This window comes from Carassius auratus, chromosome 2 (genome assembly GCF_003368295.1).
Source record: "Carassius auratus strain Wakin chromosome 2, ASM336829v1, whole genome shotgun sequence".
Classification (NCBI taxonomy): domain Eukaryota; kingdom Metazoa; phylum Chordata; class Actinopteri; order Cypriniformes; family Cyprinidae; genus Carassius; species Carassius auratus.
Window position 1 is genome coordinate 5,339,646 of NC_039244.1, and position 101,766 is coordinate 5,441,411.

The 101,766-nt window shown below is 36.5% G+C and overlaps 4 protein-coding genes and 1 pseudogene across 39 annotated transcripts; 4 read left to right on the forward strand and 1 right to left on the reverse strand.

Moving 5' to 3' along the window:
- LOC113113801 (tripartite motif-containing protein 16-like) overlaps positions 1–1,704 on the forward strand; it is a 4,820-nt pseudogene extending 3,116 nt beyond the window's left edge.
- Positions 1,705–8,338: 6,634 nt separating this feature from the next.
- Positions 8,339–20,904, forward strand: LOC113113786 (tripartite motif-containing protein 16-like protein). Of its 2 annotated transcripts, none has more exons than XM_026280272.1 (6): positions 8,339–8,970; positions 9,132–9,227; positions 9,334–9,567; positions 9,926–10,085; positions 10,907–10,966; positions 20,204–20,904. In XM_026280272.1, the coding sequence occupies exons 1-6, from the start codon at positions 8,386–8,388 to the stop codon at positions 20,728–20,730; spliced, it is 1,662 nt and encodes a 553-aa protein (XP_026136057.1). In that variant the 5' UTR covers positions 8,339–8,385; the 3' UTR covers positions 20,731–20,904. The 2 variants fall into 2 exon arrangements, with proteins under 2 accessions (XP_026136057.1, XP_026136064.1); XM_026280279.1 differs by having other exon boundaries at positions 9,138–9,227.
- Positions 20,905–22,843: 1,939 nt separating this feature from the next.
- Positions 22,844–25,688, forward strand: LOC113114016 (delta-like protein C). Its single transcript, XM_026280702.1, has 5 exons — positions 22,844–22,997; positions 23,104–23,346; positions 24,756–24,816; positions 24,896–25,153; positions 25,350–25,688. Exons 1-5 carry the CDS (start codon positions 22,947–22,949, stop codon positions 25,553–25,555), a joined length of 819 nt encoding a protein of 272 aa, XP_026136487.1. The 5' UTR covers positions 22,844–22,946; the 3' UTR covers positions 25,556–25,688.
- A 1,002-nt stretch (positions 25,689–26,690) lies between these two features.
- mbnl1 (muscleblind-like splicing regulator 1) lies at positions 26,691–76,720 on the reverse strand. 35 transcript variants are annotated; one of them, XM_026280375.1, is made up of 13 exons: positions 76,565–76,720; positions 58,906–59,499; positions 40,268–40,438; positions 40,003–40,038; positions 39,026–39,277; positions 38,081–38,320; positions 36,455–36,508; positions 35,438–35,594; positions 34,010–34,045; positions 32,532–32,623; positions 31,949–31,999; positions 31,281–31,352; positions 26,691–30,006 (listed from the first exon to the last, which is right to left on the reverse strand). In XM_026280375.1, exons 2-12 carry the CDS (start codon positions 59,077–59,079, stop codon positions 31,296–31,298), a joined length of 1,320 nt encoding a protein of 439 aa, XP_026136160.1. In that variant the 5' UTR covers positions 59,080–59,499; positions 76,565–76,720; the 3' UTR covers positions 26,691–30,006; positions 31,281–31,295. The 35 variants fall into 35 exon arrangements, with proteins under 35 accessions (XP_026136160.1, XP_026136134.1, XP_026136168.1 ...); XM_026280349.1 differs by lacking the exon at positions 76,565–76,720 and adding an exon at positions 73,857–74,012; XM_026280383.1 differs by lacking the exon at positions 76,565–76,720 and adding an exon at positions 65,495–65,740 and having other exon boundaries at positions 35,438–35,591.
- Positions 76,721–85,780: 9,060 nt separating this feature from the next.
- Positions 85,781–98,797, forward strand: LOC113113751 (cullin-3-B-like). Its single transcript, XM_026280217.1, has 16 exons — positions 85,781–86,010; positions 90,289–90,486; positions 90,947–91,060; positions 91,973–92,133; positions 92,274–92,388; positions 92,528–92,756; positions 92,866–93,011; positions 93,111–93,287; positions 94,178–94,348; positions 94,425–94,532; positions 94,700–94,824; positions 95,039–95,135; positions 95,669–95,803; positions 95,898–96,084; positions 97,374–97,519; positions 97,624–98,797. Exons 1-16 carry the CDS (start codon positions 85,927–85,929, stop codon positions 97,753–97,755), a joined length of 2,325 nt encoding a protein of 774 aa, XP_026136002.1. The 5' UTR covers positions 85,781–85,926; the 3' UTR covers positions 97,756–98,797.
- The last annotated feature ends 2,969 nt before the right edge of the window (positions 98,798–101,766 follow it).

The following is a 101,766-nucleotide window of genomic DNA, read 5'->3' on the forward strand; positions in this document are numbered from 1 at the left end:
TTGGTCTTATGAAGTATTCTAATTTGTTGAGATTGTGATTTGGTGGGTTTTTATTAAATGTGAGCCAAAATCATCACAATTAAAAGAACCAAAGACTTAAACTACTTCAGTCTGTGAGCACTGAATTTATTTAATTTTTAAGTTTCACAATTTGAGTTGAATGACTGAAATAAATGAACTTTTTCATGACATTCTAATTCATTGAGAAGCACCTGTAAATTGCAGATTGATTACTGCAGAATTAATTTGGAAAAAATAAGCATGATAAAAATCTTCGGGAGGATGCTGGTAAAAGTTTTTGTGTCTCTTTGTATCTTTAATATATATTTTTTTCTATCTAGAAATTTCTGTCTCTCTCTGAATCTTTGGAATCTCCTGGTGCTCCCAGAATTACTTTCAGTTCTGTCCTCCCTTATGATGATGTGAGAAAATCTGTCACTCATCTGAAAGAAAGACTGCATAAGTTCTGTAAAGAGGAGATGGAAAAAATATATGATCAAGGTAAAACAACTTTTAGAACTTAGTTATGTTATGAAACTTGATCATATTAAAAATAAATCCCTTTTTTAAGTAATTATTAGAATTGTTCTAATTAATTGTGTTCATTTTCTTAGTAACATACATCAACAATATTCCCAGAAATGAACCCAAGACTAGGGAGGAGTTCCTACAATGTAAGTCACTAACACAATATGATAAAAGTTTCATAACACTAATTAACGATTTTTCAGAATTAGATTATAAAAACCAAGATATGTATTTTAGTATAGGTTCTATATGTTTTTTTTAGTACAGTTAAACATAATGACTGAGTTTTAGAAGACTTTGCTTAAGAAGTCACCATTGTTTTTAGCACAGCCAAAGCAAAATTTGATAGAGCAGACATGCTATTGAAAGTTGGTAACAATATTCAGTTATAGCAAACCACATGTTTTGAATAAGTAGACAACATTTATGAAAAGGTTATATGAGATGGTTGTAATGTTGCATTTTTAGCAACAAATAATGAAAGAGTAAATAAGTATAGATTTTATATACTTTTCATATACCATATGCTGAACTGAATTTATGTTTAAGTTTATGGAGCTTTAGCTCCACCTCCACTGAAAATAAATTCAAACTCATTAAATGCATGAACAAACTAAGAAACAGATGAACTGTGTTGTATCTCCACCAGATTCCTGTCAGCTTACTCTGGATCCAAATACTGCACATAAGTGCATTCATCTGTCTGAAGACAACAAAGTGGCTACTTACTCTCAAATAGTCCAGTCATATCCTGATCACCCAGACAGATTTGATGTTTGGCCTCAGGTGTTGTGTAGAGAGAGTGTGTGTGGACGCTGTTACTGGGAGGTCGAGTGGAATGTTGAGGTGGCTATATCAGTGTCATATAAGACCATTAAAAGAAAGGGAAAGGGTAGAGATTTTTCCTTTGGATATAATGAACAGTCCTGGAGATTGTATTGCTCTAAACCCTGTTTCTCATTTTGTCATAATAAGGTAAAGACTGAACTCCCTGTATTCCCCAGCTCCTGTAGAGTAGGAGTGTATGTGGATCATAGAGCAGGAATTCTGTCCTTCTACAGCGTCTCTGACACAATGACCCTCATCCACAGAGTCCAGACCACATTCACTCAACCACTCTATCCGGGGTTTTGGGCTGGTCAGAATACAAAAGTGAAACTGTCTCATGTAAGGTAATGGGGATTTTACAGATAATGTTGCATGTCTATAAAAAGTGATGGATTTATTCATTTGGTAATTAATTGTGCAATTATTACAGTCTTCTTAATTAATTTTTTAGCAAAGTAATATATAATGTATATAATTTAGCAACAATGGCTGGCAGACAGTTATTATTAGATGCAAAAGCAAATAATATCAGCGTGATATAATAAAATGTTTTAATGTCAATCATTCTCTTTAATATTAAATGTCTACTGCTGAAAATATAACAAACTCCTATATATATATATATATATATATATATATCAAAAGGTTTCTCTTTTTTGTTTGTTTTACTATTGCCAGCACTGTGAAATATTAATAAGTTAACTGTGGGTTTTAAATAAAGCTTTTTAAATAAAAGCTTCTTTGCAGCAACCTAGCAATAAGGTTTATGTAATTTTTAAAAAAATTCAAAGTCAAAGAAAACTTTAATATATTGGAAAGTGATAAGCAAGTTACAAAAACTTGTAGCAAATATATGCTTTTGCCATGTGTGACAATATATCACCATGAATTGTTTTTGTCTGTATTCAACACACATTTATGTTTTCACCTCAGTTTTTCCCCAGTAACATTCATTCAATCACTACATCTTTTACATTTGCATATTTTTCCCCATCAAATAAATCTCAACAATATCAATATTTAACAGCTATGTAGTGAGGAACATGGCTATTGTGAGGCCCCCGGTCAGACCAAGTGCTTCCTTGGGTTGCAGGGCCTCTGCTGTGATGAGTGCATACTTTACCCAGGGTGTCTACACGGAACCTGCAAACAGCCCTGGCAGTGCATTTGTAAGGAGGGATGGGGTGGCCTGTTTTGCAACACATATCTTAGGCCATGTCCACACGTACATGGGTATTTTTTAAAACAGGGTTTACCTTCTTCCATTTTTAAATAAATCACCGTCCTCATGAAAACGCAAACGCATGCTGTGAAGCACTGTCAAGAACATGCCAAGCCAACATGGCAATATAATCTCAACTGTAAAGCCATGTTGGCCAATCAGAAGCCTGAAAAAGTTTCCAGTTGGCAGAGATAACAGTACATGCTCCGACGTCAAAAGCCCAAAACTCTGGTTTCGCTGTCTACACAATAACACTGCAACCGGAGTTTTTGAAAATCTTCACCCTGGGAAGAGTTTTAAAAAATGTTCAGTTTCAGTAAACTGGCCCTGCATTTGCGTGTGGACGAATGGCCAAACTGTGTAGAAAAAGCAGCCTTTTCTTAAAAAAATTACCAAAAAACGTTCTTGTGGCCAGGGCCTTAAAATGGTCATATGATGTTTCTAAAAATAATATTATCTTGTGTATTTGGTGTAATGCAATGTGTTTATGCGGTTTAAGGTTAAAAAAACACATTTTCCACATAATGTACATTATTGTTGCTCCTCAATGACCCGCCTTTCTGAAAAAAACATTGATTTGAAGATCATTGATTTGAAGATCATTGTTCTGAAACACAAGGTGTATGCTATCCATTGCGTTGTGTTTGGCTGAATGCCTCAAGCATGTGATGGAAATGTTACGCAATTTACCACATCGGTTTCCAATCCCAGTCCTCTTGCTCCCCCTGCTCTTCATATTTTGCATGTCTCTTTATATTCGATGAAGTTTACTTCACTTCCGAACATTCATTTATGGATTTGCACCTGCAGCGTCTTCAGACACAGATGAGTGTGACATCATATACATCTATAAATAAATACAATTAAAATTCACGTCTTGCACACTTTAATTGCCCTTTGAATGTAACATATACACTTTTTTCAAACTGGAATCATGGCGGAATATCCAGTGATGTCCACTTAGCAGTGCACTTATGGTTGAATAGATCAAAAGTCGTACGTGGAAAGAGGACTGGGATTAGGAAATGCTGCCTTACAATACTGTGATGCTGTGTCAGATTCTTTAAATATATAATCATACTTACAGACTGTGAGTCAGAAGAGCCAGACTGTCCTTGCAAAGTTGGAATTTTCATTTACATTTAATCATTTAGCAGGCGCTTTTATCCAAAGTGACTTACAAATAAGAACAATGGAAGCAATCAGACCAACAAGAAAACAATAACAGTATACAAGTGCCATGACAAATCTCAGTTAGTTTAGCACAGAAGACGTAGCCAGGTTTTTTTTTTCAAGAATATGATAGACAAGAAAAGGTAAGTGCTAGTATTAGTTGATTAGTTAGGTGCTGGTGAAAAAGATTTCATTTTAGATGTTTTTTGAAAATAAGTAAAGACTCAGCTGTTCAAATAGAGATCAGGAGGTCATTGCACCAACTGGGCACAGTCCAGGAAAAGGTCCGTAAAAGAGATGATTTTGAACCTATTTGGGATTGCACCACAAGGCGTCATTCATTTGCAGAGCGCAAACTTCTGGAGGGCGCATAAAATTCAACTACTAAGTTTAGGTGCCAGTGGTCGTCTTGTAGGCAAGCATCAGTACCCTGAATTTGATGCGAGTGGCTACTGGTAGCCAGTGTAACCTGATGAGGAGAGGAGTAACGTGAGCTTTTTTCATCTCATTGAAGACAACCCTCGCTACTGCATTCTAGTTCAGTTGCAGAGGCTTGGTAGTACATGCAGGAAGTCCCGTCAGGAGGGCATTACAATAGTCCAGTCTGTAGAGAACAAGAGCTTGGACAATGAGTTGGGTGGCTTGCTCTTACAGGAAGGGTCTAATCTTCCTAATGGTGTATAAAGCAAATCTGCAGGACCGGGTCGTTGTAGCAATATGATCTATGAAGCTTTACTGATGATCCATCACATCTCCTAGATTCTGGCTGTCCTGGAAGGAGTTATGGTTGATGAACCCAGCTGTATAGAGTAGTTGTAATGAAACGATGGGTTAGCTGGAACCACCAGCAGGTCTGTCTTAGTAAAGATGAGCTGAAGGTGATGGTCATTCATCCTGCTTGAAATGTCACTCAGACAGGTTGCAATGCGAGTAACTATTGTTGGGTCATCTGGTTGGAATGAGAAGTTGACGTTAACAGAGGAGTCATCACACCCGTCACAGCAACAAATGATGTTTTATTAAAAAAGTTCGGGAGAAGCACGGGCAGATAATTAACACAGGTGGAGAGCACTCAGCAATCAATGGTAAGAGGTGTATATACAGCAGTCTCACCTCAATTCATTTGACAGTCTCTCAGCATCCCCCCACCACCCCTTCTCCACACTTCTAGTCCTAAACCACTTACATAGGGTGTGTGTGTGGGGGGGGGGGGTACTCTGGGTTTGGGCCGAACTCCGAGCTCGGAGCCCTCCCTCCGGACAGCACGCCAAATATGCATTAAACTTTACCCTCCCAATTGTATGTAAGTGTGAACTCGTGAAAAGCATATTATGTTATCAAGATGTCTGCGGTAGATGTCCGAACTACATCATCTGACAACAAAGAGCATCCTCCATTGACAGTCATTTAAAAATATCTGTAGGCTTACTGTATTTTTGCAAGCAACATATGGATCATGAAGATAAAAGAGTATTGATAAAAGTGAATATTTCACTTTTAATATAGAAGATAATTTGCCAGTGACCTTTTTTTGAGGGATCCCATAAATGTGAAATAGCTTTAGATTGAATCTTTTCCTTCCTATGGAACCATCAGGAATGTTTAGGTAATAGAAAATTAATAGTTAAAACAATGCTTTCCTTATATGCAAGAATTTACTATTATCACAACATAGTTTGGTCATAGTCAGGCCAGAATCATGGTGAACACTAAGCCCCAACTCTACCATTTCCATGCACACTTACCATTGCATGTATTTTCAAATACTGTTCTAAGGAGGGGCTCTCGTGGCACTCGGAGCAGCTCATAGATGGAATAGTGCATCTCAAAACATTATGTTTGAGAGTCATTAACTCGATCTGTGGAAATAATGCTGGAGCGCTCTAGGAAAACACAGAAAACTCAGTCCGATATGAGAGGAGAACTCAGAATTCAGAGTAGCACGCTCATAAGCGACCCTTCTTGGAAAAGGGGAGCGCTGCTAAACTACCACGAGAATTGCCCAACTAGCCCCTCATGTTGAGGGAAGCGATGTTTGAAGTGTATATACAAATACACACTGGCTGAATGGCGCCCAAGGAACCAAGGTTTAATCGTCTCAAGAAAGGGAACTAGGTGGAGTGCATAACCCTTACCGTACAGGATTTCAGAAAGTACACAGAGCTTAGCGTGTGTAACTAAAGGTTCCTAAGCATCGCAGAGGTGCTGAACAGTACGGGAGAGGCAAGCTCAAATTTTACAAACCTCGGGGGAGAGGAGCATCACCTGAGGCAGCATATACAAGAAGACTTCTGTAACCACCACCTCCACTTCCCGCTGGATGCGACAGCACAACTAAGTGGGCAGGAGACCCCTCAGGGTGACCTGGTCGGACATCCATGAAATTCCCTTCAGTGCTGTGCCAGGCCTGATGATCAAGGAGGCTCCCACAGAAACATTTGATCTCTGCCGCCTAATACCGGAACATGAAGCCAGATGGCTGGCACTGACAAGTGTTTAGTAAACACTGTAACTGAGCACTGCAAAGGCTTAGATGGCAAGGAGGGACATTAAAGAGCCACACAGATGGGAAATCAAAAATTACCTGTATTACAGTGTATGATGTAGCTGTCCATCAGTGTAAACAATGTGCAAAGTAATTAAACCAAAAAGTACACGATTTATAAAGTTACTGGCTTCTAAAGTAAGGAGTCGATTCTGAATCGCTGAAACGAGTCGTTATAGATTACAAATCTTTTGCCCATCTCTATGTACGTCACTAGGAACACTTTGCATAATAATCTCCGCCTACCGTCTTGAGAGAAACAGAACTCTGACCTGCCCTACCCCCCCACACAGACGCTCTGGTTGGTGTGATAGCATCATGTCGAGGAGACGGTGTGTTTTTAATTGTAAAGGCAAGTTTGTTTTATTTTCACTGCCAAAGAATGAAAATCAGAAGAACCAATGGCTTGGCTAAAATTCAATTTTAACCACAATACCAGAGCAGTACAACAAATGTTTTTTGTTGTGTTCACAACATTTCACTGGCTTGAATACACCCACACAGAAGAAAAAGCAGCGAGACTGTTCAAGTTTTTTATTTTACTGTTTGCTTCGCGATGAGAGGAATAAGACATAATTCACCCCAAACAGATGCTAACGCATAGTTTACCGTGGAGGTGTGTGCGGAACAACCAATCAAACCTGACTATGTTAGTTGACCAATCAGAACACAGTATGCTACCGAAAGGTGGGGTTTAAGGAAACTGAATCTTTTGAACAGCTTCGCGCGAACCATTTGGGGATCTCTGGGAATTGAGGTGTCTGGGAATTTAAAATGTTTTTTAACCTTGGATGGATTTAAACCTAATGTACAGGACTTATAAACAGTGATAGGAAACTTAGAATGTTCATCTTACTGGCGGTTTAAGAGAGGATGTCTCCCCCTCAGAAAGAAAGCTCTTTCTACGGGGGACATCCCCTCATAGCCATTTTCATGCATCGCCTCGATGTCGGCACAACTCTTATGCTGAAATCGATGGATGCTAGAAGAAAACTGCCTATTTAATTTCTTTTCGATCTCTGTATGGAGATCAGGCAGAAATTGAAAGCTCATCTGAGCTGGAGGGCTATGGTCAGAAAGATAACTCGGCTTCAGGGCGTCACCTTGTTAGCGCACTTTCATGGCAAGTCCAACTTTGCCATGGCACAATCCATATCCTCCAACGGCTCTACATATGCAAGGCAGGAGAATTAAGAAGGCTCAGCCTCAGCTTATTCACCATTCTCAAATATCTCCTGTAGTGACGTCAGAGCCTGTCGCCAGGGAACTAATGCATCACTTTACTAGTTACTTGAAAAAGTAATCTGATTATGTAATTCACGTTAATTATAAAGCGTTACCCAAACACTGCTTACACATCTCATCACTTTAGTCATAAAACACATAGGCCTACACACATTTGATTTTACTTTTTTACCACACCAAACACAATAAAAGCAATTTTATCACACAAATTTGATTTGTCTGTTTTTCCATTCTGTTTGTACTTTTGATTTAATTCATGCCGAATGCCTGAAATGTCTCAGATCGAACAAATTAATATCTCCTACTATCCAGCCGCTATCTGACAAATCTGAAGCAGTTAAGAACTGGTGTTGTGCGAATACACTGGATAATTAATTACTAAACTTTTATATTTTCATAAGGTTATACACAAACTTCCAATATTATTTTTTTGGGCTGTTCAAATAAAATCTAAGACCATAATTTGTAACTGCTGATTTGATCCCAGGTTGATTATTATTATTTTTTTAGTATTGTTACTGCAAGAAAGTGTTCCTCTAGTTAATATAACTTGCATTATGTACACAAATTGTACATGAAATTATACAGTTGCTTTGGGTTAATATGTGTGTCTGATGAATACGAGTCTCTTCAGTTCATCGTCCTGCCTTGGTTTCAGCGTGAGTCTGACATCTACAGGATGTTCTTTATTATCTACAGTAAAATACAGGCAAACCACACCGGACGTCTTACCCACCTGTTTTGCACACGTCTCTTAAACAACAGGAAACAATTTTTTCTCTTCATATTAACGAAAAACGAAACCGATGTATAGATAGTTTCTGCTCTGTTTGAATGCAGTAAAATGGCAGAAGCTAAAATTTCAGTGGCTGAGGATCAGTTCAGCTGTTCAGTCTGTCTGGATCTACTGAAGGATCCAGTGACCATCCCCTGTGGACACAGTTACTGTATGAACTGCATTACAGACTGCTGGAATAAAGATCATCAGAGGAGAGGTTACAGCTGCCCTCAGTGCAGACAGACCTTCAGTCCAAGACCTGCTTTAAACAAGAATTTAGTGTTTGCTGAAATGGTGGAGAAACTGAAGAAGACCAAAGTCCAAACAGCTCATGCTCTCAGTTACGCTGGACCTGGAGATGTGAAGTGTGATGTTTGTACTGGAAGAAAACGCAAAGCTGTAAAGTCCTGTCTGGTGTGTCTTGACTCTTACTGTCAAACTCACTTTGAGTGTCATGAGGAAGCTCGTTCAAGTAAGCGACATAAACTAACTGATGCTGGACGATTCCAGAAGATGATCTGCCCTAAACATGACCGACTGCTGGAGGTTTTTTGTCGCACTGACAAGCGTTGTGTTTGTTTCATGTGTGTGATGGATGATCACAAAAATCACGATACTGTTTCTGCTGAAGCAGAGAGGACAGAAAAACAGGTATGCACAAAATAATTAAACGGTGTTGATTGCAGTTATTAAACCAGTTAACATATTAATATTAATATATTTGAAATATCCGACTGATGATAACTGATAATCTTTTCACAATAAAACATCTTGAGTCCATTGAGGATGACTGAAGATTTTCTATGCCTCAGAATCAGGTTGGAGAGATAAAAGGAAAATGTCAGCGGAGAATCCAAGAGAAACAGAAGCAGCTTCAAGAGCTCAAAGAGACTATTAAGACTCACAAGGTGAGATTCAGACTAATCTGGTTAGTGTTGGACCACATTTTCCAGTTCCACTGAAGCCCACTGTGGCTAACAGACTGATGATCTTATTGCCTGTGTGTCATTACAGAGCTCTGCAAAGACGGCATTGGAGCACAGTGAGAGGATCTTTACTGAACTGATCCGCTCCATTGAGAGAAGCCGCTCTGAGGTTACACAGATAATCAAAAATCAGGAAAAGGCTGAAGTGAGTCGAGCTGAAGGACTCTTGGAGCCACTGCAGCAGGAGATTGATGATCTGAAGAGGAGAGATGCTGAGCTGGAGCAGCTTTTACACACAGACAATCACATCCATTTCCTACAGGTAACTGAGACTGACAGGACTGTATTCATTTTAAGGTTTTAATAAAATGGGCAAGTGAAATAATTAGTAAAATATTATTTGATTTTATAAGAAAGACCGGGTTGTTATATAGAATTTAGAACTCTGTTCCACACTCCGGAGCAGAAGGTGGCGGTAATGCACCTATTTTACATTGGTGCCAGCCGCCGTTAAAAACCAAGAACAACAAGACGAAGAACTAATGTCATTGACAGGTGACCGCACTGCCCCATGAACTACTTGTAAATCATGAGAAAATTCCCATTCTAAACAGTGACACGTATGAAAAAAAAAATTGGTTTCTTCTTATCTTTGATGTTTCTGTATTTATTCTCTCTAGAGTTTCCAGTCTCTCTCTGAACCTCTGGAATCTACAGGTGTTCCCAGAGTTGCTGTCAGTCCTGTCCTCCCTTATGATGATGTGAGAAGATCTGTATCTCAATTGAAAGAAAAACTGGAGCTGTTTTGTAAAGAGAAAATAGAACGGTTATTTGGCCGAGGTACGTTGACAGAAACAGCTGCTTTCAGAAAAAAGAAAAAAAAGAAAATTAGATTAAAATTCATAATTATATAACTATATATATATATATATATATATATATATATATATATATATATATATATATATATATATAGTACAGACCAAAAGTTCAGACACACCTTCTGAAAATTGAAAATTCACACTGAAGGCATCAAAACTATGAATTAACACATGTGGAATTATATATGGAATTATATACATAACAAAAAAGTGTGAAACAACTGAAAATATGTCATATTCTGGGTTCTTCAAAGTAGCCATCTTTTGCTTTGATTACTGCTTTGCACACTCTTGGCATTCTCTTGATGAGCTTCAAGAGGTAGTCACCTGAAATGGTCTTCCAACAGTCTTGAAGGAGTTCCTCGAGAGATGCTTAGCACTTGTTGGCCCTTTTGCCTTCTGTCTGTGGTCCAGCTCACCCCTAAACCATCTGGATTGGGTTCAGGTCCGGTGACTGTGGAGGCCAGGTCATCTGGCGCAGCACCCCATCACTCTCCTTCTTGGTCAAATAGCCCTTGATGCTTTCAGTGTGACAATTTTCATAGTCAGGAAAATAAAGAAAACTCTTTGAATGAGTAGATGTGTCCAAACTTTTGGTCTGTACTGTGTGTGTGAGTGTGTGTGTGTGTGTGTATGTATATATATATATATATATATATATATATATATATATATATATATATTGTGACTATGTTGAAGGATCTGGAGAATAATAATTGTTTAATATAATTATTCAAATTAATTATTAGCTATTCTAATTACATGTGTTTATTTTCTCAGTTACATACATCAAAAATTTTTCCAATAATGAACCCAGGACGAGGGAGGAATTCCTGCAGTGTAAGTCACCAAGAAAACACATGCACACACACACACACACACACACAAACATGCACACACACACACACACACACACACAGATAAATGGAGAGTATGATAAAAGGCTAAAAAAAAGGGCCCATATACACAAAACATTTTAAGGCTAAAAGTAGCTCCTAACTTGCCAATTTAGGGAAAAATAGTGGGCATGCCAGTCCTAAATTTAGGACTCCTACAGTTTTGCTTTAAGAGTATTTCACAAAGCCTTTTAGCTCTAAAATTTGCTCCTAAATACATGTAGCATTAGGAGAAGTGAAGAGGACTCCTAAATCACTAGGACTGAAATATCCTAAAATGGCTGTTGCCAGCAATCTACCTCAGAATATAAACATTTTAGAAATATTGTTTCTAATTGGTTTGTTTTGGAGGTTATCCCAACTCCAAATGTTTGATTATATCCTTAATATATAGCTGTTATCGTGTCAAGTTTGGTTTTCTTTTATGTTTGCATGTATTATCAGCCATGATTATTCTGCCAATTAAAAGGCTGTTTATATGCATATTTCCAAAATAGTTTTAGTCGTTTAGTCGCAGAAAAAAAAAAAATTTACATGAAGGGGTTAAATCACTAAATCGTTAACGGCTGGTCTATGTGATAATTTAGTACATTGGGCAGGACATCCATATGCTCACCTAACATTCATCGACCTCAAATATGGCATATCATCTGAGATATGTATGTAGCAACTTTACATGGCAGCTCAATCTAATGTTAGCCTAGAAAAAAGTGTGCATGTTTGTGCAGAGTATGGAAGCCGAACAGTAGCGCGCTTGGGCTACTGCATGACAGATGGAGGCACTGTTGCGGCCATTTGCCCTTAAAAACTTCATAATTTTTGGTCATACAGATAAGAGTAATGTATCTTTTTTTATCTGTAAAGACTCTACGTTTATTCATGTGCACTACAAATAGCAACGAAGTGTTGGGCTTTTGTAAAATAATTAAAGCAAACATGATGCGCTTTCTGTCATCTTAGACTCTGTGAACTTGAGCACATCACTTCGAAACTCTGTGGATGTTTGCCTTATTACAGTCATGAAAAAATATATCTATAGAGGGTGAAACGTTTAAATGAACCAATTCAAACAGAAAACAAATATTCTCACATTATGTAATTCATATGAAACATGCAAACAGGTGCTCCGGAGATGAGTCACTGTCGCAGACTTCAACTCTTAAACCGACAACAGAAAGCACGATGTAACAGTAAATTACGACGTTACAATAAATTAAAACGTTAATTCAGTGTACTTGCTGTTTTTCCATAACAAATTCAGAATTAGTACTGCCAGTGCGCTGTTTCAAGCCTTTTCTGCGTGCGCTTGAGTGCTTATTAGGCTATGTTAAAGGCTCATTATTATGATTTAAATAGTTTATTGATAAAAGTGTGACTAATAGTCGACTAATGCTTAAAATGAATGACTTCTAATCGACCAGAAAATTTTTTAGTTCAGGATTGCCCTAATGCATATTCACGAGTTCACATCTACGTATATTAATACCGTAAGTTTATGCGTATTTGGCGTGCTGTCCGGGTGGAGGGCTCCGAGCTCGGGATGTGGCCCGAACCCAGAGTACTCCCCCCGGTTGTGGTAAGAGTAGATGGATCTATAAGTGAGGAGAAATGGGGTGGAGGAGGGATGCTGAAACTGTCAATGAACAGAGATAGGTTCTGCTGTTATTTATACCTTGTCATGAGTTGATTACTGATTGGTCTCCACTTGTGTTAATCAGGTTAATGAACTGCGACTGTTCCTCCCGAACTTTGTTATAAAACAGCATTTCACGAGTTCACATCTACGTATATTAATACCGTAAGTTTATGCGTATTTGGCGTGCTGTCCGGGTGGAGGGCTCCGAGCTCGGGATGTGGCCCGAACCCAGAGTACTCCCCCCAAAAACAAGAGAGCAAAAGGACAGCCGCCAGACTACGAACCCCCCAAAACGCAGAGATTTGGCGGGCTGACGTTTTTAGAAGTATGGTCGTTTGACCAGGAGATCTTGCATTGCCTCTGGCAGAAGTAGAGGAGCAGGCAGGTCCTGTTGGTTAATAGTTGAGGAAGAAGCAGTTACGGTGTCGGGAAGACGGGCTCCACCGTCTGCCTGCGAGGTGTAATGATATATTGACTAGATGCGTAATGTATCCGCTGGGAGGCTGAGGCTCGCTGGACAGATAGAGGAAACAAATTATATCCCTGCATCGGCTGGAAGACTGGCTCGCTGGATGAAGAACAGAAAGAGATGGATGCATACTGCGTCCACTGGGAGACTGAGGCTCGCTGGACGGGTAGAGGAATGAATAGGTATTTACCGCGTCCGCTGGGACACTAGTGCTCGTTGGACAGACAGAGGAAACCAATAGATATTACTGCGTCCGCTGGGAGACTGAGGCTCGCTGGACAGATATGGGAGACGAATTATGTCCCTGCGTCCGCTGGAAGACTGGGCTTGCTGGACGAAGAACAGGAAGAGATGGATGCATACTGCGTCCGCTGAGGGACTAGTGCTCGCTGGACAGGCAGAGGAAAAAATATGTATTTACGGTGTCCCCTTGGAGACTGAGGCCCAATGGACAGGTAGAAGGAATTAGATAATTACTGCATCCGCTGAGAGACTAGCGCTCGCTGGACGGACAGGGAAATCAATGGATATTTCTGCATCCACTGCGAGACTAGTGCTCGCTGGACAAACAGTGGAAAAATAGATGTTATTGAGTCCGCTGTGAGACTAGTGCTCGCGGACTGATAGAGAAGACAAATAGGTATTTTCTGTGTCCGCTGGGAGGCTGAGGCTCGCTGGACAGACAGAGGAAAGAAAAATAATAATGAAAAATAGATATTTACTGGGTCCGCTGGGAGACTGAGGCTCGCTGGACGGACAGTGGAATGAATAAATATTTACTGCGTCTGCTGAGAGACTGGTGCTCGCTGGACGGACAGTGGAAATGAATAAATATTTACTGCGTCCGCTGAGAGACTCGTGCTCACTGGACGGACAGTGGAAACGAATAAATATTTACTGCGTCCGCTGAGAGACTCATGCTCGCTGGATGGACAGTGGAAACGAATAAATATTTACTGCGTCCGCTGAGAGACTCATGCTCACTGGACGGAAAGTGGAAACGGATGAATATTTACTGCGTCCGCTGAGAGACTAGTGCTCGCTGGACGGACAGTGGAAACGGATAAATATACTAGTGCTCGCTGGACGGACAGTGGAACGGATAAATATTTACTGCGTCCGCTGAGAGACTAGTGCTCGCTGGATGGACTTACTGCGTCCGCTGAGAGACTGGTGCTCGCTGGACGGGCAGTGGAAACGGATAAATATTTACTGCGTCCGCTGAGAGACTGGTGCTCGCTGGACGGGCAGTGGAAACGGATAAATATTTACTGCGTCCGCTGAGAGACTGGTGCTCGCTGGACGGACAGTGGAAACAAATTATATTTACTGCGTCCGTTGAGAGACTCGTGCTCGCTGGACGGACGGTGGAAACGGATAAATATTTACTGCGTCCGCTGAGAGACTGGTGCTCACTGGACGGGCAGTGGAAACGAATAAATATTTACTGCGTCCGCTGAGAGACTCGTTCTCGCTGGACGGACGGTGGAAACGGATAAATATTTACTGCGTCCGCTGAGAGACTCATGCTCGCTGGACGGGCAGTGGAAACAAATAAATATTTACTGCGTCCGCTGAGAGACTGGTGCTCGCTGGACGGACAGTGGAAACGAATAAATATTTACTGCGTCCGTTGAGAGACTCGTGCTCGCTGGACGGGCAGTGGAAACGAATAAATATTTACTGCGTCCGCTGAGAGACTGGTGCTCGCTGGACGGACAGTGGAAACGAATAAATATTTACTGCGTCCGCTGAGAGACTGGTGCTCGCTGGACAGACAGTGGAAACGGATAAATATTTACTGCGTCCGTTGAGAGACTGGTGCTCGCTGGACGGACAGTGGAAACGAATAAATATTTACTGCGTCCGCTGAGAGACTGGTGCTCGCTGGACGGGCAGTGGAAACGAATAAATATTTACTGCGTCCGCTGAGAGACTGGTGCTCGATGGACGGACAGTGGAAACGAATAAATATTTACTGCGTCCGTTGAGAGACTGGTGCTCGCTGGACGGGCAGTGGAAACGAATAAATATTTACTGCGTCCGCTGAGAGACTGGTGCTCGCTGGACAGGCAGTGGAAACGAATAAATATTTACTGCGTCCGCTGAGAGACTCGTGCTCGCTGGACGGGCAGTGGAAACAAATTATATTTACTGCGTCCGCTGAGAGACTGGTGCTCGCTGGACGGACAGTGGAAACGGATAAATATTTACTGCGTCCGCTGAGAGACTGGTGCTCGCTGGACGGGCAGTGGAAACGAATAAATATTTACTGCGTCCGCTGAGAGACTGGTGCTCGCTGGACGGGCAGTGGAAACAAATAAATATTTACTGCGTCCGCTGAGAGACTCGTGCTCGCTGGACGGGCAGTGGAAACAAATTATATTTACTGCGTCCGCTGAGAGACTGGTGCTCGCTGGACGGACAGTGGAAACGGATAAATATTTACTGCGTCCGCTGAGAGACTGGTGCTCGCTGGACGGGCAGTGGAAACGGATAAATATTTACTGCGTCTGCTGAGAGACTTTTAAATTAAATTTTTTTTTTTTATTATGTTTGAAAACGGCGTATTGTGCAGAGGCTAATGCGACTGGGAATGTGGGGCATCAAAGCTGATCATAAACCCTTGTTGAAATTCACGTCGCTTATTGTGAAAACTGAACAGCTTATTTCAGTGAAATGGCTTAACATGATGACTTTTTTTTTTTTTTTTTTATTTATTTATTTTTTATTTATTTTTTGTGTATCTGGGGGAGGTACAGAAAAGGCTCCTGCGGGAGCAGACACTGCTGCGGCAGTGAGGAGATACGAAAGGGGCTCCTGCGGGAGCAGACACTGCTGCGGCAGTGAGGAGATACGAAAGGGGCTCCTGCGGGAGCAGACACTGCTGCGGCAGTGAGGAGATACGGAAAAGGCTCCTGCGGGAGCAGGCACTGCTGCGGCAATGGGGAGATATGGAAAAGGCTCCTGTGGAAGCAGCTCTGCATTTAACCCATCTAAGTGCACACACGGCAGTGAACGCGCACACACCGTGAACGCACACCCGGAGCAGTGGGCAACCATTTATGCTGCGGTGCCCAGGGTGCAGCTGGGGGTTCGGTGCCCTGCTCAAGGACGCCTCAGTCATGGCATGGCCGGGCCGTGACTCGAACCCACAACCCTAGGGTTAGGAGTCCACTCTCTAACCACTGGGCCCTGAGTTCCCCCTCCTTGACTGTGGGAAGAGTAGGCAGGTTAGTAACATTTTCAACCTTTGTTCATTTTCAACCAATGTGGAGGAAGTTTTTTTTTTTTTTTTTTTTTTTTTTTTCTTCTCAGGCGCGTCCGCTCCGCATAGAGTTGAAAACATCTCAACTTTTCAGAATGCCGCAGCGCAAGAATATCAGACCTGAACCAGGAAGTTGGTCACCAGATCACGGGGTAACCAGTTAAATTGCATGGAGACACCCGAGAGCGCCTAGATGTTCCTCTGAGGTGCTCGCTCATTGCAGTTGTGCTGCCGTGGTACACCATATCGGTTTTGCAAAGGGAACAAAGAGACGGTTTTATTTGTCCTCTGTTTAAAGTATTCTCATACTTTTAATAACAGTGGTCTCGGTTTGTGATAGAATGCAACTTCTTCATTCACTGTATGCCATTATGCGAGATGTAAACAGTGTGACGCGTCCACGCATTGCACGCGCGTCGACGTATTTTTTTATTTTTTTATTTATTTATTTTTTTTTTATCTCTCGACGTAAGCGATGATGTCGACGCGTCGTTGCAGCACTAATTAGTGGTGGAAATTATGATTCTTTCTAGAGATTCGTTCATTTTCGGTTCATTCAACAAAATGATTAGTTCGGAGATAATTTCTTCGTTTTACACAGAATATGCCAGCAGGTGGCAAAAGAATGTATTATGTGTTATGTCTTACGTCAACGAACGCATTCACTTGTTACAAAAACTGATCTGACTTTATTAAAATGTGTGTATAATCGCGTTCAATATATGAAGTCTAATTGAGTTGTTTAGATGAACAAAGCACAGGGTTTCTTGCCTATTTAGCATTTTAATTGTTTGGTCAGACAGTTTGTATATTATATACTCACATCCATAAATCGGGGATTAACCTTTCTTTTACGGTCTATGGATTAAACGTGGAGTTGCTAAATATCAAAACGAGCGTATGTGCACGGTACTGTACAACTGCGCTTTGCATTTTCGAGATTGACATGCTAAAATAGCAGATTAACCCAGTTTACTCTAATTCATTTTGTTCGCGAACAAGATAAGCTATGTGCCAGTTCATTTAATTCACAAACGACATGTATCCGTTCATTCAGTTCGTTCACGAATGACAAGTGTGCCAGTTCAGTCATTTCACTCACGAACAAGATCTCTAGATCTAGTTCAGACTCATATGAAACTCGTTCATTGAAGGGCGTATTCGTTACTACATTCAACAAATCACGTACTCTGTCACATCTCATACTCGAAGGCTATCGGCTCGATGTTGAGTAATTCTTTGACAGGATGAAACGGTTGTTACCCGGTTCACTGAGCTGCGCATGCGCTGCTTAAAGCGCCGCGCTGCTATGAAGGGAGGAACTTTACTGAACGAGAAATATGAGTCCGTGGATAACATGAACGATTTGTTCGCCTAAAAGATTCGTTCACCTAAAAGATTCGTTCAAAAAGAACGATTCGTTTACGAACAACACATCACTAGCACTAATGGATACATCTGGAACACTGGTTTCACGTTGTAGTATAGACTGTGGAAACAGAGGCTTCTGAAAACTATGGGAATCATTATGCAATGAAAATCATTATGTCTGTAAAACATACCATAGACATGATTATGGCAATAACGTTAATTGCAGTTATGTGCTATTCACTTACAAGCAGTTCTAACGATATTTACTTGCATGCTTTCATATTACGGTCCTAGAAAAACTCAGAATTTACTCACACTGCTGTCCTGCGGCAAAACGAGGGTATAATGATCACGCCAGTAGATGGTGAAATATGTCCCCAAGAAAATTGGTCCTGCCAGAATAATGGCATGAAACTTGTCTGTAAAACCTCAGTGAGGTTTAAACATGCACGGTAAGGCAGATGATATCTTTGGACATTTCAGTGTGGATGATGACTACCTCATGGCCTGATTTAACAAACTTTAAGCCTCCTTTCCACAGCACGCGACATTTGTACACGATTGTCGCATTTCTCCCTCTCGCGGCAGGCGTGCTTAACTTTCAAACTGGTCGTGCAGTAGCCCTAACTGTTACCTTGACATGTTCACCATGGTAAAGTTAATAATTTGAATGAATATAATGTATAATGTATGAATACATCGTCACAAATCAGATTACCCCCTAAATAAAAACAGCAGGTTTTATGGGGCTAATCACGTAAATAATGGTTTAATAATTATTTCTGCCATAATTATTATGAACCACCATTTTACATAAATGATGTTGAAGAATAATGTCAAGGTTAACAAAATATAGGTAATTCTGACCTCGCACCGAAAGATCACATCCGGTCGGGCGTTTGCACACGGCCTGGTCCAGAAGTTAATATTTGAACGCATCCGAGGCTCAATTTGGATCTGAATTTCCACATACATATGTGATCGGAACTCCACGCGGCTCTCGCACTACTTCTGGCCGCAAACCTGTATTTACCGTCTTCATCTGAAAATGTTTTGATATATGACGCAGGAGGCGGCCTCAAACTTCGCCTCGGCCGGAAAAAGCCGCGGTGAAAGGCTGAGCCGCTGCGGGAAGTGAAAGAGGCTTGCTGCAGTAAGAACTGAGGAGCGGGCTGGTTGAATGCCTGCTGGTGCTGCGATTCCAGCGCTCAAAGAGAGCCCGGTCTTGATCGGATCAATTGTGGTGTCAAGCGAGTCGAGCTTGAACTTTGCACGGTCTTTTGGCCACGACGTGTGGCTTGGCACGAAGAGCAGCTGTCGCGATGACGTTTGATGGTGCTCAACGGCCGTGTTTAATGATCATGGTCAGCAAAGTAGCATATCTGAAAAATCACCGGTATGGATCTCCTTGTTGGAAGGAAGATTTCGTCTGTGATAAGATGACAGACAGCGCGAACCGGGATGCTGAAACTGTCAATGAACAGAGATAGGTTCTGCTGTTATTTATACCTTGTCATGAGTTGATTACTGATTGGTCTCCACTTGTGTTAATCAGGTTAATGAACTGCGACTGTTCCTCCCGAACTTTGTTATAAAACAGCATTTAACTAATGGTTTATGAGAAGCTTAGGCTACATATAAGAGGCTGACAATTGAATATATAGCCTACTTATTAAATTAGTGACACTTAGACGGCATTTTAAAGAATGTGGCAATTAACATTTTAAAAACCTTTATTTGAATATGGCAATATAGTATTGCATTCTATAATATTTCTATGAATAAATCTCAGACAGAGACTATCAGCCCATCACTATGTGCATCACTAGTGAGCATGCTGACATCATCCATAGCAAAGAATTCAACCCCGCCCTTAAACTCTTAGCTTAAGACTTCTTTCTGTTCCTTAGTAAAAGTTTGTCTCAGCAGCTTTGTGATTAGGTTTTAAGAAAAAAACTCTTAGCTAAATTTTTTTACTGCCGTTTAGGAGAATTCTTAGTGATAAGATAAAATGTTTTGTGAATACAGGCCCAGAATCAGATATGTTATATATACTCATTTTAAATATAGGCTTTATATTTGGTTTCAGAAAATTTGTTTTAACATTAAACATTTCACGACTGTGTAAAATAACATATTAAATATCCTGTCTCCTTTTCTGTAGCTCTAGTGGACCACATAGTTTTATGAAAAGGTTATATGGCAAGGTAATAATGTTATAGAAACAAATGAAGTAAACGAAAGAGAAAGCAAGAGTATATACTATATATTTTTAGAGGTTAATTTTTATATTCTGTGCATATGCTGCATTTGTTTAATGATTTACTTCCCTTCAAAATCAACACACTCAGACTCATACAACATGCTTGTTTTATACAAACTGAAATAGAGATTTAAATAACAGTTAAAATTAAAATTAAATGTTCATTTTTATCAGATTCCCATCAGCTCACTCTGGATCCAAACACTTTGCATAAAAAGCTGTGTCTGTCTGAGGAAAAAAGAGTGGCTACATATACTCAAACGAAGCAGCCGTATCCAGATCATCCAGACAGATTTGACCACTGGCCTCAGGTGTTGTGCAGAGAAAGAGTGTATGGACGCTGTTACTGGGAGGTGGAGTGGAGTGGTGGAGTGGGAATATCAGTGTCATATAAGACCATCAGCAGGAAGGGAGAAACTAAAGATTGTTTATTTGGATATAATAATCAGTCCTGGAAATTGCAGTGCTCTCAATTATGCCACTTATTTCTGCACAATAACATAAAGACTAAACTCCCTGTATTCCCCAGCTCCTATAGAGTAGGAGTGTATGCGGATCACAGAGCAGGAAATCTGTCCTTCTACAGCGTCTCTGACACAATGACGCTCATCTACAGTGTCCAGACCACATTCACTCAACCGCTCTATCCTGGGTTTGGAGTTTATGGATCAACAGTGAAACTGTGTCATCTAAGAGAGTAGACAGATATTTTACAAATGTTTTTTTTTTTGTCCATGATCCAAAGTTTGAGCCACAGGACGAATCATACACAGACAGAGTCTCTCTTTTTTGTTGTTGTTTTTAAAAAAGTAATTTTAAGTAATTTTTTTGTTGTGTCAACTCTTTTTGTGTGTCCAATAAACATATACAACAGTTACGTCTGGTCCTTGAATCTGATTGGCTGAGAGTCTTTTCCAGCCGTGCGATGTGGTACCAGTATCACCACAGGAATCTTTTCACAGGTTGTATCACTCCGCTTACAGCATTTCTCACAGCGTGTGTCATGGCAAATGCCCAAATCCACTGTAAAAGCTTACTTATACTACTGTTGTTGTGTCAAGGAATGCAGTTTTAAGCAGGCAATAACAAATAAACTCACTTTGAGCTTTGAAAGGCTTTTTTGCACAGGTAAATGACACAAGATAACTGATGCCTCTGGACGAATCCAGGAGATCTGCCCTCTACATGATAAACTGCTGGAGGTTTACCGTCGTACTGAACAGAAGTGTATTTGTTTACTGTGCACGATGTATGAACATAAAAATCTCGACACTGTTCATTTACATCTGAGGACAGAGAAACAGGTAGGGAAGGAAAAGGTTATAGGAATAGGTAGGAAAGGAAAAAGTTATAGGAAATAAAAGTTGGAAATCATATGTATTAATGTACAGGACCACTAAGATTCCATAGCTTTGGATGTATTAATTAATAAAAAATCAAAGTGATTACATAAAACCTCAAGTATACAACAAATATTAATATTTAGGAGGAGAAATGTTGAGCTGAAGCAGTTTTCACACACATACCATTACATCCATTTTTTCAGGTAACTGAGATCTGACTAACAAGACAGTGCAGTTATGTGTCTTTTGATTAGAGAGTTTTTTCCTAATTTTACCATAATTATATGGGTGGGTTTATCAGTGTCCTATAAGAAGTTTAACAGGAAGGGATGGGGTGATGAGGATGGATTTGGATTCAATGATCAGTCCCGGAGACTGTACTGCAACTGTCCCTCCAAATATGCATTCAAGCACAACAACATAAAGACCTCCCTGTATTCCCCAGCTCCTGTAGAATAGGAGTGTATGTGGATCACAAAGCAGGAATTCTGTGCTTCTACAGCGTCTCTGACACAATGACCCTCATCCACAGAGTCCAGACCACATTCACTCAGCCGCTCTATCTTGGGTTTTGGTTAGATCAGGGATCATCAATTAAACTTTGCTGTCTAACAAAGTAGATTTTATCCTACAAATAATACTGTCATATCACAGCTCTGAGCTGCAAAACAGATAACAGTGAGTGCATTTTATTTGCTATTTTACATGAAAACTTAAAAGAATCTATGAGAACAACATTCACAATAACAACAAATAATTTCAGTTCCCTTTATGCAATTAAATATTTGCTTGCTCAAATATATACATTTTAAAGATATTACAGTATGTATATATATATATATCATTCTGTTCTTTTGATATACAGATCTAATTTTTATCAATACCTGGAGTCTGAAATATAAATATATGTTACAATCCAAACATTGTTTTTTTCCCCTCATCAAAGTAAACGACTTCAGCATGATTGAACGTGAAGAAAAAATACCCTTAATCTGAAAGATGATGGCAGGTGTACGTTTCCAGTTTAAACTGTATTCATTTGAACTGTCATAGCAATAGTTAGCAGTTGTTTTCAACATATATATTTTTAAAGCTTTTTAAAACAAATGTCATTCATTAAATAAAGCCACATCATAACCACCAGTTTAATTTGAAGAGTTTGCTCAAAAAAAAAAAAAAATTACTGATACATTTAGGCTGTGATTAGTGTTCCCACAACTTCTCAGAAAAATCTAACATTTCTAAAAGGCAATGTTATACACCTAATGCTATGTATATGCACATGCATAAATTATGTGTAATGTTCAAAGTGCAATATTAATTTGCATAGCACACTACTCCCACTCTGAGGTCCCTATTTAAACAAGTGCTCTACATTCTGGAGCTAGACATGTGTTCTTTACTTTGTGAGCTCCAGCCAAGCCAATATTAATACATTTAATATTCCACTAAGTTTGCATTTTAACTTCTATATTTTTGAAGTTTTTTTTTTTTTTTTTTTTTTGTAATCTAAAAAGTTTCATATTAGAATCACAGTCTGCTTATAATCAACAGCGGACAATAAGATTAAAAAAATGGCTCAGCTTTTATCAACATGCTTCATAGTTTTGATATCAGTGCAACTGGTGAGTATTTGATTTCATATTAATTTGAACGTGTAATCTCTTATTAAATAAGTGCTGTATCCGCTACATGTGTAATATGCTGATACACATCTTATAATTTCTGTAGGTCAAATCCTCTGGTGTGTTTGAGTTGAAAGTGCACTCTTTCACAACCACCAGCAGCAGTGTGTGTAAACAGTCCAGAGACTGTCAGGTTTTTTTCCGTGTTTGCCTGAACTACACACAGGACGTCATATCATATAGACTGGCATGTTCTGATGGCACTGGACTGACAGGAACATTGAGCACAGGCCAGAGCTTCATCAACACTAGTGCACCAATAACTGTGCCTTTCAACTTAAAGTGGCTGGTGAGTAGCTCAAGAGTGAACATTAAAGGAGTGCTTGATTATGATTTTACATTTTAAACTTTAGTTAGTGTGTAATGTTGCTGTTAGAGCATAAACAACATCTGCAAAGGTACGATGCTCAAAGTTCAATGCAAAGGGAAAGGGTATGGACAACAACAAGCTTGTGACATCACAAACCCCGATGTGTACATACACCTTGCCCCAGGGAACATGCAAATATCCTTAATGGTAAGGGGGTGTGACTTTTCTGGATAACATGCGCTTGGCAGTTAGTGAATCACAACACACTAGGCCAGGTAAACAATCAGAGGCCATATTGCTGAGGGAGGGGCTTCACAAAACTAGGAACTTAACAGACTGTTTTAGGAGAATGGAAACAGCGAAGTGTAGAACAAAGATAAAATATGTGAAAAAAAACGAAGCATAAACACATTACACTGCACTCCATAAACACAATCAAATGTCACAGATGCTCTAAGACAACATGGAAGATCCAAGTGCAGTTTTAATGTGAGATCCAGAACAGGGATCAAAAACCAGGGCAAAAGGCAGAAGTACAAGCACAAGGTAATCCAGAATAAAACACCAGAAAAAAACAATCAGTAAACGAAGACAAATACAGTGCAATGCTTCAGCAACCAATAGCTCAGGGGACATGGTATATACAGGGTGAGCTAACTAGGTAAATTAAAAACAGCAACAACAACAACAACAAACAAACAAACAGCTGAAAGCAATGAAACATGATATTCCGTGCAAAGGGTGATGGGAATTGAAGTCCACCACAGACAATAATCAGGGAAGAGTGCCCTCTGGTGGCTGTCATAGGCACACCAGGTGATGGACGCGACATTCGAAAAAAGCTGATCAACCATCCTTTAAAAAACATTGTCAGATTGTCATGTGAGGATATTATGTTGCAACTGCTGCTTTTGGCAACTAACATCTAAATACCTATACAGGATTAGTGTACAGTAATAATAGTGAAAAGACTCTTTTATAAACTTTTAGGCTTTCCCTCAATTCTGCCAGGAAAAGCTTCAAAGCCTTGGTCAACAGTGTCACCTGCTGATTTATAACATTTACTTTACTGGACAGAAAGCCAAGATTCGTTTGTCACTGATCACGTGATTGTCTGTTTTGATATGGAATTTTATTTTATTAAAATTGCGCTGTGTATTTGACACAACATGCATTGGAGATACGTAACACTACTAAAGTTCAGTTGCTTGCTCTTACCTGTGACACTAAAATGAGGTGCTTATGCTCCCATTCTTCACCTCAGAATACGATGGTCAATCAAGCGTTTGTGTGCGTCTTTGGAGGGCGTGGTTTTGGAAAGTGGGGGCGTGTCTATTTCAACTGATAATGGAGGTTCGACAACATCTTACAAATTACTGTCATTACAGGGAACAGTCTCAGTGATAATAGAAGCATGGAGTGCAGAGTCCTCCAATGATCAGCCAACAGGTACCTACGCCTCATCTTTTTGTAATTTATTTAAAAAACAATTTTTAAAATGTATTTATACATTATGATTTATTTTCAGAGAATCTAAACAATATGATCGGCCACTTCGTCACCAAAAAAAATCTTACCATTGGTCAGAAATGGTCCCTAGGAGAGCATCTAGCAGAGCAAAGTGAGCTACTTTTTTCCTACCGTGTAGTCTGTGATGAATTCTACTATGGCGATGACTGCACTGATTTCTGCCGTTCACGAGATGACCCCTTTGGTCACTTTACCTGTGACGACGCAGGCAACAGACTTTGCTTACCTGGATGGAAAGGCGATTATTGTGCAGAGCGTAAGTGAATTTTTTTTTTTTTTTGTAACATGATATGTTATAAAAGCTGCACACACACACACACACACATTCCATTAGATCAAATCTAATTATCTAATAACAAGCAAGTATAGTATACATATCTAATCTTTTATATTGTATTTATTTATTTATTTTATTATAATTTCTGGATTTCTCTCCCTCTCGTTTTTAACAGCCATCTGCTTATCTGGATGTAGTGAGGAACATGGTTATTGTGAGGCCCCCGGTCAGTGCAAGTGCTTCCTTGGGTGGCAGGGCCCCCACTGTGATGAGTGCATACTTTACCCAGGGTGCCTACATGGCACCTGCAAACAGCCCTGGCAGTGCATTTGTAAGGAGGGATGGGGTGGCCTGTTATGCAGCTGGGATCTTAAATTTTGAATTAATATATTCAGTGCTTTCCAAGTGTTTTCATTTATAATGGGCCACTATGCGGGAGAAACCGCTTGAAAAAAATCCTGTTGGAATTATGGTGTCCTGTTAACAATAATAAAAAAGAAAAATAAACACAACTGAAATTTTTTTTTTACCTTCTTTAGGCACATAAGGGTAAGTCTGATATTAAGTGGACATTTCAACAGCAAACGTGCCTTAACAACAGAGTCGTCGTCACAGCAATAACGTATTACTCTTATCATGGGATCTGCTGGTAGATCTGAACTACTGTACATCCTCTGACAGCAAAGAGCATCCTTCTCCGTTAACAGGCATTCACAAATATCTGTGTAGTCTGACTGTATTTTTGCAAGCAATATGAAGAAGAAAAAAAAAGAATATTTATAAAAGTGAATATTTAACTTTTAATAGGCCTATCCAAGATGCTTTGCCAGTGACCTTTTTAGGGATCCTGTAAGTGTGAAATGGCTTCAGATTGAGTGTCTTCCTTCCTATGGAGCCTTCAGGAATGTTTAGGTAATAGAACATTGTTAAAATAACACTTTCATTCTATGCAAGAATTTAGTACTATCACAAAATAGTTCGGCTTCAAATTACATAAAGTTTAAAAATGACAAATGTAATGTTTTACCAATTGGATTACTACTTTCATTTATCCTCATTCAACAAAGTATAGTGTTGAGTCTTTTTATACTTTGGGGACTTTATGCATGCTTTGTTGGAGAGTTACAATAGTGAAAGGATGCCTAAATTTGCTTTTCTCGATTTATTTCCCCTATATTTTGTTTTGAAAGCCAATGATTAAAAGCAAGACACCACAAATTTAATATGAAAAATGAGCCTCACCAAATAAGTAAAACTATATGACAGTCCACACACACACACACACACACAGCAAATGGCTTATCAAGATCAATAAACAAGACACACCTGTGATCAAGAATGAGGACAAAAACAAAGAAACTGAACTTTAAAATGCTAAATGTGATTTTAAGCACAACAAAAAGAAAGCCTACAACATTTTGACTATAAATCTTTTAAGCAAAGCACATTATACATAAATTTTAAAGTTGACCCTTTTGAACATGAAGAAAAGAAAGTGAAACACTACACAGAGACCTTTTGAGCAAATCCATTTTATTAAGTTTTTTTTACTCATAACAGTAAGAGTCAATTCTAACAATAATAAATGTGCATAAAACAAGTCTTTTAGAATGCAGCACAAATATCTTACAGCAACTATAAGCAAAGGGCAGGTGTAAGATTCCATGGAGGGCGTTAAGCATCCAAGCAAGTGCTTTCAGCAGGTAGGACCACCTGTGGTTTCGCCGTCTGCAACGGCCGACCAGCTTTTAGGCATTGCGTTTAATGAAGGAAAGTGACGCTTTGGTTTTATAGCTCTTGTGCAGCAACCTCAAATGAGTAAAACGCTGACCTCAGCGGAGGATTTGACAGTTACATTCATTTTGTTTGTTTTTGTGTGTGTGTGTGTGTGTGTGTGGTTGGTCCTTTCCCTGCTGAAGGCACATTACCAAGTAACAAAGCAACTCTTCTGTTGTCGTGTGTTTAGTGGACGTCTTTTGCTAGCATCTAGAGTCGGTTTAAAGGCCTTTTTAATAATTGTACTGTTCTTACGGTTATACTCAGATGGATTATCGGTGAATGTGCCTCAATTCAGGCTCAGATTCATCGATCGAGATACTTGATTTACACTATGCTGTAACAAATGATAGTTACGGTACTGTGAGAAATTAACTTATCTACGTACTTATCTATAATGAGAATTTTACTGTTAATTTTTATTCTTCATGCAGTTATTTATGTCCATCATATGACAAATACTGTGTTTTTGAAGGTGTAGTATCTATTTGTAAACAAAACCGAATTCCCCACAGTGGAAATCATGACGAGTCGGAGTGTACTGCCAATTTTTGAGACTCTCTGTACGTGTCGGTACTGTATGCAGGCAATGCGGAGCTTTATATATATATATTTTTGTTTTTTTGATGATGGCCGGAAATGATAATAAAATAGCTGTGCCATATTTCTGCAAGCATCATTTGTTAGCTGGACTATTACTCTAATTCTTAAATTATCCTAAGAAAATTTCTCATAGTTATAGAATCTTTTATTATTCAAAATAAGATCTCAATATTATACATGTTCCTTTTCTTTTCTTTATATTGACTATGTACAGAAGTGCAAAAAGTCAACCTTCGTCCCTTAAGTTATGGCTCTCTCTCTCGTTTGCAGCTCGAGGCCCGACCCTGTGACCTCCCTCCTTTGTTTTACATTTTTAAATATTCAGAAATCTCCGGACACAAGTTGCTGCTCATTTTGGCCTGACACTGAGGGATTTTCTTATTTTTTGAAATATCACAAGACGATTTTCAATTCTGAAATGCATACAGTAGAAAATAACTTCTTTTACTCTAGCATGTACCAATTGATACTTTAACCAGCTAATTGTAGATGTGGTCTTGATTCGACACAAAATAAAGGGTTAAAATATCAACCTTACCATAGCTACAAAATAAACTCTCTTTCTGTCGTTTTCACTCTTTTTTTTTTAAGACAAGATAAAACATTTTGTTCAACAAATTCAAAACCAAAATCCTTGCAATTCAAACATTCTACCATGAAAACTAACATGAAGAATTAAGTATACAACACTACTACATAAACATTATGAACTTAACATGATGTAAAAGAAAGTGACAGTAAGAAAAACAATAATTGATTTCCTACATTCTAAAACAGTTCTATGACAATATTGTCAAATACAAAAAAAAAAAAAAAAAAATCTTTATATGCAACACATATTTCTAACAAAAGCTTTGAAACAGAGTGAGCATTAAGTGTAACGTGATTAATATACACATAAAATAAGTGTGAAGAATAAAATCTCATCCGCTGTAATTTACCATTTGTGATTGAAAGAATGTTTGGGTGGGTTCAAACACTGATATATATAAGGCTTTAGTGAAGAAACGGCAATGGCGTGCATCCTTTCAAGTCTGTGCACCTAAACCAGGCTGAAATCCAGACTCAAGTGAACTTGAGCCGAGAAACTCGGATTCATCCGTTTCCTCTTGAGTCTGGTAGTGACACTTAAACCCTTGCGTCTGTTTCCTGAATTACAAGCAGCCTTGTACGTGAAACAAAGCTATACAAATTATTCACCTTCCGTGATCAGTATACCCAGTCAACAAACATTTAAATAATAAAAAATAATAATAATAATTAAAAAAGAGGAAAAAAGACTTTGGCACAACTTAATGTTAAAAAAATGTCTCATTATATTCTCCTTTCCTCTTTTACATCATCCAGCGGTTATGAAATATTCGAAACACAAATCGAAATCATCGCAAGACAAACCCTGACCCACCACTAAACTCATTTTTCTGTGTACCGAGTGTCGAACTCACAATCTCTAAAGAAATACTCAAGCAGTGCTTTTTCGGCATCATTTTTAGAGTCCTCACTCCGTTACGGTGAAGACTGGAACGCAATCGCTCGTTTCTCGTTTCCGTGCGCGACCTTGACGTTCTCCTAACGACACACGTGGCTCTCGATTACCGCTCTAACGCAACATTCTCTCGATCAAGGCAATATAAAGAAACAGGGCATTAGGAACAAGGCAACCCTGTTCTCATAGGAGTCAAAAAGGCTTCATAGTTCTAAAAGGCCTAATGGATGATCTACAAATAAAAATGGGCACGTTTCATAAAAACCCCACTCACTTGTGAAATTATGTATAAAAACAAGCGCTGTAAAAAACATTAATCTCTGGTAAACATAATAACACTGTTGATATAACACTCTAGATCGGTGTCTGAGATTCAGCCGGTGGTTATGGTACATAAAGCTTGCAAGAATGAGCTTCTGAAAGGTCTCAGGCGATCAGTTTCTACCCAAAACATTCATCTGTCAATCTCGACTCTGCGCTTACAATCTAGTTTGACTAAAAGCCAGAACTAAAGATACGGAAAACGACATACATTGAATTCATTTGCTGGATGTTTTGTGCCATATCGACTTTCAGTTCGCTTTTCAATTCAAGGTGCACCTTTTGTAACTTTGTTAACCTTCAGACAAATTTTAAGAAAAAAAAATAAAATAAAAATCAAGGTGTGAATCACAAAAAAAATCTCTTGGTCTACTAACATGCCAAAAACGGTTTTAAGTCAGATATGAAAATTAATTTTTCTTTTAATCCAGCTTGAGAGTAAAAATGCCATCCTATCTGACATAATGATGCAGTTCACTCAAATTCTACACATCATGTAGAAGGACATTCAGTTTCACCCTAATAAAACCCTACTTTCATGGATGAACAAATTCTAATCTTTATCATATATTCTATCCGGCGGTGATCTTGACGTTAAAATTTTGAAATTTGCCTTTTGGCCGGGTCATCAGCACATTCCTGTGATCTGAGGAAAAGCAAAAAAAAAAAAAAAAAAAGTATTTAGAACACTTGAGAATAAATATTAAAGTGAGAGTTCAACCAAATATGACAATTCTGTCATTAGTTCAATTATTTAGAATGTTGAATGTTGAATTATTTCCCAAACCATTTTAAGTTAAAAAGTGCCATAAAAGTAATTCATGTGACTTTATCATTGTATTCTAATACCAAATTTACACAAAGCAACTAGGTGTCCCCACACAGTTGAATGCTGCACAGAGGTGGCATGAATGCATTTACACAGCATTGTTAATGACATACTGTTCTGTTATACTATGGGCTGAGGTGTGTCAGAGCAGGAATAGAAAATATTTTGGAGAATGCTGGTAACCAAACAGTTGACGGTAGTCATTGACTTCCATACTTTTCTATACTATGAAAGTTGTTATCTACCAACAGCTGTTTGATTAAGAACATTCTTCAAATTATCTTCTTTAGTGTTCAACAGAAGAAAGAAACTCATACAGGTATGAAACGACTTAGGGTAAGTAAATGATGTAAATGAGAATTTTCATTTTTGGGTGTACTATGTATTTTGTGTGTTCCTGTAGCTCAATTGAGCATTGCCTTATCAAGCGCAATGTTGTGGGTTCGATTCCCCGGGAACACACGATAGGTAAAAAATTGATAGCCTGAATGCACTGTAAGTCGCTTTGGATAAAAGCGTCTGCTAAATGCATAAATTTAATTTTGAATTTTAATTTAATTTACTATCCATTTAACTAAGCTGTGAAAAGATGCATTAAGTGTTCTGAAGCTTTATAATAGCTTAGTGTGGTGACCAGGCTGAGACCTGCACATAAGTTTCCTTTTTGGAGCTTGACACACATGGTCACCATGAAAAGAACTTCTTAACTTCATGAAAAGAACTTAAACTTCATTATTTAAATTCTTCAGAATTTGGTTGAAAAATAAGAATTTTGGAAAGTTCTTTTCCATACAATGACAGTTAATAAGTAATCTTCATAAAATTACCCCCCCCCCCCACAAAAATAAAATAAAATAAAATAAATAAATTAAAAAATAAACATAATAAAATTTTTTCAGAATTTTCCTTTTATGTTCTTTCAAACAAATAACCACATACGAGTTTGGAATAACATGAGGGTAAATGAGAGTAAATAATGAGCAAAATTGGGTGAGGTTTTGCTTTAAATCAAACAATTACATTTAAATTTCTCAAGACAGGCAGGGCCCAAATCCAACAGTTTCTGGAAAATTTCAACAAAAAACACTTACTGTTGTGGACTGGAACTACATCTGCGTCAAGTACTTGTGACTAGTCAGATGCTCTGCAGATATTATTGGAATCTGAAGATAAAGAGAGAGAGAGAGAGAATGCATAAAACAAGATTCATTATGACTTTTATTATTTACAAAACTCTTTTCAAAGACTAAATATTCTCCCTCACCCTCATTCCCTCCCCATGACAATTAAGAAGAGAATGAGTTAAACACAACACAAATTAAGAAATTCAATTCCAGAAAATGATGAACCATTGCTTATTATTAGTATAAATCTTTCTCATGTGAGGCAGTGGATTCTCATGCACATTCCATTTTTCCAACTTGTTGACCTTCACTTTTTATTTCAATAACTGAAGGTATTCGAAAAGCTGCTTTATAATTTCTATTCATGTTTTAATCCATGGACAATCTTGGTCATATTTGTAAATTGTAATTTACAGCAAACCATTTTTTCATTGTAATGCTATTCTGTGGCCTGTAACGGCTTTTTGTATTGTCGAGCTTTCATTTGAGCAGAATTAAAGCTGGTGGAAAATCTGGTTGTTTCTTTAATCAGCCAAACAACAAATTGAAGCGGGGGAAAAATAAATTAATTAACCTTTACAGTCGGAAAAGATGTACCTGAAGCAAAAGACTCAGAAAAACTACCTCATACATACCAATTGCATGTATTCGTTGGTAGTCAGCTTTGATAGAGAAGAGTCCTCAAAATAAAAAAGGACACAAAAAAACAATATTAAAATGCTATCTATAACCGTCACATATAACAAGAAATGGTACTGTAACGGTGCTTAAATAGAAATTTCTATTTTTTTCTTGCGCTTCAATTACATTTTTACACAATTTTCACAGCGCTCAGGCAATTTCAGATTAATTTCCAGTGCATTTTGTGCATAAAACCTGTAGGGAAGATACTTCAAACAACTCAGTTTACTTATGCATAGCTCTGTCTTAATTCCCCATTCACTTGTTTTTCACAGCCAATGTATGCAATGAGAAAATTTCAGGTCAAATAAACTTTCATTGTGAATCTGTTGTTTGAAGTACCACAAAAAGTGCACGACTTATTAAAAAAAAAAAAAAAAACCTGTGTAGGCCAACAAGGGGGAGAGATCACTTTAAAAGGACCCCCAGCATTCAGAAACATCCATCAGACAGAAAGAGAAAGGTAGAGATAGTGTGTATGTGTGTGAGTGTGTGAGGGAGAGAGAGAGAGAGAGAGAAGGCCATAAAAGAGCAAACCTGATTGGCTGATGCAGATGCGAAGGGAACACTTGTGGCAGATGTGGTTGCTGCGGACACAGCGGCCGGGGAAGCACCGTGCATCATGGGAACTTTTCAGAGGGAAAATGGTATAAGCACACATACAGGGAGTGTGGCCAACAGGTGCACAAACACAATGAGTGAGTGGACACAGAGGGGTATGGAAAGAAAAGTGAGCATTGAGGGTGATACCAGCAAACGGCAAATCAAAAGTGGTGGCAAGAGAGATTGTTCTAAAGAAGACATAAGGGCAGGTAAAGTGTCATATGAGCCAAACACATCAAGAGCTACAAGGAGAAGGAAACAAAGGCATGGCATCTCATAAACGTGGTATTTAGGTTTCAGCTTCCATGTGCATACTACTTTAACATTTATTTTACCCTTCTCATATTTTCTGTTATCTGAACATCATGCTCAACACTGATTATCTGAGCAACAAACAACCGCAGTGAAAAAGAGTATCAACTACAAAGTGTTAAATTCAGTGTGAGGAGTTAAAGGGATAGTTTAACCAAAAACGGAAATTTTGGCATTATTATTATTCACCTTCAGGTTATTCTAAAATTCCATACTAATATGTATGTTTGTATATGTGTGTGTAAATATACTTGTACTGCATGTACTATAATTATATATATAATTATATATATACATACACACACACGCACACACACACTATAATTTCTATTATAAATTGTTAGATATTACAACAATGTCACATACATATCAAATAATTATTAATTATTTTATATTAATAATGATCAAATATTAATTATATTTGACAAGGTTACATTTAAAATATATGAACTGTACAGTAATTTTTATATTATTTTACAATATTTTTACAAATATTTACAATGATAAATTAATGATAAAATGATGCTATATATACTAATTATACTATATATATATATATATATATATATATATATATATATATATATATATATATATAAAATTCACCATGAGGGTGAGTAAATGACAGAATTTTCATATTTTGGATAACTATCTCTTTAAAAAGCCACCAAAACCCACAAAACGATGCACAAAATGCTATCATTACAACTCACAGTGAAAGAAACCATATTTGTATGTATTTAAAGTCAACATGAAATCAAAATGCAATAATATACGATAATATAATTCTGCATCACGTATTGTTGTTCCACCTCCTCTAATTTTAGCCATTCAGGTGCATAAAGACCACTTTTACAATCCACTGCAGTTCCTGATGGATCAAATCAAGTTCTTCCTTTACATATCTTCTTGAATATTCAGTTTCACTTAGAAATATGTCATAATACTAAACTGCTGTTTCATGTTGACTTTAACTTTAAATCACAGATGCTTCATAATGAAGCACTCACAGAGATGCCCCACTTATCAATGCCAGTTTGTCGGCCATGTGGATTTTGAGGGCTTGAGAACAATTTAGAGGAGGAAGTCTAGAAACCTACCCATGCTCGCTGCAGGGGTCATGCACAATATTGAGCCTGCCCATCATGCATTGCAACAGGAAGTGGATTGGAAAGGGAGAAGAATCACAACAGCCCATCATAAGGTTGGTTAGAGTGAAGAAATCATAATTAAAGGAAGACAATAATCATTACAGTGATACAGCATGATGTCCATAAGAGACCGATTAGTTAAAACGTGAACTCAGGAAGGGAGCACATGTATTTGTGAGCTCACAGAAACTTGTGTATATGTGACAGTCACCATAGCAGACGTTAGTATGACTGAGGAGCATCCCAGGGTTATTGGCAACTCTGTTTCTTAGTGACAGACATGGGCTCAACTACAGATATATTCCAGAGTAGAAATGTTATATAAAGATGAGGTGATACAGAGAAACTGACAGACAGACCCATTTCTTATTGCTCAGTTTACTGTGCATATATTACAAAGTTCCCACATCTTTTGACTTTTTCCAGAAATTTGAGATTACTGGATATAGATTTTTAGAAATCATTTTGATGGAGTGACCACCTGCACAGATTATAAACAATGCTGCATCCCAGTAATTTGATGGAACCAGACAATAAAAACCAATTAGAAGATATCGATCTAATGTGATTATTATAGTTTTACTATATATATTACAATAATATACATATTTTCATATTTAATAGTATAACCTATTATAATATTATTAAATATTACAAAATGCATATTATTGTAATATATTATTCCATATTACACTCTTATACTATATTTATATGACATATACTATATTATAATATTTACATCATTATAATGTCAATGATGGGCATATTATTATTATAATATACGTATATATAATATAATACAGTGTGTGTGTATCTATGTATAAATAACAGTTTTATAGAATATAAAGTGGTATAATATTAATACTAATTAAATTGTAAAATATTAATATTTATCTTGTTATAAGAAATTATACTATGTTATACACTATATTTATGTCTATATTTATATTTATTATGTTGTACATTATTACACAATATAAAATAGTACCTTGATTGTTACTATATTAAAATATTATTATAATAGATTATACCATACAATACTGTTATGCATTAAATTACATATATATATATATATATATATATATATATATATATATATATATATATATATATATATATATAGATATATATATATATATATATAGATATATATATACATACATAATATTATGTATACTAAACAAAATGCAAAATATACTCTCTGTTACTATTTAACATACAATTTTCCTTTAGTATTTTTTTAATGGCAGTGGGAACCCTGTCTCTTAAATTTTTTTTAAAAAAATGACAAAAATCCCATGTCTTTTTGCATCCCCTATGGTTTAGAAAGGTCAAAGGTGAGATCAAGGAGTGGTCAGTGTTGACGAGAAGCCCTACCTGACGGAATAAAGGCAGCTTGCTGCTGAAACTGCATGTTGGCCAAAGCTTGCTGGTACTGGAGCATGCCATGACTGAACATGCTCGTGGCACCGTTGGCTTTCTCAAGCGCAGGTCGCTTTGGTAAAGGTGGCATAACACTGTGAGGAATTCCCTGCTTCGATAAGACCACAGGGAAAGGGGGTGGAGGAAATGGGGAATGGGTTGGGTCGTGTAGAAGAGAGTAAAGACAGGAAAGGAACAAGAAAAAGACAGAATTATCATCAGAGGGCAAAACATCACAGGGCTCGATTCTGACAGACAAGCAAGCAAGCGGCAGCTAATACATGTCTACGGCACAAGCCAAAGCCAAAGAGCCAGTTCCTCTCGCTATAAAACAAAAATTAGCTGAACATCTGTGATTTACATTATTAGTTTTACATCAGGAGAGTATTAATTCATTTACATTACAACATCCATACTGCTAACTCAATGCAAATGAAGCAAGCGTAGCACTACTCAAATGTTTTGCAGACAAAAGTGACGAAAATAACTAAAAAAAAAGAAAAAGAAAAGAAAAAAAAAGGAAAATAAACTGCACTGCTCACTCCATGATAAGTGTGAGAAAGAGACTAGATCTTTTCTGTTGCTTTAATGGTGGAGCTTTAGTATTCTTCTGCTGCTACCCCTCCCATAGACACATGCACTACACAGAGATCCTAAACATGCATACTGAACATAAACATATAGAAGCCATGTCACTAGAGTTTAGAACATCTAACCCTGTCTTTATGCCCTGGAATAACACACGTGTGATGATCTGACTGCGGCAGACTTGCATATCTCGTTTTTTCGTTTCACAGCTGCTCAATATGCTTGCCGCAGTCAGCTGATCACACGATATGGTAACATAGAACACAACAGAGGCATTAAATAAACAGATAACAAAAGGACTATGCTTGCAAATTATCTTTCTTCTGTTGTTAAGACACTACAATAAAGCAACATGCCAAGCAAAAAGGTGAAAGGTCATAGTACCAGGTCAAAGGTGGCTTCGAGGGGTCGCTTCAGTGATTTGACAGCCGACTGAGTCTTAATTAGCAGGCAGCGAGCACATGATGGCAATGGGCCAATGGGGTTCAAGCGCATTAACATAAACAGCAAGCAGAGGTGCATCATGGGGGCAGCAGTGCATTTCGGGTAGGTGAGAAAAAAAACAAATAAAAACAAATCATTGGAATGCAGTATATAGGGGGATATCAGGACTAAGGCATGCAGAAATACAGTCCATTCTGTTTTAGAAAACTCTGTACTGAGATTAAATGAACAAGTACATCAATTATGGTAACATTTACAGGGTTTCATTGACAGTAAACATACTTGTAATACGTCAACAGTGGATAACATTGCGCTGGATTGCAAACATACATTTAATGTGCAGAAATGTTACATAAAAATAACTATGACGCTGCCCTCTGCTTGACAGGATGGAGTACATATTTGTGCAGTTTAAATGGGAATGGAAATGACTAGGTATATTATACCTTATACAGAGCTCTATCAAAAAATGTAATGCATAAGAAATATTCATAAATCCTTATTTATTGTTAAAGACTGCTGAAACTTTTTTTCAGAAATGTAAATGTTAACCTGAGATCAAATATGTAACCACATAAGAAGTTCCTTCTACATTATTTCTACACACTTTCTAGAAATTCAACATGAAGTAGTCATAAATCCTTATTTAAGGACTCCTGCTCTATTTTTTATTTTTAATTACAATTTTTTTTTTTAAAGGAACAGTTCAACCAAAAAAACAAAAAACAAAAAAAATCGCTGAAAATGTACTCACCCACCGGTCAATCGAGATGAGTTTGTTTCTTCATCAGAACAGATTTGGGAAAATTTAGCATTATATTACTATCTCACTAATGGATCCTCTGCAGTGAATGGGTGCCGTCAGAATGAGAGTCCAAACAGCTGATAAAAATGTACAAAATACGAGTTCATAATAATCCATAATAACACTCTCTCGAGTGAAAAGGTCCATCCCCATTTGTCCTCTTACATCAAAATCCACGAATATATTTGAGTAAAGTTGTGAAAGCTGTTCTTGCTTGTAAATGGTGCTCGATCTGTGCATATTTCTCTCCTGATTCAGATGAGATTACTTTTTCACTACAGAAAGCAATATAATGGATGGAGGACTCGATTTGAATTTAAAACCTCTTAATGATATTTTCTTTTCTTTATAAACACGCAGCTTTTCACTTCATAAGACATTAACTGATGGACTGGAGTGGTTTGGATTACTTGTGAATTATTGTGATGTTTTTATCAGCTGTTTGGACACTTGTTTTTACAGCACACATTCACTGCAGAGGATCTATTGGTAAGCAACTGATGTAATGCTTAATTTCTCCAAATCTGTTCTGATGAAGTAACAAACTTATCTTCATCTTGGATGGCCTAAGGGTGAGCAAATGTTTGGGTGAACTATTCCTTTAAATGAATGCATCTTTTAAATATGGCACATAAATGTAAATGTTAACCTGAGATCAGTTATATACCATCTGCCAAGTGTTAATTCCACATACAGTATGATGCATGAGAACAGCATTCTATCGCAATGTGTGTGTGATGTACAGTAGAGGATGTGCTCACCATGGCAGCGGCAGCCGTGGCCTGATTGACCTGGTGCTGGGCCGCTTTGATCTTGGCCTGCAGGTGTGCAGGAGGGTGGAAGTATTTGCACTTGTCTCTGGAGCAGCGGCCCTTTATGTAATCCATACACACCGTCACTGTGTTATCACCGGGGTCGATCATTGTGCTGTCGGCAGGGTGGGCAAACCTGCAGTCCGTCTCTCCACGAGAGCAGTTGCCACGCTGGTATTCACGACACACCTGAAAATACACAGAAATATAATGCATCGCTTTGCATACTGAGAGACTGCAAAGTTTTGTGTTTTACTGAACTGTTCAATTAAGTTTCATTAATAAAGAAACCCTGTAATCTTAATCTTAGTTTAATTGTGTTCAGAACGGCATGCTACTATTGAAACAAAGAAAAAGTCGTATGCAGTATGTATAGTGTGCAACACATGTGAACTTTCTGTATGCATGGATCACCCCACCTTGTGTAATTTTACAAATATAAAAAATATATTATAATAAAAATACAATATATTAAAATATAACTAATTAATTTATTATTTGATTAATTGCATTAAAAATAAACCCATATATTAAACCCACATTAATTCCAAACAGGTGTGGCAGTTTAATACTACAGCTTAAAACACTTATTAGTGAATTCTAAATACTTTTGCACATACATATATTCTTTATACACTGTGCAGTTTGTAGAATGATTTAATTCAGTACATGGCCAGTATTATAGAACTTGTTTTTCATCCAGGGGTCAGCAGAGGGCAGCAGCCCCTTTATTTCTAACATATTACCCAGTATGGCTGTAACACACCTGCATGTATGCAGAGATTAAGGCTTAAATGTGTGTATGTGGGAAAGAAAGAGATATTGACTCTGACAGAAAGAGGCAGAGATATTGGCAGTGTGTCATGATGTCATTGCTCTCTGATGACCTCATACCTCCAGTCGGTCTGTTCTGAGCAGTTTCTGGGCGGCCGCTGCTGAAGCAGCAGCAGCTGCGGCGTTGGCAGCGGATGGCACGGATGCCACCCCAGGGCTGCCCGCCATCAGCATAGGTGCGCTGGGCATCATCTCTGTGGGCATCAGCCCAGGTGACACTGGGCCCAGGTATGGATTAAACGCAGCCGCAGCGGCTGCTGCAGCAGCTGCATTGGCGTTGGTTGCAAGGCCTGGCGAGACCGAAAACATAGGCTGAAACAGACAAAAATAATCATAAATGAAACTGATAGAGTGACACTGCTATAAATCGACTTTCTGTTTCTGTGGCTTATGCAAATGATATAGTCAAGGGTCAAAAAAATAAGCATTGTTGTTTGACTACTTACATACACTTAAGTACCGTGGAAGTACATGATTTAGTGTTATTGAATTGACTGTCATATTCATATACCATGATCTTATCATGTTTTTAATAAATGCATGGTTACAATAGTTAATCATTTATAGCTGCATTCTTTCAACTTCGGTGTATTGCCATACTCCGTCCTAATGTCAGCCCAAAAGATGCTAAATAATAAGTATATGCATCTATAATCTCATCTATAGTCTATGGGTGGCAGGTCTTTCTCTGTTATAGCTCCTAAGCTATGGAACTCTTAGGCCCCCTAGCCCTGAGGGCATTAACCACGCTGCATCAATTTAAGTCTAAACTCAAATATAACCCTTCATGTGTTTCTTAAACTTTTTCCAAAACTCCATCTAACTAGTCATAATGATTCCTTGAGAACCGTTAGTCATATGGACCTGACTTATGCTTCAACTGTCCACCTTTCTATGCTGTCAGTTATATAATATTATGGTTTATGTTTGTTTTTTTGACTTTATTGATATATGCAACTGCAATCGCTCATGTCTTGGACTGGGCAAATGCCTTCTTGTCCATTAAGTAATTATGTGTAAAATTGTTTGTTCCTTACTGTCATTATGTAGCGTCCTTGAGCTTGGGAAAGGCACTATATAAATTAAACATATTATTATTATTATATCATTAGTACATATTAATATAACTACGTTTCCGGGCCATTGTATATATATATCAAAATGAAAACCTAATTTAGCATATACTCATAAAAGTGACAAGCTATAAATAAACTTTAACAAATATTAGACTAACATTTACAGAAATTCCTTATGTATGGAAACGGCCTAATCTCTCTTGGGGTCATAAGACTGGAGCCTCACCATTGGCTGAAGCTGACTTCCAGGCATGATGGCATTGGCTAGCTGCATCTGCTGGGCAAGCATTGCCATGTTCTTCTGCTGGATCAGATTGTTACGGCCATTAATCTCCAGCTGTGTCTTCAGGTGAGGAGGAGGGTGCAGGTACTTGCAGTTCTCTCTGGAACAACGACCCTGAGAGAGACAAAGAGGGAGAGTGAGAAGAAGACAAGAAAAGGAAAAAAAAATATATATTAAACTCATGTTTATGTGACATTTGTACACATGAAAATAATAGTATTAGTAATTTAAAACATAAAACAAAAATTGTATTCAAAAAAATAAATAAATATAAGACTGACATTAAAAGCATGAATATTCTGTCATCACTACTTATTCACTGTGTTTTTCAAAACCTCTATGACTTTCTATATTATTTGTTTATTATTATTTAATTTTTTATGAGTTATTAGGCAGAATGAGTCATGAGGGTTAATGATACCAGGGTGAGTAAATTAAGGAATAATATTAATTTTGTGGGTGGACTAACCATTTCTCTCTTATTTTCCTCTAAATTCCTTAAATATGCTCTACTGACTTACAACAGGACTATTATAGTTAATAAAAAAAAACATAACTTTAACTGACATTAAATGTCAACATAGAGCTTAATTTTATGTACTAACTAAAGCTGTAAAAAGAAGAAAAATTATAATAATTAAAAATGAAAATGAAAAGAGAAACTGTAAAAACATTTTAATAAAAGCTATAATAGTATCTTGATGTTGAAATAACACAGACTCAAAAGGCACCGTGCAAATTTTTTAGTAGACACATACTTTTCACAAAAATGTACCCAGCAAAACACACTGTACAAAAGTACAGTAACACAAACCAAATTAAACCCATAGCATGGGTGTATACCAATCAGAAATTCTTTGCATTTGAAAATTAATTGAATTAACAGTGAATAGTAAATTGCATGCAACTGGCATCTCCTGTTCTGGTTCACTCTCTCTGTAGAGTAGTAGAGAGAGGGAACACCCTGTTCCCATTCCTGCTGACAGTATTGAGTGCACGGGAAAGCCCTCCGCTCTAATGCATCTGACCGCAAACCCTGAAGCTGCTTTCAGCCCATGTGGAATCGGCCCTGACAGGCCGCCACTCAATTGATTAGCTGAGAATCGATTAACGAGTCACATCAGTGCGAGAGAAATTCATCTGAAGGGTTTATGGATCTACAGTAACCTGTGTGCCCCCGTCCACACACACTCAGATGATGAGTGTCTTTATCTGGGCTGCGTAGGCGAGTATGTCAGGACATCAGCCGCTCGTTAACCTGCTCTCATCTGACGCCGGTCGTCATGTCTGTCTGCTGTGACCAGAATAAAGCTTTTTTGCCAATTTCGGTGGTTAAAATGTTCAATTATCTCAGCAACCAGCACTTTGGGAGAGTGTTGTGCAGTTGTGATCACTGGATGGATTTGGATGACTACACAGGGCTAAAATGTTTCTGGAGAGTGAATCGACTTCTCTCCTAAACTCACAATGCCAAAACATGCTTTTATGCAAAGCATTTACAATTGCTTGAACAGAATGCAGTTAACTGGAACTTGGTTTCCATGAACTAACAAACAAACACAAAACTACTAACAAAGAATAAACATTTAGAATTTATATATTTTTTATATTTATATTTATTTATATATTTATATTTTTTATATATTTATTTTTATATATTTTATATATTTATATTTTAATTTATATTTTAAATAACTATTTTATAATTTATTTAATAACATTCTGGGCATTAAATATTATTCAATTACTTTTTATTTGTGGCATTCCATAATACAGCATTGTTTAGATACATTTTTGTTAGAGCCGAGAAAAAACTAGCGTGGTTTAATTTTACACTAAAGTTCTGAATACAGCTTTTTGTATTCATTCTTTATTAATATTTTTAAATTACTGTAAAATTGTGGAGGGTGGGGGGGTGTACTAATTAATAAAATTAAGTTATTTACAGTTATGATAACAGAAGTAGATACAAATAAAAAATGTAAACTTTCTACAGTTTGGGGTCAGTAAGAAAATTTACTTGATAAAAATACAGTAATATTGTGAAATATTATTACAATTTAACATAACTCTTTTCTACTGTAATATATTTTTAAAATAGTGCTGATTTGGTGCTTTACATTTTTTTGTATTCTTTGATGAATAGCAAGCACAAACATCTTTTGTAATGTTATAAATGTCTTTACTTTCACAAAACAAAAAACAAACAAACATACAAAGAAGCCAAACTTAGAACTGTAGTGCATATACATTACAATTCAGCTAGGACCTGTTAGACAAACATTGTGAGTGAGAGGTCAAGTCAGTCACTTCGAGGGGAAAATAGCAGGGAGTCAGATGTCCCTCAGCACTATCACACACAAGCACAACCCTAAATGTTATCCCCTCTTTGGGTTTGTCTTCCTCCACTATCATACGCTGACAGGCGTCATCAGTTCATCCTGGTCACTGATGATGTAAAAAGTGAAGATCTCCACCAGCTGCAAATACTATTAATGAGTTCTTCCCAACACAAATAAACTAGGGACTTATCTATTACAAGTCTTGATTTGACTAAACACCTGTTTAACAATCACATTTACACAACACATTAGCAGTCTGGTAACACATACACTTAAAATAACATGTTAGAGCATTAAGATATGAAGTTATTTTTAGCCTTTTATGTCTAATATGAACTCATTGCAACTGAATTCACTTTGTATAACAGGTCAGTGATATCCCACAGAGACAGAGGCTCAGCAGAAGCTTCTAGAAGTGTGACGTGAGTTTGAGCTCCTATCTACGGAGCATGTAGAAAATAAATAAAAGGCACACATACTCGGCCGTGAGCCGGCCAATCAAAGAGTGTCTGGCTGGTATTCTGTGAGCTGAAGTTTCTGCCATCTGTTTAAGACATTAGTGAAGCTGGCCTCTATGAAACAACACTGGGCTAGGAGAAGATGAAGACTCTCTCAAAACTGAGACTTTAGTTCCTTTGCCATTTCGGCTAATTTGATTCATGCAAATATAACAAGAATAGTTTCCTAATTTATCATACCCCTGCTAAACCCTGCTAAATGTTGCTAACCAACCCTACTTTAGCAACTGTTGCTATTATAGTTATTTATTTTTTCCAGTGAAAATCTCATTTTACAGAAAAAATAAAAACATGGTGAACAATGAGACGTTTTTGATTATGATCTTAGCATTTACATTTTTTATTATAATTTAAATGCTGTGTAATGTCACTTGATAAAAAAAAATAATATTAAAATTAAATAAAATTAATTTAAGAAAATTATGCAATATATTTGATATCCTGATGTGCAACTACTGTTATTATAAAAAAACATTATATAATTATACATCATTTTATTATATTATTTAATAAATAATTTAATAATGCTTTTATTTAATGGTTACAATGTTTTTAGACAACAATCCACAAACAAGGTTTAAAATGCTACAAATAATAATAATTATTATTATATTATTTAATAAATAATTTAATAATGCTTTTAATTATAAATTGTTTTTCCACATCTTAAGATATTGATCCGCTAATAAAACATCACCTACCTTTTAAAATGTTATAAAAATGCTATTATATTTTATTTAAAAAATAATTTTATAATGCTTTATTTAATAATTAGACTTTGTTTCCTGCACATTTAGACAGTGATCCACTAATCAACATCACCAGTCTGTTATACACACACACACACACACACACACACACATATATATATATATATATATATATATATATACATACACACATTCCTGCACTGACACTTAATATTTGTCACAATCAAACATTTGAAGGAAGTCAGATACAACTGTGAATGTAAGCAATGAAAATGTTTAAAGGATCTGTGTATGTGTGTGTGTGTGTGTGTGTGTGTTTATGCGGGTCTGTGCATGTTGAAGGGTGTGTGGGTGAGAATGTTCTGTTAAAGGTGTGACGCGGCCCTACTGAGCATGTGCCAGAGGTACTACTGTACACTCACTGACCTGCTCAGAGGAAGAGGACAAAAAGGAGAAAGAAGGGGAAAGAATGAGGAGAGAATCAAGTTGAAGGATAAAAGAAAGACGTGTTTATGGGAGAAGGGTGATATGAGGCGAGCTGTGCGTGTCAGGGCTAACAGAGTCGAGTTACACTCACCCCATCTAACCCCATTCACCCCTATCCATAACACACACATGTAAGAACATGATTCATTTAACTGAAGAGTCATTCAGTGGGAGACAATGTTAGATCTAGAGTAGTGTGATCTTGAGCAACGGAGCTCTTAACCAAACCTTACCAACATTTAACTATTACTGTTTTATGCTTTAGTTGTCATTTTGTACTTCTTTGCACTTCTCAGTAGCTGACCAGGTTTACGTACACTGCAAGTTGTATTCTGTATATAACTCTGTATAAAATACTTTGAATTACATTAAACATAGAATTATAGATTCTGACCAAAATCTTCCTTTCATAGCTGCTAACAAAAAAAAAAAAAAAAAAAAAAACGAATTGTGAAAAAACAAAAAGTGCCCATGATGAAAAATGATAATATACAGTGTACCCCAAAAGTATATGGATACTTTTAATATTAATACAAATAATGCATTCTTTTGTATAATGCAAATGCATTTTTAAGGAATCAAGATAATGAATATTGTAATATGCAAAATCATCCTGATAAAATTCAAAGATTCATTATCTATCCATTTACTTTATTTTGTTTAAATTAAATTATTGATTGATTTTTGTAGCTTGCACTGTTTTTAGAAGCAGCTGACTGGACTGAGTCATACAGAATTTTGTTACAATGATCTACCATAATTTTTATTTTTATTTTTGTTTGAAAACCGATCCTTTTTTTAATGTCCAATTATTATGCCCTTGTTTAAATATACACAACCGAATTTTTTTTTTAAATCCAATATAATTCCTATTTCGATTGAATATATTTCTGTCTGGCAAGTTCAAGAACCACCTATCATAAGTGCTAATATTCCTTTCCAAGTTTTTTTTGTTTTACGTAGAGGTAAAAAAACCTCCAGTTTTGCAAGGCAGGAAATGCATTTGAAACCGGATCCTCAGGTCAGTCTCTGCACCACAGACAGCCCTGTCAGTGAAATCAGAGAGGCTGGAGAGAAAGTCATTCCTGATCGTCACTCGGCCTCCTGACAGCTGATGGAGAGAGAGGGAGAGAGAGAGAGAGAGAGAGAGAGGATGCACTCTTTCCAGCACCGCTATGACAGGTAACGACCTTGTGTACAGGTCACTGCTTGTGCGTGGCAACATATAAGCACTGAGCACAGAAGGTAAATTTCAATCACCTCAGGTGCAGCTTCTATGCATACATTTACAGACATACCAATTAATTAACACCCAAAATTAATTATTTAATTAACACATAAAAACTGCAGCTAAGTGCATATCTGTCAGACAAATGTACATTATTTCACAGGTATTTGTTAACAAAAGGTTGTGAATTACACTTTAATGCAGACACACTTGTAGCATTTTTCTTCCCTGAAATCCACTTAGTCAATGTCAGTGTCAGTAAAAGTTTCTTGCACCAAAATTGATTTAGTATTACGTGACTCTCTCTGAATGAAACAAGAAACAAGAAGGGTTCTCTCGTCATTACAAATTGGCTGACGTTCCCTTTCACAGCTGGACTAAAATTCCGGGGAATAAAAGTCAACTCAGCCCATCTCAAGTTTAGCTGACTGTACAAGGATAGGAGAGAATTTCAGTCCAAAGGCCTCCTAAAACACCTCTTATATCATCAGTCTACAGTTTATACCTTCATATTGAATTAGCTTAGTTTTTAGTTGTTAATAATAACAGGCACATTTGAGTTATTTTATGCTAAACTTCTGTTTTACAGCTGGTGAAGGCAAACAAATAGTGTCCAAAATGTATCGATATACTGTAGCATCACCGACATGGATAAAATCACTAGCACAGATTAAATGGTGTGAGTGAGTGTGTGTGATTTGAAGGGGATGGAGGAAGGTCTCATGCGCATGTATAGTGTCAGCCACTGCTGTCCCGCAGCAACAGAGTCCCTTTGTACTCACGCTGACTTACAGTTTACTGGCGGACGTGTTTTACAATGTGTGTGTGTGTGTGTGTGTGTGTGTCTAAGTGCTCAATGGTGATCTAACAATTTCCCCCTCATTCTGTGCCTGTATATTACTGAAATAAGTCCTGCTCTTCATTTTGACTAATGAAGTGAATTTATTCTCATGGAAGCCGTTTCAACTTTTTATGTCAGAATTGTGACTTTTTATCTCGAAAATATGATGTAATGTAATCTTTTTGCCTTTTATCTCATAATTGAGTTAGTATCGTGTGATTTTGCTCTCATTTTTTGTCGGTTTAAACTTTTTGTCATGATTTTTGATGACTTTTGTCTCATAACTTCAACATTTTGTCCTAAATTTAGGCTTTTTCTTAAAATACATATAAATATTTTTGACTTTTGATCTCATAATTATTAATAAATGTCATAATTTAGTCTATGTTGTAATTATGAGTAAATTACATAATTCGGACTATATCTCATCATCTCATAATCTTGATTTTTCTGTGATAATTATGATTTTCCAAAGCAATTATTATTATTATTATTATTATTTGTTTGGGTGTTGCAATCATTGCTCATACTAAGGACTAGTGATTTAAACAGACCCCTAACCATAATTATTACATCTTGGCATATAACTAAATTTACAAATTTTGTGTTCAGGATATGAATGATATCTCAAATCATGCTGCTTGCGGAGAAGAAATATTACTAATGCTTTTCAAAGTGACTGACAGGACCAGATCTGTGGACAATTTTTGCATTTGTACCACCTTAGCAAGCACACAGCAACACACTAAAAACACTCTAGCGTCACAGTAGCTAGTTTTACACCATATTTCATAGAAAACTGTAGTTCTCTATTTCTGTACATTGTTCATCTATTCCTCCATCTCTGACTACAGGTTTGTGGCTGGCGGGGAAAGAAAGAGAGAAGCAGAGAGAGATCTCTTTTCTTGTTAACAGTTTCTGTGCCGTACACACCCCTCTGACACCGTCAAACTTCTCACGGTGCACGTTTGTTGTCGTAGTCTCACGCCTGTCAAGATTTCCTTACACATTTCTCACGCGACCACACGCCTGGCTCATCCAGAGTGAAAGGGTGGGGTTAAAGGTCACAGAGCTGTCTGCAGTAATTAACATCATTCAGATATGTGTACTCTATTCTCAGAATTCAGTTCTATTGAGCTAATAATATGTTCTATCCCTAAACCTAAAACACGTTTGTGAGACGGTTTCACACAAAAGCATTTTCATATTTTCAGTAAGACATTGAGATGACTGGCTGGTCCCCATGTAGGCAATAACTGGCATCCACATAGATGTTTAACTCTCTGTATGATTTCCTGATCAGCCTGAGATTACGTGGATCTCAGTAACAGGATTAAGAGTGTTCACAGTGGCTTTAGGGCGCTACAGCCGATTAGCAGCAATGTGAGCTGTCCGGTATGACACAGGATTAGGATTATAATTCCAGGATTATCCGTATAGAATCCATAGGATTATCCGACCCTCCCTCCTTTACCCCCAAAGTCGGGGTGATCTCTTTCAGGTCCTGTTCAAAGACATTTAGCTGATAACTTCTAAAATGCAGCTGTGGTCTGCATGTGTATGAAATACTTACTAGTTATTTATTATTTGATATGGAGCAAAAAGGTATAAATATATGCAAAAATAATAACAAAACGATATTAAAATACAAAAAATTAATTAAAATAACACACACAAATCAGCATGTTAGAATGATTCCTGAGTGATCATGTGACACTGAAGACTGGAGTAATGGCTACTGAAAATTCAGCTTTGCATCACAGGAATACATTTCATAAAATAAAAAATATTATAATAGAAAAAAGCTATTTTCAACTGTCATACTATCTCACAATATTTTCTGTATTTTTGAACAAACATAAGCAGCCTTGGTGGGCGTAAAAAACTAAATCAATTAATAAATATTAGAATTTAAATTCTTAATTTTCCGTTTCCAGAGATATGAATGGAAGTAAATTTAAGTTTTACTCATTATTTGATCAGACTGCCAAATGTAAACAGATTTTTTCATAAATTTGGACTAAAAATGCAAAATAAACATCTATTTCTTCCCGATTCTTCATTTTTTAATCCACTCTGGGTAAAATGTGCAACAAAGTGAGGTCATAGTGAGAATTATATTAATATTTGTTATGTTTATTGTTGCATACTGCATACAATAACACATACTATTTTAATAGCATGTCGTATAAACAGATATTAGGTAGTATAAACTGCTAAGTATGCAGTAAACAGTATTGCATTTCAATCATAGCTCCTATGAGACAACGTACAATCTGCTGGTCATTACCACAAAATAAACTACCACAGAGATCCCGTTTCACCCCAAAGGGGTTTATTTTGGGATAATGACCAGCTGACTATATATTATTCTGTGTCTTCTTAGCAAATAAACAAATGAAATATTGATTTGAAATAATTTGATACAGCCATGTGATAAAAGACATAAAACTAGCAACAGCAACAAAAAAACACTCAAATATAATGTTTAACAGATATTATACGAAAACAATTACTGCAGAATGCTGGGATTGACCAATCAAAATCAAGAGCTGTATAATCAGTGACTATATACTCTGTTATAGGCATCTATCATCAGATTCACAAGCATTTAAAAAATGGACTCCTTTCGTCTGTCTTTCATCATTATTCCAGAGCTTTGATAATTGCATTCAGTGTGTTTTCAATCCTTTTTCATAAATACACATCAGAATGAGCTGGGCTTAGATGGAGGGCTCTGTTGCTAGGAGACCATGACCACGACAGACATGAGGTTTGAGCAAACAGTCTGTGGAGGGCTGGTCACATCTGTACCATCACAGTGTGTGTTTTCAAACACACACAGCCTCAAAAATATCTGCAACTATATTCATTTCACCTAGAATGCGACACACAAAATGTGCATTAAAAGCACACAAACATAATTCTGTGTGTTAATGTGATCAAGAACAATTTGAATCTCTAGAAATGAGGTGTATCACATGTACCGTCCGTGTGTTATGGTTAATGCGCTAATGAATAATGCAGTTTGGTGACCCCTCCCTCTTAAAGATCGATGCGTCGAGGTCGATGATGCATTTCCTGTCAGACAGAGCTTTGATGACTCAGCTCTACAGGAAGTGCAGGGTCCACTCCCAGAGTTCACTAGAAGCTGAGTCACGCAGCAGTGAAATCGCTCTCTTTCACAGCGACACACAGGGCTGGACGACCAGTGCATACACACCCACACACACACGCACACACACTGAAGTAGGTCAGGGTCAGGCTGTTCCCGATAAGCAGTCTATCTAACTCTTTCAGGGGCCAATTCAGGTTTAAAACTTATATGCATGTCCTCCAGTGCACATGACTCCCAGAGCGCATTGCATTTGAGCAAACTTTATTTTTTTAATTTCCAAAAAAAAAACACACACAACAAGTAACTCACTGGTGTCTCACATAAAAATATGGTAGTGCTGTAATACATTTTTTGTGTGAATGTTTAAATAAAACAAAAAAAGAACAGAAAAAGATGCGTGAGAGAAAGGGAAGGAGCAGGAATTGATGATTTCGTAGGACACACTGGGACAGCTCTCTCTGTCTGCTGGTTGGGTTCACGCTCGGTGTGAGTATGTGTGTGTCAGATCCCAGTGCTGGTTTGTTTCTATGGCGTGATCCAGGAATGAAAACGTCCTCTGTGGATTTACTGCGCTCATGTTTATGCTTTCAAACAGTCATTTATTCTCTAATGAATGCCCAGTGTGTCTGTGTTTTCTGTGAGTGTACATTCCATGAGCGTGTCACTAACACTGGTTGGGCTGCTGTAGGCCATTCACTGCTCTGTCTCCATACATGGTGAGACTGGTTCAGTCCCATTCTCTAGTGCTTGTTAATCACATTTACTAAATGTCTATATATATATATATATATATATATATATATATATATATATATATATATATATATCAAATACTTCTCTATCTGAATTACAGACTGATAGCATGATAAATAGAATGGTAGAATAACAGATACAACTATAGACAGAAAGACAAACAGTTATATCTATCTATCTATCTATCTGTCTATCTATCTATCACTTTAGGTATCATTTTTTTTTCCTATGATGTTTCTCTTAAAAATTATTTTGGAGAAATAAAAACAGAAACAAATGAGAGCGAAAAACAACTTTTTAGCGTAGCACAGTCCGTATAATTCGATTTTGTATTAAGCTGATAAGAAATGTTTGAGTTCATGTTGAAATCTCAGACTTTGGTATCTTGGCCCAACATGTCTGAGGCATACTAGCTCTTCTCGAACTCTTTCTTCTCTATCTCAACCTAAAAAATAGAAGTAACTGAGATTATAAAGATATCTCATTAACTTAATGGTGGAGTATAATCTAACAGATGGAGCTAAACATTAGCCATACAATAAACTGACTTTAGAGATCAGTAGCAGGATAATGTTTAGCTTTGGGTTTTAATAGGTGTTTAGTGTAGAGTTGTGTGTTTGCCATTACCTAACGAATGTAAATAAAGTGAGTCACACACAGCTAAAAAGACACTCAGAGTCTCAGACTTTGGAATGTAAGCTTCGTGTCAAAAATAGCCATATACAGAAAGAGTGAGCACACACACACACACACACACACACACACACTTGAGTTGATATGGGGTCAGAGATGACGTGAGCTTTGAAGGCTTCGAGTGTGTGCAACATGAGATTGACCCAGCCGCTATGATGACTTGTGTAGAAGCTGACTGAGTTGAGCTGAGCTAACTAAATGGTCCAAAATAAGAAAAAAACAATAATCTATTACTGAATGTTGAACTGCAAGAAAACCCAGAGGAAAACTTTATTGATCAGAGGTTCCTCCCTTTTCTTATTTATGTTTCAGTATCAAATTTTTCCTAAAGTTACTTGAGAAAAATAAAAACATTTAGCATTTGACAATGTAGAAAAATGTGAAAACATTTAGATATCAGATCATTTGTGTATAAATGATACCCATTGTTATTTTTGTATTTATATACTGTTATAGTTATTTTTAATATTTTGTATTGGCTTTTATTTGTATATTTTCAGTTTTATTGTAACTACTTTAAGTTCTAGTAAATTTGTAACATTTTTGTCAACTTATTAATTTCTATGTTATTTCAAATTAAACTTATTTCTGTTAGTTATCAGTTCAACATTTCTGATTTTCATTTAATTTTTTTTTTTTTTTTTTTTTTCAGGTAATATTTTATTTAACTGTTATTCAAGCCAGGCAACCTTTTAATTCAGAAAAAAAAGTGCCCATTGTAGGAGAAACAATGAAGATATTAAAGAGGCGTTGTTTGTCATTTTTCTTTCCTAGGAGTATCAAGCTTGTGGGAGAGAACATAATGAATGTATACTGAAATAATCATAGGCGTTGTGTTGATTTGAAAAGAGGGCAGGAACATTAAGCCAAGCGTCTCTTCTATATAATTACAGCTGCCACCGTCACAGGAAAACCCTCTAAATTAGTTACCATTTAGTCAAGAAAACCCAGATTAAATCATTTGCTGTCAAAATTAAGTCCATTAACAGTAAGATGCCTTTGCTAATGGATTTGCAGGCAACAGTTTTGCAGCTGGTGAAGTCAAACATAACAATACAAAGCACATAGAATGCAATTAACAACAGCTAAATGTCAAAAAATGTCTGTGATTTCGTGAATTCACATGCTAATGTCAAGCAACATCACTGTAGCTACACAGTAGCATTCGCAAGAGATTCTGGCTTCCACACCTCGCCACTGAAAATAAATCGCACATAACATCTCTTCTGAGCATCTAGCCTTAGAAATGTTATTCTTCTGATGTCTTCATGCTATGTCTTGATCTGTTTGTCTTTTCTTTGGACGAGGATCAATATTAAAGGGCAGGGCAGGTTCAAGCTTGATGGATGAATGCTAATGCAACCCTGAAAGGTCCTTACAGCTAAATAAGTTCAGATTTAAAGCTAGGTGTAAAAGTGTGTCGTTTTTTGAGCTCAACCAATGACATGAGGTTGGGGCGGGACTATCTGTCTTTCTGACCAATTCCAAATGTTCAGGAAACCTTTTTGAAAGCAAGGTTTGTGATGCTAGTGGCACAAAATCACACACTTTACCCTTAAAAAAAAAAAAAAAAAACAACGTCAGAAACAGAAACTCGAAATCACTGATTAGGTGATCAAGAAAAATGTATTATTATCAGTGTTTTACTGATGAATGTAGTTCAGTTCATTAGACTAAATGTAGTACATTGGAAACAACTAAAACAGAATTTAATTGATGTGAGGTTGCAGATGTACAAATTTCATCTATTTTACATCGGCTTTGAACATCCAATTTAGCATTCAGATTTGCTTTGTGTGACTGAATAAGGTCAAAGGAGCGTTTGTTACCAGCAAACCGCGCCATTAAACTGGAAAGATCCCTCTGGTATATTGCATAATTCCACTAATTCGAGCCAAAATGGAGAGAAAAGCGTTAAAGGGGAGTGCTGGTCCGCCCTACTACTGGGTGATCTCAACTTCACCTCTGTCTTGTCGGATCTCATGAGGGCTGCTGGGAAGGGAAAGCATATTTGACTATATTCAGTCAATTTGCATGATATGTAAATACACTGTTGAAAGCATAGTTACTTTGTGTTGTTTCTGGATTAGTATGTGTGTGCGCATGTGTGTGTCTGCACCAGTGTGTTTTAGGCGGCTGGTCATGTGATACCAGTTCTAATTATATCATCTAAAAGAAGGCCATCCACGATCTGCTCTAATCGTTTAGCGGTGAGCTGCCCTCATAACGCAGTGACATACATAAAACCACTACACGAAACAGATTTAACTTCCATAATGTGTCATACACTACCTTTCAAAAGATTGAGGATCAGTAAGATATATATGTTTTTGAAAGAAGTCTAAAAAAGCTCCCAGTGGTAATTATGACATTAAACACGATTATTCTGACATGAAAAAAGCATTGTGACCCACACATAGATCTTCCTGTTTCTTTGTTCCCGCCAAAACCTGTGCAGTGGCCATCTTGGCTCTGGGAGCCATATGGCTGGTCTGTTTCTCATTAGAGATGAGGAAACTGGCCAGCAGGCTCAAACATCTCTCACCCACATCAGCTTCACTCAAAAGCCACTTTTCCACTCTATGATCTTCCATTTTGCTAAGAGCAGTAGTGTAAAACAACACCAAATTCATAGCTGTTCCTCTCTCTCTCTCTCTCTCTCTCTATCTCTCTCTCTGTCTCTCTCTCTTTCTTTTCTCTTTGAAAGTTATATTTGCAGTTATTTTTTTACAGATTTCTTTTTCCTTCATATTAAAACTCCTTTTCTGTCAGTTTTATTTACTTCATTTGTTGTCACATTCGCTCTCTCTCTCTGCCAGTCTGGAAATATTTATACATCCAGTGATAACAGATCTATCATTCTGTCAGATGGAGGGATGATAGATAAAGCTGAGCAGTGTGTGTGTGTGTGTGTGTGGACTTTGGCCCATGGCAGTCAGCGTCAGCAGCCTCACAGTGTGCTTTTCATCCAGCCAGCACGATTCAACATGGCCAAAAGAGCTGTTACACACACACACACACACACACACTAGACAATGTTCTTCTGTCCACATCTGCACTGAAACAATTTCTTTAGTTCTTTACCTCTCTTTCTCTCCCAAAACACACACTAACACGAGGCCAGCGCTAGATTCACGACTCTAACTGGCCTTAATTCACAGTAGATCTTCTCATACGACTCAACTCGTCTGACGCAAAACACATGTTCATAGTTCATCTGTTTTTTACTCTTCCTCCTTTAGAAAACAGTACTGTGGGTCTTCACCTGAAAAATGAACAGATGAGCTTCCATTGATGTATTGTTTATTAGGATCAGACAATATTTGGCCGAGATACATCTGTTATAAAATCTGGAATCTGAGGCTGCAAAAAAATCTAAATACTGAGAAAATCGCCTTTAAAGTTGTCCAAATGAAGTTCTCAGCCATGCATATTACTAATCCAAAATTAAGTTTTGTAATATATTTAAGGGAAGGAAAATTACAAAATATCTTCATGGAACATGACCTTTACTTAATGTCCTAATGATTTTGGCATAAAAGAAAAATCTATAATTTTGACCCATATAATTGTTATTTTGACTATTGCTAAAAGTATACCCCAGCGCCTTAAGACTGGTTTTGTGTTCCAGGGTCACAGATATTATTAATTGTAATAAATTAACTTGCCCTGTAGATTGCATTGTTTAGGTAATAAAAGGTCAACAAATTAATGTTTAGTATATTCAATGTATAAACCATTAGATTTCCAGAAAAAATATAAAATGTAGATATTTTATAGAATAAATTAAATACTATAATATAACATAATATTGTATAATACGTACATTCCAAGAAAGTAAATACACTGCAAATGTTTGGGATCAGAACAATTTTATATATATATTATATATATAGCACGCACACACAAATATAAAGTATTTTTTTTTAAAGAATAAAATACTTTTATTCATGAAGCATTAAAAACTGAGTAAAAGTGACAGTAAAGATATTTATTATTTATAATGTTACAAAAGTTCTAAATGTTTAAATAAATGCTATCAAAAGATCCTGAAATTTTTTGGTTTCCACAAAAATATTATGCAGATGTTCTGATTTGTCATGACAGGAAGAAACTATATTTTAAAATACATTACAATTGAAAGCACTTAATTAAAATTGTAATAATATTTCACAGTATGAATGTTTTTTTGTTTTTTTTTACTCAAACTTATCATAAAGTATCATACAAAGTATCATACAAAATATCAATTATAATATAATATAATATGGTTTGGTATTACACTCTTATTAATTTTCCTGTGGTATTTAAATCCCATTTGAAAATTATAATGAAAATAATAAATAAATAAACAAACAAACAAAAAATATTCAATGTCATAAAAAAATTAATGTTATTACTTTCATTGTAATGTCAAAGAAACCTATAGTATTTTTTTGTAGATACTGTGTATTTTTTTAAAGGGTCTCGACTCGACTACTGCATGTGTCCAATATAAACAAATGTCTGTGTGTGTACAGTATGTGTGAGTGAGTGAGTGAGTGAGTGTCTGTGCAGGGGAACACCTGAAACATTGCCAAGCTTTCCCAGCAGACCTGAGATTTAGCTTGAACCCCCCTGCAAGTGTGTGTGTGTGTGTATGTGTGTGTGTATTTGCTTTTCTCCTTCCGTGTAAAAATAGATGGAAAATTACAAAGTGGCATTCCCTACTGCTCTGGAAGGAAGTGGTCACACACACACACACACACACACACACACACACACACACTTTTACAGTACTTGGAGTTGTTTGCAAAGTCCTGGCAATGCAAATTAACACCTAATAATCTCATAACTCATGTTTTTAATATTTCAGCAAATTTAAACATTTTAATAATTCAGCACATGCGGTCTTTTTAATAATTAAATATATTTATTTTTATTAATAATTTAGTAGCTCAACACTAAGCTAAACATTGGATGACATAAACTAGAGTAATGGATCGGTAGAACTTCACAGAAACTCATCCTGGACAGATGTGAAACAGGCTACAATTCATTTATCAAAGCATCAGGCATAAACGATAGTGGAAAAACCTTTTAGACACGCTTGCTAAGACAAATCACTATTATTATTATTGGTTAGGATGGTTTAAAAAAGACTCTTCATTTGCGCTATAGACATGAATGATGTGTCAGATTATGTGGATTAATAAGAAAAGGTGTGCTAAAAAAAAAAAGTGTTGGCGGATGATAAAACGGGTGAAAAAAATCAAAGATGAAGAATGGACACGAGTCATATTAAATCACAAGGTGAAGTATTTGATTTTTGGTCGCAGCGGTAGAGAACTAGAGGTGGGCCAACACCCTATAGCAACCAACTAGCAAATTTGCAATGCCCTAGCAACCACACAGTACACCCTAACAACATCATAGCAATGCTATAAAACATTGTGAATACCTTAGCAACCACAGGATGTCCTGTTAGCATCCACAATACACTAGTACCACCACTACTTACATTTTCTTGAGCCAAAGCACACATTTTATTAAAAAGATGTATTTAAAATACATTTTATTTAAATAATTAATAATAATTATAATTTAGATAATAATATTATCTAAAATATAATTATATTATAGTATATTCTATTTTTATAGAAAATATTAATACTATTTTTATTAAATTTAATAAAAATTAAATTTATGCATTTAGCAGACGCTTTTATCCAAAGCGACTTGCAGTGCATTCAAGCTATCAATTTTTACTTTCCTGTGTTCCCGGCGAATCGAACCCACAACCTTGATAACGCAATGCTCTACCAATTGAGCTACAGGAACACTAATTTTTATATAAAAAGTAAAGTATTATTTATATAATTGTCCCAATATACGCATCCGAGTGGCTTCTGCTAGGCAGACTTTCTGTCTTTGGGTCAATCTTATGGTCTGCACTGATGGATGTGATTTTGGAGTTATTAGAGGGAAAAGCAGGGGGCTCATGGAGGAGGATCAGATCTCTGTGAAGCTACTGGCTCTATCAGGCTGTTCATCATAAAGGATTTGGATCTGAAGAGAGCAAATACTCCATTCAGAAGGGAAACGGGAAAGACAGAAACATGGGCATTAGCTTCTCTCTCTGTACATATATTCTCATATTTTTGGGATTTGTACTATTACTAGTGGCTTTGTGCTGAATAGTCAAAGGGTTTAAAATACAATATAGCCATATAATTATCAGCATTAAATGAAACCCATTATCGTGAATGCCAAATCAGCTTAATGTCCTCTTATTCATCCAGGCTCGGGTTCTGGTGGTTTCAGAGTGCATTAGCTGCGATGAGTCTCTTTGACTCGAACAAATGAGGAACTGAACCAAAACTGCAGAAAAAAGCAGAGACCTCAGCTAGTCTTGTCCAAACATAAGAGATTCAGTGTGTTATTATAAGACGGCAAAGTGCAGAATAATCAGTTTATGTTTAGTCTTCTTCTGTGAGAGACCTGGATTTGAGCATTTGTCGAAATGTTTTGTAACTCAAAACATTTAGGATTCCTGTCATATAAAGGTCGAGGCTTGTTCTTTTTGTGACAATGATCATCACAGTTTCAATAACAATCATGACGGCAATGCAGATGTGTTGGCATGGTGATGGTTCTTCCCATAAGTATAGTGGTCTAGACTAGTAAGCCTGTAAAATAAATTGGCGTTTAAAAGTCCCTGCACTTTATGGTGCAGCTGATTTACATTTTTATATAGTGTGTGGAACGCTCATGTTAGCTTCCAAAGTAAGTAGGAAGAAGGAATTTACAGCTAAAGCCTCAGCTGTGTCATTCTGAGGTAAAACACTGGGCCATTTATCCAGCCAGATAATATGGAAACTAATCTTGCTTATTTTCATGCTCATAAAAGTGCTGTTTGACTAGTAAAATGAGTAAACTTGTAAAACCTGGGAAAAATCTATCATTAATGAATGAATTAGTCAGAATATTTGCATCAAAGGGATGAAGAAAGAAATAATTAAAAACAAAACTTGCTGTGGCCAAGTGCTTTGACACTTTAAGCCTGCTCACGTGGGCAATGAGAGTTTTAGTCTAGCTTGCAACATCTTTTTTTTTGTTTTTGTTTCTCCTCCTGCTCTGCCTTTCCTGTACTTTTAATGTGTCAAAACCATCAAAAATTAAATAAAATAATAAAAATAAAGCAAAATATAAAAAATATTAAAATGTTAAAAATAAATCAATAAAAGGTTAGAAATAAAATGTTATATATATATACACACACACACCCACACCCAAATGAAATAACTCAACTGCAGTTTGATTTAGATTAATTTAAATGCACAATGAAAAAAACACCTTTTTTGAAAAGTGTTAAAAATGTAGTTTATCTGTTTTTGCACATTAACTCTTTCATATATATCTATATATATGTATAACAATTAATGTAAAAATTGTCAAAAATACAAAAAAAAATACTACAAATAAAAATAAAGTGATAATAAAATATAAAAAACACAAGTAAAATATAAATAAAAATAAACATAAAAAAGAACAGAATTTAAAAAAAATACATAATAAAAATAAAATGATAAACAATCATCTGACCAACTATGGGGATACTAATGTGGCTGATGATAGTTCTAGACCAGCTTGCAAAATGTTCCAGTCCGGCCTCTCATCATCTTTTCCTATCTTTTCTCTGCTATGGTTATACAAAATTTTAAAGTAAAAAAATAAATAAAAAAAGTAAATAAATAAATCAAATTAATTAAATAAATAAATTTTTATACAAGTAAAATGAATAATAATCAATACATTAATGTGATCTTTCAGTTATGATTTCAACCAGAACTAAATCTATCTATATACCTAAAATACCTGCCAGTAAAGCTTGAGTCCGATGTGTTTCTTACCTTCAGTGAGTCAAAGCACGCGATGACTCTCCCGTTCTCCACCTGGCAGCTCTTGGCAGGATGCGCGAACTTGCACTCAACATCGGAGCGAGCGCACGTTCCCCGCTGAAACTCCCGACACACCTCCAGAGTCAGCCATTTCGTGTCCCGCATGTGAGCCATATTCATCGCCATCTCAACACGCTTTAGCGGCAAGCAAACTTCAATTCCTTAAAATCCCAAAGTGCTTTGGGTGTGCTTGTGTTTGTCCTTTTCAGAATGTTTCTCTCCTTAGATCATTAAGCTTCTCTTTCCTTGTGGTTGCACACCAGGCCAAAGCAAAATGGACAAAAAATGTTGCTGCTAGGTAAAAAGTGTACTGCAGTAATGGATCCCAAAGCAAAAAATCCTTGAATCTGATTGGCTGTTTCAATAGTGCCCACTTCAGCTCTGTGTGTTTGTGGAGGGGTCGTTCGGGGTCACAGAGATTGTGGGGTTGTGCGAGCAGTCCTTTCACTGATGTGGGCAGCAAGCGGGCAGAAAAGCTGAGGCTGGTACTATAAGCAGGTTCAAGCAGCGGCAGACGCAAGAGAGGGCACGATACTCAGTACCCACCTGCAACAGAGAAAATGAAAAGGGCTCTTCAGCAAACATTTTCATCAAGTGAGTCTGTGATTAAATCATTTCACTAAGTTATGCATCTTTAACTGAACCGAACTCAATTAGAAGCATTTAGAAGATTTGGGAGTCTGTTTGTGTTTTGTTTTTTTTACCCTTTAACATATCATATTGCTAATGTGACAAAAGTCACCAAGTATTATCTAATTCTAATGAAGCTCAGATTTTTACAATTTCAAAATATAAAAAAATTAGGTCAAAAATGACCAAAGCTAAATCATCTTACAGGACAGAAAAAAAAGAAAGATTCCCTTAACTAAAAAAAATCACCCAAATACTAAGTGTATAATCCTTATAATTTCTTTCAAAATATGTTGCATTATGCAACAATAAGCATTTCAAACTATATCATGCTACATTATCATCACATGAAGTCCTCATCATAAGACTATCACATGACCTTTGTTTACTTCAGCAAGCATTGTTCAGTTATCAGATGATAACTTATAAATAAACTTAGTTTATATTTTTGATCCAGTTTCATCTAAAAATGTATAAAGTTGGGTGCACTGCAATATTCAATGCATATTATACTGATTTCCGCACATTTTAACGGATGTGATAGATTATACAAATATGCTATACATATAGAAAATCCACAATTCTCTGAAATTGTGCTAATCTTGAATACTATTTAGGAAAGACAGCAAAGGTAGAATTGGAACGCAGCCCATCCTCCACTTTACCACACTATCTCTCTGTCACTCGCCCTCGCTCTGTTTCTCCCTCACTCTCTTATTAGACTCTCTCCAGCTGCATAAATCCTTCACACCCCTAAAAATGGCAGAAATGCACTGAAGTCTGCAGAATTCTGTCAGTCCGAGCAAATAAAACATTGTCACACACATTCCTGGACTAACACACACCTCACTGATGGACACACACACACACACACACACACACACACTGGGTTCTTTCTTATACAAACAAATACACACAAAGCAGCCCTTCACAATCTGAAGTTGAGTGCAGGTTGAGGAAAACCGACCCAAATAGCACATCACAGCTACAGCTAAGAGCGGTGACATATCATTTAACAGAGACTGAGAAGGTGGAAAGTGAATGGTGAGGTCATTTCCTGTTTCTCTAAAGTGTTGCGCGACTCGCGGTGAGCCAGTCATAGGAAGAGATGTAGCAATGCTCCCAGCCACAGAGCAGAAGCCCAGTCCGAGAGAGGGTCAGAAACAACACCTTTACAAAAACAAATCACCGTAAGTTAGATGACATAGTTACTCCAGTTATTGTTAATAGAACTATGCTAGCTTGGTATTAGCCACCAGTTTCATAAAAAAAAGAAAGAATAGAAACTGACAGAAATGACAAAGTTTTTCAAAGTTTCTTATGCAATGATTCTTATTTAGAGACCAGATTATCACTGAGACTTGAGAGTGGCCTCTTTTGACTTGGGCCAGTAACCACCTATCAACCAATCAGAGCCCTCGTAACCATCCACAACAAACTGCTAAAAACCAGTCTCAAGTCTTTAGAAACCGCAAAGCAACACCCTGACATTGGTGCAACAAGTTCTGCATGTGTGAGCACCACTAACAGAAAATTTTACAAATCTTAAAAATTTTATCAGCATTCTTTAGTAGTAAAAACAAACACATAAAATGTTTAATAATATAATATAATATAATATAATATAATATAATATAATATAATATAATATAATATAATATAATATAATATAATATAATATAATGTTAAAACAAATAATAAATGAAACCGAACTATATTTATATTAGTATTATTTTTATTTATTATATATTTAATATTTAATGTATTATAAATAAATCAAAACAAATAATAAAGTTAAATATATAGTTATAATTAAATAGTTTATAATAACTATTTATAGCAATTTATTACAATAATTTAAATAGTTTAGAATAAAACATAAATAAATACATAATACATGTAAAACAAATAATACATTAAATGAAATATAAATGTTTAATAATATATAATATATTATAAATAAATAAATAAAAACAACCTTGGTTCATTAGCAGAAATATTGTTATCATGGTAAATTTTTGTAAGAGCACTATGCTACCTTGGTCAAGTACACTATAAAACAAAATCAAACTCCTATGTTCACTCAAAGAGCTTTAAAAGAAACAAACGTCCACAAAACACACACACACACACACACACACACAAGCACACACACACACACACACAAACACACACACAGAGCTCTGTTTATGGAATGACATATTTTAATCCAATAAGACTTTCAGTGTTGAGGCAAACTGGATCCTGGGAACGATGGACACTCAAAATTTTGTGAAATGAAAAGAAAGTGATTGCTCTGTATAAAGTGGCCATGCAGCATGATTCTGATCTCGCATTAAACAGGCTCATGCCTGCGTTATCTGTGTTAACTGAGAAGTGGAATAATCACCATGACAATTAAAGGAAATTCATGCTCAGACTTGGATTCTACTCTAAGATCCTCGTCTTCACTTGAACATGATGCTGTTTCTTTGGTCCCTATTTTTCCAGTAAATGATTTGGCTATTATAACACTGTATATCTCCCACAATCCTTTGCAGTGGAATAACAATTCTTAGAAGTTGCTGCAAGGTCAAACAAGGAGAGAAAAATAAGAATGATAGTGAGGGAGAGAGAGAATGATCTGGAAGCGTGCCAATCAAAGCCCATTAAAAAGTCAAACATTTTTGCCACTGGGAGGAGAACTGGATGTTATGTTCTCTTTTCAGAAATGGAAACTATTTCAATGATTCACATGAATGAGATATTAAGCGTTTCATTCTTTTTGCACTTTGGCTCATGGCTTTATTTACATCTGTACTGATGTCTAATATGCTCCTGCCACAGAGAAATGCTTGATTGAACATTTGATCTTCTGTGGCTCTGTTTGTAATTGGACAGCCGTGCAATATTAACAAACAGCTTTTTACATGCAGGAATTACAATGAAATGTTAAAATCAGTCTGAGTTTAGTCTGTGTCTAGGAAACAGAAAACAAACTCTCCCTGCATAAAGCTTTAAAACGCAGTGTATTAATATTAAAAAAGCAGATTTTAAATAACATCTGTAATAAACAAACTAGCTACATCCTAAGCATATGGGAAAACGTTTCCTTTTAAGGCTGTAAAAGTGTCATTAATGAGCCGCACCAACAACTTTATAAATAGAAGGATAAGGAAATACAACACTAACCAATACGATTTTAACAGTATGATGTCATAGAACCTAAGTAAGTTCCAAAAAGAACTTTACGTCATTAGTTAGTAGTTATAATATGTAGTGATCAGTGTATTTAAAGCTTTAGTTGCATGAAAGAATCCAGAAAACAAGCCACTGACCTCAACATAAAGAAATTCTTCAAATCTCCAAAGAACCATATAGCAACCCAAGAACCTTATAAGAACCTTATACACTCAAAAATTAAAGTTATGTGATGCACATCACCGTAATGTCGAAGATCAAACCATAGCATTAAACTTTCAAGAACAAACCTGTCAGTTTATTTCAGAAAAATTCTCAAAATAACACAACTACAACCTTATAAGAACATTTTGAAGAACAGAGGTAACCAAGCTGACGGTATCCATTGCGTTCCATAGTATTTCTTTCAATGCTATGGAAGTCCAGGGCTACCGTAACTATTTGGTAAACTACATTCTTCAAAGCATCTTTTGGGCTAAACAAAAGAAAGAAACTTGTACAAGTTTGGAATGACATGAGGGGGAGTAAATAGGATTTTCATTATAGGGCATACCTTGAGAATTTTTCGGAACTTATCAGACAGTCGAAGAAAAAGAATGAATTTTAGAATGTCACTATGCAATTCAGAACCAAAATTCTTCTGATCTGTAATCAGGCACCGTGTGGATGCTCTAAAATGCTGATTACAATTGCCCCAATTCAGCTGAACCCAAATTAGCATCTTTTTCCAGCATTAATGCATGAAGAAATTGGCCTGAATCTGGGTGGAGATCAGAAAGGTGTGCGGGCAGCGAAGATGATTATCTAAACCACAGCCTTCCATCGTTTGACTCAGATGTGTGTAGGTGATGATTGCCATGTTGGAAAGGGTTGAAAATAGCATCATCACCATGGTTACACAGCACAAAGCTTCAAGCAAATGCCCTTCTACCCAGTAACTCAGTAACTTCTCACCCAGTAGTGCACGGCTCTAAATGTTCTACAAAGCTATGTGAATAGGAGAGATCAAAGGTTAATGATTCAGTATGCTATTTAGTATGTTATTACCAATTCAAATGATAATAGTTAGCAATACAGTAATGCAGTTTGATGAGGGTTAGGAATTTATCGAAACAAGAAATATTTTTTTTCTACGACGCCCTCTAGATGCACAAAACGAACAAACATGTTGACACGTCCAACACGCGGCTGCCATCAGACACATTTCATTAGTGGAATTAAATACAACAGGCATTGTTCGCATGGAAAAAATATCCCAGATAAAACTCAAGCATGTAAAGAAGGAAGAAATGCAAGAATGTTACTTAGACAAAAAGCAAGAAAAATCGAGGATAAGACGTGTTCGCCAGGAGATGTGAGATGCTAATATAATACCTTATGCTGGTGCAACACATTAATCATATCAACCATTGTTTAAAAGTTAGCATATGGAATTAAACCAATTTTTTTAGCATCAACTTTAAAATCCATGATGATTCATTGTCTTCGTCTCTATTGGTTAAATTCAGCAATTTTAGCTTGTCTAGCCGAGCTAGTCTTAACAAAATCAAATGCAAAATACAGTGAAGTGTGCTTCCATGTGCGCATTTTCGCAACACTTTCACTTTCTCGACTACAGGATGCTGTCGACCAAACCCAAAGACTTGGCGCCAGACCACCCTGACGGAACACTTGTTTATTTTTCTCCCCCCCCCCAACAAAAAATGGTCTCTTCAAACAACCGAAACAATTGCTTTAATCATACGCCACCAGTCAGCACTTAGTATTGACTTCTCAACGACGACATTCGTTTCACGCTTTCTAATTTCCCACCGTTCTAAATACTCTGCAGCACAGTGAAACAATAACCCATATAAGTGCAATAAAAGTCAGCATAACCTGTCCTCAAGCAATCTTTCCTTACATGTTTCCGTTTCAATGCAGGAAAGCCACCGCGAGCAGCCGACGAGCAGACATGCGAGAGCTCGAATCCATATGTTTCTCTCTGCAGTGTGAGTGTGTTCAGCGTTTACTTACATGACTGCACAGAAGAGTGACGCACTCAGACAGAAGTGAAAACCTGCGTCAACATCTCTCTCCCCTCTCTTTTCCCTCTCGCAGACAGTTACGCTCTCACACACACGCCCCTGTGCAGTCCCAGGGTGCCTGACTGGGTCCTACCGCTCTGAAATCTAGCACGAGCCATATTAGGAAACAGCAGTTAAAACATGTCACACGTAATTTACATGTGGGGGGAGTGGAGAGCGCAGCTCTGTCGTAAGAGGAAAAAAAAAGAGAAAAAGAAAAAACCTGCACACGCTAGTACGCGCATAAAACAAACAGAAGGGAAGTGAGACCCGAGAGGGGGGTTTAAAAAAGGAGAAGTGCTCTCAGGTTCAACAGTTAACCAATCACACGGTTGCCACTGTCTAAACAAGTAGCCGTTCGCGCAGGGGTGGGGGAGTTTCCTGCCAAATGCACACGCAACCACGTAACTTTTCCAAATGCAGCTGAGATTCCCCCGGCGTGCTGTGTTGTTTGCGATCGCCTAGACATAACAAACTGCAGTTCACCACAAAGGCACCCCATAAAGTCAAAAACAGGCCACACACACTGAACAACCCCCAATCCCACACACAGTAAGCATACATAAGTGGTGCAATGCTTCAAGCCATGGCTTGAAGAGCTGCAAAAGACAAACAGACAGACAGACAGACAGGAGAGCGAGACGGTACAGAAAAGCAGTTCTTACCTCTCACATCATGATTAGTATTGAGAGCGTGTATGTGTGTTAGAGATCAGACACGGGCGGCAGGCTGCGACAGCAGAGCCTCAGGCACCGGGTGGACCATTCTCAGAGAGGAGGAGAAAGAGAGAGAGAGACAGATAGAGAGGCAGAGCGCTTAGGCTGCGCGTGTGGCTGCTGGTTGCGCCACTGTGTGTGTGTGAGCTGAGAGCCTGCGAGAAACAGCAGCACTGCGCAGAGCACTGAACTCAAGCGCCAATCACGCTGGCTGGAACCGCCCACCGACACAACCAGGAAGTGCTGCTGCTGCTGCCACTGCTCTGTGAGTTCCTCACCGAAGAGAGAAGAAAATGAGAAGGGGAGGGGACAAAAAGAAGGAAAGGTCGGTAAAGAAAAGAAAACGAGTGTGCTTGTGAGATTACATCGTGCTTTCCCAGGAGTCTGTCTGCATTGGGCAGCAGACTGCAGTGGGACACGCGCACACACAGCTGTACACCTGGTGCATTGTGTGCCAACGTTATCTGCTGCTGGAAAAGGCAGGATTTGGTCTTAATTCAACTCTGAATCATCAGTATCTGGGCCATTTCAGGAGGGAAATATATCATCGAGGTGGCTCAGAAAGAAGCGTTTTCCCAATAATCCGCTTTGAAAGTTTGATATATTTACACCATAAGCTATTTATTAAATGGCATGGAGGAAAACTGGGTCGCATTCAATTATTTCACTGATGTTAATACTAACAAACTCCCACATGGGAGTTAAACTACACAATATTTTCTTGGAGGGCCATAAAGCATTGAAACTGGGACACTTATTCATTATCTTCTGAAAAAAAAAAGCTTTATTGCATTATTTGCATACTTGAGCCTCACCCAGCAATGACTGCGGTTATGACTCTAGCTGAGTTCTGGAAAAATGACACACAACTCACAATGAAATAATCATAATAATATAAGATGATCGGGGCTTATTTTTTAAAAGTCAATAGAAGCATCAAATAATTACTCTGCTGTTGTTTACAGGCCCTTCATCTCAAGGAATTTAGTTTTTGTGAGAATTGTTTAGAGATTGACTTATGAAGCAGGTTCAGGGAAGTGTGAAAAGCTCAAGTGTGTGTGGGGTCAGAAGAGCTAGCTCTTTTAAGTCCACGGCTTGAGAGCCTAAAATGTCAGCAGCATGTGCATGGGAGGTAAATGCTAAAAAGAGCTACAAACTAGTATTATATTAGTATTATTTATATACTATTATAGTATTTATTAATATTTTTAATTTGATTTTGTTTTTATATTTTCGGTTTTCATTTTGTAATTTTATGTAGTTTTGTCACTTCATTATTTGTTTCCTGTTTAGCTTTAATTATTATATATTTTTTAGTTTTAGTCCTCTTAGTACTTTAACCTTAACTTATATCAGTTAGATGTCAATACAACATTTGAATTTCTGTAAAAAAAAAAAAAAAAAAAATTAAAAAAAAATTACCTTATAAGGCAGAACATTAGAAAAATATTACAAAAAAATCTATATTTTCTAATGTTCTTTTTCATATAATTGCAGACAAACAGAATACAAAACAAATTATTTGCAGAAGGTGTCAAATTATATAATTTGAGTAATTAAAAGAGAATACAGAATATACAGACTAAAAACAACTTTATTTCCATGTGAATTACTGCACTCATTTTCAATCAATTTTAAAAATGTAAATGACATTTAGATTAAATTCTGCATTGTGGATTCTGTAACATTTGTTATGCACATTTGTGCCATAAATAATAATAATGAATTATGCCAATTTTAGCATCTACCATTGTTTCAGCTTTGTGCATGTATCGTATGGGTAATAAAACACAACCTCACTTGAATATAAATGGAAATATATTTTGACATCATAAAATAAATTTTTATTAAAAGTACAGTTGTAAAGTTGATTTCCCCATGTCTAGACATCAGGGTGGTTCATGTGGCCATTTAAACTCCTAATAAATCCAATTTAAGTTACACACTAGTTTACTTGTAATTTAAAACATTCATGTGAACTACAGTATGCCCGATATTAAAATGGTTAGCCTGTTTAGGAAATTTTTGGCCGGCATCAATGATATAAATATATGATAATTTATGCAGTTGACACAAAAACCAAGGCTACAGTACAACTCTGGTTTATATTAACAACCAATAATTCTCGTCTTTTTCCTTTCCGCTCATGCTTTCCTGTCCTCATACTTCTAAAGGCTTGTTCTGGTATAAGAGTGATGAAAAATGGCAGAAATAGTCACACGAGAAGAAAAGACGGTCATACTTTCCACGGAAAAGACTCGCTTGCTCTGTATTTGTAAGATAAATGGAAATCTATCAGCAGACTAATAAAATGTCCGAACACTCAAGTTTTGCATCCCTATAATTTTACATGTATGACTGCTTGTGTGCTGGGACAAAACTAAATAACATTGTTCAGCCATTTTCAAAAAAAGTCTAGCATTGAAGTCTGATCCATTTCAGTGAATAGTGATTCATATAAATAATGATTCAGTGCCAAGTAATATTACGCTAATCCATTTGAACATTTGAAACTTATTTGTTGAAGCTAAATATTTAGCAGAATGCTCCTTTTCATCGCAAATCTTTCAACTTTGGTTATATAAATTAGTATATTTTAGAATTTTTTCAGTTGTATTAAGTTCTATTAAAATGAAGTTAAGTTGTATTTACAGTAAAGTTCAATTGCTGTAGATGTTTGTGACAGATAAATCCTGTAATTGCACAGTTAATCTGACAGACGTACACTACAGTTGAAACACCTCATGTCTGTAATATTTTGTAATGTTTTTAAAAGAAGTCCCTTGTGTTACCAAGGCTGCATTTATTTGATCAAAAACACAGTAAAAACTGTATGAACTTGTGATACTTTTCTTCTGACTGAAAGTTCAAAAGAACATCATTTCTATGAAATCTTTTGCAACCTTACAATTCTCTTTACTGTCACTTTCAATCAATTTAATGCATCCAAATATACATTTCTTTAAAAATAATAATAAAAAAATCTTGCTGACCCCAGACTTTAAACTGTAGTGTATATTTATACTGATATTAAATTGATATAGTTTCAAAAAACAAACATGTGCATGCTAGCTCAGTAAATTAAATCAATAAATAAAACAAATGCTCATATTAATGAGGACTGTGTTTGTGTGTATGTATTCTAACAATGCATTCTAATGGACAGAGAAGTGAGTAAAGGACAAGCTGACTGGGGTGACTTGATTTATGTCATTCTGGCTTCATGACATCAGAACTCTTCACAGTTTTCTTGACCTCTGACTCGCCAAACAGACATGTAGAAACACACTTGATCGACAAACACACACATTCAGATCGAATTTTCTGGCTCCAACTAGACTGGCGTGCTTCTCTCTTTCTCAAACACTCGTACCATCTCTCACATGTTTTTTTTTAAAGCCTCACCATTTAAGCTTAAACATGTCTGAGTGAACAAGTTTGAAAAGCAAGAAATGAAAGTGATTGGGTGTGGCTGTTTACACAGTAGGTCAAAGTCATCTGGATTGACAGTATATCGTTTACAGAAAGAGAGATGGGTTTGCTGGTGTAAAGTAGTTTTACCATGGCAAATATTTAACTAACAGCATAAAGTCTGGTGCTCAAAGCCCAAATTAAACAAGGAGAGATCTTCTGACCAACACTAACATCCAAAGTTTTTTTTTTCTCTTTTTTTTAACTCTTTGCATTTACTTGATTAAAAGCCAAGTAATATTATGAAATATTTTTGCAATTTAAAATAACTGTTCTGTATTTTAATGCATTTTGAAATGTAATTTTCTCCAGTGATCCAGTGTCACATGACCCATGAAATCAGTCTAATATGCTGATTTTCTGCTCAAGAAACATTTATTAGTATTAATAATGTTGAAAACATTTGTGCTGCTAATGTTTTAGTGATTAGGCAAGTGCGATTTTGAAAAGTTTTCAGGATTCTTGGATGAACAGCATTCATTTGATACAAATCTTTTGTAACATGATTAATGGTTTTACTGTTTTGCTCAATTAAATGCACCCTTGCTGGATAAAAGTATTATTATTTTTTAGAATAACACTTATTATTGGACAATTATATACACAATATGGAATCAATTATTTCAAATAAAAAGTTCCAAAAAATAATCAGCGAATAGTGATTAAATAGCAAAAAAGTTGTGTAAACTTGGCAAACAGAATTTCTGCCTGTCAAAACGTTTCAGGATCCTGTCTCTAAATTAAGAACATGACCATCCAATGTTAGGATCCAGATATTTTAGTCAGTCAGGTTGATAGTTTGGTGACAGGATCCTGACAAAAAAAGTACTGATTATTTTAAAGACAAAACTCAGAAAACAAACCGGAATTTGCAGTTCTAGCTACCAAAAATTTGATGTCACTAGCCTGGCAAACTCTGGCAAATTCTCAAATGGGCTGATCTGAATTTCCAACGGACACAATTTTTTACAAATATTTTCTGTTTATTTTAAAATCAACCAACGGCTCTCACCACATCCACTGTTTTCTAGCTTCGCTCACCCCACCACATTAGAAAAAGTCCCTGCTGGTGTTATAACCCATTTGGAGATCACAGAGTAACTCACATGGCTTATGTGCTCACGGGGCCATTTTGAATCATGCAAAATATGAAAGTCACACCTGAACATGGAGCGGAGACAGGAAGTTTGCCTTCTGAACAGGAAATAACCATGAGGTGACAAAGACAGCTGTCAGCACCATCATTATCAAAGATCACCGCATGAAGCCTCCGTTTGGCTCCTTTTCTAGCTCGCAAACCTGTGCCAGCAAAAGTACAGATACGCACTCTGAACGATGCAGACATTTTTTAGTGCACAAAACCCCCCAGTATTTCATAGTGATGCCTCTCTCTCTCTCTCTTTCTCTCGTCTCAGCACTGGTATGTGTCAGGATGCTGTAAATTGTGCTGGCTGGTGGATGTGAACTCTTGCTGGGTTAGAGAATATTCTCGTTACTCAGTAAGTCTGGACACCTCTCGCCTCTACAGTTCATCACGTCGTCGAAAAGCCTCATTTAAACCCTGCAAACCACACCCTTTCTCTTGCGCGGTCCCTCACATCTTTCATATTTCAGCACATTATCTGAGCAGAGCTACTCGAAGCTAAATGATCTAATAAATTATTCAGTAAAATCCCTGCTTTTCGGAATATTAGGCCATCTCTCTAAGATGACGCTCACAGACCACAGCGATCGTCTGAATAAGGTGAATGTGACTCAAGGGTCTCGGCGTCTAGCTGCATTGCTGAAAGTCACCGGCGATGTTTCAAATGCCCTTGATAAAAGCAGCATCGTGCCGGCCTACTTTACTGATTTATCGAAGGCATTCAGGCCTTGAGTTACTACAGGACCCAAATTAAAGCACTGCTCTACATCAGGATGCTAGAACCACTTTTCTAGCAATTACCTCGGATGATACTATAATCGGTTCGCAAACACTATTAAAGGATTTTGAAACTACTCTTTGTGGCACAGATTCATTATTTAGCTTGAAATAATCTAAAGCTGTAGCAAACTGAAATGCAAAGACAGCAAAACTCATAGAGTTCTCCAGGTAAAGGTCTTGTTAGTGCTGTCTTATCCATTTTAACATGTCATGATGTCATGTCATATTGAAATGAACTTATGTCCACAATTCAACAATCACTAAATGCATATATATATATATATATTAAAAAAAATATATATTATATATATATATATATATTAATATATATATATATATATATATATATATATATATATATATATATATATATATATATATATATATATATATATATATATTTTATATATATATTATATATATATATATATATATATATATATATATATATATATTAAAGTACTATTTATTTTCTTTAAATGGTATGCTTTGTTGAGTTAACTATTCATATAATATATAATATATTAGGACTATAAGTAAAGATCATGTTCCATAAAGATATTTAGCAAATCTCCTACTCTAAATATATCAAAACTTCTTTTTGATTGATAAAATACTTAGATAAGAACTTAATTTGGACAACTTTAAAGGTGATTTTCTAATTTTTTTCAGGGGTTTTTTTGTACCCTGAGATTACAAATTTTAAAATAGTTGTATCTCTGCCAAATAATGTACTATAATAACATCAATAGAAAGCTTATTTATTCAGCTTTCAGATGATATATAAATGTATATGTATGATGTATTCACCCTTATGACTGGTTTTTCGGTCCAAGGTCACATACTGTATACATATATATATATATATATATATATATATATATATATATATATATATATATATATATATATTCATTCCAATTTTATGCTTCATTAAACGATTCAGTGCTACAACTAATGTCATGTTAAAATGTCATGTCATGTTCAGAGACTGTGTGTGTATGTTTGTGTGTTTGTGTATATATATTTCTAATTTGTGTATATAGTTTCTAATCATGATTACAATTATGGATGCCACAATTATGTAAACTTCAAAATGGCAATTAATTGTTTAAAGTCAAATTATGTTATTCTGCATGCTTAAGATATGTTTATTTTCTTTCTACATGTTATCTTAAGGGTTTTTCCATTATTTTAGTTTTACTATAACATTATAATATCATTCATATTTTTTCTTTTTTTATAATTTAAAGAAGAAACCAATCCGATGTATAGATGACATTTTAAGGCTAAAGAAAAGCACTAAAGGTTTTTCAGTTAGTGTTTTCAGCTTGTTTATTTTCATATAAAAATACGGCATGCAGTTGCATCAAACAATGGTATAAACATCATTCAATGTTAATTGAGATAATAATCGCAATTACAGTTTCAAGGGAATAATCAAACAATTATGATTTTTGTCATAATCGTGCAGCCCTATATATATTATATGTTACACCTTCTTTGTTAAATAACAAAAAATAATTGATAAAAAATGTCATTTTGTTAAACTCATGAAGTGCTATTAGTTGTATTTGATGTTAAAATGTTGACCAGTTAATCTTCTGTACCTACTCAGCTCAGCTCAGTTGCTAAATTAGGAAACTGAACTAGTTTCACTTGCTCAAACAGTTAAAACTGCAAGAAAACAGGAAGTTTACAAGTAACAGTGAGTGAGAAGTTTGCAAACGTCCTCTTTTCGAACAAGGTCTTACAAAACCTAACAATGCCTAATACTGTTTGACCCAAAGCATGTTGAGAAAGAAGCATTTCAGTTTACTCTGAGAGAAACAGGAAAAAAATAACAACCACTTTCAATGACTAAAGAGAACGGCTGTTCATCTTCTCCCGCCAATTATTATCACCAGTTACAGATGTACCACAATAAACAAAAACCACAATCTCATGTTAAGCTTTACATTAACAACTCCCAAGAGTGCCTAAAATCGGCTTAATGCACTTATAACAAATCATCATCTGTACCTCACATACATTCGGAAGCAAAGTCACTGATGTGTTTTACACGGCCAATGGCGTTTGGCAGCAAATTTACATCACTTATTCTTCGAACCGACTTTGAATATAATCAAATAAGTTGTGGAGCAACATCAGAGGAAACAGAGAGTGATCGGTAGCTACTAGACTTCAGCAAAATCCAACAAATGGAAACATACAAAGTGATATGTACGTAAAAGGCCATGTAAATGTCTTGCATGCCAGAACTTGAACATTCACAAGACAAAGAGACAAAGAGGAAGCGGTCATGCATGTTAGAATACACTAAGTAAAATGTCATTTTAAGACAAAACTATGTAAATATGCATAAAGTGTACATATACAGTGAAAAATACTGTATAGTAATATATGTAAATATATTAATAGTTATAATAATTGAAATGTATTGTAATATAATAATTACTAAATGTATAGTGTTTAAATAATATTTTTATGGTTACAAACTGCAAAACATAAAGTGACCAAAATGCCCAAAAAATTATTTTACAGCCAAAGATCTTGCAACATGCTTTTTTTAAAAACAAATTTACATTTTTTACAGTGTACAGTATATTCATCCTGAATACAGTACATATTAACAAACTACTGAAACCACTTTTTCAAAATGATACAAAACTTTTCCAATTGTAAACACTGCAAAAAAGGTTAAAAAAATGTAAAATAAAAAATAAAAACCTACATCTCAGAGTGAAACTGATAGCTTTTCTAAAGCAATATATAATTCACCGATAAATTCATAATGAAACAAGCACTATTTTTCAGAAATTCCCTCTCATAAATCATTTCGGAGCAATAGATGCAAACAGAATATATAAAGTAAACATGTATATTTGAGAATGTTTGCGTGGGTTTAGTTTTTACCTGCGCGTAGTGCGAGAGCTGTATCTCCACTGAATGAAAGACAGGAACTCACACATGTGTCACCAGCCAATGTGGTTCACCGCAATGCATTCTGGGACAGATACTAACGTATGCTCTGGTGTGTCACAGTGCACGACCAAGCATAGAGTAGAATGCATGCAAAACACTGCATGTAGATGTAAGCATGCGTGCGTGTTTACAGTTTAAATGTGTGATCACATGATAAAGCACAGACCGAAGCAACTGGGAATGTGTGTTCAGCGATCATTCTCTCTATCACCATAGAAACTTGCTTTTATCTTATTTGCATCTGGGTGTACCAGCCACAGAGAGAGCTGTGTCATTTTCTCCCAGAAAACACCACTGCCCTCCTCAGAGACTTTGAGAAGTTTGCCACACTGGTAAACACTTTCCCAAATCCTGAGCGTTTAAAAAAACACAGCGACAATCCTCAAACTAATATTTTCGCCCTAAAAGTCAAGGCTTCAAAAAGAGGAAACAACTTTCATCATACACTGCTAAAGATAACACAGCACTACGTCTTGCACAGGAAGAGGGTAGCAATTGCTTTAAACAGAAAGCCCCGCAAAACTATTTTAACATGTGAGTCACACTTTAAAAAAAGTTTTTAACAAATGAGTTACACTTGAAAAGTTTTAAACCAAGTGGTATCTGCAAAAAAATAATGTTAAAACATTGCATCTATAGTTTTATCATTTGAAACCTAAAGTAATAAACATCCTTTTGTGTAATGTTTTGCTTGAAAAATGACGTTTCTTTAATGTGGGTCACTGCATGAATTTGTAAGAGCAGGTACTTGTGTTTGCATGTGGAATTCTGTGCATGCACGCATTGTGTGTGTGTGTGTGTGTGTGTGTGTGTGTTTGAGAGGTAACTTGAGGTCTGTAGTTCACTCATGCCAGGTGTTTTATCTCAGACGTTCCACATGACTTAGCCGCTGGTAGAGTTCCTCTTCTAAAATCACTCACCTGGTACAAAAACACTCAAACATCTCACTAAATAAAACCCCATGGAGTGTTATTTAACTCTAATCGATGAGAAACAGATTTAAAACTAGTACATTTGTACATATAAAACATAAATGGTCAAACGCCTTTGAAGAACCTTTTTAGTTCTTATAATGACAGAAAAAAAAAAACTTTTTTCAAGTCAAGATATAATACCTTGAAATAACTGTTTTAATTTTATTAAAAATAAGAAAAAGAAACAAATTACAAGCACAACAGAACAAATAAATACACTTTTAATTTTTTCAGCTACAGTGGGCTAGGTTTATTTAGTTGGGTTTATTGTAGTAAGAAAAACAGAAATTGAATAAAGTGTATAAATAAACTGCAGTCTTCAAATATATCAATCAAAAACGATTAACATTAATAATGACAGACAGTGGCAGGTAATTAAGGCTGCTGTCCCTTTAAGACCGACTGCATGGATCCAGTTTACTGAAACAGATCTGGTTTTCATCCAACTGTTTACATTTATTGAACATATAACCAGCTTGTTTACTTGAAAACTCCATATTATGGGGATAACATAACTGTGCATATTTGAACATTCAAACACAATAAAACACGAAAGAGATTGCTTGCTGATGGGCTATCAGTGCACGCACTTCGGCTGATCGCCAGTCAGTGAGAGCACCACATTGAGTTATTTTTCACTGTATATTGCACTTAATTGTATTAAACATAATGCACGTCCCAAATTCGTAATCACATGCTGTCTGAGGGGCGCATTCAAAAAACTTCCACATTCATGCATTGAAAACAGTTCACTCAATGATAGAAAAAATCTGTCATCATTTACTCACCCTCATGTCGTTCAAAACTTTTATGATGTTCTTTCTTCTTCAAAACTTTTAAATCCCTTAAAACTTTCGGTGCATGAACAAAACACTGAGACATTTGTTACAATATCTTCTTCTGTATTTCCATGCACAGTAAAAAAAAGAATGACATGAGGTTGAGTTAATGCTGATAGAATTGTAATTTTTGGTTACAAGTTTTTAAAAAGTAATAGGATGTACCTGAATTTCATGTTGACCATTTGACCCTATTATCTTTTTAAGCTTCAATTATGTTAAAGGAGAACATTTTGAAGTTCCAATAATGCTATAAGATTACCTTTTAAAAGACTGCCATAATGCCACGGAAAAATGTATTTGAGTTTTAATAAGAAATCCAAGAAAATCCAATGAAAATGAAGTTCCAACATTATCAAAGAAAAGCCACCACAGGAAAAGCCCTTAAGTATAGACCGATAAGAGGATTTTTGAAAATTCTTGTAATGTAATAGAATAACTTTTTATGTTCCAAAGTTTCCAATGAACTTCCAAAGAGGAGCAATCTGTGGTTTTCTGAAGAACCATTAATCTGTTGGTGAAACTTGGAACCAACACACCAATAACTTCCCATTGGAAACCATAAAAGTGATGCAAAAAAGGGAGAGGAATGAAAAACGAGAGCACTTGAAGACATGAACCACAGAGAAAAAGAAAGCGTGCTCAACATACAATGCCTCATTTCAAATCTTTCCCAGCTCACTTCTACCCTGGCACCTCGCTGAATAGCAGGACGCCAAACATCCTTAGATTGTGAAATACCCAATATCATTCCCAGGCCACCGGTGGACAGGAAGTCCTCGTCTAGCCCTCTGAATAATGGCATACAGACAGTCTGCGGTCCTACCTGACTCTGAGCTGCTCAGATCTAGTCCCGTATGTCCTCTTTGCTGTCTGCCGACAGGAAGCACTTTCAGTCCGTCCTTATTTACAGTCCCCTGGCACTGCAGTACGGCTCACAGCTGGTGCATTCCTGCTGCGCTCTGCCTCAGCTGATGGAGAGAGGAGAGATAGAGGAGAGCAGACAAGCCAGACAGGGAAAGAGGGAAAGAAAACGCAGGGTAAGAACATACTGTACAAATCATCGACTGTGAATGTGTGGTCAGCAGATGCTGATCAGCCAATGAGTGTCTTGATCTGCGACAACATGAGGAAACCGCATAATGCACCTCTTATTATTTCATTCAATTCCCAGGGAACTGCACGAACAGAAGCATTATTATTCAAAGCAGACACATCAGCAGTTATTGACGTCTCGCTGATACCTAAAGCGGAGACTATCAGGTAGCAAGGCCATTTTCTTGTCCTCATGTTGGTTAGTCATCACTCAAATGTAATTAAAATGCAGTTAAAGACCAGATGACTGCATAATTGGAGTTTTATGGTCCATTTAGTCCATGTCTGTGTCTGTTTTGAGGTCATGGATATGCTAGTGTACTAGCTCAAGTAGACAAAATACACTACTGTTAAAAGGTTTGGGGTGAGTAAGATTTTTAATTCAGCAAGTGACAATAAAGACAATTTTTTTATGTAACAGAACATTTCTATTGCAAATAAATGCCATTCTTCTTAACTTTTTATTCAGGAATTCTGAAAAACAATTTATTATGCAGTTTGAACTGTTTTCAACATTAATAACAATAGTAATAATAATTGTTTCTTGAGCATTAAATAAGCATTTAAGAATGATTTCTGAAGGATCATGTGACACTGAAGACTGGATTATGGCTTCTGAAAATTCAGTTTGGCTATTATGCAAAGTTTGACCAATAAAATGCTCTCTTGAATGAGAATGTCCCTGCACTCTTATTTTACAGCCTAATGATGGTAAGAAGCAAATCAAGGTTGCCCTCACTGTGACATTATAATACATTTGGAATCATTATAATTACAAAATGACAACTCAGAGACTCTTCTATGAAGTGTTCATGTCTGAACCAGAAATTATTACTTTCTATGACAATGGCAAAGTAGGTACATATGTGCAAAGAAAATTATAGTTATTTTAGTGGATGAATAATCACAAAGATTTGTAACTTGAGTCACATCACGTGAAGAGACAAGGATCTGCAGTGTCAGCCACAAAACTTGGGCGTGATGGAAAAAGACTAAAGGAAAGTTGTACAGTATAAAGAAAAACAACACATAACTTTAATGTCAGGCCTATAATTTAATAGTCTACTTCTATTTTTTTATATATCATATTTAAAACAATTAAAATAAATTAAGAATTTAAAATCTAAGAATTCAAATTTAACCTAAAATGTAAAAATGATTTTGTCTAACTCTTACAGTATTCCGGATCCACCTCAATGTCAAATGTTGCACCGAGCTTCCCATTTCAATATGAAATATGTCAACACAGCATTCACAAAACATGATGGGTGTTCAGAGGACATATTGTGATGTTCTACACTATGTTGATAAACAATACTGAATGCATAAAATCCTACCGGTGGCAATAAATAAAACGCAATTGTATTAAAAGAATGTTTCTGTCCAGTTAGTTTGGAGAAATGCTCTAATTATAATAGCACACAAAAACTTCAAAGCTCCAGATGGCTGTCTGGCTCATCTCAGCTGTTAGGATGCGTTTGATTATGAATTTAATCCCATGCATATAGAAAAAAGGATCAGACTCTGAGGGAGAAAGAAACTGAGAGAGGCAGAGAATGAGAGAAAGAATCCAGACACGACTAAGCTGTCTTGAGGATACGCATTTTTTCATTCTGACATAATCGTATTGTTCATGCTCTCTTGTTCCCAGACGATCACTCCTAGCAAGTTAATGAATGGTATATTCACACGTGGCGCATGTCTGGGTAATGCCAAGCTCTCTTCATTATCAAAATCATGATGCTCTCAGCTCGTGATGTCATTCAGACACACTGAATGACAGATATACTGATGGACTGCTGGTCAGATCAATCTAGACATGTTCACAGGTGATGGCACTTCTCTTCAAGCATTATACCATCAATACACTTTTAGATAGACAAACCAACTGATAAATAGAACGACAGACAGAATGACAGTTAGATTCGCTTCCACACACGCAGCCATGCCGTGTGTTTATAGAAGAGAAGCACTGCTTACAACAGTCACCCTGCATGAGCAACAGTCTGCCTGTGTGTGTTTACATTTTCAATCATGTGTTGTGAACTGCAGATCACCTTTTTTCGATCAAGGTAAACAAACAAGGTCATTACGTTATTCACTATATATCACGGGAGTTCCATTTGTAGCCTAACAACCACAAGATACAACATCACCCCACTAAAAACAAGAGCGAGAGAGAGCACGAGGGAGAAAGTGAATTCTCTCATGCACTGGACATAATTATACCCTCACAGAGCCAATCACATGACAGCGCCTGAAAACAGCAGATGGCCACGCCCAGACCCAGCAACAAATGCCTTCTATTGGGATGTCATCATCTGCTTATAGGATTCATGCGCTAAAAGACGAAAGAGAGTGAGAGAGAGAGAGAGAGAAGGGGAGGGTTGGGAGAAGAAGAAATGGGGAAAAACAAACTCCAGAGACCTGAGTCACTGCCACTGAAGGAAGGAAGGAAGGACGGATGGAGAGACTGAAATAGAGAGAGAGCTTACTTTTGTGTTATTGTAAAATTAAAAAAATAAAATACCACACACAAATATAGTTCACTTACAGTATACATATAAATAAATTATAAATATGATTTACCATGTACAATAATGTTTTTTTAACCTACAGAACTTTATTTGTATTTTTTTTATAGATGTATATTATTATAGTAAAGGAAGGATAGAGAGACCAAATAAGAGAAAGAAAAGGACTGGTGAATGTTTTTATTTCATCATAAAATTAAATAAAATTATATATATCATATATCATATAAAAATATTGATATATTTGAGTACAATAATATAATTTCAATAAATTACAACGTATATTTGTAAGATTATTTTAATATTTATAGTATAATATTTTTCTTATTATTTTATTCTTTTTATTTATTTTATATGAGGTTTACATTATTTGCAACCCTGTTTGGGGCTTCTCTAAATACAGATTAAAACCCTAATTTGTCTGATTTTATTTTCTAGCAACATAGATTAATAAATAAAAGTAGCTAAATTAAGCTCTATCAGTGGGTAGTTTAGGACCAAATGTTGGTTGATAGTTACTGATAAATTTAGATTTTCCATAAATTAAAGAAAAACATTTGTTTGCTTAACTTTTCTCACAATAACTAAATGCAAATGGAATGAGGTCATTTGCTTGTCTTTCCAGAACATGCCAAAAATGGTCCAAATTATGTTACTTATCCGGTGTCAAAAATACAAAAATAGTGGAAGCGATCTAGATTGGTCACATCCCTCACTCTCTGTGCAGAGGGGGTAAGAGACTGAAAGAAGTGAAACAACAGGCCACAAAATAGCTGAGCTAAAGACAGTCATTTGTGCAACCCACACAATGAGACACCCAGGCCTTCATCACACTGTGGGTTTAATAATGCACTGACATCACCTGTGTGAGCAGATGATGCAATGAGTTACATTTCTATGTTAGAATCCACGCCCGAGGGCAATGAGGTCTGCACACATTTACAAAAGACCAATTAAGGTTACATATAGATTTAATACTCCAATCCAACATAAAAAGGTCTCAGAACCAAAAGGGTTTGACAGCCTTATGTCACAGAATATCTAAATATACTTTAAAAAACCTAGAACCAATATGCTGATCTGAAGAAGTCAATCCAACGCAATAAACCAATGCAAAAAAACAATGTCCTTACTCAACGACATTATACAACAAAAAGCTCAAGAGCAGTCGTTTCCTGATGGGGTGATCTTAAAATGTACATTTAAAGTATACACAGAATAAGATAGATATCTACATGTATATTGTTTTCTGTCAGAAAGAAAAGGTTTTTTTATTCCCACAGAGTTGTTTTTGGCAAATGATTGTGTAAACTGTGGGAGATAAATTACAGTTGTTCTTTAAATAATATGCTTGCCTCAAACCTGGTTTTTATTTAGAATTGCTTATATACAATATGATTTGACAAGCATGCAGCAGCCCTAAAAAAGTGTACATACTGTACAACATTTAATTGTAATATTTTACATGTTCAACTTGATGTGATGCAAATTTGTTCATCATACATAAAAGAAACAGGTAATATTAATAGTATGTAATTGTTTTCACAATGAACAGATTTATGCAAATAATAAACAATGCCATGCCTTTTTAACATGCAAAAATCATTCCTGTTACATGTTTCATGTATTCATGACTAACAGTATGAATTTTAACTGTATTCATATCTTCGCTAAAACCAATCCAAATAAATGGAAATGTTATATGCAATTCAAATACATTAATCTTAAATTTAGTGTAGTATAAATAGTAGAGTATAGATCACACTTAAATGTCTGAATATTATTACATATACCACAATGCCTCCCAATGCGTTTTATCTTATTTTTTTATTTAGGTTTATCATTTTAAACATATTTTTGTGAAATATTTGGCTTAAATTGTGTCTTAAATGAACACATTTGGTTTGATGTTATCGTTTTAGTGTCCAAATACTTATTGTACCCTATTATATAAGATCTCTAATATAATGTTCTTTTTTTGTGTGTGTGTGATTCTAGATACTTTTTAGTTTAGTAGTGCAAACAGCTCTTAATATTTTGGTCAATTGTGCAAAAATAAAAAATGCTATGAAAAAACCTATGCTGTTTTTTTATTTTATTTTATGATCATTATACTAATAAAAGGTTCTCTAGCATTTCTGTTGCAAATCAGACTGATTCTGAACTGAATGCTGAGTTTGGATTTAGCTGTGAGTTCTTTCTGATATTATTGCTTACTTGCAGAATCGAGTCGAGAGTGATGCACCAGGACGGCCCGTCAGTCACAAGGACAGCCTCACTATTGACAAAGCTGACTAATGAACAAGCCTCACAGAAATAAAAAGCAGGATTCTGTGTTTCTGCAAGGAGAACCATTTCACATGGATCGAAGGCCACAGATTCAGCAAAAGAAGGATTTGAGAGAGAGAGAGAAGGGGGTGTGGGGAGGCGATGCAGTCCGGTGCGTGACTGCTCTCTCTTTGATTTCGCCTGATGGATGATTGATTATTTGTGGAAATACACAGATGGTTTCTGAGTTGAAGCTAGCTGGGATGGTCGCCTGGATCCCAAAGTTAATTTGTTTCTAATTCCAAAGGTTGTGAAACTGACCACTGCTTACACGAAATAACGTGAAATTTAACTACCATTGGCTCTCTCTGTCTTTAGCTATATCTACATCTCTTTATTTGAGCTTTAAGTAGGTTTAAGTAACAACAGACTTACTTTTTGTCTTACTTTTTATGTCACTTAAAATAAACCAGCTGTGGATGGCCAGACAAGCCTTGGTTCTTGGCTCAAATAAGCTGCTATTTTGACAGGACTTTCAGACAAAAATATTAATCAGGTTTGTCTTTGTAATGTTTTATCAAATGTAATATTTTTTCTGCATACCCTTGCAATGCATACACATCTGAGACCTTGCATCAAATCTCTACCATGCTAGTGCAAATTTGGTGGCATTTAAAATGAAAAGCACATTAAAAAACACATTAAAGCACTTAGAAGCATTCGTAATAAGAGGGGAAAAGACGCCTGCTGGCACATTCCTTCATTAGTGGGCCGCTGACCCCTGCATAGAAATGCTGATGCACTCAAAGGCCTATATTTAGACTTTATTAGCAATATTAAATTCCACTTCAGATGCTTTCACCATAACGTCTGAAAATAGTTCAGAGGCACAATTTGCGTCATAGTCATATGCATAAAACAAATAAATAACCTTATACCGATTTCTGCAAAGGCAGCCCATAATTAATGAAGCAATCATTTAAAACTGGAGAGAAATCATTATGAATTATAAATTATAAATGAGTCGGAATGAATAATCAGTGCTTTGATTATATGTGCACAGACCTTTTCTACTTTTGCAGATGATTTCTTGCAAAAAATGCACTTTTAGAGGTACTTCACACTGACATCCTGACAGCACAATAGTATTTTTTAAATGTGTGATAAATAATTACACTGCACTAAACAAGCTTACTTTTTCTTATGATGGCAAAGTGAAACAACTTACTTACTTCTTCCCATGATGGCAAAGTGAAACAATAACAGAGTTGTGAACAATGATAGCTTGAGGGGACTGTCAAGCCATTAATGATATTTCTTTGAGCTGCAGACTGAGCCTTTGGACAGGTTTATCTTGTCTTCACATCACTTTAATTGAGGTGGCAACACTGTTTTCAAATTTTTCACAATCGCTCACTATCTCTGTGTTAATCTTCTTTTTGAGCATTTTATGAAGGCAAACGAGCTGACACATCCAGAAATGTAAGACTCCAGTATCATGGTCAGTTATGCAGCAAGCCAAGCGCCACGACCAACTCCAAAAATACACATAGCTGACCAATGTGCATTTGAATATCTAGATGTGACTGCATAAACATTCCCTCACGCTGACACACTTATCAGACGGTACAGACACCCATGCAGCCACACCCCATCTTGCCTTGTCTTGTCTTTGTTTAATTTGTGTCTTTTAACTGTTGAGCAACACACAGCTTTTGCACCTGGGTGTGAGGTTTCCAGCAGCATCACCCAAAATGCAGTCGGGGTCTAGAAATGTTTGATGGGTTCAGTGCATTTTAGCACAATAAGTAGGCCTACATTGATTTACTCAACTGATTCGATTTGCTTAAGTTATGTTTCATTTTTAACTACATTTAATTTAGTTTTTAAGTCAAATGCTGTAATTGCACTTGCACTCGTCAGAGCATGCAAGGAAACATTTATCAAAGCCGCTCAGTTTCACACGAGTAAATCAACTGTTTGTGCATGTGTTAGTGGAGAAACTCTTTTTGAGCCAACACATACCAAAGAAGTAATATATATATATATAATTATATCAAATAGCCACCTAGCATTTAAGGTATCCAACCACTTGGCAACAACATTGCATACTTGTCAACGTGATTAAACTGCTAGACTGCCACCTGCTGGTTGTGATCGCCATTGACGCAACAGTACCATTTCTGTCCTGCAATGAACCTTTGTGGAACGTCTGTAGGACTATCATAGGCATTAACATATATTAATACATGTGTAATTAATACGGCATTATTACATTCACGTACGTTTTCAAAGTATCTTTTTTTTTAAGTGCAACATAAGAAATAAAGTCACACATGCTCTGAATGACATAACAGTGAGTAAATGATGAAATGATGTTTAACATTTTGGGTGAATTATCTCTTTAATGTTTCATTTCAGAAACTTTAACTTACTAAGCTTAGTTCATTTACTTATGCTTATATCAATGACTGTTCAAATGTTTTTTGATTTTTGCATTTGCATATTTATAGATTGCCAATAATAGCACAGAAATGCAGCTTATTAACTATTCTAAAGAGATGCATTAAGCAACAAATATCAAATGTTTCAAAGTATTTTCATAAGCAGAGCTCTCTCTTAAAAAGATTATTAAATAAGCAAAACAACTGTGAAGACAACAGCCAAAGGATGCAAATAGCTATTCAATAAAATCAAGCCTTCAGATTTAGCACACAAACAGTCACTGGGGTAAACGTCACCTTTGTTTCCTAAACAGAGCATTGTGGGATCAGATCCTTCCAATGCACCAGATGCAGTCATAATGCACCAGAAAGCCCACCACACACCAGCTATTAGTGGACAGGAGCCAATGTTTAGAAAGCTGTGCTTGCCAGCAGGTAAATCTGGCCACTCTTTTCAAGAGACACCTTGGGATTTTTACTGACCGCAGCAACCTCGCTTTAATGTCTCATCTAAAGGACGTTGCCTTCTCACAATAAAGTGTTTTAATTAATATACTGGGACATGAAAATCCATGCAGATCACAGAATGAACACCCCCTACTGGGCTCATTAACACCTCAACCGAAAACAGAATTATTACTAGCTTTAAAAGAAAACAAGGCAAAAACAGCAGGGGGATCACTACAATCACAGTCAATTAACAGGGTTTTTATAATTGTATAATTTTTCCCACACATGGACTGAACTGCATAAGCACCCAGAACATACTGTACCTATGGATTCGGTCCAGCACTACAGCACTACAGCACTTCAATTCACTACTCACAATCCAGCTGTCTACGTCTGTATCCATGTCCAAACACACAGATGGTGCGGAAAAGACCTGCAGGGTGAAGATTGTTTGTTTTACTTTGTACTATACTTCACAGGTTTGTTCTTTATTATCCATTTTATATAAACATTTCTCAAGAATAATTTAACTTTGTACAATGTTCCTATTGGGTGTTGTGTACCACCTCAGCCTAAGTATCAAAGTATACAATTGCAAATGCATTTAAGACACTTCTGAGCAGTATTAGACAGTCTGTGTAAAGACAACCTAAATGCCACTTCAGAACTGCTTCTGTTTCACCTTTGCCGTGTAAATTTGGCATAATTGTGTTATCAAATATTATTTGCAAAATGTGTTTGTGCTACATTTCATTAAATTAAAGGCAACTTTGTTTAATATTCAGCTAATAGCTATAATGCAAGTGATGCTTAAGAAAGTGTCCAAAAAAAATGTTTGGCCACTTTATTTCTTCTGTAAATCTATATGCTACTTTTTTTCTATATTACCTCTGATTCAAAACAAGGAATCTCCCGTTAATGTCGACAATAACCTAACAGTAAATTGATGTAAAATTTCCTCATTTGTAAGAAGCTATCGATAAAACCGTCTGCTAAATGACTAAATATAAAGGTTAAATACAAATAATCCTAGATATAGTAATATTAGGAAACTACATCTAAGAAATACTGCCATAACATACAAATGGAGTTAGATGTCATTATCACATTTTTATGATATTGTTTTAAACTACGATACCGGTGAATCCATGAAAGCTGTTATTTCTTGAGCGCCAGACTGCTGTTTACCACATGTCAGCCCCAGCTGGCCCTTTTTCTCGCGATATTGGATGCATTCCTGTTAGCACATTCATCACTCTCGCGAGATGTCATCCAGTCGTCCGCCATCGCTGTAGAGATAGAGGGAGAGAGTAAGCTACAAGGACTCAAACCTGGGGGGGAAAGAGGGCGATATTTGTCCGTGTTTCCCCTCAGCACACCCACCCTAACGTCTGTTGATGGCATCGCTCCCTAACCCAAACATGTCCAGCCTCAAACCCGGCACCAAGAAGGACACCAAAATGCGGATCCGCGCTTTCCCCGTGAGTATCAGCCGAGACGAGCGGGCCTCGGGCGGTCGCGGGGAGAACTCGAGGGCCGGGGATCGGTCAGAGCAGCAGGCCACAGCTGGTTTACGTGTTTTGAGGTTGGGTTTTAGAGATTTGTAGAGTCTACGGAATATAAAATGCGTCAAATCATGATAATATTAGCGTCAGGGTTTTGAAGATGTTGATATGTGTCAGTTATTAGAGATATATGCGATTTTAAGTATTCAAACAGCCAATGTAAAAAATTGTTAAAAACTCAATGATTCTCTCGTACAGAGTCTTTATGTTTTCACCATAAAACTGTAGATATGTACAGAACCGTAGATCCATCAGAGATCATGAAGTCTTTCCTTTTGATCTGCTTGTTTTCTTTCAGTGTTTTGATCTGGTTTTGGGTCTTGGGTTGTCAGGGTGGCCCGTTGCTGTTTTGTTGCCACTCAAAGGTTTGATGTTGTGTGTTTTGCTGTGACTGGTTGTTGTTTGTGGTGTTGATTGATTTATTTTTTATTTTTTTTATTTTCACTGATGCTGTGTGTATATATTACTAAACTGATTGTTATGGTTTTGTTGTCTGGTTAATTTAGTGTCTTGTCATTGGTTGGTGCTGCTGTTTATTGAGGCTCAGGCTGATGTTGTGTAGATAAGACCAGTCTTTTAGATGCTAAGGACCCCTACTATTATCATCCTGGTATGAGGGGTCCCTTTCTAAAATTTGAAAGGCAGCTATATTTTTTTATGTATAAAGACAGTTATATTATGGAAATTTTTTAAAAGGATTAGTTCACTTTCAGAATGGAAATTCTGTCATAATTTACACCCTCCACTTATTCCAAACCTGTATGAGTCTCTTTCCTCTGTTGAACACAAAATAAGATATTTTGAAAAATGTTATTATATTATTATTTTTTCCTACAATGGAAGTTAATAGTTCCCATCAGCTGTACTGTATGCACATAAATTTTTTATTCATTAATTTTAATAAATTTTTACATTTTATTTCAGTATTTTTATTTGTTTATTTTTAAGAACCTCTTAGCACTCTTTTTTAGCCCCCTGGTGTTCACCGGACCCCATTTGGAAAGTCTCAGGTGTAGTTAGTTGTTTGTTAGTCACACTGATGATTGATGTCCTCAGCAGCTGTGTTTTTGTCTTTCACAGTCACTGCAGCACACTTTGCATCAGTATGACGTGCCTCTCTCTGCAATATTCTGCAATTTTCTGTTCATTTATTAGCTCCGCTCAGAACAAATGATGTGCATTGCAGGACTGTCAGTGTGTTGGTGATGCTCTGATGGAATGAAATAGGTCAGAATTACTTGATAATATGCAGAGAAGTGAACATTTTTCCATGCAGTTGTTTTCTGTTTGTGCATCGGAAATATTCTTCTCTTGAAGGTCTGGAAACCCCCTGACACCGATCAGCATGTCCGCAGTAATGGCATTTTGGTTCAGATAAGATCTTCTTCAGAAGCTGCGTTTAGGCTACTTGTTGGGTTGCATGTGTCCTACCCTGTCAGAGGAATTCATTAGAAATCTCACAGCTGCCTTTACTTTGTCATCATAGTATAACCCTTCAATATGTGGCCTGTATTCTAACCCGATACACTCCACATTCTCTCAGCTCTCTTCTGCAATCAAATGATTTGTCAAGTTTCTTTTTAGCTTTTCATTGTTCCTTGAAACTTGAACATGCAGTTCCTTGTTAAAGGTCATGGTGTCATGGACATATTTTTGTCAGAATGGTTAGGTCTGAATTGAGTTATGATTCTTCTGATTGTTCTTGCTTTGTATGACCTCCAAAACTCAGCGTAACATTGAGTCCTGTTACTGCAGATAGTCACCTGTAATTTTGTGATCTGACTTTAATTAATCTTCAAGCCCTTCGGTACCATTGGGTTCACTGTTCCAGAATTCATCATTTTATAGAAATGTGCAAATGTGTTTGATAGTTTGCACACACTACCATTCAAAATGTAAAGAAATTGATACTTTTATTAAGCAAAGGTGTCATAAATTGTTCAAAAGTGACATTTATAATGTTACAAAAGATTTAATTTCAAATAAATGCTGTTTTTTTCAACGTTCTATTCTTAAATCTTGAAGAAAAAAAAAAGATCCATGGTTCGCACAAAAGTATTAAGTAGTTTCTTGCGCCAAATCAGCGTATTCAAATAATTTCCTACACTGAAGAATGGAGTAATGGCTGCTGATAATTCAGCTTTGCAAACAGGAATAAATATAAATGTTATTATTTTAAATGGTAATAATATTTCATAATATTACTGTTTTTACTGTATTTTTGTTATAAAATGCCGCCTTGGTGACCATAAGATACTTTTTTTTCTTTTTCTTTTTTTACATTAAAAAAATACCAACCTCCAACTTTTGAGGTGTAGTGTTGATAGTCTTCTAACTTGTTTTTTAACTGAAGTTTAGGAATCGTTTTATAAAAAAAAATATAAGGGCTTTTAGCATTCCTTTAGCTTGAATAGCAGAGCATGGGTTCAATTCACAGTGAATGTATGAGCTGATAAAATGTACACTTTGAATGTAAACAAAGTCACTTTGGGTAAGTGTGTCTGGCAAATTTACGAATACTGTTTGACAATGCAGTAAAATGATCTGGGTTTACGGTTTTAGGTAATGTATGTTTTACTCTTCAAAGACTCTCTGGACTTTCTTCATCAGGGCTTTGTATCGACATGACCTGATCCTACAGAAACCCAGCTTGGAAACCTAGGCCTGCCTACTTGCTTGACTAACATACACACGTTTTGCTTCAGGGATTCCTGTTCATGGAAAAACTGGTTCTTCTTTGCATTAGCTTAACTTTTTCGAAAGTGCAACTCTCTTCTTCAGAATCCAACGATTGCCAAACCAAGTGTGATTCAGGTAGCCTTTTAGCAAAATGTTGTAAGAGGTGGACATTCACACTCACACCCACTTGTAAAGATTTCACCCACATTAATTTCCTTAATCCATAGACTAGTCTACACAGATCAATGAGTCTCAGAACCTGTCTGTCTTTAGTCTTAGTAGAGAGACAGATGGGTGAGAGCGAGGCATCTGAATCTATCACAGGAGTTGTATTACTAACACCGTGTCAAGCATTATAATTAGCATGAGTGAAGTGTTGTTTTGACTTGCATAATTACTCACTGCTGTTTAAAAATGTAATTCACACATATGATTAGCCATTAGAATGGTTCTTTGTGAGATTAGCTCTGCTGAGTCATTGGAAGCTATCAGGAGCTCTGGAGCTGGCCTGTAGATTTGATCGTGAAGGAAAATGAATTTTGTTGGCCCAGTGTCAAGGGTTGAGTATATAAGTAAGTGACCTGCAGTCGTGTTGGCACACTAAATGCACATTAGAATGTTGTAAGAAAGATGTTTGACTTTTAAAAAGCCCAGAAAGCGGCCTACGGTTTCCTGTGCTGAATAGTCAGTTTGGTCTCCTTTTATGTGATTTGTTGTAGTTGTGATGTGTGCAGAGAGCAAAGTGAGTCTCAGAGTCTAAAAACTTGAGCTGATATATACGATATAGTTCAAAAGTTTGAGGTCAGTATGAATTAAAAAAATTTTTTTTTTAATAATATATAGTTTTTCAGCAGGGATGCATTAAATTGATCAAAAGTGGCAATAAAGAAATCTATGGTTTAGCAAAAGATTTCAATTTCAAATAAATGCTGTTCTTTTAAACTTTCTATCCATTAAAAATGTCTCAAGGTTTCCACAAATGTTTGTTACCAACAATAATAATAATAAAAAAAGAAATATATATGTATATATATTCATCACAGGAATAACATTTGCATTTCAAAATGTATTCACATTGAATTTTTTTACATTAGAATATTTCACAGTGTAACTGTATTTACTGCATTTTTTGATAAATGCAGACTTAGGCTGAGCATAATCAGAAACATTTACTGGTAGTTTACAGCAGATCTTGTGCTATATGTAAGTGTATTATTTCTGTTTTGACTTTAATATGTAAATTTAAAATCATAACTTGGCATTATAATATGCTTGTGTAATAATATGAAAGATATGCAATAACTTTTTAGTACTTCCAATCAGAAAGAGAATGCAACTTTAATTGGAAAATACACACTGTTTTATTAAACCAATCTTTGTCCAATTAGAATGATGCTGATCATTTATTCAGTATTGGTCAGTGCTGATAAGACGCATCCCTTCTAAAATGATTTTATCTAATTGTCACAATCGTTTCTGTGTTTTATTTATTTGCTGGTTTGTTTCTTTTTGTAGATGACCATGGATGAGAAGTATGTGAATAACATCTGGGATCTTCTGAAGAACGCCATCCAGGAGATCCAGCGGAAGAACAACAGTGGGCTGAGCTTTGAGGAGCTCTACAGGAACGCCTACACCATGGTGCTTCACAAACATGGGGAGAAGCTCTACACGGGCCTCAGAGAAGTGGTCACCGAACACCTCATCAACAAAGTATGAGCTCCTGTCTCGCTCTAAGAGAAAACACATGAGGTCCTAGAGATCTGGATTCAGCTTTGAGTGCTATGAAGTATCACAATCTTTAGTTGCTGAAGTTAAATGAAGTTAAATAAGCAGTAAGCCACAAGAGACGACATTACAGTGATTTCACCACAGCTTACAGCTTAAAATGAATTTGATGGCATGTGATGAGAATTGAAATTGAACAGATTGATTTGAGGAGACTCACTGTCTCACATCTTCACTACAGATATATTTATACAAAGCTTAATGAAGACCCTGGGGTTTTATCTCTGGTGCTGGCTGTTAATGATGTCAGTTCTGGAGATGAAGCAGATGGCAGAAACCTGCCTGTCCCAGTGGAGTTTGTCATTGTACACTCAGGTGGATGAAACCCATGTGCTTCAGCTGCTCTCATAGCAGCTTTGATTTTTTTTTTCTTCTCTGTCTTCAGGTGCGTGAAGACGTGCTTCACTCTTTAAATAACAATTTCCTGCAGACGTTAAATCAAGCATGGAATGATCATCAGACTGCCATGGTCATGATTAGAGACATTTTGATGTACATGGTAAGTTGTTTAGAATTTTTTTTGGCAGGTTTTAACTTGTGTAACAGATGTTCTGATGTCTGTCTTTAAGCAGGTTCAGGGAGGGACTCATGGATCACACAATCGGAAGTTAGCATCACTCAAAAAACAAAAACCCAACATGATTTGGATTATCGCAGAAAATAAGCTCTGTGACCAAAGAAAGTTTATGATTCTTGCACATTGTGTTCATGATAATAAGTAAACGTGACATTTCTGATTGTTGAAGCCTAAATACAGTCGCCAGAGGTAAAGAGCTAAACGTAGGCTATAAATGAAGTACACCAGTCACATCACTAAATAAGTCACCATCATTGAAAGATCACAAGTATTATTGATGTATTTTATGTCTTAGAATAAAATGTAAAAAAATATTGAACTTGTCACATCATGAAAATATTTGTGGAAATCAGAAAGACTGGGAAAAGGAATTGGGACTAGGGATGCACCTACATTTTTCAGCTAAGAAAATAATTTTTTTGCAATAGTGCTTCTGTGCTGGGCAACATTGGTAAAATGACACTATGCTCTGCTCACATGCTCTGAGAATAATAGCTCTGTATGACTAAAAAAAAATCTGATTCTGTTGCATAGAACTGAATACAAATTATATATTGATATTCAGAATAAATATATTTTCTGTCCAATTTTATTGTTTTACTTTCAGTAAAAGTGTGGCTTGTATTTTATTCTTGTTTTATATTTTTTAAATTCCAGATCATTAAGATTGGGTCAAATTAAGTCTTTTCTTTTCATAAAAAAACTAATTATTAAAGTGCATCCAGAACTTTTGGTTTTGGCCCAGAATTTTCATTTTGGTGCATCCCCATCTGGGACACTACAAAGCCTGGAGTTGAACCTGCGTGAATGCTTTCTTTCTCGCTCTCTGTCTAGGATCGTGTGTATGTTCAGCAGAATAACGTGGAGAACGTTTACAATCTCGGCTTGATCATCTTCAGAGATCAGGTTGTGCGGTATGGCTGCATCAGAGATCATCTCCGACAAACTCTACTGGACATGATCGCTCGAGAACGTAGAGGAGAGGTGGTGGACAGGTGTGTTCTTCTGTCATTCTGTCTCTCTTTACAGTGCTTCAGTTAAAGAATTAAAGCTTTCAGCTGTCAGTCTATTGACTCGTACACAGTTGTAGAGGAATGGGTTTTTATCTTGTTTGTGCTCTCATGTTTTATGGCAGAGGGGCCATCAGGAATGCATGTCAGATGCTGATGGTTTTGGGCTTAGAAGGTCGGTCCGTCTATGAGGAGGATTTTGAAATCCCATTTTTAGACATGTCTGCTGAGTTCTTCCAGGTGGGTACTGCTTTTATACTGCTTTTACTCTCTTTGCGTATCATTATAATTATTATTATATTATATTATGTTTGACTGGCTGTGTTGACCATTGGTAGGAATGCTATCTTTATTTAAGTGTTTGTGTGTATCTCTGCAGATGGAAAGTCAGAAGTTCTTGGCGGAGAACAGCGCCAGCGTCTACATCAAGAAAGTTGAGGCTCGGATAAACGAAGAGATTGAACGAGTGATGCACTGCCTGGATAAATCGACAGAGGAGCCCATTGTGAAGGTGGTAGAGCGAGAGCTCATCTCCAAACACATGAAGACCATCGTGGAGATGGAGAACTCGGGACTGGTCCACATGCTCAAGAATGGAAAGACAGAAGGTGAGCAGCTGTTTGTTTTAATCTGCGATCTATGCCTAGCTCTCTATTTTTTCTCTCTTGGTTCGTATTTCATTCAGTTGCTCTCATCTTTTCTCACTTTCTCTCTCAGACCTGGCGTGCATGTATAAGTTGTTCGGTCGGGTTCCTAACGGGCTGAAGACGATGTGTGAGTGCATGAGCTGGTACCTCAGAGAACAGGGTAAAGCGCTGGTGTCAGAGGAAGGAGAGGGCAAGAACCCAGTTGACTACATCCAGGTACACATTTAGTGGAAATGTGTACATATAACATCCTCAACAGTCTTTCGGTTTGTAATAATTGGTGAGGGTGCTCTTTTTCTCATCTGAATCATTTAGGGTTTGTTGGACTTGAAGTCACGCTTCGACCGGTTCCTGCAGGAGTCCTTCAACAACGACAGGCTCTTCAAACAGACTATCGCTGGAGACTTTGAGTATTTCCTCAACCTCAATTCCCGCTCACCCGAGTACCTCTCGCTCTTCATCGACGACAAACTCAAGAAAGGAGTGAAGGGGGTAAGAGAGGAGCTTTACCACCTTTAGCTTAATGAAAACTCTGCCTACAAACTTGGTCAATATATTTGGTTCAATTTTGAAGACATAAAAAAAAAAAAAGCACCATTTTGCTCCATGGACAATTTTATCCACTTCTGTCCAGTGAAAGTGAAAGAACTGTCATGCATTTCAGTTGTTATATGTTATAGATATGGATTGATGGATGAATGTACATCCACATGAACAAACAACACCATGTAGTTAACTAAAACTATTAAAATATTCATTTAAATAAAGCTGAAATAAAATCTAAACATTACTTAAATGAAAATTGAAAATATTGCCTCGGTAACTAATGAAATAAAATGAAGGTTATGTTAAAGTTCTAAAATTACTAAAACTGAAACCGAAATAAGAAAATTAAAGCTAAATGGAAGTATTTGCAAAAAAAAATAAGTAAATTAAAATGACAGAAGCACACAACATAATTCTTTGAACTTTGAAAAAATTTGAAAATAAAAGCTAATTAAAATAATAATAAATACGGTGATAGAATTACATTTGTTAATATTAGTTAACCTGATCTAACAATAAAAAATACTTCTACATCTATCTACTAATGCATTATTAAATCAAAGGTTGTATATTTTAATATTACTTAATGTACCTGAGCTTACGTGACCTAATAAACAGTTGTTCTTAAATTAACTAATGTTAAAAAAAAGACAAATAAATACTGTAACAAATGTTGATCATTGTTAGTTAATGCATTAACTAATGCATTAACTAACACTAACTAATGGGACGTTATTGTAAAGTTACCATAAGTGTTGTTATAGTATATAAATAATACAGAAACAAAGTTATTACTAATCTCTTAATTGTTTCCTGATAATTGTGTTTGTGTTTAGCTGACAGAACAGGAGGTGGAGTCTATCTTGGATAAAGCCATGGTACTGTTCAGGTTCATGCAGGAGAAGGACGTGTTTGAGCGTTACTACAAACAGCACCTGGCCAGAAGACTCTTAACCAATAAGAGCGTTTCCGATGACTCGGAGAAGAATATGATCTCCAAACTAAAGGTGAACGTTATATCCTTCGTTATTCTCATTCACTGTATTCCTGTATTCCACTGTGTCTAATCTGATTCTCTCTCAGACGGAGTGTGGTTGTCAGTTCACCTCTAAACTGGAGGGCATGTTTAGGGATATGAGCATCTCTAATACCACTATGGATGAATTCCGCCACCACCTGCAGACATCACAGGTGCATATGCTCACACACACATTCCGCTTTGACTTATGCTGTTGTTAACATAAGCTAAATATAATTACTGCATCCTAAGGGCCTATTCACTCCAAGTCCACATTTAAAGAAAAAGAACATTGAAACTATGCAAATGTAGAACTGTGTGGTTTGTCTTGATGTTGCAGGGGTCCCTCTGTGGTGTTGATCTCACAGTGAGAGTTCTGACCACAGGTTACTGGCCCACGCAGTCAGCCACGCCAAAATGCAACATCCCACCCTCTCCACGCCATGCTTTTGAGGTCTTCAGAAGGTACGTCTCGCCTCTAAATGATCAGATTTTGTTCTCTTTTCAGTTTTGAGTTTTATAGGATTTATAATTTTGTATTAGTAAAAGTGTCAAGGTACAGAATCAGAAGAAGCCGGTAATCTCAGCTTGACATACTTTAAACCCTCATAAAATCTGTCTGTATGTCAGATGTTTCTCCACTTGTAGCTTGGTTTCATGCGAGTTCTACTCTCTGCAGGTTTTATTTGGCTAAGCACAGCGGCAGGCAACTCACACTCCAGCACCACATGGGTTCTGCAGACCTCAACGCCACATTCTACGGCGCCATCAAGAAGGTACAGACATGCATAACATATTATAAAATAATATAAAAATATATTATATATAAATATATTTTATAGATATTGCATTTCATGACAGTTGTACATTTAATGGCCAATTACAACGTATCATAACTAATGTAATATATTACAATAACATTATATAATAAAATCTGTGTGTATATATATATATATATATATATATATATATATATATATATATATATATATATATAGCCATGACTGTGACAAGATTGGTGACATGACTTATTATCATTTACTTAGTTTCCTGTTGTGCTGAGTAGCTCCACCCACAGTGGAATATTATTGGTTAAAATCCATCTCCATTTAACAGCATATTAAACATCAAATGTGTTCTTCTGATTGGCTGTGATTTTGTTGCTTAACACAGCATTTTTTTCTTTTACTGACGACTGAACGATTTCTTGTCATTGGAATCTTTCTCACACGTTGGTTTTTTTGTAATGGTTGCAATTATTGATTAAATAAATGGTTTAATGACCATCTCTCTCTCTCTCTTTCTTAAGGAGGATGGCTCAGATGTTGGTGTCGGCGGGGCTTTACTAACAGGCTCAAACACACGGAAGCACATTCTGCAGGTGTCCACCTTTCAGATGACCATCCTCATGCTCTTCAACAACAGAGACAAGTTTACCTTTGAGGTAAAACCTCCTATCCACCTGTTCCTGATCTAAACGCACTGCTTATCCAATCAGTTTAACCTTCACCCATGTTGACCCTTCTTTAACCCTATAGGAGATCCAGCAGGAGACAGACATCCCGGAGCGTGAGCTGGTCCGGGGCCTGCAGTCTCTAGCCTGCGGGAAACCCACCCAGAGAGTTCTCACGAAAGAGCCCAAGAGTAAAGAGATCGAGAGCGGCCACATGTTTACAGTCAACGACCAGTTTACCTCCAAATTGCACAGAGTTAAAATACAAACAGGTATTGTGCTGCCACAAGGAGGCGCTGTTGACTCAGTATGAATGGTTGACATAGTGATCACAGAAAGAAATCAGTACAACACTGGACTTTTTGTAAGCTTTACAGTCAACTATATGTTAGTTAAAACCTGAAAGCAGAGAAACTAATATACCTTTTTTGCATGTACATGCATTTATTTTTTAGTACATTTAATACTTCAGTTTTTTAATTTGTGATTATAGTACTTATTAAATTAGCTTTTATTGATAAAATGTTTAACTTTAATTTTAGTTAAAAAAAAGTTTGAGTTGTGCTTTTGCTTCAGTTTTAGTTTTCAGTTTTAGTTTTTTTTGCACACAAAATTTGTAAATTTTTATTTAATAAATAGTTGCCTATGATAACACACACACACACACACACACACATATATATATGTGTGTGTGTGTGTGTGTGTGTGTAAGGAATAATTATTCTGCTTATAATACGGTTACCACCCCTCAAGACATCGATCCGATGATTTATGTAAAGGGATTCGTCCGGCTTTTGTACTTAAATCGCTATTGTGAGTAGGACTATTTCTTCCGCTTCTCATCCAATTCCTCTTTTGCTAGTACCAAAACGTCGTTTTAAAGCTGGTAACAGAGGCTTGAGCCGTTGATAGCATTCAAATGCAGTTATAAATTAAGTTATTAGAAAGCGAATCAGAGCGACAGAGACACACAAAGAGAGAGAGAGAAAGAGAAAGAGCTTGTGTGAATTAGGCTAACGTACGGTACGTTAGCCTAATTCACACAAGCTCTCTCTCTCTTACGTACCTCTGTGCGTCTCTAAACGCTCTTCTGTTGCAGTGTCTGTAAACAGCGCTGTTATTACATCGCTAGTGAGAAATGTCATGTGTAGCCTTTAAGTTGCTACACTATGTCAAACTGATAAAATCGTCAGGGGAGCGCCGACAACACCGTTTTGTGCGAACTGCGTGACCGTTATTACTTTTAACTATGCGAAGTGATATGGAACTGTAATGTGGTCAAGAGAGCTGCCTGGAACTACGTTCGCCGTGCGTTTCCCAGAAAATAATTGCACACCTCAGAACGTTCCTCTGCCAATCAGATTCAAGCATTCAACGACCCTGTAGTGTATATTTATTTATTTATTTATTTATTTATTTTATAGGTCAATTAGGATGATTTTTTAATAAAATGTTAGTTGAATCAAGCTTTGATATTGAGAGTACTTTTGCAATCTGAAGTGATCGAAATGTAGATTTTGTTTTATTTCGAAAAGTGTTTTACAAAATCTGTCTCCTGCAGTTGCTGCTAAGCAAGGCGAGTCAGACCCAGAGCGCAAGGAGACGCGGCAGAAAGTAGACGATGACAGGAAACATGAAATTGAGGCTGCCATTGTACGCATCATGAAGTCCAGGAAGAAGATGCAACACAACGTACTGGTAGCAGAGGTGAGCGTGTGTTCTTTTCCTAGTTTTGAGTTTTTACTTTTTTTATGAATTTCAAAAAAAGTACCTGCACATTTCTAATGGCCTGTTTGGTTGTGTCCCGTCAGGTGACCCAGCAGCTGAAGGCACGCTTCCTGCCGAGCCCCGTGGTCATTAAAAAACGCATTGAAGGACTTATAGAAAGAGAATATTTGGCCCGGACACCAGAGGATCGTAAGGTCTACACGTACGTGGCATAGTGGAGCACATGGCTGCACAAGGAGATGAGCGAGCCACACAAAGACAGAAAAAATAAAAAGATTCTGGACTGCTTTTCGCATGGACTGGGAAGTTCCTTTTAAACAAAAGATGAACTCTGGGTAGCGGACTTTATTTAAAAGCAAACCAAGAAATATAAACCACACAATCGGGAAAATAATCAGGAAGCAAAATAAGAAATCCATAATTGTGTTCTAGATTATTTTTAATTAGACCACTCCCACTCTTGAATGGATCCAGCTTCAGTCTCTTCACCGTTTTACCCTCGTAGAGATCGAAATGAAAAGAATCCCTTGGGAAAATGTGAATGCACTGCACATGTTGTTTTTTTTTTGTTTTTAAATACTGTGGAAAAGACAGAATTATTAAAACCCTTAACAAAACAGACAAAAATGTGGCTACGGAAATAAGAAAAAAAAAAAAAAACATTGATATTGAACCATTTGCTGCTTTTTTGTAGAAGCCATTGTGGTTTCCATAGTAACGTCAAGGCACAGAGATGGTGCGGATGCTCAACATGTCAATGTAATTTCATTCCTGGTTTATTAAACAAATACAAATGTTCCTCACTGTCCCCGCTGACCGCGTCTCCCGAGGCACGTGAAATAAAAAGCAGCCAAATGACTGGGAGAATTAGACGCTACATCACCATCTCCAATTTCCTGCTATTAAAACTCTAAAACGCCATTACTGCCAACCTTGAATTATGTGTGGCCCTGGTCCAAACAGAATCAAATTGTTTTCAGAAATGGAGAGAGCAGATGAGCCCATTTCACCGATACTTCCTCATGAAATAAAAGTTAGCCAAAAAACGAAGGCAGCGGGAAGCAAAATCCACAGCCTTGATTTCCTTCTGTATCAACGGTGTATACGTCATAGACCAGTATGTCGGCAAACTGATCAGATCACATTTTTAGATTATATTATCAGGTTATCAAGATAATTGTTTGATTAATTGAAATCCCAGTTCCATAATCTACCTACTGCCTTTTCATATTTATATATACACACACAAACAGTCATGGCCAAAAATATTGTCACCCTTGGTAAATATGATCAAAGAAAGCTGTGAAAAATTAATTGAAAGTTAATTTGCATTGTTAATCCTTTTGATCTTTTATACAAAAATGTATCCTTTCACTGGATAATAAGAATTTAAAATGGGGGGGGGGATATATTATGAAATAAATGTTTTTCTCTTATACACTTTGGGCACAAATAACGTCATCGTTTTTTTTTTTTTTTTTCAATGCTTTTTGAAACTCTAAATGTTCTCCTAGTTTTTTGATGATGATGAGGTTAGAGAACACCTGACGAGATCAGAGACCATTCCTTCATCCAGAATCACTCCAGACCCTTCAGATTCCCAGCTTCTGCTCTTCAGTTCACTCCTCTCATTTTCTGTAGGGTTCAGGTCAGAGGACTGGAAGGGCTATAGCAGAAGCTTGGTTTTGTGCTCAATGACCCATTTTTGTGTTGTTTTTGAGGTTTGTGTTTGGGTTATTGTACGGTTGGAAGATCCAAACATGGCCCATTATAATATTTCTAACAGAGTCAGTCACTTACTGATTTTTTATCTGTTGGTATTTGATAGAATCTGTGATGCCATGTATCTAAACAAGATGTCCAGAACCATGTCTAATTCATTGTACACATGGGGTACTTTTTATCTCTGTGTTCCCCAAACTCATCTTGAGTGTTTGCTGCTAAAAAGCTCATTCTTTAGTCTCATCTGATCATAGAAGCCAGTCCCATTTGAAGTTCCCGTTGTGTATGATAACTGAAGATGCTTTAGTTTGTTTTTGGATGAGCTAGGAGAATTTTTCTTGAAACCCTCCCAAACAACATGTGGTGATGTTTGACAATATAGACTCAACTATTTTCTGCAATTCTCCAGCTGTGACCCATGGAGAGTCTTTAGCCACTCGAACTCTCCTTCTCACTGTGCATTAGGACGATATAGACACGCGTCCTCTTTCAGGCAGTTTCGTAACATTTTCTGTTGATTGGAAATTATTAATTATTGTCCTGATGTTGGAAATGGGAATGTTCACTGCTCTAGCTCTTTTCATAAAGCCACTTCACTCATTTGTGAAGCTCAATTATCTTTTGCTGCACATCAGAAATATATTCTTTGGTTTTTATCATTTTGATGGATGATTAAGTGAATTTGGGCTTTGTTTTCTATCCTCTTTATATTTCTGTGAAACAGGAAGCCATGGCTGGATAATTTCATGTTTATAATCATGTGAGAGTGCTCAAAATTGTGAATATGACTGGGAATATACTTCAGAGATATTTTACTCACAATAATTTTGTAGGGGTACCAATAATTGTGTCAAATTAGTATTTGAGAAAAATCTTTATTTCATAATGATATTTCCCCCCATTCTTATTATCCAATGAAAGGATACATATATATACACACACACACACTACCTGTCAAAAGTTTGGGATCAGAATGATTAGAGTTTGTATGTTTATTACAGGAGTTTCTTATGGTCATCAAGCCTGCATTTATTTGATAAATATACAGGGATTTTTTTTTTTATATTGTGCAATATTATTATTATTATTACTACATAAAATATCATTTTTCCTACTTTAATATACATTAAAATGTCATTTATTCCTGTGATGCAAGGCATCAAAAAACTAAAATTGTCAGCAGCCATTACTCCAGTCACATGATCCTTCAGAATTCATTGATAAAAAATAAAATAAAAAGCAAAGCATTTATTAAAAAAATAAAAAAGTTTTTGAACAATGTACACTACTGTTCAATAGTTTGGGGCCATTAAAAAAATGTTGTTGTTTTTTTGGAAAGAAATTTTAACTTTTATTCAGCAAAGATGTGTTAAATTAAGAAGAATTTATGATTTATATTGTTAGATATTTTTAATAAATTCTGCTCTTTTTTTTCTTTTTACATTTTTATTCATCAAAGAATCCTCAGTTTCCAAAATTTTCTTAAGAAGCACAACTGTTGCCAGCATTAATAATTCTGATAGTAAATCAGCATATTACATACAGCATATTTCTTAAGGATCATGTGGCACTTTATACTGGAGTAAAGGCTGATGGAAATTCAGCTTTGAATCACATAAATAGATTATATTTTAAATGATATTAAAATAGAAACCATTATTTTATATTGTAATAACATTTTGCAAGATTACTGTTTTGTTTCTGTATTTTTGATCAAATAAATGCAGCCTTGATAAGCCTCTAAAGTCACTGGTGTAGATATCAAGATACCTGTATCAAACCAAACAATAGCACAAGCACATTTATAAAAGCAAATTTATTTCTTTTTTAGGGTCTTAATGTTAAAACATTTGATACACTGTTCAAAATGAAGATTTTGGTCTTTGTGGTTGTTACATATCGTTTTCATAGTTAACATGATGAACTAGACCTGTGTGAACCCGAGGGGAAATGCCTTCACACATCTACTAAAAATCACCTTGAGAGCAGCGGATTACAAGTGATTGAAAAATGGTTTATTGTGACAGCTTATTCACTTATGTCTGAGTAGATGTATGAATTCTGAATCCTCTCAACACAGGAGCAAAGGTACCTGAAGGTGGATTTACAGATCACAGGCTTTGATCTGCACGACTGTGCTTGGGGTTCACTGAGACCCCACTCAACAAAACACACAGCTGTGGTCTTACTAAACACTCTCACTGTACCAGTCAGATGATCCGAGAAGACAATGGTGCATGCTGCTTTCAGTGCTCCAGTAGTAAGATGATTATTTGTTTTGATGTGTGTGGATGAAGCATCATATGCATCATACAGTGAGCATGAGAAATCAATTACCAGCACAGGAAATTAAGAATTTCCATCGGTTTCATCCTGGCACAGGAAACATACTCACGGAAAAATGATGACGCAGGTGGATGCTGTTTATGATCAATTTAAGAGGAAGCATCACCATTTTATGAGGAGTTTGTTAGTTATGTTGTGTTAATTTAATTTTTACATAA

Coding starts and splice junctions, on each gene's coding strand:
- LOC113113786 (XM_026280272.1), top strand. CDS start 8,386: ATGGCAGAAGCTAAAATTTCAGTGGCTGAGGATCAGTTCAGCTGTTCA. Junction 9,568..9,925: donor ATCACATCCATTTCCTACAG/GTAACTGAGACT, acceptor TATTCTCTCTAG/AGTTTCCAGTCTCTCTCTGA. Junction 10,086..10,906: donor AGAACGGTTATTTGGCCGAG/GTACGTTGACAG, acceptor TTATTTTCTCAG/TTACATACATCAAAAATTTT.
- LOC113114016 (XM_026280702.1), top strand. CDS start 22,947: ATGGCTCAGCTTTTATCAACATGCTTCATAGTTTTGATATCAGTGCAA. Junction 23,347..24,755: donor CTTTCAACTTAAAGTGGCTG/GTGAGTAGCTCA, acceptor CTGTCATTACAG/GGAACAGTCTCAGTGATAAT. Junction 24,817..24,895: donor CTCCAATGATCAGCCAACAG/GTACCTACGCCT, acceptor ATTTATTTTCAG/AGAATCTAAACAATATGATC.
- mbnl1 (XM_026280375.1), bottom strand. CDS start 59,079: ATGGCGATGAATATGGCTCACATGCGGGACACGAAATGGCTGACTCTG. Junction 39,278..40,002: donor AAGGACGCTACATAATGACA/GTAAGGAACAAA, acceptor TGTCTGTTTCAG/CCTATGTTTTCGGTCTCGCC. Junction 38,321..39,025: donor TCAGAACAGACCGACTGGAG/GTATGAGGTCAT, acceptor GTGTATTTTCAG/GTGTGTCGTGAATACCAGCG.
- LOC113113751 (XM_026280217.1), top strand. CDS start 85,927: ATGGCATCGCTCCCTAACCCAAACATGTCCAGCCTCAAACCCGGCACC. Junction 86,011..90,288: donor TGCGGATCCGCGCTTTCCCC/GTGAGTATCAGC, acceptor TTCTTTTTGTAG/ATGACCATGGATGAGAAGTA. Junction 94,533..94,699: donor ACCACCTGCAGACATCACAG/GTGCATATGCTC, acceptor TTGATGTTGCAG/GGGTCCCTCTGTGGTGTTGA.